Source organism: Pleurodeles waltl, chromosome 8 (assembly GCF_031143425.1).
Source record: "Pleurodeles waltl isolate 20211129_DDA chromosome 8, aPleWal1.hap1.20221129, whole genome shotgun sequence".
In the NCBI taxonomy this organism is placed as follows: Eukaryota; Metazoa; Chordata; class Amphibia; order Caudata; family Salamandridae; genus Pleurodeles; species Pleurodeles waltl.
Genome location: NC_090447.1, coordinates 210,916,821 through 211,060,999, shown reverse-complemented (window position 1 = coordinate 211,060,999; position 144,179 = coordinate 210,916,821).

Below are 144,179 nucleotides of genomic sequence, written 5' to 3'. Positions count from 1 at the left end.
GGGCACACAGATCCCCACTCCATCTTCCGCCAAATTTCAATTGACCTTCATTCAAGCCTAATGTATAACCTTTGGTGGTCGCCTCGCCATAAAAAAGAATGACTGCCACATCTATTTCCATTCAATACACTCTTCTACAAGCACAACCTCCTTAATGGAAAAGAAAGAACTTAAAACTCAGAGAAAAAATATATATATAATACACAGTGCTATATGTGCATTATACAGGGTTACCAAAGTTGTGTCCTGACTGCTAATCGTCTCTGTCCTACTGGAGTCAGGTTTCCCACTATTAATGTCCCTACCCCTCTGTGCGACTAGACAAGATAAGGCTTAGGTGCTTCTGGCTCAAAAAGTTTGCACTGTTACAGGGGCAACTCACATAAAGATCTCATTGTTTCATTACACAATAGTCTCAAGTAGGATTATAGGGCTGACCTGCATGCCTCAGATTTTTGGACCTATGAGCAGGCTAAGCCCAATGGTTTACCTACATCTGTTAACCTTGATGAAGTTTGTGTGGCTACACACCCACTCAAAAGGCTAGGCTATTCTCCTGCAGGGGAAGGAGGCAGCCTTGCTTCAGGACAAGTTTTACAAATCAGTTTCAGGAAAAAGGGCAGTGTGCACAGCATGCTTTTGGCATAATGGCCATCCAGGGCAGGTGGTGGTAATCATCTGTACCATTTAAATTGTCTTTTGATCATGATGTGGCGCTTCACATTTCGGTGAACAGTGAATGAAATGCTGCATGTAAGAGTCATGGACTCACGGGTAAGGAGTGAGCTCCTTGGTGCTTTATTTCAGAACTTTAATGAAGTCTTGCATTGTTCATCCAATGTTGTTATTCTAAAAGTATGAATGGGTGCCATGTGTTTTTTTACAACTAGCAGGATCTGTGAGGGGTGGTGCAGTATTCTTTACCCAATGTCATTACCTCACAAAAACATGGGCAGACGATTTTTGCTTTGTTTACCTGATGTTGCTATTCTAAAAATGTGGGCGGGTGCCATGTGCTTTTTACAACTAACGCGATTGGTGCAGATGGGACAGCAGCTTTAATCCAATATCATTACCTCAAAACGTGGGTGGATGATGAAGTTTTACTTTGCTCACCCGATGTTGTCATTCTATAAACGTGGACAGATGTTGTGCATTTTCTAAAATTAACTGTATCAGTGCGGGTAGGACAGCAACCTTTACCCAATTTCTTTAACTTAAAACATGGGTGGATGCCAAGTGGGATGGCCGCATATCTGCTAGATAAGGTCCAAGTGCCTTTTCCATCTGATAGAATAGTCTTGGATGGATGTGGCTCATGTGGTATGATGGTTATGAATACTGAGTTGGAATAAATGGTTGGGCTTCACATGTTTGGTCTCAGGGTTTTCTAGGGCCATAAACGGTTGCTTCCTACATAGGATAAAGGAACTATAGAGTCTACGTCAGAGTAGACTTAAAACAGAATAAACATTATTTAGCATTACAAATACCATATCAGAATTGAAGGTACGTTTATAAATGTTTTAATTACCCAGGAGATGGAATCATTTTAATTGAAAACTTAGGGTCCTCTCAAATTCTTTCCTGACTCAGTATGAAGAGCATGTTCCTTCTGCACAAAGCACACCAGAAACTAGTATGCATTCAGTAATTTGAAGGTCTATGCAACTTGTGGGTCTGATGTAGTGCTGCTCTAAATTGTGCATAATTGATGATATGCACATTAAGAGAAATTAAACAGTATGTTCGGGGGGACGTAGCTTCTGTGCCAATCAAGATGGCAGTGGATTGCTGAGGTCCGTGTCAATGCAGAGCTTTCGTTTAATTTAAAAGCCCTAAAACTTGTATACTACTCTGAATGAGGAAGGTCCTTAAGTTTTGCTTTGCTTTGGCCTCATTTTTAATACACAGGAAGGCTCTTCTGAATCTTTCTTTCATCCCCGAGTCACAGCGGTGAGTTCCTGTCAGATGGGAGTGGCCACCATTTTGTGCACTGCTCGTGTTCAGTTTTTCTTTTTCTCTACAATCCTGCCTGAAATAACGCATTGGCCTTGTACTTGTGTGCTGCTTTGAACAAGACATCTCCTCAGGTACTGCTTAATTTTGGCCATGTTTTCAGCTAATGGGAAGGCCTTTCTAAACCTATTCTTCATCTCGGAGTCGCGACTGTGAATTCCCGTCAGATGCTTGTCATCGCCATTTTGTTGATGCTCTGCCTGAGTTTCATTTCTCTTTTCTTCACTAACCACCTTGAAACAATGCATCACCCAGCCTCTATTTATTATCAACAATTGGTGCCACTCCTGTACTCAATATTAAGAGTGGTAATAGTTCATACTAAAACAGTGAATGAGCCTATATACGTTGACTGTCAAACGCTTTACTAGTGTGCCAAGTAATGTGACTTAATATGAAGTGTTTCTCTCTCCCACAAACTTTCATGGTGCTCTACAAGTGCCTCATCTATTTCTTTTTGTGTGGGCTTCAATAGACCTCCTTTCTTCTTGGATATTGCCTCTACTGTACTATTTGATTCTTGGCTTTAATACAATCTCTTCACTGTATACTATCAAGGAAATCTACACATATATGTCATCTACGTAGCATATGGGCAGAACCAGACATTTCCAGAAGATTCCAAATCATTTTGTGCAACCTGTCACAATGGCTGGTGATTTCCCTGTTTCTTCAAAACCCTCTTCATCTGGAGTGAAACCTAAAAGGGCCAAGAATGATCACCCATCATTTCCTCTCACAACCCTGTCCTGTATACTATACTTGATGAAGTGATGGGCCTTAAATCTTTTATGTCTGCAACTAATGGAAAACTGCAACAAATCGAAGACCGCTGGATTACTATGAGATGGAAACACGAGTTAGTGATCTTCTGGATGAGGTTACCAAGATCCCTGTGCTAGAGCAGGAAATTCAAAAATTAAAATACACACTGAAGACCTTGAAAACAGAAATAGAAGGAATAATCAGTGACTGTATGGTCTACCTGAAAATTTGGAGGACCATCATCTCCTCCCTTTCCTGAAAAAAATATTCTCTGACCTCCTAGGTCTTCGAAATACTCCACCCCTGAACATCCAATGAGCACATCGTCTTGGCCACCCTCAATCCCACTCATTTAAGCCTAGATGCATCATAATGTTATTTCTGGAATTCACTGACCTATTGCGCTTTTCGAGAACTACTAAAGAAAAACATTGTCTTATTTGGTCTGGTCATAAAAGTTTATTTCTCAAGGTCTCTCAAATGCAAAAAATGCCAGAAGAAAATAATTTCTTGACCTTCAACCTCAAATGAGACAATTAAATCTACTTTATGGCATTCTACATCCCTGTATATGTGAAGTTACTTACGAGGGCACTTTAAGATCTTTTGACATTCCTGTGAAGCTAACGTCATTTCTTCAGAGTATTTAATCAAATATTTCAAATACTAATGCGTAATGTATTTAATATCATTTTGTGATGCACATATATATTACAAGTTGTTCCTTATTAATATAATGGCTTTCTTTTATATATAATTATTATTTTATTTATATCTCTCTGCTCTTCTTCTTATTAAGGTGCCGACACGTGTCATGCTCATTTCTTATTCTCTTTACCTCAGATCTGGATTTCTATCCTTGATCTGCTTTTTCATCTTTCTATCGGTATCCTATCCTTCCCTTCTACCTTTTCTCTCTTTTTTATGCATTCATATAAATTCTTCCTTATTTTCTACGTATCAATATTAAAATTACCATTTTACCGTTATCATAAACAGTGTCTTTTGTTTAATGTCATGTTTTTTGCAGCTCACCATCCATGTTCCTGTCTCACTTATCCTTTCACTTCCCAGTATGTTTAATTTTGTTTTGTGGAACATTGGTGGTCAGGGACATCCATTTAAAAGACAGAAGGTACTATCTCATTTGTCTAAATTTCACCCTCATGTTACCTTTTTACAGGAAACCCACTGTAATGATGTGGAATCACTTAAACTGAAAAGACAATGGGTTGGCCAGGTTGCTTTCTCTCCTGCCATTAATCCCAAAGGTGGTGTTGCTATCCTGTTCCATAAATCTTTAAATGTACAGATTGTATCAACTCAATGTGACAATGATGGATGGTGGGTGCTGGCCAATGTTATAATTTTTTTAAAACAAATTTCTCTTCCTAATATTTATGTTCCTGTTAAACCAGATCCTCCATTTTGGAACTCAATTAAAATAAAATTGGCTTATCTTGATAATAGTAGGAGACTTTAACCAATGGCTAGACCCATTAATTGATAGGAAATCCAAATGTATATTTTACCCTGATAAATCCCACAAAGCCTTCCAGTCGGCTATTGCCTGTCAGCCATTATTTGATGTTTGGAGGACTTGTAACCCTAATGCTTCTGAATTTAAATTTTTCTCTAATGTTCATCATACTAGGTCAAAGATTGATTATATTTTAGTTACTAAATCCTTCCATTCCAGGTATTGGTGACATTTTTATTTCAGATCATGTCCCTGTTTTATCTTGTTTTGATTGATCTCATAATAATTCTAAATCTGGACACTGAAGATTTAATAATTCTCTCTTATCAGACAAAAATTTAATCGCAGAAGCCACTGCTTTTATTTCTGAAATTTTTCAATGTAATCAGTCCAAAGATACCTCTATTTCTGTTAACTGGAATGCTTTTAAAGCATCTTTTCGGGCTTTGACCATCGTATTCTCTGCCAAGTATTAAAGCATTATAAACTCTCATTATCTTAGGTTACTATACCTCTAAATCATTATCTACTTTACATGAACTAAAGGCTGCCAAATCTACCCTCAATAAGCTTGCCACTATTAATGTATGTAATCGATTGTACGACGAAACAACGACTTCAAAAACAACTACTGCCTTAACAACGAGGTCGGAACACCGACCTCGTTGCTACTACTAATGATTTTACCACAAATGCCTTAACAACGATATTTCGTTGTAAAGGCATTCCTGATAAAATCATTAGCAATAGGCACCATTCACCCTACATCCCTCACCCCACCCCCCCAACCCCACCCCAAAACCTAAAACCCCCTGACCCCCCACCCACCCACTCCCCAAAACCAAAAACGCCCCACCCCCCCAACCCCACCCTAAAACCTAAAACCCCCTGACCCCCCACCCACTCCCCAAAACCAAAAACGCCCCACCCCCCCAACCCCACCCTAAAACCTAAAACCCCCTGACCCCCCACCCACTCCCCAAAACCAAAAACCAAAAACGCCCCACCCCAAAACCTAAAACCCCCTGACCCCCCACCCACTCCCCAAAACCAAAAACGCCCCAACCCCACCCTAAAACCTAAAACCCCCTGACCCCCACCCACTCCCCAAAACCAAAAACACCCCACCCCCCCAACCCCACCCCATAACCTAAAACCCCCTGATCCCCCACCCCCTTCCCAAAACCTAAACCCACCACTTACCTTCGCCAACTCCCTTCTTTGTACCTTAACCACGCATGTTCGTTGTTCAGAACATACGTAGTTAAGGCACAAAAAACCAGAGTCGTGGTTAAAAAAAGCGTTGTTGCGCTTTCGTTAACCACGACTTTCGGAAATAAAGAGTCGTAAAAAAGGATGTTTCCCTATGTAATCTCCTGCTCAAGGTTAAATCGAAATATCATGGAGGCCAAAACAAAGCTGTTAAAATGCTAGCTAGTTATTTAAAGATCAAATCTGAATGTAAAACCATTGGGCCAATTCCTAAGGAACTTACTAATATAATGGCATTCTCTGATTCTGATATTTCTGATGTTTTTCAAAATTACTACAAATCCTTGTATACTGACGACACCAATCCTTCTGAACATTAAATTAATGTTGTTTTTTGTGATCTTCCTACACCTCCCCCTTTTTCTGATCGTTTTGAAACCCTTGAAGCTGACATAACCCTTCAAGAAATCATGAATACCATTAAATCCTTTAAAAAATGCTAAAGCCCCAGGCCCAGCCATTTATTTAAATAAAAACTACTGTCCTCCTTCTTTCAAATCTTTGTCCCCAAACTCCTTGCTTTGCTTTGGCCTCATTGAACTCCTTGAACTTGTTGGTTCCTTTCGTTCTAAATCAAAAGCTAGTGGCTCTTTCCTGGAAGCACTAATTGTGATTATTCCAAAACCAGATAAGGATCATACCATTTGTAAAAGTTATTGTCCCATTTCCTTAAATAATTATGAATGCAAAATCTTTGCCAAGATTTTAGCATAAACGCCTTGGAAATGTAAATCGATGGCTTGTTAAATCTGATCAGTCCGGGTTTGTTAAGGTTAGGCTTGCTGCTGATAATGCCAGGTTGTTTTCTAACATCAGCTAAGACATTTAAATCCCCCCTTGCAGCCTTGTCTCTGGATGCCTAGAAGCCTTTTGATCACAATAATTGGCAATTTATGTTTATCACTCTTCAATGGGTGGGTTTGGCCCTCGTTTTATTTCATTTATTAAACTATTATACTCTGATCCCTGTGCCAGTATTTTTGTTAATGGATGTTTCTCCCCATATTTCACTCTACACAGAGGTACCAGACAAGGTTGCCCTCTCTCCCCTTTGCTTTCCATGCGCTGTTTAGAACCTTTTCTTGAGTGTATTTGCTCGAATAAGCTTATTTCTGGGTTCACCCATAGTTCCCTTGAAATCAAATTGTTGGCTTATTGCGATGACATTCTAATGTATTAGTTTAACCCCCAATCCTCCATAACATCTTTTTTTAGATGAAATGAATCTGTATTCTAACATATCTGGCTATAAACTAAACTTCTCTAAAACAGAAATCTTACCTTTGAATTCTCAGTGCTATCAATACATGTTCACTACTACTAATTTTACCTGGTGTCCCTCTAAAATTAAATATCCAGGGTTGGTTCTCTCACAATATTTCCAGCATATTTAGTCATGATTTTAATATTTTAAAAAGTAAAAGTCAAGAGTAAAGATGATTGGATACCCTCAAAATGATGATTGTACCTCATGTTCTTTATACACTTTCAATGATACCTTTTAAAATACCAAATTATTACGTTTCTAAGATACAACTCAATTTGTGCCAAATTCCAATGGAATAACAAACATGCTTGTAAATCTTTGTCTAAATTTCAACTTCCTAAGAATGAAGGTGGAGTACGTTTTCCTGATTTTAAACTATACCATTCTGCATTTTTAATCTGACAATTTTATGCCTTAGTCAATGCCTCTCATGTTTCCCCTATACCATATTGGATTGTACTCGAAAAAATTGCTACTCAAAGATTTATCTTTTAAGGATGTAAATTTCATGTCTAATTGTGCTTACATTTCTAAAACTGTTCAGTACCTCCGGAGCTGCTTGTATTACCAATTTTTATTTTTCATTTATAATAGATTTGAATGTATCACTAAATTGATCGAAATTCCTCCTCATTATGTTGGTCTTGTTGCATCGCTAAGAGCACTTTAACCCATTTTCTATATTATTGCCCCCATGTCTTTGATTTTTGGAAGGTTATTTGGTTTATATGCACATGCATATTCAGACACAGGCCCTGATTATGACCCTGGCGGTCTTAAGACCAACAGGGTGGTGGTGGCGGTCGATTGCCGGCAATGTGCCGGTCTGACAGCCATATTAGGACTGCTGCGGTAGCACCGCAGTCGGACCACCAGCACTGCCACACTTTCACCACAGGTGGTGCTGGGGGTTCTAATCCACCAGGGAAGTGCTGCTGGGGATTACGACTCAGCCAGCGATTTCATGGTGGTAGCACCAGTGCAGGGGCCCCCCTGGCCATCCCCATCACGATGTTCACTGTCTGCTTTGCAGACAGTGAACATTGCTACAAGTGCTAGTGCACCCTACACACTACAGCATTGCTGCCAGCTTGATTATGAGCCAGATACAATGATGTAGGCGGTTTCCCGTTGGGCCAGTGGCAAACTTATAATGGGGCCTGCGTGAAGGCAGCCGCACTGGTGGCAACGTGCCCGTCAGGACTTTGGCGGACAGTGTAAACCATTTGCTGAAGTCATAATGACCCCGATAATGTTCAATTATCTATTCAAAATGTTTTCTTGTGCACGATGTCTTCTGATTTTATGCATATTTCTCCTAAACCTAGGTTGTTAGACCTCTTTGTTGCTCTTGCTTTTAAGGTTTTACTTTCATGCTCGAAAGACACTTCTAAAATATCTGTAACAAAATGGTGGAATTTTATTTGTGACAAACATATAATATCAAATGTATCTTCATTAACAACTTACCAAAAGATTAAATCTGGTCTACACTGGTTTCATTTCACTACTGATCTATCTTCTCATTTATCTACAATTTAAGACATCATATATGTTTAATTCGTTCCTCTTTTTTTTTTTTTCCTATCCCTACTCACTTTTCTTCTTCTTTCTTCTTCTTTGCTAGTCCCCATTTTTCTTTCTTCTCCTTTTTATATAGAAAATTATATGATTCTGGTTATTTTTAATAAGTTTCCTTTTTTTGGACTACAATATTCCTAGTTATCTGTATAACTGTGACTAATTGTCACCGATATTACAGTACTCCAAATAAGCATTTCATTATTCATTGTTGAATCTTCCAATAAAAAATATTTAACAAAAAAACAGTATGTTGTAATAGTTCTGCATGATGTTTGTGGAACAGTTCACTTCATATTCCTGATTTAGTGTGAAGAACATGTTTCTTCTGTAAAACAAACACCAGAAATTAGTATGCATTTGGGTTTATGCAGTGTGTGAGACCATGTAATTTGAAGGTCTATAAAATCTGTGGGTCCCATGTAGCGCTGTTCTAGATTACATTAAGAAGTATGAGATAGTATGTTATAACAATGCCAGATGATGTTTGAGGAACAATGTACTTGATACATTGATCTGGTTTCTGCAGTGGCCTTTGTAAATAAGGATGGTTTTGTAAAAATTTTTTCTTTTTTGTTTTGTTTTATCATATGATGTTTTCAAATTTATTTACATATCGGATATGTTTTGCAGCCCTGAAGAAGTCACAGGGAGCAGGAAACACACTGGAAACAGTGAAAGGAAGATTTTAAAGAAAAAAAAGAATAAAGAAAATACTTTTTAATTCAATCAGACAATTCTTCGCATCATGTTGTTCTGTTTAAAATATTGTATGGATTCTGTATATGTGGCTCACATAACTTTGTTAAACATTTTGTATGCTGGGTCATCTGTGTTACAACAGCCATTCAGGGCAGCTGCAGTTTGGCACTCACAGACGGCAGTTGAGGTGTGTGGGCCAAGTTTCTTGCTGCACTCACTGTGCAAGCAGTAGAAGCCTCTGGGCAAAACTGAAATCTTTTTGGCAGTCTTGACTTTACAAACTTCTCTTTGTGTATGGTGGCAGTATCCATCTTTCAAGCCTGAGGCATATTGTCAGGCTATATGCTATGGTTGAGGCTTGTTCATTCCTGAACTCACAAAGCTGGAGTTTGTTGTTGAAAAAGCAAACGTAATGGCCCCAGACCTTTGGAGTTTTCTTCCAGTGTGTGAGGGTCATATATGTTTCTGTTTTCTGTTTATGACCACGGTTAGTAAAAATGGACATCAGACCATAGGTGGGTGGTCTGATACCCTTACTACAACAGCTCATATTCCATTGGGCCATTGCAGTATGGGCCATAGAAGTAAGTTTACCAAAGGTGCAGAAGAACTTGCACCACCATCAGAAAATCCAAAACTACGCATGACTGGGACAATGGACCGAGGGTTTGCCGAACAGGTTCTCAACATGTTTGTAACAGAGTATCCTGTCTGCCTTGCTAAAAATCAGGACCTAAGTCTCTGTAAATAATAATTTAATAAATCATTATTTTAGTTTACCCATATCTTTTTTTTTTTTGGTACTCAAGAACAAATTGCCATCTAGGGGGTTTACCAGTTCTATGTGTGGCAACGTCATTACTCTATCACTGCTTTGCCTGTTTCTTTGTCTCCTTTTTTCCCTTGTCACTTACTTCTCATTGCTAGTCCTAGCTACGGTTCCTTCAATGTCATTGGTTGGGATCCTCTCCAAATCTTGCTGTCTTTGCCATAGCCCCTGCAACCCCCAATTCACCAGTGCCTTAGTCTCATCTTGATGCCTCTTCTCCAAATATGTATCCTAGAGATACCACCAAGGTCTCTGACACTCTCAAACTTTGCACCCTCACTTCATGGAGAATCTCCTCCTGCCATACCACACCTACCACTAATAATAGCATCTGTTGGTCTCCACTGCTTTCACTGACAAAAGCCATCCCCTTTCTCTGGGCCCCACTCTCGACCCAAGGAGTAACATCCTCTACAACTCCCCTCTGCCCCAAAGTTCTAAGTGGTGTTGTTGCTTTTCCAAGGCCCCTCTTTGTCCCTTGGTGTGGGGTCACTCTTGTTTCTTCATGCTCTGCTCCTTGTATTGGCCACTCTGCTTCATGGGCTGGGGACTGCTTTACTTGGTCCACCAACCCCAGTCCAGAGGTAATTACGGTCACTATCATTCTCCTTTCTCCTCCCCTGGTGAGTGGTGGAACTGCAAGTTAAGATTTCTCCTGCGATCATAGTTTACCCTGCCACTTAGTGTGCAAGTGTGCCTCCAGTGGTTATTGGGATCCTATTGCAAGCGACAACCAATGCCCCACTACCTGTAGGACTCCCAGGGCTGCCTCAATTTCGTCAACGGACAGTGCACACCTTGTAGATATCCTAATGCAATGAGTATGGCCGGGGAATGGAGTTCTCTGTGCTATAGACGTGATGATTTCATAATGGCAGCTGTGTGCTTGCAGCTTCATTTCACATTTGTTCTCTCGCTCTTTCAATGCCTCCATGAGGACAACATGGGACCCTCTCCCCTAAACCCCATCTAGGGCACTAGATGCTTGTGGTGGTCGATCTATAGCTCTTATTTGTGCAGGAACACATTTTGCACCTGTATAATATGAAGAGAACATTCTTTCAATTGCATGAGTGTACACCCTATGGAAATGAGGAAATCCTTTGACCCTAAACCTGTGCTCCATTACAGAAGCAAGGACAAGACAATGAGGCTCTCTTGAGATGGCCTGAGGGACTATCAAGTTTATGACAAAGGCTGGGTGGGAGGCAGGTCATACATTGTAACCCATTGTAAAGGATCCCTGCTCCCTTTCAAATGCGAGCTGATTCAGCCCACACTGAAAGACATATTGGTGGGTTGAATCTCTGCTGTATCTTTCACTGTTGTGCTCTTTCCAACAGATGTGCAAACTCAGAAAGTGGCGTATTTTTTTGTGAAACTGAGGATGTGGTCCAAGCCTGCCGCATGTTACATCCACTGAATGTGATGTGCACCAAGTGCTTAATTTGTAGAAAAATGAAGTAAGTTCCAGGGCCCTTCTCAGGAGGCCACTGCAACTTGCATCACCCATTGCTCCTGCCAGTGCTACCAATAACATTACCTACACAAGTTGTAACCATGGCACTTCTATAAGTGTGACAGTTGAGACTATTCCAGGTCTCCGAAAACTACAAGAATGGATTGGGCTAGCTATACTATTAATTTTTAATGTATGTGGAATTATTAAACACTGTTATTGTGCTCCTCTCAAATTTAACAGACAGTGCCACCATGTGGTGGACTGTCATTAGTGCCGGTGTTGGGCTTAAGTGTCGGAGCTGAGCACCGGAAACCACCGGCACAATTAACCACTGTGTGTTCCTGCCCAACCTCGATCTGTAAAGGAAATGATACTTTTGTAAGAATATCAGGCCACTGACATTGAGAACAGGTTTTTAGGATAGAAAACCTACTTATGCAATGCAGCTTAAAACCCCCAAATGAATATGGGGGGAAATTAGTGTTAAACTGTGCATTTGTACAAATGCAAACACAAACACAAACACAAGATGTTTAAAAAAGGTTTCTGGTGATTTTAAAACTGCATTATTGAGAGACTTGAGGGTAAAATCTAGTGGTGAGCGTAAACAGAATGTATAGGTTCTGGCATTAGATAGTAGAGCTATCAACCAGGTGATGGTGTACTTAAAAGCAGAATCATACAGAACGTGTGAAAAGGAGGAGCAATACTCTTAAATTTCACAGAGGTGTGCGGGATAGGCACGTCTTAGAAAAGTTTTTTTCTTACAGAGAAAATAGGAATTAAAAAACTATTATTGGAATTTCGCTGGTTTCATAAACTTACACATGCATATATACACAATCAGAAGCCTATGAAGATGTAGCATCATGAAAAAAGCATACATGGGAATGGATGTGACTCACAGACCCTCACATGTGTAACACATACAAAACATACATTTTCCTGGTTTACACCCACCAGCTTTGTGATTACAGTTACTGTTCAAATCTCTGCAAAGCCAATTTTTAAACCAATTATCAATAACTATTTGTAACTGAGACTTTTATTTTTTATATTTAATTTACATGCTGGAGTAATTTACGATCCCAGATCCTGCTATTTCACCTGTTTACATTCATGACTTCGTCAGGATTGCTTTGATACAATGCAACACTTCCAGCAATCCGACTATAAATCACTTGATAAACTCTTTCAGACTTACTTGTGAAGAAGTTGCACCTGACTTGCCATTGTTCATGACTACTATATAGTTCTATTGCACAGTAGAATTGTCTAAAAACCTGGAAGTACAAAATAATTGTATTCAAAATAATGCTTAGATGATTTACAAGGAGAGACAGCAATGTATGAACTCTGCAATATTAATTGCATTATCATTTAGTTTAATTTTGTGCAGCGGGGCATGTTCCACTGTGGCTGCGATCTCAGGCCCAAAGTTACTAATCTTTCATGCAATGCTACACAGCAAGGCAAGTTGCTGCTTTTTGTTGCGTGAATGGGAGATGGCTGCATAATGCCCTATTTACAAAGATATGGTGCTGTTCAGCTCTGTTCCTGCTTTGGCGAAGTTGTGGATGCCTATTACCAATGCAGGCACTCTTCTGCTATGGTGCAAGGGTGCCTGCTTTGTGGCTACATTCCTGCACAAATACATTCCTTAGAGGTGTCATCTTCTTTGAATGTGTACTGAAGGATGGCCACCATCCTAGATCAGTATACAAAACAAAAAAGAAATTGTGGCCTACGTCATTGATCACACATGTGCACGACTACAGAATCACGTGGCAGGGAGCATCTGCTGTTTAATTTTGCCGATTTTTTAAAATCTTCGTTTGCAGCATCAACAAAAATAGCTGCAAAGGACAATAGATAAAAAAGGTGAGACCTACTTGCTTTGGCAATGCTTGTTTTTAGTTGCTGCATTTATTATTTGTGGATTAAGTATTATTTATAAATGTAATTACCTAAGTATGTGTATCTATATTTGCTTTTAACTTCATTTTGTTGTTACATTTGTATAACGTGAAAGAGAATTAGTGAAGAAGGTTTTAAGTAATAACTTTCTTCTGTATCATTCACATCAACGTATCTTTTCCTCTGTAACTCACCGCAGCTGCTTGATTGCTTGCCATTTGGTTTTCAGCTCTTTGTGAAATCGTTAAAAAAGCAAGTGGGGATGGAGGGTGCACATGATGGGTATCTGGTAGCCTGTTGGACAAAAATGAAGGAAGACCATTGAGTGGTATTGTAAACCACCCCTACCAATGCAGCCTTACCCTCCTCACCACCGAGATTGGAGCAAGCAACAGTACACATTTAAGAAAACAATATCATAAGGTTGAGAGCACAAGCACTTTGACCTGTTGTAAGTATTGTGGGCTTTTAACTAAGGGTGGGTGGTGAACTCTGCTCCGCTCACAGAGTTTGCGGAGTTTCTCCCACTCTGCACTCCGCATAGAGTGCGGAGTTCTGAAAAACTCCACAGAGCAAAGTTTTTTCCTAGTTCGCACTCACCAACGTTAATTTAATGATGTGACCTAACGCACTCCCCCGCTTGTGGAAGTCCGCGTAGAACTGTGGACATTTTTTGGTCACTTCTCGAACTCTGTGAACTCCACCCAGGCTTATTTTTAACCACACCCATTGCACACCTATAACTTTCACTCATTCACTGGCTTGCCTTTCAAAATTCCTTTATTATCATTGATAAATACTTTACTTTTGTCCCTCCTTGGGGCAATAATTGCATGATTGCTGATATGTTTGACTGTGAGAAAACGTCTTTTTATTTTTGTGTCTCTCCTTCACGCTAATGCAGCCATGGTGCTTTGAATTGGCTCGCTTATGTCAACTGTTTTACTTGTCATTTTCAATTTAAGTGGCAAGAAAACTCCAGCTACAACACTAATAGCTCTAACTCGAGCAAATGTGAGACCCATTGCATTGCAAATGCTTGTTTTTAATGAAATATTGCTGAGGGTATAAAAAGCTTCTTTCCTAACAGTAGTGAAAAGTCTCTTGTCTCTTTTAAGGGGGTATATTTCTCGCTTAAGGCTGGTGGCATTGTCAAGACAAATAGTAATGTTTGAAGTTAGTCCAAAATCACATACAGGGCGCCACCCTCTAATTAGTTGAGTTTACTCTTTCAGAACAGAGTGTGGTCGGACTGAATGAGAATGTGAAAACATCAGTGTTACCATTCTAATGTTGACAGGAATTTCAGTTTCTGAATCTGTTGTGAACATGAACTTATTTTTCAACAGTAAATGGTAATAACCAAAGGCAAACTGGCATTGTAGCTAAATATTTGCCATTTCTTTGGGGCAGTTTTTTAATCTTTTATGTAACAAAAATAGAAGTCAGATAATACATGGTAAACCATCCAAAATCATTGTTTTGCACACCGAGTTGGGGAAAACATGGTATGAGGATAAACTGTGTGAAAGGTTTGGGGTTGTGGTGGAATGATGCAAATTAGAATTGTAAGGACTTGATGGCATAAGTGTGGCAATTGCAGGTACACAGGAGATGGGCGATTCACAGAAATCATAATTTGGAACTTAGTGGAAGGCTGTTTAGACAGGCAGTTGTGCATGAATGCAATTGGGGATGGGGGTCAACTAACCTACATTATTTGAAGCAGATCTCAATACAAGTGCCAGTATGGATAGTGTTAAATGAGTGTCTATATGTCAAGGTGGAAATGCTGTAACTGGTCTTTTGCTTGGAGTTTTGGTGCTGGGAAACTTGGAATACATAACAAAAATATTTCTTTACCAGGTGTCTCCTCAAGAGGCACTATGTTGTTACCATTGGCACTTGGCACACATGAACTAGATATCCTGTTTTGGAACTAAAGTGATTTCAACAATTATATCTCTTCTGCAATATGCATGGTGAGTGCTCCTACAACTGCATTTGCCTTTTCTGGCCCTGCACCTGTGTTTGCCTCTGTCTCATTCATGCAACAAAGGGTGGATCTGAACAACTCTCCAATTCAAAACAATTTTTTTGTTAGAAAAGCATAATAATCATATGAACACTTTCTCTTTTTTCGTGTTTTCCTTTAACATGCCTGATTTAGCCTGATTGTCCTTCGTAGATGTATTTATAGGTGAATACACCAAGATTGAAATCTATGCACCCAGAGTGTATCTCCGCACCCAGAGTGGAATCTCTGCACTAGGGGCGGATCTCTGCCTCGAGTGTAGAGATTCCATCCTGAGTGCTGAAATTCCACCCCAAGTGTGGATGTAAAGGTACTACTCATAACTTACCTTTGTGTAGACCATAAAATCTAAGTTTATCTTTGTGATTCGGGTCCTATGTAATCCTTCCATACAAGAATTTTGATTTTACTCTCCTCCCCATGGCACTTTCACATGTTTAGATAACATTTTTGTTACCAAATCATTATCTAAAAATCGCATGAATTCCACTATTGAACCAACTGTTATTTCTAACCATGTCCCAGTGGTTGCAGATATGGACCTACTCCCGGCACACCCCAAATCTTGCAAGTGGAGGTTTAATAGCTCTCTTCTACTTGATCCTGTCTTCTCTTCCTCCTTCGGCTCTTTTGTAGATGATTTTTTTTACAATTAACACAGACCCAAATTCATCACCCCAATTGGTATGGGACACTTTTAAGGCTGCAGTACGAGGCTATATTATTGAATTTTTCAAAGAAAAATTAGTTTTTGCCTTAAAATATAATTGCTTATTACCAAATATTAAACACCAATTTTATTCTTCACCTTCTGAAACTACCCTTCATAAAATGACCATGAATAATGCATCCTCGATATTACTCCGTAGTTCTGCTCGATCTTATGGTGGTCGTCATAAAGTTAGAAAGCTTCTAGCTAACAATTTAAAAGTTTGTAAACAATTAACTACTATAGATTCTATTCACTTTTCTACTGGAAAACAATTGCCAAAAGATCAAGATATTTTAGAAGAATTTGCAAAATGTTATCAAACTCTTTATACTCCAGAAACTCCTGCAAAATCCTCTCTTATAGAGACTTATTTACAAGACATTCCTCAACCAATCCAAGATAATATTAACTTTGCATCCCTTGGATGAACTATCTGTCGTTCAGAAATTCTCAAATCACTCAATTCACTAAAAAAAAGTTACGTCCACGGGACCAGATGGTTTCACTATTGAATTTTATTTACACTTTTCTAACATGCTTTTCCCTAAACTGCTTCAGCTTTTGCAAGTCTTTTCTACCTCATGTTCATCTGGAGGCATGTTTCAAGACTCTACTATATGCCTAATTCATAAAGATGGCCAGGACCCTACACAATACAAGAGTTACCAACCTATTTCCTTTGTAAATGTGGATTATAAAATTTTTTGCTAAATTACTTGATTGAGATTAGACCCAATTTACCGAAATTAATTGGCAAGGAACAGTCTGGATTTGTCAAGGGTCATTTGGCCTCAGATAACTCTAAATATTTATTTAATATTTTGAATAAAGCCTCCTATCTTTCTTATTCCTTAGCTGCTGTATCTATTGTTGCAGAAAAGGCTTCAACAGAATTGACTGGTCCTTTTTACTTAAATCTCTTGCTTGTCATGGGTTTAGACCCACTACTATTACACTTATTTCTCTTCTTTATAATGCTTCCATGACCTCTGTCTCAGTTAATGACCAGAATTCCAATTATTTTCCCTTACAAAGAGATGTTTGACAAGGTTGTCCTTTGTTACAAATGGGGTCTCTAGTTGGCAGTGGTTTGAACCCTGACCAAGTAGGCACCCTCACTCTAGTCAGGGCAACGGTGTCACACAGCTAAGATAACCCCTGCCCGCCCCCTAGGTGGCTTGGCTCAAGCAGTCTTTCTTATCTCAGAGGCAATGTGTAAGGTATTTGTACCCACACAAGGTAACAAAGTGAAAACACCACACAAGTACTCCACACTAGTTTAGACAAATAGCCAATATTTATCTGAGTAAAACAAGCCCGCAATGACAAAAATCCAACATACACAAGCAAAGATACACATTTTAACAATTTTCAGACACAATAGCTCCAAATGGGGCTATCACAAGGTCTTGACAAAGTAAAGCCCAACAGTCCAATGCCACTCATAGGGGAGCACGGGACGGTCACCTTGGAAGACGAGGAAACAAGAATGTTGCATGGAGTCGGGGAGGTGTTGGTTCCTTACTACCACAGGGGAGGTGTGCGATTGGTTCCTTACGGTTGCAGAGGAGGTGATGTGGCTGTCAGTGTTGAAGTGTTGGTTCCTTACGACAAGGTCAAGACGTGAGCTGTCACTTCTCGGTGTCACGGTCACCCCACAGGGCCACAGGTGCTGCAATTGAGTTAGAGTCGGGTGTCACGGATGTCGGTGACACAGCACTCAGGACTCATGCTCTGGTGGGACTTCTGAGGCACTGCAGCAGCATTGGGCCTGCAGTGCTGGTCAGGGTTGTTGCAATCAGTCGGTACCACAGCTTTGGTGCAGGCAGCAGCACAGTCAGACAGTGGCACCGGTTCCAAATTTGTTCTGGAGTTGATGTGTTTGTTTCTTCTTGGTTACACTAGAACACACTGCCAAGGGCCCAGAAACTGGATTTGGCATCACTTAGCAAGTCAGGACTTTCAGCAAGTGAGCCCAGGTGATGGCAGATGAAGTCTTTGATGTCCCTGAGACTTCTTTACAGGAGGCAAGCTCAGTTCAAGCCCTTGGAGAACCTTTGGAAGCAGGATGTAGAAAGCAAAGCCTAGTCCTTTCACTCCCAGGACAGAAGCAGCAAGTAGCAGGCCAGCACAGCAAAGCAATAGGCAGAGTGCCAGTCCCTCCTACAGTATCCAGCTCTTCATCCTGGCAGAATGTCCTCAGTCCAGAAGGATTCAAACTTTGTGTGGTCAGAGGTCCAGTACGTATACCCATTTCTGACTTTTAAGTAGGCAAACTTCAAAGAAAAGTCTTTGTAGTGCACAAGATCCTACCTTTCCAGCCCCAAACACACTCCAGGGTGTTGGAGACTGCTTTGTGTAAGGACAGACACAGCCCTATTCTGGAGAAAGTGTCAGCTCCTCCCATCACTCTAGCTCAGGAAGGCCAATCAGGATATGCAGGGCGCACCTCAGCTCCCTTTCTATGACCATCTAGATTAAATTCACAAACAGACCAACTGTCATCCTGACCCAGACTTGTATACCACGGCCAGGCAGAGTCACAGAATGGTTAAGCAAGAAAATGCCCACTTTCTAAAAGAGGCATTTTCAAACTTAAAATTAAAAAACCAACATCATCAAAAGATGTATTTTTAAATTATAAGGTCAGAGACCCCAAACTCCATATTTCTATCTGCTCTCAATAGGAAATTACACTTAAAATATATTTCAAGGAAATCCCCGTGTTTCCCTATGGGAGAGATAGTCCTTGCAATAGTGAAAAACAAATTTAGCAGTATTTCACTATAAGGATATGTAAAATACACTAGTATATGTCCTACCTTTTAAATACACTGCACCTCGTCCATGGGGCTGCCTTGAGCCTACCTTAGGGGTGGCTTACATGTAGTAAAAGGAAAGGTTTGGGGCTGGCAAGTGGGTGCACTTGCCAGGTCAAAATGGCAGCTTAAAGCTGCACACATTGTAATGTCAGACCTGAGACATGTTTGCAAGGCTACTCATGTAGGTGGCACAATCAGTGCTGCATGGCTACTAGTAAGCATGTGATTTACAAGCCCTAGGGACACTTGGGCCTTCATTACAATCCTGGCAGTAAATGCCACGACCGCCGTGCTGACGCCAACATACCGTGACCGCGGCGGTAATATGCCACGGGTATTTTGACCCACACATAGAATACCGCCACAATACAGACACCCATACAAAGCCACCAGACTAAAGGTCAGTGATGAACTGGCGATAGCAAAACCCACACCGTTACGCCAACAGGAATATGCCCACAGTATCACGACCCACGAATCAACGCAGCGGTCTTTCAACCGCAGTAAACCATTGGCGGTACACACCTCTGTGCTCAAAAAACTACACCACATTGGACAATTTAAAATACACACACCTGACACACATACACACACCACACCCACACACCCAATCCAATATAAAACACACACCCACATTACCCACAACCCCTTACAACGAAAAAAAAGATAGCCAACTGAGAGAGACAAGCCAGGAGCACACACTCAATCAGAGGCACAGAATACCATCACCCATACACCATCCATGCACATCACAGCACACACCCCAACACATCACCCCACACATCCTCCCACATACCACTCTCACCACACCCATGGCACCCCAAAGACACCCCAGGTTTTCAGAGGAAGAGCTAAGGGTCATGGTGGAGGAAATCATCTGGGTAGAGCCACAGCTATTCGGACAACAGGTGCAGCAGACATCCATTGCAAGGAAGATGGAGCTATGGTGGAGAATCGTGGACAGGGTCAACGCCGTGGGACAGCACCCAAGAACCAGGGATGACATCAGGAAGAGGTGGAATGACCTTCGGGGGAAGGTGCATTCCGTGGTTTCAAGACACCAGATTGCTGTACAGAGGACTGTCGGTGGACCCCCACCTACTCCACCACAACTAACAACATGGGAGGAGCAAGTCTTGCTGATCATGCATCCTGAGGGCCTCGCAGGAGTAGCAGGAGGACTGGATTCTGGTAAGGCAAATCTTTACTAAGTCATCCTCCCCACCCTACCTGCATGCCATCACTAACTCCTACCCTCACCCCATCACTCCACCAACTCACATATACCCCACTATACCAAGCCCTGCATGCAACAACAATGCATGGGCACCCATCACAGACCTGCATGAGCACCCATCACCCCAGCATACCCAATAGAGAGACTCACCCAGCCCACAAGCAAGGCCAAGCCGACAGGGAAAGCACAATCATAGAGGGAAACACACCCATGCACAAGACGGAACACGCAGATACATTAACAATGCTTTTGCATCCCCACAGGGACCCTACCCAACATCACCGGAGAGGAAGTGCCAGCTACATCCAGTCCCCCCACAAAGAGGCCCACAGTGATGACAGCAGCTTTGAAAGCCTGGATCAGGATGACCAACCTGGCCCATCAGGGACCTCTGGACAGTCGGTTCCCCTGCCACAGTCCCAACCCACCACAGAGCCTCCCCCCTCAGGAAACACCAGCACAGCACCCACCCAGCGGGCCCATGCCACTGTCCCCAGGACACGTCAATCAGCAGTGTGTCCACCTCTATAGGGACCCCAGGCAACCCCACAAACACAGGACGATCAGGGACATGGGGTCAGTGCCAGTGGGCACATGGTTCAGGGGACAGAGGCACAGGACAACAGGGAAGCTGGGAGGACTGCTGTGCATCAGGGGGAGGACAGGCCCAGGGAACCCACTCTCCACGAGGCACTCTCAAACATCCTGGGAGCATGCCACCATTCCCAGGAAACCATGGGCCAGGTATTGGCCAAGTTACAGGAGACCCAGCGCTTGCAGGAGGGACAGTACCTGGGGATCAGGGAGGACCTAACAAAAATATACACCATCCTGGTCACCGTTGCAGGGGTGCTGGCTGACATGGGCAAGACCATGAGGGAGGCAGTGGCACAACAAAGGGTGCTTGACACTAGCCAAACCGAGGAACAGCCTTCCACCTCCGCCGGCACTAGTGGCCCGGAGGCCCCACCAGTGGACAAACAGGCCACCAGCACCCCACCCCCTGCAGAAGGAGAACCACCATGCAAACGGTCCCTGCGATCCAGGCAGAAGACAGAGAACATTGCCAAGACCCACGCCAGGAAATAAGACTCTCCTGATTGTCACTCTTCTGTCCCACTCTGTCATCCTGTCCACCTTGAACTGCCATTACTCCCCTTCCTATGCCCCATTGGACAATGCACCTGTCATACCAATGGACTGGACTCTAACTGGATATTCCTCCACCATCATCCCAGCCCCTTGCACATACCCCCATAGTTATTGGCACAAAAATAAACACCCTTGAAACATATACCATACTGGAGTCAGTGTAATGATTCGAAAAATTTATTAGTACAACATTATCAAAGCATTGCAACGTATATGTTCAGTGAAATATACTCTAGGATGACCTTTAGTGGGCAGCAGCATATATAGCAGGAGCCAGAATGGGGCACACAGATCTGGAAATTGAGAATCCAAAGGGTACAGTCAGTGGCCATAGACAGTGGGTAAGAGCCTGCCATGTACAATGTCCAAAAGATTACTGAAATGTAAAGTTGAGTTACAGTCTCTTACCTGTGTGTCACTGGAAGTAGTGCTATATAATGTTTGTTCTGTTGTCCACATCTTCTTCCTCTACATCCTCTTCTTCACTGTCCACAGGCTACGCTGCTGCCACAAGACCATCTCCAGGCTCATCCTCCTGCAGAAAAGGCACCTGGCATCTCAAGGCCAGGTTGTGGAACATACAGCATGTCACGATGATCTGGCACACCGGCCAGGTTGTAGAACATACAGCATGCCATGATGATCTGGCACACCTTCTTGGGTGAGTAGTACAGGGATCCACCTGGAGGCATCGGAACCTGGCCATCAGGATGCCAAAGGTTCTCTTAATAATCCTCCTTGTACTCCCATGTGCCTCATTGTAATGCTGCTATGCCCTTGTCCTGGGATTCCTCACTGGAGTCAGTAGCCATGAGAGGTTGGGGTAACCAGAATCATCTGCAAATATCGAGGGACAACTGTTAGACACACACTAACCCTTAGGGACAACCCCATACTCAGACCCCAACTTATACTGTGTGGGGACCTTGGGCTCACCTGTTAGCCACACCTGTGCCTCTGGAATTGCCCCATCACATAAGAGATGCTGCTATTCCTCAAGATATAGGCGTTATGCACAGACCCAGGATATTTGCCATTCACATGAGAGATGTACTGGTCCGCCAAACACACCATTGGCACGTTCATCGAGTGATGGCTTTTTTCATTCCTGTAAACCTGTTAATTTCTTCGGGGGGGGGGACAAATGCCACATGTGTACCATCAGTGGCACCAATGATGTTGGGGATATGTCCCAGGGCATAAAAGTCAGCTTTCACTGTGGCCAAATCATCCAACTGGGGAAACACGATGTAGCTGCGCATGTGCTTCAGCAGGGCAGACAACACTCTGGTCAACACATTGAAGAACATTGGCTGAGACATTCCTGACCCCATGGCCACTGTAGTTTGAAAGGAACCACTTGCCAGTAAATGCAGCACTGACAGAACCTGCACTAGAGGGGGGATTCCTGTGGGTTGACGGATAGCTGACATCAAGTCTGGCTCCAATTGGGCACACAGTTCTTGGATTGTGGCACGATCAAGTCTGTATGTGATGATAATGTGTCTGTCCACCATTGTTGACAGGTCCACCAGGGGTCTGTACACCAGAGGTTGCCGCCATCTCATCATCTGCCTCAGCGGTTGTAGCCTATGGAGGAGAACGGTGAGCAGAAGGTCATATTTCCACATGGACTGCACAATTGTTGCTGAATTTACATCACAGAAGCAGCATGTGAAGTCGAGAGTCAGTTTGCTGTGACACAGTTAGGTGCCATGCCATGTGCCCCCCTGAAATGGCGGCTGCCTGACCTGTGAGGAGGGACAAGGGGAAATGAGGTAAGTGCGTTGGCGTTGTGCTCTGTCGCGGTAGGCAGTTGATGACCACAGCGCAACTTCGCATTGGTTATCATTGGGCACTGTGGGTTCCAGGAGCCAATGGCGATGTATGCTGGTGGTGACAGTACGCACCGCCACGGGCGTCACCACCATTTTCTATCTATTCACTCACTTGCTACCTGACCTTCAACAGGAGAGGACCTACACTGCATGGGCTGCTGTGACCTGAGTCTGGAAGCGACAATGGCTAGAGTGTCTGGGGAAAGGGCCCCTGCCTTCACTGCAGAGGAGTTGGAAAAAACTGGTGGATGGGGTCCTACCCCAGTACACGTTAATCTACGGTCCTCCAGACAAACAGGTGAGTACACTGTGAGCATGATGTGTGGGCAATGCATGTTTAGAGTGGTGTGGATGTAAGCCACATGTTGGGATTTGCTAAGGGGTCCTGGCCTGAGTGCTGCATGAGAGGTGGTCAGTGTATGTTCGTCAGGGCATGGGTGGGAACTGGTGGGCAATGAGTATGATGGTTCAGAAGGGTGAGTAATTTCCTTTTCCGTTGTCTTTTCCCTCTAGGTCAGCGCCCACCAGAAAAAGGGTATTTTGCGGGCCATCGCAAAGTAGGGGCATACCCTGGGGGTATATCACAGGTGGAGCACCCACTGCTGCAAGAGATGGGAGGACCTGCGCCGCTGGACCAAGAAAATGGCAGAGGCACAGCTGGAAGGGGTGCCCGTCGCACCATGACCCCCCTGATGTTCCGCATCCTGGCGGTGGCCTATCCGGAGTTGGATGGGCGCTTGAGGGCATCACAGGAGCCACAAGGGGTGAGTACAGATTCTGAATTCTGACTTTGCGCACTTTAGGAGCTTGCTGGGTTGGGGATGTGGGCTGTGGGTGTCCCTAGGCCATGGCGATCATGGCAGGATAGGTCCCTTGTGCGCAGGCTCTGAAGCACTACTACCCCAATGGTACAAGTGGGCAACACCTACTGGGCAGGGACCTGTGGGTATCAGGTGTGCAGATGCTGGTGTTAGGCATTGTACCCCATGGGTTGGTGACTATCTTAGTGACTGGTTGGGCATGGCCTAGTGCATAGGGCAGCTGCCTGTGTGTTGTGTACGGCAACGGTTGTGTTATTGCTGGCATTGACCAAGTGTATCCACAGTCTCTCCCCCCCTTTTTGTTTTTTCACCCTGTCCTTATGTGCATTAGCATCATCTGGTGGAGGAGCAGTGGCACTAGCCACAGAGGGAGCTGCATGCCACATGGGCCTGGAGGCTGAATCCACCGAGGGTGAAGGCACCAGTGGGATGAAGGGCGAGGGGAGCTCCACGAAGGGGACAGGAGGGGAGACTTGTGACAGCGACTCCTCCTCCGATGGAAGCTCCCTGGCGGTGGTGGACAACTCTGTGCCCACCCCAACAACAGGTACAGCTGCCACGCCCCCTACCAGCACTGCCCTCCCAGTAGCCTCTCAGCGTATTTCCTGTGCCCACTCACCAAGGAGGGTGGGCATCTCCTTCACCCCAGGCACCTCAGGCCCTGCCAGAGTCAGCCCTGCTGCCCTCAGTGAGGAAGCTGTTGACCTCCTGAGATCCCTCACTGTTAGGCAGTCAACCATTCTGAATTCCTTCCAGGGTGTCGAGAGGCATTTGCAACAAACAAATGCATACCTGGAGGGCATTCATTCTGGTGTGGTGGCCCAACAGAGAAAATTTCAGGCTATGGCCTCAGCACTGATGGCAGTCATTGTCCCTGTGTCCAGCCTCCCCCCTCCAACTTCCACTACCCAGACCCAATCCCCTCTAGCTCACCCTATGCCAAGCATACCTTCAGACCAGTATGCACACAAATCAACACACAAAAGTGGCTCAGGAAAATATAAGCACCACACTTCATCTCACAGGCACTCACACAAGCACCATGCCCATGCAAACACACCAACATCCACTGCCTCCACTGTGTCCCCCTCCTCCTTGTCTTCCACCTCCCACCCAGTAGCATCTCCACTCACACCTGCATGAACTACATCATCATCCACTACTCCATCACCAGCACGCCCATCACAACACACCCCTCACGGGCAGTCACCACCCCCACAACCATGCACACGTCCCCTGTGTCCTCTCCCAGTGTGTCTGTGAGCTCTCCTTCCAAAGTACACAAACACAAGCCCACACCCACCCAACAGCCATCCACCTCACAACAGCATCCAGCCCATGCACCTTCACCCAAACTCAGCAGACGTACACCTCCTACAACCACTCCCTCTTCCTCCACTCCCAAACCCCCTCCATCTTCCCGTCCCAGTGTGTCTGAAAAAAGTTTCCTGGCTAACTTTGACCTCTTCCCTATGCCTCCCCCTTGTCCTTCCCCTAGGATCAGGGTGTCAAGATCCCTGGCCAGCACCTCAGCCACCAAGTTGGCGTATGCTATGGTACCTGCAAGTCCATGGGGATCCAAGGGGCACCCGTCAGGGCTGGCAGTGTGCCACCGACCACTGCAACGGACCAACCGATTCCACCACCTGCCAAGGTGAAGAAGGGGCCAGCATGCAGCACGGCCAAGAAGCATGACCCACCCAGCAAGGGCTCCTCAAAAACTCAAGCTGCCAGTGCCGAGGTCCTAGCTGCATCTGCCAAGGTGTGGAAGGGAAGGAAAACCCAAGGCAGGGCACTTCAGGCCTTGGAGGCTCCAGGTGAGCGACTGGTGCCCACTATCAGTACCGACAGCCCTGCAACCTGTACCATGGAAAGCACTGCCGCGGGCACCGCCACCTGCACCACCATCTGCCACGCCACCTGCACCACCCCCTGGACCGCCGCTGCCACAACAACTGTCAGCAGCATCATCCCCAGTGGGCAGCCGTCCGAGGCTGAAGAAGACGGCCTGGTGTTTCCCTCCACCACTACCAGCATCTGCACCACGGCCAGCACCAGCAGCATCTCCGCCGCAGACACTGTCGCAAACACCGCCACCTGTACCGCTATCTGCACCGCCACATGCCCAGTCGGTGCCACTACATCTGTCAGCAGCAGCATCCTCAGTGGACAGCCATCCGGGGATGTAGGAGGCAGCCTGGACCCTCCCCCACCACTTGAAGCACCACCACGAGCACCAGCACTACCCGCAGTTTGCAGCCTTAGTTGCCGCAGGATGGAGTGTGGATCTGCCTCCATGGACTACTATGCTACCTGTTCCCTGCACATCTCGTGCCTCAAACACCTAGGTGAGGGAATGGACGTGATGATTTCATAATGGCAGCTGTGTGCTTGCAGCTTCATTTCACATTTGTTCTCTCGCTCTTTCAATGCCTCCATGAGGACAACATGGGACTCTCTCCCCTAAACCCCATCTAGGGCACTAGATGCTTGTGGTGGTCGATCTATAGCTCTTATTTGTGCAGGAACACATTTTGCACCTGTATAATATGAAGAGAACATTCTTTCAATTGCATGAGTGTACACCCTATGGAAATGAGGAAATCCTTTGACCCTAAACCTGTGCTCCATAACAGAAGCAAGGACAAAACAATGAGGCTCTCTTGAGATGGCCTGAGGGACTATCAAGTATATGACAAAGGCTGGGAGGGAGGCAGGTCATACATTGTAACCCATTGTAAAGGATCCCTGCTCCCTTTCAAATGCGAGCTGATTCAGCCCACACTGAAAGACATATTGGTGGGTTGAATCTCTGCTGTATCTTTCACTGTTGTGCTCTTTCCAACAGATGTGCAAACTCAGAAAGTAGCGTATTTTTTTGTGAAACTGAGGATGTGGACCAAGCCTGCCGCATGTTACATCCACTGAATGTGATGTGCACCAAGTGCTTAATTTGTAGAAAAATGAAGTAAGTTCCAGGGCCCTTCTCAGGAGGCCACTGCAACTTGCATCACCCATTGCTCCTGCCAGTGCTACCAATAACATTACCTACACAAGTTGTAACCATGGCACTTCTATAAGTGTGACAGTTGAGACTATTCCAGGTCTCCGAAAACTACAAGAATGGATTGGGCTAGCTATACTATTAATTTTTAATGTATGTGGAATTATTAAACACTGTTATTGAGCTCCTCTCAAATTTAACAGACAGTGCCACCATGTGGTGGACTGTCATTAGTGCCGGTGTTGGGCTTAAGTGCCGGAGCTGAGCACCGGAAACCACCGGCACAAATTAACCACTGTGTGTTCCTGCCCAACCTCGATCTGTAAAGGAAATGATACTTTTGTAAGAATATCAGGCCACTGACATTGAGAACAGGTTTTTAGGATAGAAAACCTACTTATGCAATGCAGCTTAAAACCCCCAAATGAATATGGGGGGAAATTAGTGTTAAACTGTGCATTTGTACAAATGCAAACACAAACACAAACACAAGATGTTTAAAAAAGGTTTCTGGTGATTTTAAAACTGCATTATTGAGAGACTTGAGGGTAAAATCTAGTGGTGAGCGTAAACAGAATGTATAGGTTCTGGCATTAGATAATAGAGCTATCAACCAGGTGATGGTGTACTTAAAAGCAGAATCATACAGAACGTGTGAAAAGGAGGAGCAATACTCTTAAATTTCACAGAGGTGTGCGGGATAGGCACGTCTTAGAAAAGTTTTTTTCTTACAGAGAAAATAGGAATTAAAAAACTATTATTGGAATTTCGCTGGTTTCATAAACTTACACATGCATATATACACAATCAGAAGCCTATGAAAATGTAGCATCATGAAAAAAGCATACACGGGAATGGATGTGACTCACAGACCCTCACATGTGTAACACATACAAAACATACATTTTCCTGGTTTACACCCACCAGCTTTGTGATTACAGTTACTGTTCAAATCTCTGCAAAGCCAATTTTTAAACCAATTATCAATGGCTATTTGTAACTGAGACTTTTATTTTTTATATTTAATTTACATGCTGGAGTAATTTACGATCCCAGATCCTGCTATTTCACCTGTTTACATTCATGACTTCGTCAGGATTGCTTTGATACAATGCAACACTTCCAGCAATCCGACTATAAATCACTTGATAAACTCTTTCAGACTTACTTGTGAAGAAGTTGCACCTGACTTGCCACTGTTCATGACTACTATATAGTTCTATCGCACAGTAGAATTGTCTAAAAACCTGGAAGTACACAATAATTGTATTCAAAATAATGCTTAGATGATTTACAAGGAGAGACAGCAATGTATGAACTCTGCAATATTAATTGCATTATCATTTAGTTTAATTTTGTGCAGCGGGGCATGTTCCACTGTGGCTGCGATCTCAGGCCCAGAGTTACTAATCTTTCATGCAATGCTACACAGCAAGGCAAGTTGCTGCTATTTGTTGCGTGAATGGGAGATGGCTGAATAATGCCCTATTTACAAAGATATGGTGCTGTTCAGCTCTGTTCCTGCTCTGGCGAAGTTGTGGATGCCTATTACCAATGCAGACACTCTTCTGCTATGGTGTAAGGGTGCCTGCTTTGTGGCTACATTCCTTCACAAATACATTCCTTAGAGGTGTCATCTTCTTTGAATGTGTTCTGAAGGATGGCCACCATCCTAGATCAGTATACAAAACAAAAAATAAATTGTGGCCTACGTCATTGATCACACATGTGCACGACTACAGAATCACGTGGCAGGGAGCATCTGCTGTGTAATTTTGCCGATTTTTTAAAATCTTCGTTTGCAGCATCAACAAAAAAAGCTGCAAAGGACAATAGATAAAAAAGGTGAGACCTACTTGCTTTGGCAATGCTTGTTTTTAGTTGCTGCATTTATTATTTGTGGATTAAGTATTATTTATAAATGTAATTACCTAAGTCTGTGTATCTATATTTGCTTTTAACTTCATTTTGTTGTTACATTTGTATAACGTGAAAGAGAATTAGTGAAGAAGGTTTTAAGTAATAACTTTCTTCTGTATCATTCACATCAACGTATCTTCTCCTCTGTAACTCACCGCAGCTGCTTGATTGCTTGCCATTTGGTTTTCAGCTCTTTGTGAAATCGTTAAAAAAGCAAGTGGGGATGGAGGGTGCACATGATGGGTATCTGGTAGCCTGTTGGACAAAAATGAAGGAAGACCATTGAGTGGTATTGTAAACCACCCCTACCAATGCAGCCTTACCCTCCTCACCACCGAGATTGGAGCAAGCAACAGTACACATTTAAGAAAACAATATCATAAGGTTGAGAGCGCAAGCACTTTGACCTGTTGTAAGTATTGTGGGCTTTTAACTAAGGGTGGGTGGTGAACTCTGCTCCGCTCACAGAGTTTGCGGAGTTTCTCCCACTCTGCACTCCGCATAGAGTGCGGAGTTCTGAAAAACTCCACAGAGCAAAGTTTTTTCCTAGTTCGCACTCACCAACGTTAATTTAATGATGTGACCTAACGCACTCCCCCGCTTGTGGAAGTCCGCGTAGAACTGTGGACATTTTTTGGTCACTTCTCGAACTCTGTGAACTCCACCCAGGCTTATTTTTAACAACACCCATTGCACACCTATAACTTTCACTCATTCACTGGCTTGCCTTTCAAAATTCCTTTATTATCATTGATAAATACTTTACTTTTGTCCCTCCTTGGGGCAATAATTGCACGATTGCTGATATGTTTGACTGTGAGAAAACGTCTTTTTATTTTTGTGTCTCTCCTTCACGCTAATGCAGCCATGGGGCTTTGAATTGGCTCGCTTATGTCAACTGTTTTACTTGTCATTTTCAATTTAAGTGGCAAGAAAACTCCAGCTACAACACTAATAGCTCTAACTCGAGCAAATGTGAGACCCATGGCATTGCAAATGCTTGTTTTTAATGAAATATTGCTGAGGGTATAAAAAGCTTCTTTCCTAACAGTAGTGAAAAGTCTCTTGTCTCTTTTAAGGGGGTATATTTCTCGCTTAAAGCTGGTGGCATTGTCATGACAAATAGTAATGTTTGAAGTTAGTCCAATATCACATACAGGGCGCCACCCTCTAATTAGTTGAGTTTACTCTTTCAGAACAGAGTGTGGTCGGACTGAATGAGAATGTGAAAACATCAGTGTTACCATTCTAATGTTGACAGGAATTTCAGTTTCTGAATCTGTTGTGAACATGAACTTATTTTTCAACAGTAAATGGTAATAACCAAAGGCAAACTGGCATTGTAGCTAAATATTTGCCATTTCTTTTGGGCAGTTTTTTAATCTTTTATGTAACAAAAATAGAAGTCAGATAATACATGGGAAACCATCCAAAATCATTGTTTTGCACACCGAGTTGGGGAAAACATGGTATGAGGATAAACTGTGTGAAAGGTTTGGGGTTGTGGTGGAATGATGCAAATTAGAATTGTAAGGACTTGATGGCATAAGTGTGGCAATTGCAGGTACACAGGAGATGGGCGATTCACAGAAATCATAATTTGGAACTTAGTGGAAGGCTGTTTAGACAGGCAGTTGTGCATGAATGCAATTGGGGATGGGGGTCAACTAACCTACATTATTTGAAGCAGATCTCAATACAAGTGCCAGTATGGATAGTGTTAAATGAGTGTCTATATGTCAAGGTGGAAATGCTGTAACTGGTCTTTTGCTTGGAGTTTTGGTGCTGGGAAACTTGGAATACATAACAAAAATATTTCTTTACCAGGTGTCTCCTCAAGAGGCACTATGTTGTTACCATTGGCACTTGGCACACATGAACTAGATATCCTGTTTTGGAACTAAAGTGATTTCAACAATTATATCTCCTTCTGCAATATGCATGGTGAGTGCTCCTACAACTGCATTTGCCTTTTCTGGCCCTGCACCTGTGTTTGCCTCTGTCTCATTCATGCAACAAAGGGTGGATCTGAACAACTCTCCAATTCAAAACAATTTTTTTGTTAGAAAAGCATAATCATCATATGAACACTTTCTCTTTTTTCGTGTTTTCCTTTAATATGCCTGATTTAGCCTGATTGTCCTTCGTAGATGTATTTATAGGTGAATACACCAAGATTGAAATCTATGCACCCAGAGTGTATCTCCGCACCCAGAGTGGAATCTCTGCACTAGGGGCGGATCTCTGCCTCGAGTGTAGAGATTCCATCCTGAGTGCTGAAATTCCACCCCAAGTGTGGATGTAAAGGTACTACTCATAACTTACCTTTGTGTAGACCATAAAATCTAAGTTTATCTTTGTGATTCGGGTCCTATGTAATCCTTCCATACAAGAATTTTGATTTTACTCTCCTCCCCATGGCACTTTCACATGTTTAGATAACATTTTTGTTACTAAATCATTATCTAAAAATCGCATGAATTCCACTATTGAACCAACTGTTATTTCTAACCATGTCCCAGTGGTTGCAGATATGGACCTACTCCCGGCACACCCCAAATCTTGCAAATGGAGGTTTAATAGCTCTCTTCTACTTGATCCTGTCTTCTCTTCCTCCTTCGGCTCTTTTGTATATGATTTTTTTTACAATTAACACAGACCCAAATTCATCACCCCAATTGGTATGGGACACTTTTAAGGCTGCAGTACGAGGCTATATTATTGATTTTTTCAAAGAAAAATTAGTTTTTGCCTTAAAATATAAATGCTTATTACCAAATATTAAACACCAATTTTATTCTTCACCTTCTGAAACTACCCTTCATAAAATGACCATGAATAATGCATCCTCGATATTACTCCGTAGTTCTGCTCGATCTTATGGTGGTCGTCATAAAGTTAGAAAGCTTCTAGCTAACAATTTAAAAGTTTGTAAACAATTAACTACTATAGATTCTATTCACTTTTCTACTGGAAAACAATTGCCAAAAGATCAAGATATTTTAGAAGAATTTGCAAAATGTTATCAAACTCTTTATACTCCAGAAACTCCTGCAAAATCCTCTCTTATAGAGACTTATTTACAAGACATTCCTCAACCAATCCAAGATAATATTAACTTTGCATCCCTTGGATGAACTATCTGTCGTTCAGAAATTCTCAAATCACTCAATTCACTAAAAAAAAGTTACGTCCACGGGACCAGATGGTTTCACTATTGAATTTTATTTACACTTTTCTAACATGCTTTTCCCTAAACTGCTTCAGCTTTTGCAAGTCTTTTCTACCTCATGTTCATCTGGAGGCATGTTTCAAGACTCTACTATATGCCTAATTCATAAAGATGGCCAGGACCCTACACAATACAAGAGTTACCAACCTATTTCCTTTGTAAATGTGGATTATAACATTTTTTGCTAAATTACTTGATTGAGATTAGACCCAATTTACCGAAATTAATTGGCAAGGAACAGTCTGGATTTGTCAAGGGTCATTTGGCCTCAGATAACTCTAAATATTTATTTAATATTTTGAATAAAGCCTCCTATCTTTCTTATTCCTTAGCTGCTGTATCTATTGTTGCAGAAAAGGCTTCAACAGAATTGACTGGTCCTTTTTACTTAAATCTCTTGCTTGTCATGGGTTTAGACCCACTACTATTACACTTATTTCTCTTCTTTATAATGCTTCCATGACCTCTGTCTCAGTTAATGACCAGAATTCCAATTATTTTCCCTTACAAAGAGATGTTTGACAAGGTTGTCCTTTGTTACAAATGGGGTCTCTAGTTGGCAGTGGTTTGAACCCTGACCAAGTAGGCACCCTCACTCTAGTCAGGGCAACGGTGTCACACAGCTAAGATAACCCCTGCCCACCCCCTAGGTGGCTTGGCTCAAGCAGTCTTTCTTATCTCAGAGGCAATGTGTAAGGTATTTGTACACACACAAGGTAACAAAGTGAAAACACCACACAAGTACTCCACACTAGTTTAGACAAATAGCCAATATTTATCTGAGTAAAACAAGCCCGCAATGACAAAAATCCAACATACACAAGCAAAGATACACATTTTAACAATTTTCAGACACAATAGCTCCAAATGGGGCTATCACAAGGTCTTGACAAAGTAAATCCCAACAGTCCAATGCCACTCATAGGGGAGCACGGGACGGTCACCTTGGAAGACGAGGAAACAAGAATGTTGCATGGAGTCGGGGAGGTGTTGGTTCCTTACTACCACAGGGGAGGTGTGCGATTGGTTCCTTACGGTTGCAGAGGAGGTGATGTGGCTGTCAGTGTTGAAGTGTTGGTTCCTTACGACAAGGTCAAGACGTGAGCTGTCACTTCTCGGTGTCACGGTCACCCCACGGGGCCACAGGTGCTGCAATTGAGTTAGAGTCGGGTGTCACGGATGTCGGTGACACAGCACTCAGGACTCATGCTCTGGTGGGACTTCTGAGGCACTGCAGCAGCATTGGGCCTGCAGTGCTGGTCAGGGTTGTTGCAATCAGTCGGTACCACAGCTTTGGTGCAGGCAGCAGCACAGTCAGACAGTGGCACCGGTTCCAAATTTGTTCTGGAGTTGATGTGTTTGTTTCTTCTTGGTCACACTAGAACACACTGCCAAGGGCCCAGAAACTGGATTTGGCATCACTTCGCAAGTCAGGACTCTCAGCAAGTGAGCCCAGGTGATGGCAGATGAAGTCTTTGATGTCCCTGAGACTTCTTTACAGGAGGCAAGCTCAGTTCAAGCCCTTGGAGAACCTTTGGAAGCAGGATGTAGAAAGCAAAGCCTAGTCCTTTCACTCCCAGGACAGAAGCAGCAAGTAGCAGGCCAGCACAGCAAAGCAATAGGCAGAGTGCCAGTCCCTCCTACAGTATCCAGCTCTTCATCCTGGCAGAATGTCCTCAGTCCAGAAGGATTCAAACTTTGTGTGGTCAGAGGTCCAGTACGTATACCCATTTCTGACTTTTAAGTAGGCAAACTTCAAAGAAAAGTCTTTGTAGTGCACAAGATCCTACCTTTCCAGCCCCAAACACACTCCAGGGTGTTGGAGACTGCTTTGTGTAAGGACAGACACAGCCCTATTCTGGAGAAAGTGTCATCTCCTCCCATCACTCTAGCTCAGGAAGGCCAATCAGGATATGCAGGGCGCACCTCAGCTCCCTTTCTATGACCATCTAGATTAAATTCACAAACAGACCAACTGTCATCCTGACCCAGACTTGTATACCACGGCCAGGCAGAGTCACAGAATGGTTAAGCAAGAAAATGCCCACTTTCTAAAAGAGGCATTTTCAAACTTAAAATTAAAAAACCAACATCATCAAAAGATGTATTTTTAAATTATAAGGTCAGAGACCCCAAACTCCACATTTCTATCTGCTCTCAATAGGAAATTACACTTAAAATATATTTCAAGGAAATCCCCGTGTTTCCCTATGGGAGAGATAGTCCTTGCAATAGTGAAAAACAAATTTAGCAGTATTTCACTATAAGGATATGTAAAATACACTAGTATATGTCCTACCTTTTAAATACACTGCACCTCGTCCATGGGGCTGCCTTGAGCCTACCTTAGGGGTGGCTTACATGTAGTAAAAGGAAAGGTTTGGGGATTGCAAGTGGGTGCACTTGCCAGGTCAAAATGGCAGCTTAAAGCTGCACACATTGTAATGTCAGACCTGAGACATGTTTGCAAGGCTACTCATGTAGGTGGCACAATCAGTGCTGCATGGCTACTAGTAAGCATGTGATTTACAAGCCCTAGGGACACTTGGGCCTTCATTACAATCCTGGCAGTAAATGCCACAACCGCCGTGCTGACACCAACATACCGTGACCGCGGCGGTAATATGCCACGGGTATTTTGACCCACACATAGAATACCGCCACAATACAGACACCCATGCAAAGCCACCAGACTAAAGGTCAGTGATGAACTGGCGATAGCAAAACCCACACCGTTACGCCAACAGGAATATGCCCACAGTATCACGACCCACGAATCAACGCAGCGGTCTTTCAACCGCAGTAAACCATTGGCGGTACACACCTCTGTGCTCAAAAAACTACACCACATTGGACAATTCAAAATACACACACCTGACACACATACACACACCACACCCACACACCCAATCCAATATAAAACACACACCCACATTACCCACAACCACTTACAACAAAAAAAAAGATAGCCAACTGAGAGAGACAAGCCAGGAGCACACACTCAATCAGAGGCACAGAATACCATCACCCATACACCATCCATGCACATCACAGCACACACCCCAACACATCACCCCACACATCCTCCCACATACCACTCTCACCACACCCATGGCACCCCAAAGACACCCCAGGTTTTCAGAGGAAGAGCTAAGGGTCATGGTGGAGGAAATCATCTGGGTAGAGCCACAACTATTCGGACAACAGGTGCAGCAGACATCCATTGCAAGGAAGATGGAGCTATGGTGGAGAATCGTGGACAGGTTCCACGCCGTGGGACAGCACCCAAGAACCAGGGATGACATCAGGAAGAGGTGGAATGACCTACGGGGGAAGGTGCATTCCGTGGTTTCAAGACACCAGATTGCTGTACAGAGGACTGTCGGTGGACCCCCACCTACTCCACCACAACTAACAACATGGGAGGAGCAAGTCTTGCTGATCATGCATCCTGAGGGCCTCGCAGGAGTAGCAGGAGGACTGGATTCTGGTAAGGCAAATCTTTACTACGTCATCCTCCCCACCCTACCTGCATGCCATCACTAACTCCTACCCTCACCCCATCACTCCACCAACTCACATATACCCCACTATACAAAGCCCTGCATGCAACAACAATGCATGGGCACCCATCACAGACCTGCATGAGCACCCATCACCCCAGCATACCCAATATAGAGATTCACCCAGCCCACAAGCAAGGCCAAGCCGATAGGGAAAGCACAATCATAGAGGGAAACACACCCATGCACAAGACGGAACACGCAGATACATTAACAATGCATTTGCATCCCCACAGGGACCCTACCCAACATCACCGGAGAGGAAGTGCCAGCTACATCCAGTCCCCCCACAAAGAGGCCCACAGTGATGACAGCAGCTTTGAAAGCCTGGATCAGGATGACCGACCTGGCCCATCAGGGACCTCTGGACAGTCGGTTCCCCTGCCACAGTCCCAACCCACCACAGAGCCTCCCCCCTCAGGAAACACCAGCACAGCACCCACCCAGCGGGCCCATGCCACTGTCCCCAGGACACGTCAATCAGCAGTGTGTCCACCTCTACAGGGACCCCAGGCAACCCCACAAACACAGGACGATCAGGGACATGGGGTCAGTGTCAGTGGGCACATGGTTCAGGGGACAGAGGCACAGGACAACAGGGAAGCTGGGAGGACTGCTGTGCATCAGGGGGAGGACAGGCCCAGGGAACCCACTCTCCACGAGGCACTCTCAAACATCCTGGGAGCATGCCACCATTCCCAGGAAACCATGGGCCAGGTATTGGCCAAGTTACAGGAGACCCAGCGCTTGCAGGAGGGACAGTACCTGGGGATCAGGGAGGACCTAACAAAAATATACACCATCCTGGTCACCGTTAAAGGGGTGCTGGCTGACATGGGCAAGACCATGAGTGAGGCAGTGGCACAACAAAGGGTGCCTGACACTAGCGAAACCGAGGAACAGCCTTCCACCTCCGCCGGCACTAGTGGTCCGGAGGCCCCACCAGTGGACAAACAGGCCACCAGCACCCCACCCCCTGCAGAAGGAGAACCACCATGCAAACGGTCCCTGCGATCCAGGCAGAAGACAGAGAACATTGCCAAGACCCGCGCCAGGAAATAAGACTCTCCTGATTGTCACTCTTCTGTCCCACTCTGCCATCCTGTCCACCTTGAACTGCCATTACTCCCCTTCCTATGCCCCATTGGACAATGCACCTGTCATACCAATGGACTGGACTCTAACTGGATATTCCTCCACCATCATCCCAGCCCCTTGCACATACCCCCATAGTTATTGGCACAAAAATAAACACCCTTAAAACATATACCATACTGGAGTCAGTGTAATGATTCGAAAAATTTATTAGTACAACATTATCAAAGCATTGCAACGTATATGTTCAGTGAAATATACTCTAGGATGACCTTTAGTAGGCAGCAGCATATATAGCAGGAGCCAGAATGGGGCACACAGATCTGGAAATTGAGAATCCAAAGGGTACAGTCAGTGGCCATAGACAGTGGGTAAGAGCCTGCCATGTACAATGTCCAAAAGATTACTGAAATGTAAAGTTGAGTTACAGTCTCTTACCTGTGTGTCACTGGAAGTAGTGCTATATAATGTTTGTTCTGTTGTCCACATCTTCTTCCTCTGCATCCTCTTCTTCACTGTCCACAGGATACGCTGCTGCCACAAGACCATCTCCAGGCTCATCCTCCTGCAGAAAAGGCACCTGGCATCTCAAGGCCAGGTTGTGGAACATACAGCATGTCACGATGATCTGGCACACCGGTCAGGTTGTAGAACATACAATTGCCACGATGATCTGGCACACCTTCTTGGGTGAGTAGTACAGGGATCCACCTGGAGGCATCGGAACCTGGCCATCAGGATGCCAAAGGTTCTCTTAATAATCCTCCTAGTACACCCATGTGCCTCATTGTAATGCTGATATGCCCTTGTCCTGGGATTCCTCACTGGAGTCAGTAGCCAGGAGAGGTTGGGGTAACCAGAATCATCTGCAAATATCGAGGGACAACTGTTAGACACACACTAACCCTTAGGGACAACCCCATACTCAGACCCCAACTTATACTGTGTGGGGACCTTGGGCTCACCTGTTAGCCACACCTGTGCCTCTGGAATTGCCCCATCACATAAGAGATGCTGCTATTCCTCAAGATATAGGCGTCATGCACAGACCCAGGATATTTGGCATTCACATGAGAGATGTACTGGTCCGCCAAACACACCATTGGCACGTTCATCGAGTGATAGCTTTTTTCATTCCTGTAAACCTGTTCATTTCTTCGGGGGGGGGGGACAAATGCCACATGTGTACCATCAGTGGCACCAATGATGTTGGGGATATGTCCCAGGGCATAAAAGTCAGCTTTCTCTGTGGCCAAATCATCCAACTGGGGAAACACGATGTAGCTGCGCATGTGCTTCAGCAGGGCAGACAACACTCTGGTCAACATATTGAAGAACATTGGCTGAGACATTCCTGACCCCATGGCCACTGTAGTTTGAAAGGAACCACTTGCCAGTAAATGCAGCACTGACAGAACCTGCACTAGAGGGGGGATTCCTGTGGGCTGATGGATAGCTGACATCAGGTCTGGCTTCAATTGGGCACACAGTTCTTGGATTGTGGCACGATCAAGTCTGTATGTGATGATAATGTGTCTGTCCACCATTGTTGACAGGTCCACCAGGGGTCTGTACACCAGAGGATGCCGCCATCTCATCATCTGCCTCAGCGGTTGTAGCCTACGGAGGAGAACGGTGAGCAGAAGGTCATATTTCCACATGGACTGCACAATTGTTGCTGAATTTACATCACAGAAGCAGTATGTGAAGTCGAGAGTCAGTTTGCTGTGACACAGTTAGGTGCCATGCCATGTGCCCCCCTGAAATGGCGGCTGCCTGACCTGTGAGAAGGGACAAGGGGAAATGAGGTAAGTGCGCTGGTGTTGTGCTCTGTCGCGGTAGGCAGTTGATGACCACCGCGCAACTTCGCATTGGTTATCATTGGGCACTGTGGGTTCCAGGAGCCAATGGCGATGTATGCTGGTGGTGACGGTACGCACCGCCACGGACGTCACCACCATTTTCTATCTATTTACTCACTTGCTACCTGACCTTCAACAGGAGAGGACCTACACTGCAAGGGCTGCTGTGACCTGAGTCTGGAAGCGACAATGGCTAGAGTGTCTGGGGAAAGGGCCCCTGCCTTCACTGCAGAGGAGTTATAAAAAACTGGTTGATGGGGTCCTACCCCAGTACACGTTAATCTACGGTCCTCCAGACAAACAGGTGAGTACACTGTGAGCATGATTTGTGGGCAATGCATGTTTAGAGTGGTGTGGATGTAAGCCACATGTTGGGATTTGCTAAGGGGTCCTGGCCTGAGTGCTGCATGAGAGGTGGTCAGTGTATGTTCGTCAGGGCATGGGTGGGAACTGGTGGGCAATGAGTATGATGGTCCAGCAGGGTGAGTAATTTCCTTTTCCGCTGTCTTTTCCCTCTAGGTCAGCGCCCTCCAGAAAAAGGGTATTTTGCGGGCCATCGCAAAGTAGGGGCATACCCTGGGGGTATATCACAGGTGGAGCACCCACTGCTGCAAGAGATGGGAGGACCTGCTCCGCTGGACCAAGAAAATGGCAGAGGCCCACCTGGAAGGGGTGCCTGTCGCACCATGACCCCCCTGATGTTCCGCATCCTGGCGGTGGCCTATCCGGAGTTGGATGGGCGCTTGAGGGCATCACAGGAGCCACAAGGGGTGAGTACAGATTCTGAATTCTGACTTTGCGCACTTTAGGAGCTTGCTGGGTTGGGGATGTGGGCTGTGGGTGTCCCTAGGCCATGGCGATCATGGCAGGATAGGTCCCTTGTGCGCAGGCTCTGAAGCACTACTACCCCAATGGTACAAGTGGGCAACACCTACTAGGCAGGGACCTGTGGGTATCAGGTGTGCAGATGCTGGTGTTAGGCATTGTACCCCATGGGTTGGTGACTATCTTAGTGACTGGTTGGGCATGGCCTAGTGCATAGGGCAGCTCCCTGTGTGTTGTGTACGGCAACGGTTGTGTTGTTGCTGGCATTGACCAAGTGTATCTTCTGTCTCTCCCCCCCTTTTTGTTTTTTCACCCTGTCCTTATGTGCATTAGCATCATCTGGTGGAGGAGCAGTGGCAGTAGTGACAGAGGGAGCTGCATGCCACATGGGCCTGGAGGCTGAATCCACCGAGGGTGAAGGCACCAGTGGGATGGAGGGCGAGGGGAGCTCCACGAAGGGGACAGGAGGGGAGACTTGTGACAGCGACTCCTCCTCCGATGGAAGCTCCCTGGCGGTGGTGGACACCTCTGTGCCCACCCCAACAACAGTAACAGCTGCCACGCCCCCTACCAGCACTGCCCTCCCAGTAGCCTCTCAGCGTATTTCCTGTGCCCACTCACCAAGGAGGGTGGGCATCTCCTTCACCCCAGGCACCTCAGGCCCTGCCCGAGTCAGCCCTGCTGCCCTCAGTGAGGAAGCTGTTGACCTCCTGAGATCCCTCAGTGTTAGGCCTTCAACCATTCTGAATTCCTTCCAGGGTGTCGAGAGGCATTTGCAACAAACAAATGCATACCTGGAGGACATTCACTCTGGTGTGGCGGCCCAACAGAGAGCATTTCAGGCTCTGGCCTCAGCACTGATGGCAGCCATTGTCCCTGTGTCCAGCCTCCCCTCTCCAAATTCCACTACTCAGACCCAATCCCCTCTACATCAGCCTATCCCAAGCACACCTTCAGACCAGCATGCACCCAAATCACCACACAAATGTGGCTTATGGCAACATAAGCACCACACTTCATCTCACAGGCACTCACACAAGCACCATGCCCATGCAAACACACCAACATCCACTGCCTCCACTGTGTCCCCCTCCTCCTTGTCTTCCACCTCCCACCCAGTAGCATCTCCACTCACACCTGCATGAACTACATCATCATCCACTACTCCATCACCAGCACGCCCATCACAACACACCCCTCACGGGCAGTCACCACCCCCACAACCATGCACACGTCCCCTGTGTCCTCTCCCAGTGTGTCTGTGAGCTCTCCTTCCAAAGTACACAAACACAAGCCCACACCCACCCAACAGCCATCCACCTCACAACAGCATCCAGCCCATGCACCTTCACCCAAACTCAGCAGACGTACACCTCCTACAACCACTCCCTCTTCCTCCACTCCCAAACCCCCTCCATCTTCCCGTCCCAGTGTGTCTAAAAAAAGTTTCCTGGCTAACTTTGAACTCTTCCCTATGCCTCCCCCTTGTCCTTCCCCTAGGACCAGGGTGTCAAGATCCCTGGCCAGCACCTCAGCCACCAAGTTGGCGTACGCTATGGTACCTGCAAGTCCATGGGGATCCAAGGGGCACCCGTCAGGGCTGGCAGTGTGCCACCGACCACTGCAACGGACCAACCAATTCCACCACCTGCCAAGGTGAAGAAGGGGCCAGCATGCAGCACGGCCAAGAAGCATGACCCACCCAGCAAGGGCTCCTCAAAATCTCAAGCTGCCAGTGCCGAGGTCCTAGCTGCATCTGCCAAGGTGTGGAAGGGAAGGAAAACCCAAGGCAGGGCACTTCAGGCCTTGGAGGCTCCAGGTGAGCGACTGGTGCCCACTATCAGTACCGACAGCCCCGCAACCTGTACCGTGGAAAGCACAGCCGCGGGCACCGCCACCTGCACCACCATCTGCCACGCCACCTGCACCACCCCCTGGACCGCCGCTGCCACAACAACTGTCAGCAGCATCATCCCCAGTGGGCAGCCGTCCGAGGCTGAAGAAGACGGCCTGGTGTTTCCCTCCACCACTACCAGCATCTGCACCACGGCCAGCACCAGCAGCATCTGCGCCGCAGACACTGTCGCAAACACCGCCACCTGTACCGCTATCTGCACCGCCACATGCCCAGTCGGTGCCACTACATCTGTCAGCAGCAGCATCCTCAGTGGACAGCCGTCCGGGGATGTAGGAGGCAGCCTGGACCCTCCCCCACCACTTGAAGCACCACCACGAGCACCAGCACTACCCGCAGTTTGCAGCCTTAGTTGCCGCAGGATGGAGTGTGGATCTGCCTCCATGGACTACTATGCTACCTGTTCCCTGCACATCTCGTGCCTCAAACACCTAGGTGAGGGAATGGGAACTGCCACACCCCAGGTGCAGCATCACTGGGCACAAGGCCCCCTCCAGAACCAGTGGAGAAATGCATCCACTCTACCTATCCTTGGCAGGATGAAACAGACTGAGCACAAGGCCCCCTCCGCAACTAGTGGAGAAATGCATCCACTCACCCTATCCTTGACAGGATGAAGCAGTCTGGGCACAAGGCCCCCTCCAGAACCAGTGGAGAAATGCATCCACTCACTCTATCCTTGGCAGGATGAAGCAGACGGGGCACAAGGCCCCCTCCAAAACCAGTGGAGAAATGCATCCACTCACCCTATCCTTGGCAGGATGTAGCAGACTGGGCACAAGGCCCCCCTCCAGAACCAGTGGAGATATGCATCCACTATCACTTTCCTTGGCAGGATGAAGCAGAATGGGCACAGGGGCCCCTCCAGAACCAGTGGAGAAATGCATCCACTCACCCTATCCTTGGCAGGATGTAGCAGACTGGGCACAGGGCCCCTTCCAGAACCAGTGGAGATATGCGTCCACTATCACTTTCCTTGGCAGGATGAAGCAGACTGGGCACAAGGCCCCCTCCAGAACCAGTGGAGAAATGCATCCACTCATCCTGTCCTTGGCAGGATAAAGCAGACTGGGCACAAGGCCCCCTCCAGAACCAGTGGAGAAATGCATCCACTCACCCTATCCTTGGCAGGATGAAGCAGACTGGGCACAAGGCCCCTTCCTGAACCAGTGGAGATATGCATCCACTATCACTTTCCTTGGCAGGATGAAGCAGACTGGGCACAAGGCCCCCTCCAGAACTGTTGGGCAAACAGTCCCACTTGAGAAACTGTGGCTTTGCACTCCCCAGGACCAAGCAGTGGGCAAACCACCCACTTGAGAGATTGTGGCTTTGCCCTCCCCAGGACCAAGCAGTGGGCAAACCACCCACTTGAGAGACTGTGGCTTTGCACTCCCCAGGATGTATCGCTGTGGACATGTTGCCCACTCCAGGAGCAGTGGCGTACTACCATCTTCCGGCTGAGGTGCCCCCCCATGTTCCCCCTGAGGTGCCTGTGTGTTTTCAACCTGATGCCCCTGTAATGTTCTCTCCGTTTTCAGGCAGGAGTCAAGTGTGGGCTTCGCCCATGATTTTTTGGCCCACTGGGCCATGAACATTTGCTAAGGACAGTGTACTACCTTCTGTACATATCGTAAATATTTGTATATGGTGTTTTATTCCAATTGTTAACTTTATCTGAATATTTCAAAAATAACACTTATTTCACTAAATTCCTTTTGTCCTTGCGTTCTTCTAGGGTGTTACAGGTGGACATGTAATGTTGTTGCATGTGTTTGGGTGTATGGTGTGGATGAGGGTGGGAGTGGGGGTGTTGCGTGTGTGTGTGTCTCTCTCTTTTTCCTACCCCCTCCCCTGTATGCTAGGTGCAGTACTCACTGTGGTCGTCGCAGCTGCCACCTTTGGTGCACCTGGTGTATGAGCAGATACACCAGCATAGGCAGGACTTGCAGCTCGGGCTCTATGGCGTCCTGGTTCTTCGTTGAGTGTCGAGAGGTGAGTGGTTTCCCTTCTGTGTTCTGTTTCCGCTGTGCTTTTGATGGCGTTGGTACCGCCCCGGAAAAGCTGGCAGATTGGCGGGTTGTGATAGGGTGGGCGGTACATTGTCTTCCGCCTGCCTGTTGGCAGTGACCGCCGCGGTGTTGGTTGCTACCGCTGTGGCGGTCAGTGTGTTAAAGTGGCTGTCTATGATGGCGGTTTCCGCTGTGGTCGTGATCCCATTTTTATTACCGCCGGCCTGTTGGTGGTATTACCGCTGCTTTAACACCGACCGCCAGGGTTTGTGATGAGGGCCTTGGTGTTCTATACTAGGGACTCACTGGTAAATCAAACGTGCCAATCATGGATAAACCAATCACCAATACCATGTATACAGACAGCACACGTACTTTAGCACTGGTCAGCATTCGTAAAGTTCCCAGAGTCCTAACGCCAGCAAAAACAAAATGCAACACACAGTCAAAAATGGGATGTCGGAGGCAAAATGTTTGGGGATGACCCTTGAAAAAGGGCCCGTTCCAACATCCATTGTGTACCATCTTATTTATCTTAGCTCTTGCACCTTTTCTCTTCAAGAAATGTAACTGTAGCCTAATTTCTGTTTTTCAGTATGACGATAAATCTGTGAAATTCTCATCTTATGCAGATGATGTTCTCTTTTTTCTCTCTAACCCACACAGCACAATCCCTGCCATGCTCCATGAATTATCTAATTGGTCTTTAGTGTCAGGATATAAAGTAATTCAGACAACACGGAGGTCTTGCCTATTACATTAAATACATTTTGTCTTAAGCATTATTTTCAATCTTCTAGTTTCCATTGGAATACTTCCAAGATTAAATACTTAGGCATTTGGTTTATTAATTTTATTAAAGAATTGTTTAACATAAACATGAGAGAAGGAATAAAACAATTGATAAACTATGATCTTCCTGGAATCCTTTATTTCTTTCCTGGAAGGGTTGTCTTGATTCCATAAAAATTATGATTACTCCTCTTCTGTTATATGTTCTGTCCATGCTCCCAGTTTACATTCCTCACTCATTTTAAAAAAAAGTGGATTCTTTTCTCCCTAAGTTTCTTTGGCATAATAAAAAATTTAGATTATCACTATTACTTCTCAAAAAAACAAGCTGGAAAGTGGGGCAAATTTTCCACATTTTAGGTCTTATCATAAAGCTTTTTCTCTCTAGCAAGCTTCTAAATGGCTTCTATTTTGTAGCTTGATATTGAGCACTCTTTGCTCAAGCCATTTTCTCCTAAAGAGATTCCTTCATTTATTTCCAAAAATATTATTTCCTCTTCTCCTTTGTTCAAATATACTTCCTCGTTCTTGAAACCTCACTCTCAACCTCATGCAATTCTCAATATTCCTTTCTAAAATCGCCCCTATGGTATAACCATCCTATTACTATAAAAAATATAAACCTCTACATGGAAAATCTTGGAGACAAAAAGGTATAGTATGGGCTCAGAATTTGTTTGATGGGTTTAATCCTTGTGTATATCCTCAATTTTAGGTTGCATTCAAATGTCCTCGCTCACTGTGAAATATATGTACTATACTCATGGACACCATTTGTAAAAATGTTTACTCCTTACCTTTATTGTCTGGAGTTCCTCCACCGGGGTCACCTTTACTCAAATTATTGTATATCTCTTTACCTAAAAGTTCTCATATTTATAAATCACATTTTACTCCTGATTTGGGTCTGTGCCCAGATAAAACTAAGAAAGAACTCCGCTGGGAGGCAGATTTGGGGTTTGCTTGGCCAGTTGCTTTTTGGACTAAAATTTGATCCACATTACAAAAGATTTCCAGAACTGCCACCAGAGCTCATTCCTTATTCCTTTTATACCATAGATTATATCATAACCCTTCATCCATTGCCAAATTCTCTAACACTCATGACAATGCTTGTTAGTCTTGTAATCATCCCAAAGGTGATATCATTCATCTTATTTTTCTATGTCCCTCCACTGCATCCTTTTGTGTGAAAACGTGGTAGCCACTCTGCAATATTTTCCATTTAAGTGAACTATGGCCCCCTCATTAATCTTTCTCGATAGCCTAAATGAGTTTCTTCCTTTATCTGTTCATGAAAAAAGATTGTTTGATCGTATGTTGGCTTTAGCTTTTCAAGAGATTACAAATAATTGGAAATGTTCTTCTAAGATTTCATTTAAAGTTTAAAGCATGGTGGTGTAATGTTTGTCACTATTATAGATTAGATAATGCTTTTGTTTCTTCTTGTTTACCATTTGTGGATAGACATTTATATTGGTTACTATTAACAAAGTTCTCAGACAAAATCACAATGCAAATAACTAATACTACTTTTTCAGAGAATTTTAAACCACTGTAAATATGTTCATTATCTGCTTAATATTTTTCTCTGTATTTCATCTTACTAACCACTTATTTAATTTGTTTATTGATAGTGGTCTCTATTTATTATTTTATGATTTTCTCCCCTCTCCTTTCTTCCTCTCCCTCCTTTCTTCCTTCCTATCCCTTTCAAATTCAAAATTTATAAATCAGCTTTGAATCACTTTCTTTTTTTATCTTATTGACCTAAGGATTATGTATTCTGTAAATATATTACTTATGTATGCTGCAATCTTTAATAAAGCTGATTAAACATAAGAAATGTATTGTGCAAATTACACTACATGGAGAGTACTCATCATTGGTAAAATGAATGAGCTCATTTTATCATTATTAGCTCCCTGACTCTATGCTTTGGCAGACCATTCTAGTTTTGAGTTTGCGTCCTTTAATTTATTCATTATTTATTGTTTTTAAGATTTTTGCTAAGTCCTGGCTTATGATGAGATCCACTTTAAATATATATTTAAATTAAAAATAAAGTTTCCCTTGAAAGTATTAAACACAATTCCATAACTTCTATTCACCTAGGAGTGACGCCATGCTAACTAGTTACGCGACCACCAGCCTTATATTTATCTTGCACGGATTACATACACAGAGCAAAAAAGACTTGGTATGTTTTCTTTGGTATGCACTACGCATTTGGTATACCATTTGGAGTTTGCCTCCTCTATAGTTTTATTTGGCAATTTATTTTTGTTTCATAGTTATGGATTCGGAATGCTTATAGGAATATACGTAACCACCTATGGCTTTAAACTGTGCACCTAGCCTTATTGAGGTATGTCTTTCTGCTGTAGATTTATTAGCTGCACAGCATGATTTAGGGCTATTCTAATTTCAATACTTAGGGGTTCTTTGCGAATAGCTTCTTTGTTGGGCTTCTCTCTTTACAAGTATTCCCAATTGTGGGTTGGAATCTGAAGATATATTGGTTCTTTTCTTTTTTCACGTGGTGTCGTGATGTTTGTCGCCTTCTCCAGTTCTGGCAGTTTACTTTACTTTTTTTCGAGCATAATGTCTTATTTCATTTTATTTGATTACTCATATTGTTATGAGCACATTTCGTTGCACATAGTGTGATTATCACTGAGTCACGGGGGTTTTCTCTTTTGTGTTCATGGAATCTGTGGTTAAAAGCTAATTTATCTTATGTATGTACTATGTATCCTTTATATATTTGTTTCGATTTTGGTATCTTCTGCAGACTTGAGGAAGTCGCCAGGAGTATTTTCTCCTATGACGAAACATGTGTTGGCTGTTCTTGCTGGTTTTCTGTTTCATTAAAGGACGAACCTGATACCTTAAGGACTCAATTGGTTTTTCTGCCAACCCTCGCATCTATTCAGACTTGATCATTGAATTGTTGATATAGCACTTATGAACTACAGATCTTACTTATTAACTCACGTGTGCCTTGACCTCTGTTAAACTTATTCACCTAGGAGTACCACAGTAACAAGGGATAATACACAAGCACTAAAATATAACATATTAAATTTTAACTTGATATATTTTTTTTATATTTTTTGTATGAAGTTGGATGTTCATTTTTTCTCCCCTACCGCTTATGCTATTATAATGGAGGCTGAATGTACCACCATTTTGAATGCAAATCTAAATTTGTTATACCTAACTCCACATATATGTATCTCCGCAGTACATATATCTTCAAGGTACGTAGATCTGGAGTTAGGAATAATAGATCTATACTTCCCTATATGCACATACCTTTTGATATTTTATCCCTTGATTTTCTGTCCTTGATATTCCTGTATCTCGATAATTTTGTTGCTGATATTCAGAAGGACACCCATTCAACATGCGCTCTCAACAAATATTATCTTCTTGCGATCTAAATGAAAAAACATCCAACAGGACATTCCAAAACTGGCAAAATTACTACACACTTCCCTGGGGATTCACAGTCCTAGGAAGATGGGGTGTTAGAATATTCTCTTACAAGAGGTGTCTCAACTTTGATTATTTCCACATTGGGATTTAGTTTGCTTCTGTCACTGGCATCATCAGGCTCCTCTTTGAATGTTCATTGTACTTCTAGTTTGTCTGTTCATGTTGAGAACAGGCTGCATGAAACCACCGAGGGGCAGGCTAAATGTAAATGTGTGAACTGCCAATGTATGTAGATATGACATTGTTAATGACATCAAAATCCCACAAGTTGCCCTACGGTCATTATCACCAATTGCCTCAATTGACCAACATCCATTTTCCAAGGTATTTTTAAACCTGTATCCAATTGTGTCGTGCTCCTGTTTAGGTTTTTTTACTTCAGCGATTTTCCATAAATTCTTCCTTTGATGTTGTAGCAGTCATTTTACACTTGTCCGTATTGCTTTTAAGTAATACAACTGCATTTATTTTGTTCAGTATTTGGGCACAGAGACTGGTGTGTGCTATGTTAATGACCCAAACAGCTGTCATCCTTTTAAAATGTCCATGTCTATCAAGATTTCTAGTTCCCTGTCTATGAATCTGGCCTTTAGCTTCCAATCCACATTGCTGAACACTGTCGATAAGAAATAAAATCACTGACCTCTCCCATTGCATATACAACAATTCTGATGTGAACTCATGTACGTATTAAATGGATTAGAAGCCCATTTTCTAAAAAAAACATCTCCTGAAAGGGAAACAGCCTTTACAACGAAGGCTTTACAATTACATTTTTTACAACAAATGTGCCTATACCATGAATGCCTTTTACCACGAAAATCATGGTAAATGGTAAGTATTTTGGAGGTAAGTATAAATCTATATATAAATATATATATTTTCATTGGAAAAACAAAGGTTACAGGGACGTTATAGTTAGGAAATGGCATTTAAAATAAAACATAGAACTTCACTTAGAAAACCAAAGGTTAGAGGGATGTTGTAGTTAGGCTAATGTACAAAACCATAGAAATTCACCTGTTATAGTTATAGGTCTCTCAAGAAACTATAACCCGTGCCCTAAGGTAATTATAACTTGGATCACTGCGATATATTATATAACTGTATATATACATATATAGATAGATAAATAGATAGGTAGATAGATAGTAGATAGATAGATAGATAGATAGATAGATAGATAGATAGATAGATAGATAGATAGATAGATATTTATTTAAAATATATCTATTACCATCCTCCACATAAGAACTAGGGGCCAGATGTAGGAAAAAAGCAATTTGCGACTTGCAAATTGCGAGTCCCTGCGACTCGCAATTTGCAAGTCGCAAATTGCTATGCAGTACGGTGTCTCAGACACCGACTGCAACTCGCAATGACCCACCTCATGAATATTCATGAGGTGGGTCGCAAATTCCGGCCCCATTGCGAGTATAGGCACTCGCTAACATGGAGGCCTGCTGACGTCAGCAGACCTCCATGTTAGCGACCTGCTTTTAAATGAAGCAGTTTTTTTTTTTTTAAGTGTAGCCCGTTTTCCCTAAGGGAAAACGAGCTGCACTTCAAAAAAAAAACGAAACCTTTTGTTTCGGTTTTTTTTCAGGGCAGGGAGTGGTCCCTTGGACCACTCCCTGCCCTGAAAAAATATTTTGGGCTCCAGTCACAAACTGGAAGGGGTCCCATGGGGACCCCTTCCAATTTGCGATTGGGTTACCATCCACTTGAAGTGGATGGTAACTGCGATGCCATTTGCGACCGCAAATGCGGTCGCAAATGGTATTGCATCCCAATGCGACTCGCAAATAGGAAGGGATCACCCCTTCCTATTTGCGAGTCTGAAATGCATTTTGCGAGTCGGTAACGACTCGCAAAATGCATTTCTGCATTGGGATACGCGTTTTGCGACTCGCAAACGGCAAATTTTGCCGTTTGCGAGTCGCAAAACGTTTGCTACATCTGGCCCTAGATTCTCACTGTGCCAACTACTGTGTCTCAAATTTAGTATGGCAGATGAGATGAGAGCTCTGACACATGTTCATCCCATTTGTGAACTTCGCTGAGATTGGCAACTTGTGCCTGTAGGAAGGTAGCCTCTTTCTATCCTTGTTACCCCCACTTTTGGCCTGTTTGTGAGTATATGTCAGGGTGTTTTTACTGTCTCAATGGGTTCCTGCTAGCCAGGGCCCAGTGCTCATAGTGAAAACCCTATGTTGTCAGTATGTTTGATATGTGTAACTGGGATCCTGATAGCCAGGACCCCAGTGCTCATACGTTTGTGGCCTGTATGTGTTCCCTGTGTGGTGCCTAACTGTATCACTGAGGCTCTGCTAACCAGAACATCAGTGTTTATGCTCTCTCTGCTTTTAAAATTGTCACTGCAGGCTAGTGACTAATTTTACCAATTCTGATTGGCACACTGGAACACCCTTATAATTCCCTTATATATGGTACCTAGGTACCCAGGGTATTGGGGTTCCAGGAGATCCTTATGGGCTGCAGCATTTCTTTTGCCACCCATAGGGAGCTCAGACAATTCTTACACAGGACTGCCACTGCAGCCTGAGTGAAATAACGTCCACGTTATTTCACAGCCATTTTACACTGCACTTAAGCAACTTATAAGTCACCTATATGTCTAACCCTCAGTTGGTGAAGGTTAGGAGCAAAGTTACTTAGTGTGTGGGCACCCTGGCACTAGCCAAGGTGCCCCCACATTGTTCAGGGCCAATTCCCTGGACTTTGTGAGTGCGGGGACACCATTACACGCGTGCACTACATATAGGTCAATACCTATATGTAGCGTCACCATGGTAACTCCGAACATGGCCATGTAACATGTCTAGGATCATGGAATTGTCAACCCAATAGCATTCTGGTATTGGGGAGACAATTCCATGCATCCCCGGGTCTCAAGCATAGAGCCCGGGTACTGCCAAACTAGCTTTCCGGGGTCTCCTCTGCAGCTACCGCTGCTGCCAACCCCTCAGACAGGTTTCTGCCCCCCTGGGGCCTGGGCAGCCTGGTCCCAGGAAGGCAGAACAAAGGATTTCCTCTGAGAGAGGGTGTTACACCCTCTCCCTTTGGAAATAGGTGAGAAGGGCTGGGGAGGAGTGGCCTCCCCCAGCCTCTGGACATTCTTTGATGGGCACAGATGGTGCCCTCTCTGCATAAACCAGTCTACACCGGTTCAGGGATCCCCCAGCCCTGCTCTGGCATGAAACTGGACAATGGAAAGGGGAGTGCCCACTCCCCTGACCAGCACCTCCCAGGGGAGGTGTCAAGAGCTCCTCCAGTGTGTCCCAGACCTCTGCCATCTTGGATACAGAGCTGTGAGGGCACAAGGGACAGCTCTGAGTGGCCAGTGCCAGCAGGTGATGTCAGAGACCCCTTCTGATAGGTGCTTATCTTTCTCAGTAGCCAATCCTCCTCTGTGGGCTATTTAGGGTCTCTCCTGTGGGCTATTCCTCAGATAACAAATGCAAGAGCCCACCAGAGTTCCTCTGCACTTCCCTCTTCGACTTCTGCCAAGGATCGACTGCTGACTGCTCTAGGAGGCCTGCATAACCGCAACAAAGTAGCAAGAAGACTACCAGCAACATTGTAGCGCCTCATCCTGCCGGCTTTCTCAACTGGTTCCTGGTGGTGCATGCTCTGAGGGCTGTCTGCCTTCACCCTGCACTGGAAGCCAAGAAGAAATCTCCTGTGGGTCGATGGAATCTTCCCCCTGCTAACGCAGGCACAAAACTTATGCATCACCGGTCCTCTGGGTCCCCTCTCATCCTGACCAGCGTGGTCCCTGGAACACAGGACCTGGGTCCAAGTGTCTTCGACAGTCCAGTGGCCCTTCTGTCCAAATTTGGTGGATGTAAGTCCTTGCCTCCCCACGCCAGACAGTAATCCTGTGTACTGCGTGAACTGCAGCTGCTCGGGCTTCTGTGCACTTTTGCAAGACTTCCTTCGTGCACAGCCTAGCCCAGGTCCCCAGCACTCCAACCTGCATTGCCCAACTCGCTGAGTTGGACTCCGACGTCGTGGGACCCTCCTTTGTGACTCTGAGTCGATTGCTGTCCTCAGATCTTCTAAGTGCCTGTTCAGGTACTTCTGTGGGTGCTGCCTGCTTCTGCGTGGACTCTCTGAGTTGCTGAGCGCCCCCTCTGTCTCCTCCTCCAAGAGGCGACCTCCTGGTCCTTCCTGGGCCCTAGCAGCACCCAAAATCCTCAACAGCAACTATTGCAGCTAGCAAGGTTTGTTTGCGGTCTTTCTGCGTGGAAGCAACTCTGCATCCCCCAGCACGCCGTTAGACATCGTCTGACCAAAGGAGAAGTTCCTGGCATCTTCTGTTGTTGCAGAATCTTTGGCTTCTTCCACCCAGAGGCAGCCCTTTTGCACCTTCATCTGGGGTTTAGTGGGCTCCTGCCCCCCCTGGACACTTGCGTGACTCTTGGACTTGGTCCCCTTCCTTTACAGGTCCTCAGGTCTAGGAATCCATCTTCAGTGTTTTGCAGTCAGTTGTTGTCCTTGCAGAATCCACTATCTCGACTTTACTGTCTTTCTGGGGTAGTAGGGTAACTTTACTCCTACTTTTCAGGGTCTTGGGGGTGGGGTATCTTGGGCACCCTTAGTGTTTTCTTACACTCCCAGCGACCCTCTACACATTACACTAGGCCTGGGGTCCATTCGTGGTTTGCATTCCCCTTTTGGAGTATATGGTTTGTGTTGCCCCTCGGCCTATTTCTCCCTATTGCATTCTATTGTGATTCTACATTGTTTGCACTACTTTTCTAACTGTTACTTACCTGATTTTGGTTTGTGTGCATATAATTTGTATATATTACTTACCTCCTAAGGGAGTGTATCCTCTGAGATACTTTTGGCATATTGTCACTAAAATAAAGTACCTTTATTTTTAGTAACTCTGAGTATTGTGTTTACATATGATATAGTGCTACATGATATAAGTGGTATGGTAGGAGCTTTGCATGTCTCCTAGTTCAGCCTAAGCTGCTCTGCTATAGCTACCTCTATCAGCCTAAGCTGCCAGAACACCTCTATTCTACTAATAAGGGATAACTGGACCTGGCACAAGGTGTAAGTACCACAAGGTACCCACTATAAGCCAGGCCAGCCTCCTACAGTGCCCAGTAGGAAGATGATGACTTATGGCCTGATTTACAGTTTGGCGTAGGGGGTTACTACATCACAAACATGACGGATAGCCCATCCACTGTATTACAATTCCATTATATCCTATGCCTTAGTTTAGTTAGTACATGCACATTAACAACTGGACAAGTTGGCTAAAAATATCAACTCTTGTTAACCAGCACATGTAACAAAACATTAGCGTACATTTATTCCAGCTACCACCTGGAAGAACTCTGGCCTCATGCCGGGCCACTCTTAATTTCCTCATCCATTTGTCAACACAAGTTCCAATGCTTGTTCTTTTGTTGAACAATTAGGCATCCTCCATTTCTGTGCTCCTACTATGCATTCCTGCTCATGCATCCCCCCAATAACCCACAATTGTGGAAGAATACATCCTACTTGTGCCCTGGAGAACACCACATCGTTGTGCAGAGTACTCCACTTTTGTGTCACGTTGCACCCGAGAGGCAAACCAGAATATCTCAATTATTGCCAATCATAGATGATGAATACACAAGACCACTACCAGAATTATCTGTCCACATTAGCGAAATTGGTAGAATGTAGATATTTATCCCAGCCACATGCCAGAATACATCCCATAACTGAGCGAGGGTACACTACACTGCTGTCCCAATTTAAGCAAAAAGTGTGCCCGAACAAACAACATCATATTAACAGAATGCAGTTTATCAGTGAACCGTCATTCAGCCTTATGCAATTGATCGCATCAATATGCTAAAATAAACATGATTACAGTATCAAAATATATTTCACCTCTGAGGAATAACATGCTCCATTGTTATGTTTTTTATTCTACCATTGTCAGATACGCCTCATTACCAGGAGTGGCTTGCGGTGCTAAATAAGGGACGAGCAGGGCGCATGGGTGTGGGGGTGAATTAATAAAAAAAAGAACCTGTGCTGCCGCCCACTGCTCCTTTCCTGCAGACAGGCTGCAGGCATAGGCTCCCAGCCTGCACTGCGGCCTATCCTGACGCTGCTTAGAGCAGCATTAGGATTGGCAGGCAGTTCCCAGCCAGGGCACTCACAGGCAGGCTAGGAGTCTGTGCATGCTCTCTCTAGCCCAGCAACAGAATGCCGGGCTAGAGAAAGCCTAGTGCACATGTATGTTTGGCCAGCCCAAAAAGACCGGCCAAACATACATGCGAGGTGTAGGGGAGTGCTGTGCATTCCCCTTCAGTGCTTGTAACAGCCTGTGACCCTGCCCCTTTTACCAAAAAACGATAATAAACATAGTTTAATATTGTTTTTTGGGAAAAGTTTTGCAGCTGCTGCTGCTGGTGGGGGTTCAACCCTCCTCTGCCCTAGAGGAGGAGCTGTGTCTGCTCATTACTGAGCCATAAAATTATCACTTCTTGCACAATTTTAGACCATCACAGAGCTAGCATATTACATATTTTGCTTCAGACATCCGCCATTCTTATCTAGTAGGACAGATTATTTGAAGGCTCCTCAATCAGACCTTTGGTGTGTTGGAAAGAAAGCTGTGCTGCTTATGGAAATGTGTGGCTTCCTTTGTCATTTCTATGTGACACGGGAGACATATTCGGGCATTCCTTGTTGGTACTGGGCCAAAAATGTACCCTAATAATGTATTTTTTCAGCATTAACAGGGAAAGTGGGAGCACCACTTTCCCTTTCGTCTCTATAAATTCAAGATCTTTTGCATGTTTAAGTCAAATCTGAACTTTTCGCCCTACTACTTTTAGAATCCACCAGCAGCCACTGACAAGACCTATTCTCCAAACTTTATCAACTTGTAGTGAGATTCACAGGTTTTGGTGATTTAGGTTCAGTAAATTCTTCAGTATTAGAGGACCTCAATCATACAAAGGCCAGATAAAGATCCAAATGAGTGTGGCTTGTCCAGACCTTTCTCTTTAAAAAAACAGATAAAAAGATATTAGCCTTGCATCTTGGAGAACTAGTGCTGCATCTTATACACTGAGTGGGATACATACTAAATAGGATTTATCATTTATTTCGGGAAGAAAGGTGACAGATCAAGTTTTAAAATGCTGTCCACCTGATACATACAGTTAATAAAGGGGGCGGGTGGTCTCAGTGGCACTATCACTAAATACTGAGGAAGCATTTGATATGGTACACAGAGCTTCCAAGCGGGTTTGGCCCTAGTTCTTCAGAATGGCATTTGCAGGCTACAGTGCTTCTACAGCACGTCTGAGTAAATAGAAGGGACTCATGGATTGTGAGAATAGAGTGAGGATTCTGACAGGATTGTCTATCCCCCACCCCCTTTTGTCATGCTATACCCGACTCACTTAGCATGAGAATTAGAAGTGCAGAGCATATAAAGGGGCTAAAGTTAGGACCGGATGTGGTCAAGCTAAATCTGCGTGCTGATAAGAGAGAGGTCACATTACCTGACCTGGCTTAATCTCTACTGCCACTGTTTAGGGAACTACAATAATTATGCAAGGTTCAGAATTTACAGTAAACACACACAAATCTGATGCCCTGGGTGTCTGTTTTTTGCCAGGGGTATGTTCTATCTGCAAAACTACTTTCCTTTCAATTGAAGTGGTAGGACCATTAGGTATTGAGGGATGCAGTTAGCTGGAAGAATTGCTGCAACCTGCTCAGCTAATTTCCACCGCTATTAAAAACATAGAAAGAGAGGGTTCAGTGATGGCACTGACAATCATTACCATAACTAGGGAGAATAGCAAAAATAACAAGCATTGGTTAAGTCAATAGGTCTTGCCAATGGGACCTACTGGCTTAGCCAATGCTCTTTATGCATGCTGCTCATTTTGTCTTAAAATGCGTGGGAAAGGAACCCAGGGGGAGCAATGGGCCAAAGGAACATGGGGTACTGGTGGGGAGGAATCAATGTAGGGTTGGGGCGGAAGCAACACAAGAATGGGGCAAAAGCAACATGGGGCAAAAGCAAAATCAGGGCACAGGTGGGGGAAGCAACACAGAGGACATGAGCTGGGAAGCAACATGGAGAGCATAGGAGGGGGGGCAAATGGGCGAAGGAGACCACCACAGACATGGTAGGGCAGAAGCACATGAGTGAGAAAGCAAAGTTGAGGGAATGGGTGAGAAGCACACAGGTGAGAGAGAGGAACAACAGCACAGCAGAGAGCGAGAGGAGTACATTAGAGAGACAACTGGGAACCACAAGCATTGTCCTGGGCAACTTACATGAAAAAAACAAAATAGCACTTGAAAAGAGAACAGTAGAAGTATGCAAGCAATGCATCCATACTCCAGGTGAGGAGCAACTGCTCAAAGAGGAATAAAACCCACACATACTTGCAAATTAGTAACCAGATGAGAATGTAATGAAGCCACACAGCAACAGACAGCACATGCAACACCTAAAAATTGTGGATTCCTGTTTCTGTTTGAAGCTTTGCCCTTGCAGATACAACAAAAGTTCCTGAAGAGCTTACAGCCAATATGTTGCAATTTTATAAAAGAAGGAAAGACTAAGATTCCTTTTAAAGTTGAAAACAAAGTGGTGATAAAGTGAGGACTTGGTCTTCCAGAAACAACACTTCATTATTAGACATCCTATATGAGAGTTTTCATTGAACAATCAAAAACTGAAAAAAAGCTGAAAATAAGGAACACTGGTGTTTCTAGATCATTCTTAAGCTGGTAGTCCAATATGGAATCAAAGGTAGACCATTGAACACACAGTGTTTCCTGACCCCGTGAACCTCCATGAAGAGTTGGGGCAGGACAAGATTGTGATAAGGGCTAACTAGTTTTCCATCTCACTATGTACCACTGTTAGAAATGGAGTCTCCATTTGGTAAGGGTATGCACCCAGTCCAAGTAAGGGACCACCACTCTAGTCAGGGTAAGTCAGAAAAACACTAAAAGATAACCTGTGTTCACCCTCTTGTAGCTTGGCACAGGGAAGTCAGACTTATTTAAGGAGGCAATCTGTAAAGTATTTGTTCAACACAGATACACACACACACAAAGAGTAACATAATGAAAACACCACATTAACATTCCACATCAGGTTAGAAACACTGACAATAATATTATACATAAATCAAGAGCAAAACAACAAAACTCCAACAAGTAAATGTCTTACTATGAATTTTAGAAGTATAAGTGTAAAAATAGTGCTTAGAAACAAATAGCATACTAGCGGTAACTTGAGGTCAAGCTGGACCGGAGCAAAGTCAACTGTTCAAGTCAACTGCAATGGAACAAGGGCCAGGTACAGGAGCCACACCGGCCCGGATACAGAGTATCTTGATCCTGGTTGCAAACATGAGATGCAGGTTTGATGTGACTGTTGAAGCATCAAAATCACTCCCACAGTCGAGCAATGCGCTGATTTTTCCCACATGTTGATGGCAATACTTTGGTTTCCAAAGATGAGTGTCGAAGCCGCAATGTGTTGATTCCGAAGCTGTTCTGCCGAGTTTTCACACACTGTCAAAGGGGGGCATCAATCGTCCATCACCGATAATGGCGATTTGGTGGTTTCAGTGCTGCGTTGAATCCAATCTGCTAGGTGCGTCTTCCAGCAGGCAGGGGATCAGGCAGCAGTTCCAGAGATGCTTCTCAGCCCCCAAGTGCGATGAGCCAGTTTTACTCCTGCAACAGGGTTGATGCGTCGGTTGCTGCTTCCAGCCAGCAGGGGATGTGTTGATTTCACTGGTGCAAGTATCTGAGTCCACTTCCAATAAACCAGGCACAGGAGCAGGGGTAGAAACTTTGATATCCCTGAGTCTCCAGCAACAGGAGGAAAGTCAACAAGCCCTTGGAGATCACTTTGGGTTCCCAGGCAGAGCACAGCTCTCCCTCAGCAGGGTCAGAGAGCAGCAGGCAACAGGACAGCACAGCAGTCCAGCAGGATAACAGTCCTTGATGCACCACACCAATCCTTCTGACAGAGTCCAGTTGTAGGCCCAGAAGTGTCTGATCTAGTGGGGGCAGAGACCCAGTACTTACATCCAGTTGTGCCTTTGAAGTGGGGGTGAGTTCAAAGAAGGGTCTTTGAAGTGCACAGCTGCCCTATTTTCCTAGCCCTGGTTCCAGACTATCAGTATGGGGTAATCAGCCCTTTGTGTGGGGGCAATAACTGCCTATTCAGGAGTGACAGCCCCTCCTGCCCTTCCTGTCCAGGAAGAGCCATCAGAATGCAGATTAATGCAGATGAGCACTCAGACTCACCTACCTTTCCTGCGTTTGTGGCTATCTAGAGGGAATTCACAAAGTGTAGATGTCACCCACCCCAGATGTGTAATGGAAATAGGCTCCATGCACACAGAACTGTAAGAGCAGAGAAATGCCCCCTTTCTAAAAGTGTCATTTCTTAAATATAATGTTAAATCCAACTTTACAAGTGAAGAGGATTTATCATTACCATTCCAATGAAATGAAACATGAGATAGCTGCTCCTTCTCAATCAGGAATTACAGCTTAAAATTTTAATAAGGAATTCTCAATGTTAACCTATGAGAGGGGTAGGAATTATGTTGGTGAAAATGGATGTAGGTGTTTTTCACTACTAGGACATGCAAAACCTAAAAGTGCATCCCCTAACTTTTACTTACAAAGCACCCTACCCTCTGGGCTACCTAGGGCTTACCTTTGGGGTGTCCTAGGTGTAATAAAAGGGGAGTTTAGGCTTGACCACAGGTTTTATATGCCAAGTGAAAGTGGCAGTAAAACTTCACACACAGGCTCTGCAGTAGCATGCCTGAACAGGTTTAAGGGGCTACTTTTGTGGGTGGCACAAGCAGTGCTGAAGGATCACTTTTAGCATTTCATTTACAAGCACCTGGGATATGGTACCCCGCTTTACAAGGGACTTACAAGTAATTTAAATACACCAATTGTGAACACACAAATGTTGACATGTTTAGGGGAGAAGCACATGCACTTTAGCACTGCCAACAAAAATAATCAGGAAAAATATGAGGCAAGCCGGCAAAAAGTTTTGGGGAAAGATCACCCTTAGGCTGACAGGTCTAACAGCCACTCTGGGCAAACCCAGAACTTTTTCATGGCCGTGACATGTGTTTGCTTCCTCCCAAAAAGTCCAACATACAAAAAGGCAAGACTATTTCCTTAGACCAGGTCAAAAAAGCCTTTGGTCTGACTGAACAAGAAAGATACGGATACTGGGATGTTCACTAAAGGGTTATATCCGACGATTCAGACATAAAATCTAGGTTATAAAATTCTACTAGAGGCAAAACAGTTGCAGAAAAATGCCTATCAAGAGAGGTGAGAGGCAGAAGTGGGTAAACAATTTATTGACAATGGATGGGAAATAATGCAAAACAAGAACTCAAAAGGATTACATGGGCTCAGGGGCATGATACAGAGAACCTCTTATACTAGAAATGTATTTGGTAAAAGTGGTTACAATTTAATCACTGACTTTTACTGAATGCATTTGTGTTTTGTGAACCTACCCATGTAATAATAGCTTGGTTAACAAAAGGCAGAAACAGAATGAAGTAGGTCGCAAATTGAGTCCCACTGCAATTGGCTACAATCACAAGCATGGTGGCCTGCTGGGCTCAGTAGACTACAATGTCTGTGATTGATTTTGAATGAAGCAAAAAAAATTTTTTAAATGCAGCCCCTTTTCCTAAATGGAAAACGTGCTGAGTTTAAAAAGAAAAAATGACACATTTTACATATATATTTTACTAGTAAGCAGTGGTACCGTGGACCACTGTGTACTCCTAAAAATGCTTTTTTTAAAAAAAAACATTCATGAAAGGTAAAGGGTTCCCATGGGACCCCTTCCCATTTCCAAATGGGTCACCACATCCTTTGACGGGGCGGAAACATAATAATGTTTTGCAACTGGATTAGGATCACAAAACGTTGATACATACTAAAATAAATCGGTATTCGGAAGGGGCGCCTGATAACACGCCTCTTCCAAATAGATATGCAATGATTTCCTAATCCCAGAAAACATTTTCCAAATCGTTAAATGTGCTTTGTACATTTTAAAAAAGCAAACCCTCTTATTTGCAGATTCAGAGATTTTGCGAACGCTAAAATCCTTTGAAGGAGGCCCACAATTCTCTTAAGACGGCCGTTGACCTTAGAACAACTTTATGCTGGATAAGGACATGATTAAAACAAATCTTGAGGGGTTGTAAACAACTGAGCTGCTTTTCTCATCTTTGATAAAACCGCCACCCGATCCAAGGCTTCTATACAGAGATTTCTGAAGCCATAAACTGATCACAGTGATAGAAAACCCACAACCCCAAATAGCATTTTTTATGCTAGACACCGAAAATGAAGTGAGTCCCTAGAATGTAATGCGTTGCCTTGCGAATTTGTTGTTATTAGAAGTTTAGCAGGCCCTTCTGGCCAAAGCTATAATTCCGCTTCATCAGAAATGATAGTACACGAAACGATCGCCCACGCTTTGCACGGAATGGAGCAGCTGTTTGCTTCTCTGTGCAGCTACTCCTGGACTATTTCTCGAGGGACTTTAGAGAACTTACTTGCCCAAAAACATCGACAGTGCATAAAATTGTGGGAAATGATAGCTAATATGGCAAAATATGAGGAATATTGAAGAAACAGAGGAGGGTCAGATTGGAGGCTGATGCTGACAATATAGCACAATAACACTAGGTTAGAAAGGGAGCGGGGGACATGCTTTGTTTAACTGAATAGTGTTTCTATTGCAACTAAAATCCAAAAATGTTTTTCAATTCTAACAGTCTAAAAACAAGAAAATGACTCTATATACTATGCATTAATTTGTGTCATTTGATAAGTGGCAAGCTATCTAAAGTATACCCTAAAATTAATTAATGCATTGGTTATTGCTAGCAGGGAAGTCAATTCATGTTTATGTTTACAAAAATATTAAAACCAGACATGCAATCTTGGTTGTGAAGGAGAAACTCAGACTGTAGGATCAAAATATTACCATACCTCTTGTTTTTATCACAAAATGATGCTTATAATATGCAATCTGTCCACAAATCTAAACCTGCAATAATGTTCCCGTTCACGCACCCTAACGGAGCCCAGCATGTTCTTATGAAGACAGGTGGTTTGAATTAGTTGCGTTCTGTCTGCAAGCTGATAGTTGCTAAACAAGTCAAGGGGAGTTTGTGAGGTACTTTGCAATATTGACAAATGTGTTTGTCAGCTTAAAAACATATTAATTGGGAACAAATATAGCTCAAGACAGTACACCTCTCTCTGAGGGCCCTTGACCTCCTGGTTAAGATTGCCGCTCCCCAGCTGCCTGGCTGAGAGCACCAAGGCACTGCTGACTCGGCCTCAGTGCAGGAGATCCCGCATTCCATCCAGGTGCCATGAGTCTTTTGGTCCCACCCGCCTTGTCTCCCATGTGCGTTGCCCTGTGGTTTATGTAAATTATCGTGCTAATTTCCTGTCTTTGCTGCCATTGTTAGCCAATCTTTGTAATTGTTTTTGTCACCATTTTAGTCATTATTTTGTAACTGTTGTTGTTTCACACTGTCTGCATTTTTTCCACCTTTTATTCTGCTCCCACCCTTCTGCCTCCCTGCCGCCCCCTCACTCCTCCCAAGACTACTTATGGAGGCAGCTGCACGGCTGTGCCACTACTTTGCCAAAGGCACGCCAAAGGCAAGCCCGTCTGCACCCATCTGTGTCTTGGTCACGCCCAGATTGCGCCCAGCACCAGGTGACCCTGGATCTCCCATCATCCTCTGCTTCTCAAGATGAGAACTCACTGCCCTCAATGCCCGACCACCCAACAGGACTTGCTAACTTGCTGCTCCATAGACCACAGGGGGCCCCTTATCCTGCCAGCATTTCCGGTTCACCTCATGCACCATCTCACCTATGCACCCCACCAAGAAACCACCCCCAACCTCCACTACCACATGTCAGCTCCGTTGCATTCTACTGAATATCCGCTTCTTAGGCAGACATGCAACTGAACTATGGGACACCATCGCCACCCTCGCTCCCGATCTCATCTTTCTCAGAGAGACCTGGCCCAATGACACCTCTGCTCCTGACATCTTCGCCGCCACACCCAATGGATACAAGATCATCCAACGTGACAGCAACAACAGACTCGGAGGAGGAATTGCCTTTATTCACAAAGAATCTATCCGCTGCACAACCACAACAGGCACAAGAACGCCTATCATGGAGCCCATCACCTTAAAGCTCAGCATTGACAACAGCACCACCATAAATAAAAGGAAAACTCACCTCCAGGCCCTGGTCTAGCTTCTGCAATGCTATCCCTGAAATCATCTCCCCCAAGCCATTGACACTGAATACTACATCTTCCTCAGAGACCTAAATTTCCACCTACAGGACACCAACGACACCCATACCTCCTGGAAAGCATGGGAATCATCGGCCTCTGACAGATAGTCACTGACCCCACACACTTCGCAGGACACACCCTAGACCCCATCTTCACCTAAAGCAACAGATTCAAATACAGTCACACCACTGAACCCACTTAGACCAACCACTCCATCCCTTTCAACTACCTCCTCACGCCAGGCAAAACACCTATACTCCTGCCCACCTCACTTCAAAGCTGGAAACTCAGTGGTCCAATGTCCTCAACTCAAACTATCCAGACACCATTCTCCAGACCCCTGACACCACCCTAGGCATCGACAGAGATGTAAAAAACTTCACCTCTTGGATCTCATACTGTGTTGACATTGTCACCCCAACCAAAACCATAAAACCCATCAAAACATCCAAACAAGCCAGCTGGCACTCCACAGATCTCCACACTGCAAAACGCACCTACAAACAAGTCGAGTGGTAGTGGTGCAGCTCCAAACACCCCAAAGACAGAACCACGTACAAGGTCACCCTCAACCAATACCACAAACTCCTAAAGAATGCTAGCAAACAGGCATTGGCCACCTGCATTCGAGACAGCACCAACCAAAGCAAAGAACTCACCAATATTGTCAAAGAATTCACAAACCCACCAGCACCAGAGAACACCATCCACCCCACCCAGGAACTATGCAACTCGCTAGCCAACTAATCCCATGGCAAAATCGTAACCATGTACTGAAACTAAACACCCCAACCCATCGCAGCAGACACCATCACACTCCTTGACCACTCAGGCACCCCTCCAAGCAGGAAATCCTCAATTGGAATCAGCTCACCACCCAAAATACCACCAACATCATGAAAACCATCCACTTGGGACCCCCCACAGACCCATGTCCTCATCACATGTTCAACCTCAGCATCAACAGCATCGGCAACAGACTCACAGACATAATCAATCCATCCATAAATTCAGCTATGTGTTCTTATGACTGGAAACACACAGGAGTCAAACCTCTCCTCAAGAAGCCATCTGCCGACCCCAACGACCTCAAAAGCTACAGACCAATTGCCTTGCTTCCTTTCCTGGCTAAAGTACTAAAAAAAGCCAGCACCAGCAACTCACATCATACCTGGGAAAGAATAACCTGCTGAACCCAACACAGTCTGGTTTCCGCTCCAATCACAATCTTGATTGCTGCAAAGGACAATGTAAAAATACTTCTAGATTAAGGAGACTCAGTTGCCCTCATCCTCCTTGACTTCTTGGCGGCCTTAAACACAGTCTCCCACCACACCCTACTCAGAAAACTCCACCATATCAGCATCCATGGAGACACCCTTAAATGGATTGTCTCCTTCCTCTCTGAAAGAACACAGAGAATCCTCCTCCCTCCACACACCTCACAACTCAAGCCCATCATCTGTGGAGTTCCACAGGGATCTTCCCTCAGCCCTACTCTTTTCAACACCTATATGACCCCACTGGTCAATATCGTAAGAAAACACAGACTAAGCATGGAGACAACACGCAGCTCATCCTCTTGCTCTCCAAAGACCATTTCAAGGCCAACTATCACCTCTGCATGAACAGCATCACCGAGTGGATGAAGGACAACTGCCTAAAACTCAACACTAACAAAACATAAGTATTGCTACTCGTAAACTCGTAAACTCACCTCTTCCTGGGATGTCTCCTAGAGTCCAGCGACCCTAGGCCTCCCCACCATGGCGGAACAAGCCCACAACCTAGGGGTCATCATCAACAACAAACTAAACATGAGAAGCTAGGCCAATGCAGTATTCTCCCCCTGCTTCTTCTCCCTCCACCTTCTCGCATGATCTTCAAATGGCTCCCTACTGACATAAGGCACACCGTCACTCAGGAACTCATCACCAGCCGTTTGGACTACAGCACCACCCTCTATGCTGGACTCACAAACACCACTCAAAAAGACTCCAGATCATCCAGAATGCAGCAGCCAGGCTCATCCGTGACCTCCCAAGAAGTACACACATACCCCACACTTCAGGAACCTCAACTGGATCCCGATATGCAAACAATGCCAATTCAAGATGCTGACCCTCACCTACAAAGCCCTACGTAGCCAAGGACCAGCCTGCCTTAACGACCAGCTAAACTTTCACCAACCCACCAGACACCTTCACTCAGCATCCCTCTACCTTGCCAACACACCCGGCATCCACAGGAGCAACTACAGGGGACGCACCTTCTTCTAGCTGGCAATAAAATCCTGGAACAATCTACCTATCCACCTCCATCCTAGACTTCAGAAGACCATTCAAGACCTGGTTCCTCGACTGAAGTTCTCCAGAACAGATTCCATGCATCTGACATAGCGCGGGGATACCCTCAAAGGTGATGTGTGCCTACAAATTTGATTTGATCAATTCATTAAATTGACATGTGAAAAGAAACACACCAGAAGTGTTGGGGCTACGGTGTTTGTAAAAAAGTTACATGGATTTCATCTCTCCCTTTCCTGTCTAACCCATCCAACCCAGAACGTACCTTTCTCCTCTTATCATTCACCTTTCCCTTACAGCCCTCACCTATCTACTATAGCTCATAAGTCTACGATAAAGATCTTCAGTCTCTCCTTCAGCTCTTATCTCTCCCTGGAAGAGGTATTCTCACCCTTCCGGCTCCATCCATTGTCCTTAAGTTCTTGCTAGAGCCTTCGGTTCTCATCTCCTTCCTCTAGCTCCCACCTCTTTAGCTACTTTTTTGCTTTGACTATTTTATTGCAATGTACTATAACACGTTTTGATTGTTATGTTGCTTTTTGTAAGTATATTGTGTTATGTTCTTTTGCTTACATTAGATATGCCAACTTATGCTGCTGTATATAGCATTAAAGCAGCACCAGCCTTAAAAGTTCAAGTGACGAGCAATCATCTACCAAATGCTAAGGTGGTAAAATAAAGCCTCTGCAGCTCTTCAACTATTTAAGGCATCAGTCAGCCCAAAACTGTGGCAAAGACTGGGGCCTCATTTCAAAACATTTTTAGATTTCATGACATTGGTGGTAAATAAAGGTAATGCGTACTTCAAACACCTTGTAACACTGTATTATGAAAGCAGAATTCCAGAGATGGTAATGTGTCTGTTAGACCTGACATGCTTGGTGTGGAATTCCCCCAAACTTTTTTGGCTTTACTCCTTATTTTTCTGAACTCATTTTGCTGGCATTAGAAATCTGTGTACTATACTTCTGCTAAAGTGCTTGTGCTCACTTCTTAAAAAATTATAACATTGGACTACATCTAATTGGCACATTTATATTACTTGTAAGTCCTTAGTAAATTATACTACTTGTACTCAGGGTCTGTAAATTAAATTCTACTAGTGGGCAGCAGCTCTCATTGTGCCACCTACTAAAGTAGCACTCTAAATAGGTCTCAAACCTACCGTTGCAGCCTGTAGTGCAGATATAAGCTGCCATTTCGACCTGACAAAATAAAACTTTTGCTAGGGCTAGGCCTTCTTTTTGAATAATTATAAGTTATACCTAATGTGGGCCCCAATAGCTCACGGAGCAGGAAGCATGGTATTCAAAAAGTAGGACGTGTGTGTTGGAAATGGCCTCTCTGCAGGGTCACCCCCAATCTTTTTGCCTTCCTCCTCTTCTTTTTCTGACCTAAGTTTTGCTGGCTTTAGGAATCTGGACACTTTACCACTGCTAACCAGTGCTAAAGTGCATATAATCTCTCCCTTAAACATGGTAACATACGTTCATCCCCAGTTGGCATATTTGATTTACTTGTAAGTCCCTAGTAAAGTGCACCACATGTGCCCAGGGCCTGTAAAGTGAATGCTACTAGTGGGCCTGCAGCACTGATTGTACCCCCCACATAAGTAGCCCCTTAACCATGTCTCAGGCCTGCCATTGCAAGGCTAATGTGGGCAGTTTCACTGCCACTTCGACTTGGCATTTAAAAGTCCTGGCCAAGCCTTAAACTCCTTTTTGTATACATGTAAGTCACCTCTAAGGTAGGCCCTAGGTAACCGATAGGGCAGGGTGCTATGTAGGTAAAAGACAGGACATATACCTGGGCGTTTTATGTGTCCTGGTAGTGGAAAACTCCTAAATTCGTTTTTACTACTGTGAGGCCTGCTCCTTTCATAGGCTAGCAGTAGGGGTACCCTCATATACTGTTTGAGTGGTAGAGTCTGATCAGAAAGGGGTAAACAGGTCATGTTTAGTATGGCCAGAATGGTAATAGAAAATGCTGCTTATTGGTGAGGTTGGATTGTATACTACTATTTTAGAAATACTACTTTTTGAAAGTGAGCATTTCTCTGCACTTACAATCCATCTGTGCATTACAGCCTGTCTCCAATCAACGTCTGTGCTGGGCTAGTTGACAGCTTCCTTGTGCATTTCACCCAGACAACCACAAACACAGGATACTCAGTCACACCTGCACTCATCTACATACTGAATGGGTCTTCCTGGGCGGGCAGGGTGGAGTGGCTGACACTTATATTTCAAAGGATAGTGGCCTGCCCACACACAGTCGACTGCCAACCCCCCTACTGGGACCCTGGCAGACATATCTGTACTAAAAGAGGACCTTGTTTACTTCAAAACCACTCTTTGGAGTCTACTCCACTTCAAAGGCATTTTGAGTATATAAACTGGGTCTCTGACCCCACCAAATCAGACACTTCTGGACCTGAACCTGCAACCTGTCAAGAGGAACTGCCTGGCTGCCCAGAGGACTCATCTAGACTGCTTTGCTGTGAAGGATTGCTGCCTTGCTGGCCTCTGATTTTGCTGAGAAGTGCTCTCCAAGGGCTTGGATTGAGCTTGCCTCCTGTTTTCTGAAGTCTCAGGGCCAAAAAGACTTCATCTCTTCAAGGAAATTCCTTGTGCGCAAAAAATTGACACACAGCCTGCCGGAAAGGATAAACAGCCTCCCTTGCGATGAGTAAATTGCTGCACAGCTGAACGGGAATGATGCATAGCACTACCGGATCGACGCACAGCCGAGCCAGAATGACACAGCCCGACTTCCAAACTGAAGAATCGACACAGCACCTGTTGTGCAACAGAAAATTCAACGTATCGCCTTCCAGATCGACGCAACACCTGTGACTTTGTCCCACACGCCCAGGATTTCCACGCATCATCCCTGGGCATCAAAAGATCCCCGCATCGCAGTGAGGAACCAAGACTGCATGCCGGAAATCAAAACAAAGCCCCTTGCAGTGTGGAAAGAAACAATACATCGTCGGAAAATCCGATGCACAGCCTATTTTTCCACGCATCTCATCCTCTGCGTTCTTATTGCATGATAATTTTGATGAAACCCAGGTACTTTGTGCACACAAGAGACAACTGTTAATTTTTAAGATTTAAGACTCTTTTTAATCTTGCAAAAGTGATATCTTAACCTGTGCTTATTGAATCTTTATCGTTTTGACCTTTATTTAACTAGATAACTATGTATTTTTCCAAATCTGTGTGGTGTATTTTTGTGGTGTTTTCACTGTGTTATTGCATGATTTATTGCACAAATACTTTACACATTGCCTTCTAAGTTAAGCCTGACTGCTCAGTGCCAAGCCACCAGAGGGTGGGCACAGGATAATTTGGATTGTGTGTGATTTACCCTCCCTAGGATTCTGGTCCCTATTTGGACAAAGGTGTATACCTCTGCCAACTAGAGACCCCATTTCTAACATTGGTGGCAGCGGTGGGATAGGACTTGTGTTTTTGCAGGGACATACAATAGATACGTGTACACTACCTACCCACAGCTAAAGGTCAATTTGATTTTTTCTCTTTTTGATGTTATTTCTGTTTGCTTGACATTTTTTATCTGATCCTAAACAACATGTCTCTTGTGGGGTCTCTAGGAGGAGCTGGAGAGTTTGACCTAGCAAAGCTGGAGACATACACTGTCAGCCAGCTGAAAGGGTTCTGCAAGGGGATGGGTGTATCCCATTCCGAACAGTGTGGTTTTAAGTTTTACATGTACTGGCAGTGAAAATATTTTGCGAGGCTAACTCTCCATTGACTAACACTGATGTACCTTATTTAAATGAATAAGTGCTCACTTCATATTGGGAAAATATAGAGTTATGCTGTTAACAGTCAAATGAATTGTAATTTAAAATCATGTATAATGGTTGAGTCGGATTGTAAGTTATAATTTTGAAAATGCCACTTTTAGAAAGTTGGCATTTTCCTGCCCAAACCAACTTTGCCTTCTGCCGGTGCCCTGGGTCACATGACTGTGAATGGCTCTGCTGTTTTGGGCTGTGGGTTGTGTATTGCTTCCAGACATTGTAATAACAAAAGCCTAGGTGTGAGGCGAAAAGAGAGGGTCTTCGTGACAAGTTGCCTGGAGAGAAGCTGTACCCTGCTGTCAATGCACTTCAAAGAGTCTTACCCACAACATCCACAGAAGAACTTGACATCAGGCCTTCCCTTGCCTTTGACACCAATTTGGAACCAGGACTAGGGGAAGGGGATCAACTGACCAGGACCTGTTTTGGGGTATGTTAGGGAATTGAACCCCCATACAAAGGCTAGCACCAGGTATAAAAAGCAATCCTTCATAATTTCTCATCCAAGCACTCTTGGACCTGTGGAAGATTACAAAGAAGGACTGCCCTGATGTCTAAGGAAGACGGACTGCCCTACTGATTGAATAAGGATGATTGGACATGCTTGTATTGAACTCAACCTACCAAGAGTGACTCCAAGGGTTAGCTAGCTCACCTCCTGTGTGAGCAACAGGTCACAACAAGCTTCCAGAACCTCCCTGCAGTCACCCAGCTGATCATCCCCAACTAGACCTGCCTGAGCTCTGCTCCTGGCCTCTGCTGGAGTGAGTCCTGATCTCAAGTGGTGCGCCTCAGGTGCTAGTACCTTGGCTGGCATCACTGTGAACGTTGTACTGAAGAGAAAGTTAAATTACAGAAGTGTTGGGTTCCTCGCAACTGTGAAAGTGGCCCCTTGGGGCTGGGAATTGACCACCCATGATGACCTCCAATGCAAAACTTCAACAGGAACTGCTGTTTGAGTCAACAGCAACCATTCATGATGACCCGCAGCATAAGACCTGCACTTCACGTCGACAGTGGCCATCCATGATCATCAACCAATGCAAAGCCCCAGCGATGACATCCCTTCGTTGTACAGCAACAACCATCCATGATGCTCAACCTGCTCCTTGCACTGGGAGCCTCCTCAATGTGCCCCCACCAATGCGGACAACACTCTTCACACAGGACATGGGAAGGTAACTCTTTAGCAGGACTAACGTGGTCCCTGTATCTGACCCGTCCTCCATTGTGGTCGGCCTGAACCTATGACTTCCCCATCCAGCGGGACCAGATAACATGCAAGTGGCACTTTGTAATTTTTGGTGCTATTTTCACCAAACATTTACAGAACTCATATCTCTGGTTCTACTGATTTGATTTAGATCATTTTGGTTTCATTTTATTTGTTTAACGTTGTCTAAATTGGCTTGAGGTTTTTCTTGTGTCATGTTTTTCACTTTATTACTGATTGAATACTGCATAAGTACTTTACACATTGCCTCTTGTAAAGCCTGATTGCTATTGAACCACAGATTTATTTAATTACTTTTGTGGTTCACCCTGACAAGGATTGATTTTTTTATTTGTCTTGGGCTTCTGCCCCTCTAAACTAATAACCCAGTTTCTGACAGTGTGACAAAAACGTTTGTCTTCATTTATTGTTTGCTATTTTATTGTGGTGGAGAAGTATTCTTTTATTATTTGTGCTTCTGTTTTTTTTGTGATCCATTATTGTGATTTTGTTCTGTTGTGCTGTGGTTGTTGGGTTTCATTCTAAGTTTTGCACTGGACAGAACAATCAAAATACTGTGCAGGCAAACTGTAATTTTTCCCCCACTTCGGATATGTGCGGTACAATGCAGCACACATGCAAAGCCAGAAAACTTTAGAGAAATGAAAAATGTCTCCTTTTTAAGAAATATCTTTAAGACACATTCGTTTTTGGAGCAAAGACCTGTCTACAAATGTTAGTAAATGGGACTTTACATCAAAATCCATGGGTGGATTCATGGGAACACCCATGTACCGCACATGGCATGCCCCTTGATGCAAAGCATAGCACTACTTTATAGCTACTTTTCAGTGCAAATAAAGTCTTGCACTGGAAAGTAAATCCAAAATAAACATTTTGCACTACCTGCAACACTTTTGTGATGCAAGCCTGATGCCAAATGCTCTTCACTTTAATTCAGCGTACAATGCAGCAGAGTCCTTTCCATCTTTTTGGCAAATTGTGCCTTTTACTCATTTATTAAATTCTCTAACTGTATACAACTAGTAATCTGGGATTTGACAGCAAAGCTTCTCAATTTCTCATTATGTTATAGTGCCTCATATCTACATGTGTGGAATAACCTTAATGAAAAATCTTTAATAGTTCCTACTAGTTGTTCATTATCAAGGTTCTCTGTCAGAGGAGACGCACTTATTAATCATGTTGTGATTTCTTATGCTCAGAAAATAAATCGACCACTTGCTCATAGTTCAAATTTTAATCGGATCGGGGCTTGGAATAGAAAATAGTTCCAACTGTGAGTCATGTAGGTTGCGTTTATTTGTACATTGTTGCTTTTTACCTAATTAGTCTCTAGCGATGCTATTGTATGTAATACTGTGGCAGATATTTTACACTAGCGGTAGTATAAAGCCCCAAATTGCACACTACATTGTTTTAAAAATGCGAAACTGCTACACCTTGCTACCAAGTTTAGTGCTGTATTCAAATGCAGCATTAAATAATAGTAATCTGTTACCTGTTTTAATTTTGCAATGTGTGTCGAGAGTTCCCAGGTCCTAATACAGAAATGTAATTTATTCAATGAGATTCTTTTGACTATACAACCCACAAGCGTTGATAAATTCTGAAGCCAAGTGGATTATGATACATTACCACCAACTTATCTGCCTACGAGACCAGTGATTGGGTTACTGGTTGAGGGGAGTGAAACCCTACTCAAGCAGCAACCACAATTCTTTTCAGGGTGAAACACAAGCAAAACCCAAAACCAACCTGGGCTCAACCCTCTAGTGCCTTGCCACAAAAACAGTCAGGCTTGCCTGAGAGGCAACGGGTAAAGTATTTATGAAGGGCACAACAGTAATAAAGTGAAAACAGAACACCAGAAAAACCCACACCAACTAGAGATATGACATTTTGAAGATTTACAGAAAAATATTGCTGAAAAGCACAAAGCGCCAACTGTGGTTTTCTCATAATGCCATACCAGGATAAAATCACAAGTTCAGGCCAATCATGATACCCTGTGTGTGGATACAGGGACCACATTAGGCCCACTAACAAAGTACCTTAAATCCTGTTTGTGGAGCACTGCAAGATCTTGTGTCAAGGATGCATCACTCCGTGGCAGGTGCGAGGTCCTGTGTCAAGGATGTGTTGCGCTGCACACATTCCTATGAGCTGTGGGGCTGCGATGTAAGGTCTTGTGTAGAGAATGCATCATGCAGCAGCGGTTCCAAGGAGCTGTGGGGATGTGATGCAAGGCCTAGCATTGAGCATATATCATTCCATGATGGTTTGAGGAGCTGTGAGATTCTGCATTGGGGCTGAGTCATGCAGCGGCAGTTTCAATGTGTCATGCTGCATCAGTTCTGCAGGCTGGCAGAGCACCTTTAGGTGTACTTTCATGGGTCCAAGACTAGATTAGCACCTCATAGGGGGAAGGAGTCACAGCAGGTAGAGTCCAGGTGTAGGGTTTGAGGTCCTTGGACCCAGCTAGCCCTTGGAGTCACTCTGTGGTCCTGGGTTTAAGAAGCAGGTCCAGTCCTTCTCACTCAAGCAGCAGGACAGCAGAGTAGCAGTCCTTCTTGCAGCAGAGCAGCAGATCAGTCCTTCTGAGCTTTCCACCATCCCAGAGGTGTCTTGAAGTGGTGGGGCCAAGGGGCCAAGGGTCCAATATTTATACCAGGTGCCCACTTTAAAGTGGGAAAAGCTTCTAGAGTCCTGCGCTTACAAAGATGTCTGGAATTTCCTGCCTCCCTGCCCTGCCCTCCAGCTTGTCTGGGGGCACAAAAGACTGATGTGAAACTCTTTTTGAAAGTTGTGAGGCAGAGTTATTGTTATATGTAAGTGTGGTAGGTGACCGCAAAGTCCCCCCCCCCAATCAAGTCAGAGATGGCTTATCCTTCCAACACAGATTTCCCTTTTGTCGCACTGTCTGGGAGCAATCCAAAAAGACAAACTGCCATCTACTCCTAGTCATGTGATCCAGGATACAGGCTCCGAAGAGTTGGGACAAGAAAATGCCAACTTTCTAAAAGATGAATATGTCCAGACGTGGGTCCTGTGCTCAGTTTGGCACTGCAATCAAGCTATACCTGCCTGATAAGCCCATGATAAGGGCACGACCAGTCCTGGATTGTTTATATTCTGGTTCAGGGAGGACCTGGCCTGGCAGTTTGGTCAAAACTGTTCCCTTGAGGAGCAGGGTCAAGGTTGATTTGCAAATGGCTGGGTCCAAACCGACATGGTATAGTAGGTGAAAAACATTGGACTGGGATGCAGCCCTGAGCAATCACCAGTTGCTGAGATTAATTCAAGCATGCTGTCCATCGCTTAGTTTTTTTTTTTACTTTATAAATGTGGCATTTTCAGGATTGTAACTGAAAATCCAAATTTACAATTAAAAGGGTTTAAAATTACAATTCTTTAGATACAAAACTTGATATTCCCACTCGCTACCAAATGGAGGTTGAAACTTACTTAAAGTAATAAGGTAACCCAAGATTATCCTATAGGTAGGCCTTACAGTAGTGAAAAACCAATTTGTGAGTTTTTACTACCAAGATATGAAAAGCTTAAAACTATGAGGGTCATTACAACCCTGGCAGACGGTGGAAAAGGTGCGGTAATACCGCAAACATGCCGGCGGACAAAAAAAGGGAATTATGACCCTGGCGGAAACCGCCAACAAAGACAGCCACTTTAACACACCGCCCGCCACGGTGGTACAGACAAGCAGCGCAGCGGTTACCGCCAACAGACAGGCGGGAGACAATGTACCGTCCACAGTATTACAACAGGCCAATCCGCCACCTTTTCCGGGGCGAATTCACCGTGGATAAAAACACGGCGGAAACAGCTTTTGCTATGGGAATACGCTCACCTCAACACATCCCACGAGGAACGACGACTCCATGGACCCGGAACTCCAAATACTACCTGCCCCTGTGTTTCTGCTCTTCTACGACCAACAGCGATGTAGGCGCAGAAGATACTGGTGAGTACTGCATCTACAACACGGGGGAGGCGGGAGGCAAAAGTCAGGGGGACACCCACCAAACACCCCCACCCCCACCCTCGCATATTACAACATACACACCAATGCAGTAAAAAATATCACATTAACTACCCACAATCCCCCCGGAAGAATGCAAAGACAATGCTAAATTCGGACAAACATTGTAATGTGCCAATTTACATGTCATAAAAAAATATACAGATATATATCTCTAAATCACTCATAATTATATATACAATACAAGAAGTAGTGCAGATATGTACACAACAATGTCCTTGCACCAACAGTCCAAAAATGCATGGGCGAGGCCCACAATAGATACCTGACCAAAATCCGAGAGAACACTGCCGGGGCATCAGATAGAAATACTACAGGCACCTCAGGGGGAAGGGAAGGGGGGGCACCTCAGCCGGGTGACTGCAAAGCCACATCCACGACGGGGCTCCATGCCCATTGATGTATCCTGGGGAGTGCAAAGCCACAGTCTCTCAAGTCTCTACAGTGGGTGGTTTGCCCACTGTGCCATCCTGGGGAGTGCAAAGCCACAGTCTCTCAAGTTTCTACAGTGGGTGGTTTGCCCACTGTGCCATCCTGGGGAGAGCAAAGCCACAGTCTCACAAGTCTGTACAGTGGGTGGGTTGCCCACTGTGCCATCCTGGGGAGTGCAAAGCCACAGTCTCTCAAGTACATGCAGGTCTCCACTGGTTCTGGAGGGGGACTGGTGCCCAGACTGGATGAGTCTCCCCGTGAAAGTTCCTGTCCTGTCACTGTCCCAGCTGCACATGGGATAAGGATGCCTGATGTGGCGGTACATTCATTCCTACACGGTGCATGCCCTGTTCAGCGGTGCTTTGACATGGTGGTCTTTGCCCTGTTCAGCGGTGCTTTGACATGGCGGTCTTTGCCCTGTTCAGCGGTGCATTGACATGGCGGTTCAGGACTGTTCAGCGGTGCTTTGACATGGCAGTCTTTGCCCTGTTCAGCGGTGCTTTGACATGGCGGTCTCTGCCCTGTTCAGCGGTGCTTTGACATGGCTGTCTCTGCCCTGTTCAGAGGTGCTTTGCCATGGCGGTTCAGGACTGTTCAGCGGTGCTTTGCCATGGCGGTTCTGATACTGGACATTGGTGTGTGGAATGACGATCTCCACACTGGTCATTGGTGTGTGGCATGACGATCTCCACACTGGACATTGGTGTGTGGCATGACGATCTCCATACTGGTCATTGGTGTGTGGCATGACGTTCCATCATTGGCCAGCGGGGCTGTGGCATCCTGTCCCCTCCTGGGCTGTGACTCCGGTGGTGGTCTCTGGACCAGTAACGATACTTGGGCCCTCCTGGGCTGTGACTCCGGCGGTGGTCTCCAGACCAGTGACGATACTTGGGCCCTCCTGGGCACTGACTCTGGTGGTGGTCTCTGGACCAGTAACGATACTTGGGCCCTCCTGGGCTGTGACTCCGGCGGTGGTCTCCGGACCAATGACGATACTTGGGCCCTCCTGGGCACTGACTCTGGCGGTGGTCTCTGGACCAGTAACGATACTTGGGCCCTCCTGGGCACTGACTCTGGCGGTGGTCTCTGGACCAGTAACGATACTTGGGCCCTCCTGGGCTGTGACTCTGGCGGTGGTCTCTGGACCAGTAACGATACTTGGGCCCTCCTGGGCGGTGACTCTGGCGGTGGTCTCTGGATCAGTGACGACGGTGCTGGCGGTTGTGTCTGGACCGCCGGAAATGATGGCCCACTTCTCCGCCGTGACACTCAACATACTGGGGAGACTTCCTCTGGACCTTCCCCACCTTCTTTGGAGTTACAGCTGACTCACCAATCGCCTTGGATCCCATTTCACTTGTTGTCCCACCAGGAGTCTTGACACGGTCCCGTCGTCCACTCCAATTTCAGAACCTTTACAGGGGGTGGGCTGCCAGTGCCTTGGCTCCAGGTCCTACTGCCTGCCCTGGTGGACGGTGCACTCCAAAAACCTGGAACACGCACCACTGGTACTGGAGGCTTTTTGGCTGAGGCGCTACGACGGGACTGATGAATTGGGGGTGGGTAGGGGCAAAAAGGTCAATTTGACATAGGGACAGTTTCTGACGGACACTGGGATGGGTAGCTGGAGGGGCTCTGGGAGTGGAGGAAGAGGAGGTAGTTGTAGGAGGTGTCACTTTAGGTGTTTTGGGTGCAGGTGCAGGTACTGGAGGCTGTCGTGAGGTGGATGGATGTTGGGTGAGTGATTGCCGGTGTTTGTGTACTTTGGGAGGGGGCGTCACAGACACACTGGGAGAGGACACAGGGGACATGTAAATGGCAGTGGAGGTGGTGAGTGCAGGTGAGCGGCTTGTGGTGCTGGGTGTCCTGGTGCGAGTCCTAGTGCCTGTAGATGTGGTGAATGCAGGTGTGTGTGTAGACGAGACTGGGAGGGAGGAGGGAGAAGAGGAGGAGGGGGACACAGTGGAGACAGTGGATGTTGCTGTGTCTGTATGTGGGTGAGGCTTGCGTGAGTGCCTGTGGTGTGTGTGGTGCCTATGTTTGCTTGAGCTACTTGTGTGTGTTGACTTGTGTGCATGCTGGTCTGTAGGTGTGCTTGAAATGGGCTGGGGTACAGGGGATTGGGAGGAAGTTGGAGGGGGGAGGCTGGACACAGGGACAATGGCTGCCATCAGTGCTGAGGCCTGAGATTGCAGGATTCGCTGAAGGGCAGCCTGACCAGAATGAATGCCCTCCAGGAATGCATTACCGTGTTGCAACTCTCGTTCTACACCCTGGATGGCATTCACAATGGTAGACTGCCCAACAGTGAGTGACCTGAGGAGGTAAACGGCCTCCTCACTGAGGGCAGCAGGGGTGACTGGGGCAGGGCCTGAGGTGCCTGGGGCGAAGGTGATGCCCACCCTCTTTGGTGAGCTGGCACGGGGCGAACGCTGAGAGGCTGCTGGGAGGGCGGTGCTGGTAGGGGAGGTGGCGGCTGTACCTGTAGAAGTGGGGCGCACAGATGGTGCCGCCACCACTGGGAAGCTGGTTGGTGGTCCGGTGGCCGACGTGAAGCTCCCCTCGCCCTCTGTCCCACTGGTGCATTCAGAGTCTGTGGTGTGGCCCTCCAATGGTCATGTGGGACGCAGCTCCCTCGTGCTCCGGTGCCACTGTACCTCCGCCTGATGATGCTGATGTACAAAAGGACAGGGAGAGCATGAAAAGGGGGGGTGAGACAGAAGAAAGAGAGTTGTAGTGAATGGCATACCGCTACCGTTGGCGGACAAGACAGACGCAGCAGCCCCATGCATAACGCCGTGCTCCTGGCCTCTGCACATGCAATTTCTGGGATATGGCCTACATGGCAATGGAGGAAATCTGTGCACATGGATGCCACAGGGGCAACTATACCTCAACTTGCCACTCTTCTGAGGTGGGGTAGAGTAATGGCACACATTACGGAGGGGCCTTGCCTACCTAACTCGCCCTGGCCTAGGGACACACACAGCCCACCTCCCCCACCCAGACCCCTCCACTGCACGCAAAGTCAGCAGAATGATGTTGTACTCACCCCCTTGTGTCTGCTGTGATGTCCTCAAGCGCCCATCCAACTCCGGGTAGGCCACCGCCAGGATCCGAAACATCAGGGGGGTCATGGTGCAACGGGCAGCCCTCCCACGTTGGGAGGCCATCCCCAGCTGAGCCTCCGCCGTCTTCTTGCTGCAGCGGCGAATGTCCTCCCATCTCTTCCGGCAGTGGGTGCCCCGTCTCTGGTGGGCCCCAAGGGTCCGGACCTCCTTGGCGATGGCACACCAAATGTCCCTCTTCTGGTGGGCGCTGACCTACATGACATGCACAAGGAAAGAGGAACAGTCATTACCAACTGCACCGTCGTTGTGAGTGGCCCCCTCCCTACTCTGGCCATGTGGGCCTTTTATTCCCATGCTTTACTGTAGTATCAACTCTGCCCCCTTCCCTCTTCCACCCAGCCCTGTCCACCCCGGCCTAGCCCATGCAACGTGCTCCCGGTGTACCAACCTGTTGGTCTGGAGGACCGTAGAGTAGCATGTACTGGGGGAGGACCCCATCCACAAGTTTCTCCAACTCCTGTGCAGTGAAGGCAGGGGCCCTTTCCCCAGACGCAGCAGCCATCGTCGCTTCCAGACCGAGGTCACAGCAGCACTAGCAGTGTAGGTCCTCTCCTGTCGAAGGTCAGGTATCTAGTGATTGAACAGATAGAAAATGGCGGTGACGTCCGCGGCGGTGACTTGCGCGGCGGTGACTTGCGCGGCGGTGCGCATCATCACCGCCGGTGCACCTGTTCATTGGCTCAAGGAAGGGTTTATTGTCTGGTGTAGTCTTGTGTGTGACTGTGGGTACATACCTGGAGGAATAGTGACTGTTTATTCGCTGTTGTCCTTCTTAGGCACTGTCAGCTGGGACATATGAGAAGATGGCGGAATCCTTCGGTGTACTGACCGCTGGTGGACCTGGTGACAATGGAAGAGAGACATTTAATCGTCACCTACAGGTTTAACCGGGCCACTATTCATGAACTATGTACCCAGTTGGAGCCAGACCTGATGTCACCAATCCGCCATCCGACTAGAATCCCCCCTGACGTGCAGGTGCTGTCAGTGCTCCATTTCCTTGCAAGTGGGTCTTTTCAGACAACTGTGGCCATGGCATCAGGGATGTCCCAGCCTATGTTTTCCAACGTCTTGTCCAGAATGTTGGCTGCCCTGCTGAAACACGTAAGGAGATACATCATTTTCCCTGAGGTGGAGGATTTGCCTACAGTGAAAGGTGACTTCTATGCCCTTGGACATATCCCCAACATCCTAGGTGCCATTGATGGGACCCATGTAGCTCTGGTCCCCCCCGCAGGAGTGAACAGGTGTACAGGAACAGGAAGAGTTATCATTCGATGAATGTCCAGATGGTCTGTTTGGCAGACCAGTACATCTCGCAGGTAAATGCTATGTTCCCTGGCTCTGTGCATGACGCCTACATCCTGCGCAATAGCAGCATCCCTGATATGATGGGTCAACTCCAGAGGCACTGTGTATGGCTATTGGGGGACTCTGGTTACCCCAACCTTTCCTGGCTACTGACCCCAGTGAGGAATCCCAGAACCAGGGCAGAGGAACTATACAATGAGGCACATGGGCGGACTAGGAGGGTGATCGAACGCACCTTCGACCTCCTGAAGGCCAGGTTCAGGTGCCTCCATATGACAGGTGGGTCCTTATTCTACTCACCGAAGAAGGTGTGCGACATCATCATCGCCTGCTCCATGCTCCATAATTTGGCATTGCGACGCCAGGTGCCTTTTCTACAGGAGGATGATCCAGATGACGGTGTTGTAGCAGCTGTGGAGCCTGTGGAGCCTGTGGACAGTGATGAGGATGAAGCTGAGGAAGAAGAAAACGACAACAGGGAGTCAGTCCTACAGCAATATTTCCAGTGAAACACAGGTGAGTACATTTTCAGGTTTAACATCATATTAACTTTCACACGTCTACCTCTATCCTGTACCGACATTTCACTCAGTATTTGTTAACTGAGTTGTCCCCTTCCATTTCAGTTTCACGAATGTGGTAACCTACGTGTCAACTGCTTGCATCCTTGAAGGGGTTGTGATGTGTGACATTGGTATGTTAGCCTTTCAATGGGTAACCCATTATGACACTGTCATTGATAATACAAAATTACAAATCATAGACTGACTCCATTTTATTTAGTGTTTCAAGGGTGTTTATTTAAGTGCTAAAAAATGAAGGGGGGTTGTGAAATGGGGATGGGTGATGGTGGAAGAATGTCCATGGCAGAGTCCAGTCTATTACTCTCACAGGTACATTGCACATCTGGCCATTGGAAGTGGAGCTGGGGCAGTTCCGATTTGGACAGGGTAACAAAGTGGGACAGTGGGGGGACAATCAGGGTGGTCTTATTTCCTGGCGGGGGTCTTGCCATCTTGCTCTGTCCTGTTCCTGGATCTCAGGGCCCGCTTGCGTGGTGGTTGTCCGTCTGCAGGGGATGGGGTGCTGGTGTGGTGGTCCTGTGGCGGGGAGTCCTGTCCACTGGTGCCGGCGGAGGTGGTGGACAGTTTGTCGTCCTGACTCATGTCAGGGGCCCCTTGGAGTGCCACGGTGTCCCTCAAGGTCTTTTGAATGTCCGTCAGCACCCCTATGATGGTGCCCAGGGTGGAGCCGATGGTCCTGAGCTCCTCCCTGAACCCCAAATACTGCTCCTCCTGAAGACGCAGGGTCTCCTGCAACTTGTCCAGGACCGTGGCCATCGTCTCCTGGGAGTGGTGGTATGATCCCATGATGGAGGATAGGGCCTCGTGGAGAGTTGGTTCCCTTGGCCTGTCCTCCCTCTGTCGCACAGCAGCCCTCCCAGTTCCCCTGTGTTCCTGTGCCTCCGTCCCCTGGACCGTGTGCCTACTACCACTGCCCCCAGGTCCATGTTTTTGTTGGGGTGGTGGGTTACCCTGGGTGCCCTGTAGTGGTGGACACACCGCTGATTGACCTGTCCTGGGTAGGGAGGTTTGGGCCCGCTGGGTGGGAGCTGTGCTGGTGTTACCAGAGGGTGGAAGCTTGGTGTTGAGCTGTGGCTGGGCAAGGGGAACCGACTGTCCTGGGGCCCACAATGGTCCGGGCTGGTCATCAAGATCCAGTAGGGCAGAGCTGCTGTCGTCACTGTGGGCCTCTTCTGGGGGTGGAGTGGTGTTGTCTGGACCCTCTGGTGTGGTGACGTTCCTTCGGGTTCCTGCGGGGGTATAAGTACATGATTATTGCATGTGTGTGTTTCATGGTGTGCAATGGTTGGGTGTGCGTGAACCCCAGTGCAGGCATTCCTGTGTGGGGGCTTGTGTGCTGATGGTTGGGGGGTGTTCTGGGTATGTGCAGTGGGCATGCTTTAGTGATGGGTGTCCATGTTATGTTATGTTATGTTATAAATATTTATATAGCGCCCAACTGCCAACGGCCTCGTAGCGCTTATACAGCCATAGTGATGATATACTGTTTAAAAACACCAAGTTATTCAGTTTTAAGTTTTAAATAGCCATGTCTTCAATTCTTTCCTAAACGATAGCTCTTGAGAGTTGTTTCTCAGCTTGAGAGGAAGGCTATTCCACAATAACGCGCCTTGGTAGGCTACCGATCTTCCTCCCCATCTAGCTTTCCTCATAGTTGGAACTTTAGCCAGATTAGCTGAGGAAGATCTAAGAGGCCTAGCTGGAATATAGACCTGAGCAAGGGTTTTCAATATTTCAGGTCCCTTCTCGAATATGGATCTATGAACATGGCACAAAGTCTTGAATTGGATCCTTTCTGCCACAGGGAGCCAGTGTAAAGAGACAATTCCTGGCCGTATTGAATGATGTTTCGGAATGTTTAGTAGTAGACGAGCCGCTGCGTTTTGTACTCTTTGCAGTCTCTGGATTACATATTTCGGGGAGCCAATGAACAGAGCGTTTCCGTAGTCAATCCGGGCCCCAATCAATGCCTGGATGACCATTCTCCTCGCTGTAAAAGGCAGAATGGTTAACACCTTCCTTAAGGTCCTAAGCAGAGCGAAGGTCGTTCCTGCCACTTTGTTTGCATGTTGAGCCATAGAAAGAAAGGGATCAAGCCATATCCCGCGGCTTTTTATAAGACCTTTAGGGGGGGGGGAAATCGATATCCCTCCCAGTATGCTAGGATTGGAAGGAGGAGTTTTATTTCCAAAAAACATAATCTCTGTTTTATCATCGTTAAACTTTAATTTACTATCAGCCATCCATGTTGCAACTGCCTTCATACAAGGGCCCAAAGCTAGTCCCATATCCAGGTGGGAATTGGAAAAGGATACTTTCAGCTGCGTATCATCGGCATAGGAAACTATATTCAGTCCAAAAGGCTCAACTATGCCTGCTAATGGCCTCATGTATATATTAAAAAGCAGTGGACTCAAGGCTGAGCCCTGGGGGACACCACAGCTGCTAAAAGTGCTTCTAGAGATACATTCTCTGTCAAGTACCTGGAAAGACCTACCATAAAGGAATGAGCGTATCCACTCTAACGCGGACCCATCAATCCCACATTCTTGTGCCCTTTCTAGGAGGATTTTCAAATCAACTGTATCAAAAGCAGCACTTAGGTCAAGGAGGATGATCGCGGTTTCCATACCTAAGTCCATCCTCTTCCTTGCCTCTTCTGTTATGGCAATCAAGGCGGTTTCCGTACCGTGTTTAGGCCTGAAACCCATCTGAGTCGGATGTATAACCTTATTTCCTTCTAGGAAAGATGATAGCTGAGAATGTACATGTTTCTCCGCCAATTTAGAGATTAAGGGCAACAATGAAATTGGTCTAAAGTTGCTTAGTATCTTGGGGTCCAGGCTGGTTTTCTTTAAGAGTGGCTTGACAATAGCTTGTTTCCAGTGGTCAGGTACAATGCCGTCCTTCAGGGAATTATTAATAAGATTCTTTATTATAGGCCCTATAACTGAGATACCCAAGAATAGGACCTGGGGAGGGGCCGGGTCAAGCGGAGAGCCCGATTTTGTTAATCTCATTAGACTGATCACTCTATCCAGATTGATAGGGGTAAAATTAGTAAGAGTGATTACCCCCCCGGCCTTCTGGTCCATGCTTAGTTGTGTCATGCAGGTCTTGGGGTTGGGATGTGTAGTTGGTGTTATGGGTACATTAGTGAGGAGTTTGGGTGATAGGGGAGGGTGTGAGGATGGGGGTGTGTGATAGCATGCAGGTAGGGTGGGGGATATGATAGTGAAGATTTGACTTAGCAGTGTCCGTTCCTCCAACGACTCCTCCGAGGCCCTCAGGATGCAAGATGGACAAGACTTGCTCCTCCCATGTTGTTAGTTGAGGGGGAGGAAGAGGGGGTCAGCCCCCAGTCCGCTGTACCGCGATGTGGTGCCTGGAGACCGTGGAAAGCACCTTCCCCCGTAGGTTGTTCCACCTCTTCCTGATGTCCTCCCTATTTCTTGGATGCTGTCCCACTGCGTTGACCCTGTCCACTATTCTTTGCCATAGCTCCATTTTCCTGGCTATGGATGTGTGCTGTACCTGTGAGCCAAATAGCTGTGGCTCTACCCGTAGGATTTCCTCCACCATGACCCTGAGCTCCTCCTCGGAGAAGCGGGGGTGTCTTTGGCGTGACATGGGGTGTTGTGTGTGATGTGTGGGGTGGTGTATGTGTTGATGAGTGTGGTGAGTGTAGTTGTAGGTGGTGTTTTGTGCGTGGATGTTGTATGGGTGATGGTGTTGTGTGCCTCTGTGTGATGGGGTTGTCTATTCTGTGCTCTCTCTCTCACCTTCTCTCAGAATTTTTGGTTGTAGGGGTTTGTGGGTGATGTGGGTGTGTGTTTTATATTGTATTGGATGTGTGGGAGTGGTGTGTGTATGTGTATCAGGTGTGTGTATTTGTAAATGTCCAATGTGGCGGTGTTTTGTAGATGTATGTGTATTTTGAGCGCAGTGGTGTGTGTACCGCCAATGGAATACCGCGGTTGAAAGACCGCTGCGTGGATTTGTGGGTCGTAATGGCATGGGCGTGTTTCTGTTGGCGTGGAGGATTTGTTTCCGCATGTTTATCGCTGACCTTTGGTGTGGCGGGATTGTGTGGGTGTCTGAATTTCGGCGGATTCCGAGATGTGTGTCATAATAGCTGTGGCGGTCTACCGCCGCCGTGGCGGTGTATTGGCGGTCTTCTGCACGGCGGTAAGCGCCTTATACCGCCAATGTTGTAATGACCCCCTACATGTCTAACTTTTTAATTATCATGCACCCTGCCCTATGGACTGTTTAGGACCTGCCCTAGGGGTGACATACGTACTAAAAAGGGAGGTTTAGCCTGGAAAAATGTTTTTTAGCCAAGTTGAATTGGCAGTTTAAAACTGCACACACAGGCTGCAATTGCAAACCTGAGACATGTTTAAAAGGGCTACTGAAGTGGGTGGCACAATCAGTGAGGCAGGTCCCCTAGAAACATTTGATTTATAGTCCCTACAGCACTTTAGTAGGGACTTATAAGTACATTAAATGTGCCAATTGTGTGTAAGCCAATTTCACAATGTTTAAAGGTGAAAGCACTTTAGCACTGTTTAGCAGTGGTAAACTGTGCAGAGTCCTAAACCCAATAAAAACAAATTCAGCAAAAACAGAAGGACTAAGGAAAAAAGGTTTGGGGGAGATCACCCTAAATTTGATAGATTTGGCCATCATCTTAATTAAAAATTGCACTACTTTAGAGATCAAACACAATCTTTACCCTACATACACTAGCTCTCTTCATCCCTATTATACATTGTCCAACCTCCTTTAACATATCCAACTAAACTGATAAGGTTTCCAAAATAGGTAAAAATTCTCAGAAACTATAATTATGATCTGTTCACATTTCGACCTAGTGGCTAAACACCCCCATGAATATGTTGCATGAATCATTGTTCCAAAAGGTGAGCTACACTGTCCAAAAACTGCACTAAAACCTTTATTTTTTCTTGGCAACAAAATGGCATGAAGAAAAGACCCCTTTTGTTGCGTGAAGGTCCTTCGGGTGGTGGGATTTTCACTTTCTTGTTCTTCTTCACTTCATGTTAAACATCTTTGCCAGGACTCAGATTATTCTTCACCATTATTTATGTTGCACCTAACTTGATGTCTAGAGTTAACATGTGCACCACTGAACAGTAGGATGGTCAATATAAGTTGGATATTCAATTCCAAATGTATATTGCCCAGTCTGTGTGATCTTCTCTCTTAGGATAACATCATGATTGGTATATGCTACACATAATGATGTATTCCATCTGAGAAATGTGTTGATTAGGTTTAAGAGAACAATATTCCAAAGTGAAGCATGCTCTTTTTTCTGTTCATATTTTCCCACAGATGAAATCTAAGCACAAATTTACTAAGATGTTTCATTCAGGTAATATACACATAATACTACCCTAGAATGTACTCATCGTTACTTAATGAGATATTTCTTAGCCAGAAAGTCTAATGTAGCCCCTTACTTAAGGTTTTGTAAAAGCTAGATGCTAGGTATTTTTCTCAGACTGGGAGAGCAATACCTTCATTATGTCTGATAATCTGCAGTTTAGGTATTGCAAACTGAACTTTCATATGTTCACCTTTCATAAGGGACATTAATAAATGAGTGACCTGTTTGCTGAAATCTTGGTGTCAGATCACCAACATCAAGTTGACTCACCATGATGCTCATATATTCTACATTCCAGTCTAGTCAAAGGTAAGTTGGTCTCAACCAACAAGGATCCAGGCTGAGAGTAAAATATGTTTGCTGAAGTTCTGTGAACCAATGTCTTCAATGGTTATTGAAGGCCCTGAACCTTATTTACAGACCGAGGCATACATGCTATAATTCTATTAGAACATTCTACCCAATGAGTGCAAATGTTTTACATTAAAAAGAGAGAAACAATAGAATTCTCAGCATTCCAATGGTCTAATTTATGGAATTTTCTTCCAAATGAGATTCATGTGTTGATATTAATTACTGAAGGTACAGCTTGATGTTAAGTGCTGCTTGGTACTAGACTTGGCACGCTTGGTGTGGTCTCCCCTAACGTTTTGCCTCTGTTTTCCTGGTTGATGATGTGTGCTGGACTCTGTTTTTGCTGTTTTTGATACTCTGGGAACTTTACCACTTCTATCCAGTGCTAAAGTGCAAATGCTCCTATGTAAAATGTATGTGTAATTGGCTTTCCATGATTTGCATATTTGATTTACTAGTAAGTTCCTAGTACAGTGCACTAGAGGTGCCCAGGGCCTGTAAATCAAATGCTACTAGCGGGCCTGCAGCACTGGTTGTGCCACCCACATTAGTAGCCATGTAAACATGGCTCAGTCCTGTCACTGCAGTGTCTGTGTGTAAAATTTTAAACTGCCACTTGCCAGGCCTGAACCTTCCCTTTTCTTACATGTAAGGCACTCTTAAGGGAGGCCTTAGGTAGCCCCATGGGCAGGGTGGAGTGTATGTTAAAGGTGGGACACGTACTTATGTGTTTTACATGTCCTGACAGTGAAATACTGTCAAATTTGGTTTTCACTGTTGCAAGGCATATCTCTCTTGTAGGTTAACATAGGGGCTGCCTTTAAATGTTATTAAAGCAGAGATTCCCTTTGGGAGCAGATAGACATATGGAGTTTGGGGTCTCTGAACTCACAATTTAAAAATACATATTTTAGTGAAGTTGGTTTTTAGATTGTGTGCTTGAAAATGCCACTTTTAGAAAGTAGGCATCTTCTTTCTTTAACCATTTTGAGACTTTGTCTGTTTGTGGATTCCCTGTCTGGGTCAGTATGACAGTTGGGCTGTTTGCACCACTCTCTAGACAGTGACACAAAGGGAGATGGAGTGTGGACTGCATGTCCTGAGTAATCTGTGCTGGGAGGGAGGGGAGGAGTGGTCGCTCACCTGAAAGTGCTGTGCCTGCCCTTACACAGTGCAGTCTCCAACCCCCTGGTGTGTGTCTGGGGCCTGGCCTGGGCATGGCAGGATCTTACGCACAAGAGAGACTTTCCTTTGAAGGTTGCCTACTTCAAAGGCAGAAAAGGGTATAAGAAGAGCCCCTAAAAACCCCTGAAAATTAGGTCACTTCTGGAATCAAGAGGTACCTCTGCCAAGGAGAAGAGCTGAGGAAAAGTACTGCCCCACCCTGTGACAGTGCTTTGTTGGGCTATCCTGCAGTTGCTGCTTCTGCCTGTGAAAGGGGACAAAGACTGGGCTTTGTTGTGCATTCCTGCTTGAGAAGAATCTCCAAGGGCTTGAACTGAGCTTGCCTCCTGTTGTTGAAGTCTCAGGTCCATCAAAGACTTCCCCTGCCAGCACCTGGACTCTCTGCTGAGACTCCTGCCCTGCCAAGTGGTGCCCTATCTAGTTCCTGGGCCCTTGAAAGGTGAAGTTGGCAGCAAAGAACTGAAAATCCATGCAAAGACTGCCGTGCGGGGAAACCTTTGTTGCACAACCTGATAAACAATGCGCCTCCGGCCTCGCAGCTACAATCAATGCTCAACCTGCATTGCGGCTGGAAGATCGACGCAACGCAGGTGGAGAAATGATACCCAACACCCACAGCGGCTGCTGTTAATGACGCAAGCCCCCACGCAGCGTGGTTTCTTGACACCGTGTGACCGGATTTCAACACAACATCGCTGGGTGCTGAAAATCACTGCAAATCCTGCCCGGACCCGAGGTGCTCGTCCAGATCAACGCATCGTTCTCTTACGGGAGAGAAACAACGACACACACCGACCCGACCAGAGGAGGAACAACAAACTTTTTTACTTGTGAGTGAGAAATCGACGCATTGCTAGCCTTTTCCGATGCACACTCACCTGTGAGGCTTTATTTTGACGCTACCCAGGTTCTTTTGTGCGCTAACAGGACTCTCACTGTTTTCTGAGGATTAAGGGACAGATATATCAAGCTCCCGGTTTGCATTTCTTAAATAGCGAATTTTAAGAAATCGCTATTTTAGAAATGCAAAATGGGATGTATGGAATCTGCGAGTCGGTAATAGCGATTTCTTAAAATTTGCAAATGCAATTTGTGAGTTGCAAATACCGAATCACAAAAAATAGCAAATCGGTATTTGCAAATCGCAAATTCCAAAAACGGCAAACCGGAACAGCCTGATGACATCACAACCAGGAAGTGAGTCAGCCGATGCTGTTTGCAGGAGCCATACCCACAGGAGCAGGCAGAGAGACACAGCCCAGCACCAGGGAGGCAGCCTTGTGACCCAGCCGGGACCAAACAGGAACATGGCCGCTGATGGCAATATGAAGGAGAAAGGTGACAGGAAGTGCAAGCTCAAATTCAGTGAGCAAGAATTGGATGAGCTCACTGAGGAGGTGGTCAGGAACCACAACAAACTTTTTGGGAAGAACTCACTCCAGGTACCTGAAAGTGAGAAGAGGAAACTATGGTCAGACATCCAGACCAAAATATGCACAGTGGGCGTTGCACAGCGCTCCGTGGATGAGGTACGCAAGCGATGGTGCGACTTGCGTTCCCATGCCAAAGAGACGGTAGCCAGTAGGCTAAAGAAGGCAAGGAGCCCCGGAGGAGGACCACCCACCCAGAGATCATCCACATTAATGGAAGACATGGTGGAGTCCACACTGCTTCCTGAAGCTCTCAGTGGTGTAACTGACATTGACACCTCAGGGACACCCAGCACCAGCAAAGGTAAGAGCCGTAATGATGTGTTTCCCCATATGTGCATGTACAAATGCCCCTTAGGAAATAGCTATTGGCACGATGCAGTGTAATAAGTAGTCCATGCCACATCTTACCTACAACACAACAATGCCTTATGGGAGTGGTAGTCCACACCCCTAGTGCAAATACCACATAAACAGCAAGATAATGTTAAGCCAAATAGAGAAACAACACAAAAGACTCTGAGTTTAACTATGTCAGTGTACATTAACTACTATTATGCAACTATTTGTGTAATAATCAAAAATGACATGCTGCACATTGTCATTGTCGATGTTCCGGGCGCTGACGCAGCAGAAGGTGGAAATGTGGGGGATAGCGAAACACAGCCACAGTCCGACTCAAACACCAGTGAGTACTTCATTAGTGCACCAACCAGACGCATGGCAAGAATGCTACCTCTCCCAGATTATAACCTGGACTCTGATGAGATGCTGAATGAATAACCCACACCACACCCAGAGGCTAGAAGCACAGCAAGACAGCAGTCCCTGCCCCAGCGTCAGTCCACTTCCCTCACAATACAGGCAGACTGTGCACTGATGAGGGTGAGGGCCCATCACTCTTTGGCGGCCTTGAAGCTTCCATGCTGAAAGTGCAGCGCCTGCAAGGTAAACACACGAGGTCAATGCACAGGCAGTTGGTGTCAATTGACCATAACATGAGCACAATGCACAGGCAGTTTGAGTCTCACAATGACAACATGGGAGTAATGCACAAGCAGATATAGGGCCTGATTACAACTTTGGAGGAGGTGGTAATCCGTCCCAAATGTGACGGATATACCACCAGCCGTATTACGAGTTCCATAGGATATAATGGACTCGTAATATGACTGGTGGTAAATCCGTCTCTTTACCGTCACTTTTGGGACAGATTAACACCTCCTCCAAAGTTGTAATCAGGCCCATAGTCTCTTAATGAAAACATGTGCAAGCTGCATGAGGGACAGCAAACAGCAGCAGAAAACACAAAGGAGATGACAAACGCCATTAGGGAACTCTGCACTGTGATTCAGCAGGAGCATGTGAGCCACCGTAGGTGCCATCACCAATTGATGGGCAGGTTGAATGGGTTCTGCAGATCTGTCAATCGGCTTTCTACCTCAACTGCCTTGACATCACGATGTGCTTTGGGCATACAAGAGGAGATGGCACATTGCAGTCGGGACGTTGCACAAGGATTGGTTCAAACAACCAATGTTTTGGAGACAATGAAGACAGCATGAAGTGCTACAAACAGTGAACTGGGTGGTGGAGTTAGTGAGGGGTTCTCTAGAGTCAGCAGTCTCACAGGCCCTGTGATGGATCCTAGGCGTCGCTGTACCAGACACAGTACTGTATTTGAACCCGCTACAAGAGGTGCCACCCAGGCCACTGAGCACTCAAGTGGAGTGCGGGACGTAGGAAGTAATGATGAAGGATACATGGGACTTGCTTAACATGTAGCAAAATAGTTATACTATTATGCTAATAGTGTGACACTGTAACTCGCACCTGTTTGTGTATAGTGCATAGCTATGTCCTAACAACACATATATTACCTGAAGTCAAGGGAATATAGATGCTACCTACAGCAATACATATCATAGATGTGGTATTGTCATTACTTACATCAGAAATGGTTGCATGTGATGTCAGCACGTCTTTGTCTGTCCCCTGCTGCACTACTTCTGTCTACTGGGTGAAGGGGTGGCAAGGGAGGACCATCCTCATCTGAGTCAACCTTGGTGGGTTCCACAGGTATGCCCCTCATTGTAGCAATGTTCTGCAACTTAGCACATGCAGGCACGATTTTGCATGTTGTTTCAGGGCTGTATTGTAGTGCACCACCACTGTTGTGTATGGATCTGAAGCGGCTCTTCAGCAGACCGAAGGTTCTCTCCACAATGCTCTGGGTTGTCCTGTGAGCAGCGTTATACCTCCTTTCGGCTGGCATTGTAGGACTCAGATAGGGCATCAGTATGAATGATCGCACGGCGTAGGCACTGTCTCCTGGAATGATAGGAGAGTAAAGTGAGCACTTATTGTACGTGACGTCACATTTACATCAATGCGACATTGTCAACTGTTACATTACCCAGTAGATATCCATCGCCAAACTTCCCAGCAAGTAGTCTTGTGTAAATTCCACTGTGCCAAAAGATGTAGGAGTCATGTGTGCTACCTGGATATCTGGCCACGAGATCGGTTATAATGTTGAAGGCATTGCTAATTACTTGTATGTTCATGGAATGTGAATTTTGTCAGTTCCGATAAACATACTCTGTGGCTGATGGTGGACAGATTGCTATATGTGTCCCATCGATGATGCCTGTTACATGTGGGAATCGGGCAATCTGGTAGAAATCGAATTTTGCCTGTAGTAATTCCTGTGGGTTGTTGGGAATCTTCTGTGAGGATGAATTTTGCTCAGCAAGGCATTGAGAAATGCAATGAAAAATCATGATAAAGGACTCTGTGAGACCGTTCCAGCTGCTGCTATAACCACTTGGTAGCTCCATGAGGCTAATAAGTGCAGGGGTCGCAATACGTGCACATGGGTGGCATACTACAGTATTGGTCCTGTGTGTGGTGAGCTGCAGTATGGGTTGTAGATCAGCTATCAGGTCAAGTATCATGGCTGAGCTTAACCTGTACTTCTCATATATCTCCTCCTCTGTCTGGTCAAAAAGGGTTATGCGCACTCTACAAATGCGCTCCTGTCTCCTTCTCCTTCTTCTCAAACCTGCCAGGATCATCATCCTCCTCGCCATCACGTAGAATGCAGCCATTGTGGAAAAGAGGCTGAGTCATTCTGGGCCTCTTTATATAGGTTGCACCTGGTTACCACCCGATTTCACTTTGTGGTAAATTGCACGTGCAAAAGGCCATTCTGTGAATAATCGCTATTTGCAAATTGTTGATGCATTGCATTGCGAATCGCAATCTGTGTATCGTAATTTGCAACATGATTTTGTGGATCGCAATCTGCGATTTGCAAATCCAGGTCGCAATTTGCGATACACAGATTATGATTCACTAAATCATGTCGCTATTTGGGATATGCAGAATGTGACCTGCAAATTCATGTTGCAGTTGCAAGGAATCACTATTTTAGCGATTCCTTATATTTGCACTGCGAATGCCTTTCATACATCGTGAAAGGCATTTTTGCATTCGCAAATGGCCGAATTTTGTGATTTGCATCGTTCGCGAATGCAAAAAAGTTTGATACATCTGGCCCCATGACTCTTTTTTTTTTTATTCATATCTTGACTTGTGTATGTTGGATTTTAGTTGTTTTGTTTAGATAAATATTACCTTTATTTCTAAACCCGTGTTGTGTCATTTTGTGGTGTTTACACTGAGTTACTGTGTGTGTTGGTACAAATACTTTGCACATTGCTTCTAAAGTTAAGCCTGCCTGCTCATGCCAAGCTACCTAACGGGTGAGCAGGGTTAACTGAGTGTGATTCTCCTTTACCCTGACTAGAGTGAGTTAACTGAGTGTGATTCTCCTTTACCCTGACTAGAGTGAGGGTCCATCCTTGTGCAGGCGGTAACCTGACTGCCAACCAAAGACCCCTTTTCTAACACTCGGTTTACTCCAATTAATTTTGAAATCTGCAAGAACGCCAAAGGATTATTCAAATCAAAGCAAGGATTGCAAAGATGTAATTAGTTCCAAAAGAGAGTGAAATAATCATCATATAATAAAAGCTTCAAGATCCGTTGTGCGTTCCTTTGTACCAGAGATACAGATGTTTTTTCCTATTCCTATGACATGCGATTCTAAGGCTAAGGTAAAGGTAAAAGGGACAGTAGGAAGCCCTATTTCATTAAGTTTGAAATCCTAATTGTTTCAGAGAACAAACCTAATTTAAATTGCATATTTTCTATTCATTCTGGCAGCTTGTGAAATCGGGGAAAAGAAAAAAGGTACAACTTGTTACTTATAAGTGTACACAAGTGGGTTTATTTTGATGCTAATTCAGACACAGGTCCATAACCTTAACAGTGGGCGTGGGCAATAATTGTAGTGGTTTGTTCACTCACCTATGCAGTTTGGGGAAGTACTAATGACACCTAGTTTTCTGTATGACCCAAAAAGTACAGACCACCTAGATACTGGTCATTTTTAAGCAGACAACCACGTATATGTCTATTTGTGACAGTCGTTCTTGACATGATGGTGATCTCTCACCCACCTAGTGTGGCATGCTTTGTCACTGGGTCCCCAACACAGCACTGGGAAGCATCCTGGTTTGATCCTACCTATTAATGTGCCTGTTTTTTAATCTAATGCTGCCTCTAGTGGATTTGTGTAGTAAATTGAAATATTTGTAAGTTGAATCTTTAGCTCTATAAGTTATGTGCAGGGATGGGCCACCACGTAGGTGTGCCTCCTCAACCACAAGATTAAAAGATAATGTATGGGTGAACTAATTAGATGCCTACCGATCATGGGTGCCAACATTTTTCAGAGTCACATGTGACTCTTTCATCTAGACTGGTTTCGAGGTTTTTATATACAAATGATACAGGGATATCCTAGAAGAGCATCACAACTGCCCATTAGAGGTGGCAATGACCATGATCACAGCAGTAGTCTGTACATGGCGGCAAGACAGGGCTCAAAACCCAACTGCTCCCACCAGTACTTAGGATTGGGTTCAACATCCTGTCAGGAACATCTGTCCCAGACTATACATAGACATGGGTCTCTTATTCAAAATAACCAATATCTAGGTGGACTGCGCGTTCCATGTGATATAGTCTACTTTAAGAAGGATGCCTAGATTTCTTTTTTTTTTTTTAGAAATTCCTCTCACTCCCTCTGTCTTGTTTTACATTTTTGTTTTCTGTGACACAGGATGATTAATAGATTCTGTGTGAATCTGTTTTTTTGGGGGGTGTATTGGGGAGGGGCATGTAGGCAGGACCTAATTAAGACTTTACCTCTAGCAAGTCATGGCCCCTCCCCACATTCAACAATGATAATAGGATATCACACTCTGCACATTTGTAAAAAATACTAAGTATGCTGTGGCACAGAAAATTAATGTCGGTCAATCACACATAATTTGAAGCAATTGTGTTAGTAAATGCACATTTGCATATTTACTACTACAGTGCGGAGGTCAAATGCCCTAATATTACCACAGTACAGCACATTTTACCGGAGAAAAATCATAGTTTACTCACTTATGGATTGTATATTGCATTGCTTTTCAAGGGAAATAACTCTCCTAATATACAAGAGGGAAGCCTTAATGTGGTTTTACCTTACTGCACAAATTTATCCCCCTACATCCTAGATTTGGATACCCATTGTTTATAAAAACAAATACACTTAAAAAAATCATGCCATAAACCATATACGCTGATGTGTAGGCCATTGTTAAGGGGGTCAGGTGATGTGCATCATGACCCACCAGTGCTTAATTTGAGCCGGTTGTTTCCAGTGCTCAGCACTGGCACTTAATTGTCAGCATTGCCACATGTGAAACTCTATCACATGGTGGTGCTGTTTGTATAACTTAGAGGTATGCCTACAAAGGTCGTGTATTGATTCAATATACATTAATAATGGCTAATACCTGCCTCTCAAGCCATTCTTATAGATGTAAGGGCCCGGAATAGCCTTAATAATCACACTTCTAAGAGTGTGGTGGTTAGTAGCTGTTTTGGTACTGCCATTGGCAGCACTGGTAGGGGCAATGGGCGGTTCAATCTGCAGTGACCTCCTGACGAGGACCCTGCGCCTATATTTTGACAACTCAAGACCTGCGACCCACCGACCATTTCTTAACAATGGTAACAAATAGCATATAATATTCTGCATCCCTGCATATATAGTGTATATTAATAGGGAAACTGGATGTGTTTTTCAGGAACAAGAAGAGGTCTGGACTGCAGAGTGTGCTAGGAAAGAGCCTGAATTCATTCGTAAAATCTAACAATTCGGAAAGGACAAGTGATGCTTAGATTGTAAACCCTGTCTGTGCTAAACCCCGGCTGCTTTAAAATGATAAGAGTTTTCTCATTTTCAAGTTCCATTTTTAAAAAAGTATGGAAATGTCATTCCGCTGATTTTCGTCAGATACTCCGATAGCAGCCACAAAGTACACCTTTGCCTGTAACAATGAGCTGCTGAATTTTGTTTGGATTTACAACAGTAGTCCCAGGAATGCAACCCGGGAGGCTTCAAAAGCTGATCAGAGGCTGGATAGCAGCACTTCCTCCTAACGAACAAATAGCACACCTTGACAGTTCTTCAGAAAATACAAAACGGAAGCAAAGACCCATAAAAATATTATTGCGAAAATATGATGTTACTCACAAAGAAGCTGGTAAACACAGCGCATCCTCAGCGCCAAATAACCGATCGAAAGAAGACAAGCTTCACTACTAGGAATATAACAAATCAATCAACTTCCTGTATTAAAAACGTGTTTTTTGAGATATGAGACATTTTTGTTGGCTGCTTATTCGCTTCGAATTTACTGTCAAGCAGTCATGGTGCACATTTCTAACATATATGTTCTGCGTGTCGAGGTAAGGCTGTCACTTGAATCACTTCAGCACAGATTGACTCCAGAAAGTAAGTACATTTTCTGAGACACAGTGTGCATTTGATCTAGGTCTCCTGACATAGGCACCTTTGTTAGAAAAAAAAATACCTACCATTTCTACCTGTTTTGTTATTCTGGAACAGCCAGCTAGTAGGTGAAAAAGCACTTGCATAAACTTTTCAAGATTCTTTTGTAAGAGGACAATTACTCAGTCTCGGCTCGTGGGGCCAGAAGGGGCAGGGCAACGGGGGGAGGGGGGAATAAACATTAAATTAATTAAAAAAAAAAAAAACATTTACCTGTGCAGCTGCTGCTGCAGTCACCACCATGCTGTTCCTCTCCTGCACACAGGCTGGAGACACAATCTGTGGCCAATCCTGACGTTGCTCAGAGCAGCATCAGGATCGGCTTTGAGTGCCCAGCCAGGGTGCTCCCAGGCAGACTGGGAGCCTGTGCAGGCCCTCTCCAGCCCAACAACGCAATGCCAGGCTGGAGAGAGCCCAAACACACATGCGCTCTGAGAGGGAGTGCTGTGCGCTTCCCCTTACTGCTCGTCACCCCCTAGCCCTACCCCTTTACAAGAAAATGATAATAAACAAAGTTTATCACCTGAGCAGGGATTGGGGACAACACACCCCTTCCACTGGCCCCCTAACATCAGCCCCCCAACATCTGGGGCAACCAGCAGAAGGGAGGCCCTGCCAGGGGGAGAACCCACCTCAGACATCCCTGCCTCTGCAGCTGAAGAGTCCTCCCCACAAGTGGGGGCATCCACCCAAGCATCCAGGAGGTGCAGATGCCAAGAACTCATCTACTGCCAGGAAGTAACCTCTTTCTGATGGAACTCCTTTGTGTGCCACAGAATCACTCCGTTGTCTGTTCTACATACACTTTCTATTTCTCAGGATAGTAGGACACTGGACTTTAGACTGAAAATGTTGTGGCAGTTACTCTAATGACTACATCCACCATGACTGATACCTTCACTCATCACTTTGTGTTTGATATTTCTCATCACTTTGCATCTATGACTCAATGACACCTGTAAATAAACGCATGTAGCACACAATGTCCAATAGTGACTCTGTTTTGGAATGTTTCAGGATGTACAATGTGAAATGTATGTGATGTTAATGAGGTACATGTGAAAATGGCAATGTAATAAGGGACAGATCACTGACTGGGTCAGCCTGATATCACCACCAACACCAAAGCACAAGTGGCCTCTCACCCAAGAACTATATATTTGCAATGTACAGCCTATAGGCAACAAGTATGTCTGGGCTGTAATAGCCAAGAATCACTGAACATTGATTCACATGTATAGATATCCCAAAGTACAGTCCACCCGGCCATAGGAAAAAGGGCCATGTCAGACCCAGTACCATAGGATAGGCAAACAGGTATATATTGTCCCCAGATTAACCCCTATCCCATACCAAAACCATGTCTATACATATTGACATGCCCCATGACACAGACAGAGGACAGTACGTCGGTTCCTACTCTGAGGCCCCTCCTATTACAATGTTTAGCCATCCACTGCCATGTCACACACCTATGTCAGTGTAATGGCATAGCCCTTGTGACCTGCAATGAGGAAACACATCAACAGCTACATATAGGGCATATGATAATATTGTCAACACAATGTGAAGGGATTGGCCAAAAGGACATGTCACAAGGGCACATCACCACAAACATGATGTTGTGTAGCCATTTTAGCTATAATTGTACACATTATTTTAGCAAACTAGACTTGCCACTGTGCACTTTAACCTAGATATATTTTATTTGGCTTTGTTTTATTATTTTAACATTAGCTGCATTTATGGCCTTGTTTTATTTTCTCTATCTAGCTGTTCTTCACCTAGGTCAGCACTGCGTTCTTAAACAAGACATTTCTTTCACTCTGTGCTTTTCTCAAGGCTGCAGTAAGATAGGTTGCCAGCAAAAGTGGTATGCTTTGTCTCCAATGTTCACAGAAACAGACATACTCTTACGTGGAGATCCTTTCTTGGAACATCAGCTGTTTTATTTAAAAACACTACCGTGACCCGTGTACGTTAGAGGGAGATTCCAGCCAGATGACCACAACTGTATGCTGATTGCTGATTGCTGATTGCTTTGCTACAGCAGCTTATGAAGACAGACTACAGGCCTCTTGCTCAGGTATGAGGGATGATGTCTTCTCAGGGGAACCTGAAAGGCAGAATTAGAGCTTAACATGTTATGCTCTAACATAGCTTAGGTAGGAACTATCCCTACAAATCTTATTGAGCCTCATCGTCCTAGTTATTGCAATACACGCTTTATTATCTAAGATGCAGTTACTTCATTAAAACCTTACGGAACTTTACTCTGCCTCTGATTTTCCTTGCATATGTGAGACTAATGTAACTGAGAGAAACGGATGAGATCTGAGCGACCACGATTCCAAAGAGGAGTCATGTATGTCATGCGCCCGGTTGCCCCAAGAATCCCTGCTCTTGGGTGGAGATGAGGCACTGCTAGTTAGCCGGAACAAACTCGGATAAGACCGATAGGTGTCACATGGTGCGGGATCAGACACGGTCCCCCACAGTAAAGGTTAATCTGCCGCCTGAATCCAGTAGTCTCATTAGGATAATGAGAACCTACGTGGAAATGAGACCATTGGATAAACATATCAGGCCAAATAGGTCCATTCTCAAGTTCAGGAAATTCCCCTCCCACTGTACAGGAAGCCTGGGCATGGTACCCACACAAACCAAATTTGTACTAACCAGTACCTGAATCCATTTCATGGTCTATTCACATGTCAGACTAGCCACTTCCACCTGCCAGTGACAAAACTCAGAAATATCCTCTTGAGGGTGGAATGGAGATGAGATCTGGAAGGCAAAAAAGTCACCTAGAAGGAGTTTAGTTAGCAAAAGGCATTCATTAAACACAAAAGTCAGTTACATCATCTGTACCATCACTGATAATATGACTGCACATATCAAAGGAGATGCTCAAGAGAGAGACGTCTTCAAGGCTGGTGTAGCCACCAAACCTTTGCTCTATGATGCATTACATAATATGTCCTGTCTCACGGTAAGATACATAACCATCACAACATATCATGACCTGTACAGTACCCCATGCAGTCAGAGTAATCACAGAACATCAGGTACTTACACTCAGGTGAAGTACTGATTGATGACATCTGCCCGCAAGTCTCCACCTTCATCCTCATCACTGTCATCCTCACTTGGCATTTCCAGATTCTCACCCCATGACATTGCCACCTCCCCTTTATCAGGAACGTGTGAGATATTCCTCCTCAGGGCAAGGTTGTGGAGCATGCAGCAGGTTACAATGATCTTAAAAATGGTTCTGGAGGGGGCTTTGTGCCCAGAATGCTTCATCCTGCTCGAGACGGCCTCAGTAGCGTTAGAATCTTTGGCACTCAGTGGCCTGCGGTGCTGGTGGTGTCCTCTTCAGCGGTGCTGGTGGTGGAGGTGTCCTGTTCAGCGGTGCTGGTGGCGGCGCTGTCCTGTTCAGCGGTGCTGGTGACGGCGGTGTCCTTGGCAGTGGTGCTGGTGGCGGCGGTGTCCTGTTCAGCTGTGCTGGTGGCGGCGGTGTAGTGTTCAGCGGTGCTGGTGGTGGCGGTGTCCTTGGCAGCGGTGCTGGTGGTGGCAGTGTCCTGTTCAGCGGTGCTGGTGGCAGCGGTGTCCTTGGCAGCGGTGCTGGTGGCGGCGGTGTCCTTGGCAGCGGTGCTTGTGGCGGTCTTGTCCGCCGTGCAGGTTTTCCCAAACTTGTCAGTTTTAGTGTGCCCCTTCCCCACTTTGGATGGTGGTGCAGCTGGATCCACACTCCCACCTGTACCCCTGGAGTGGCTTTGGGGGTTATTACAACTTTGGAGGAGGTGTTAATCCGTCCCAAAAGTGACGGTAAAGTGACGGATATACCACCAGCCGTATTCCAAGTCCATTATATCCTATGGAACTCGTAATACGGCTGGTGGTATATCCGTCACATTTGGGACAGATTAACACCTCCTCCAAAGTTGTAATAACCCCCTTTGTTTGAAAAACTTTTTCCTCTCTCCCGCCGGGCACTGGACAACTTTTGGTGTTTTTGAGGTGGGGGACTGTCCATGCTCTGGCTCCTTGGCACACTGGCTGCCCTGCTGCCTGGCGCATTCCAAAAAATGGTCACTACGGGCACCACTGTTCCCGCTGATGTTGTGGCTGAGGCCCTGGGTTGGGACCTGGAGAGGCAGGCCCTAGGAGACTGAAGGGGTGGGGGAGGTGAGGGGAAGATATCAAGGTTGGACAGGAAAAGTTTTTTGGACACACTGGGACGGGTAGATGGAGGGGATTTGGGAGTGGAGGAAGAGGTAGTGGTGCATGGGCTGGAGGCTGTCGTGAGGTGGATGGCTGTTGGGTTGGTGTGTGGCTTCGTTTGTGTACCTTGGGAGGTGGGCTCACAGACACACTGGGAGAGGACACAGTGGATGTGTGAATGGTAGTGGGGGTGGTGACTGCACATGAGCGGAGTGTGGTGGTGGGTGTGCTGGTGATGGAGGTAGTGGCTGACGATGCAGTGCATGCAGGCGTGAGTGGAGACGAGACTAGGAGGGAGGGGGGAGACGAGGAGGAGGGGGACACAGTGGAGGCAGTGGCTGTTGGTATGTCTGCATGTGTATGATGCTTGCGTGAGTGCCTGTGGGATGTGTGGTGCTTATGTTTGCCTGAGCTTCCCTTGTGTGTTGAGGTGTGTGCATGCTGGTCTGAGGGTGTGCTTGGGATAGGCAGAGGTACAGGGGTTTGGGTCTGGGTGGAGGAAGTTGGAGGGGGGAGGCTAGAGACAGGGACAATGGCTGCCATCAGTGCTGAGGCCAGAGCCTGAAAAGCTCGCTGATGGGCTGCCTGACCAGAATGAATGCCCTCCAGGTATGCATTGGTTTGTTGCAACTGCCTCTCTACACCCTGGATGGCATTCAAAATGGTAGGCTGCCCAACAGTGAGGGACCTGAGGAGGTCAATGGCCTCCTCACTGAGGGCAGCAGGGGTGACAGGGGCAGGGGCTGAGGTGCCTAAGGCGAAGGAGATGCCCACCCTCCTGGGTGAGCGGCCACGGGGCAAATGCTGAGGGGCTGCTGGGAGGGCGGTGCTGGTAGGGGGGGTGGCAGCTGTACCTGTAGATGCGGGGGACACAGAGGGGCCCGCCACCGCAAGGGAGCTCCCATCAGAGGAGGAGTCCGTATTGCTGGTCTCAGCTCCTGTCCCTGCCGTGGAGCTCCCCTCGCCCTCCGTCCCACTGGTGGCTTCTGACTCCGGGATGCAGCTCCCTCCTGCTCCGGTGCCACTGCTCCTCCGCCTGATGATGCTAATGGACACAAGCACAGGGAGACCACAAAAAGGGGGGCAAAACAGAAGAAAGACATGTTGAGTGCATGCAATACCGCTACCGTTGGCGGACACTACAGATACAGAAGCCCCCTGCACTACGCCGTGCACTTAGACTTCCCCTAATCAATCCCAGGGACAAGGCTATGCTAATTGCTGCACACATGGATGTCCAAGGAGCCTGACCAGGTGTAGTTGGCTCTGTACACAGGTGGGGTGGGGTGCCATAGGACCTGCCTTAAGAATGGACCCTGTCTACTAAACTCCCCCTGGCCTAGGGGAACCCACAGGCCACCTCCCCCACCCAGACACCTCCACTGCGCGCTGAATCATCTGAATGAGAGTGTACTCACCCCCTTGTGGCTGCTGTGATGCCCTCAAGTGCCCATCAAACTCCGGGTACGCCACTGCCAGGATCCAGAACATCAGGTGGGTCATAGTGCGACGGGCACCCCTCCCATGTTGGGAGGCCATCCCCAGCTGGGCCTCCGCCGTCTTCTTGCTCCAGCGGCGAATGTCCTCCCATCTTTTCCGTCAGTGGGTGCTCTGTCTGTGGTAGACTCCCAGGGTCCGGACTTCCTTGGCGATGGCACGCCAAATATCCTTCTTCTGGTGGGCGCTGACCTACACGAATAGTACAGGGGAAAAGGAGAAGATATAAGCGCCTGCACCGTCACAGTCATTGGCCCGCATCCCTACCCTTCCCATGTCGCACATGCACTCACCGTCGTTTCAAGCATGCCTCATTCTCCCCCCCCACCCATTTTTCATCCACACCATTCCAAACAGCCATTGCCCATACAGCATGCTCAGAGTGTACTCACCTGTTTGTCTGGAGGACTGTAGAGTACCGTGTACTGGGGAGGACCCCATCCACTAGTTTTTCCAACTCCTCCATACTGAAGGCAGGGGCCCTTTCCCCAGACACACGAGCCATTGTCTCTTCCAGAGTGAGGTCACAGCAGCACTTGCAGTGTAGGTCCTCTCCTGTCGAAGATCAGGTATCAAGTGATTGAACAGAGAGAAAATGGCGGTCACGTCCGCGGCGGTGCGTACCGTCACCGCCGGCGTACATCGTCATTGGCTCCTGGGACCCATAGGGTCCAATGTTAACCAATGCAGGTTTGCGCCGCGGTCTTCGACCACCTACCGCGACGGTGTACAACGCCAGCGCAATTACTTCATATCCCCTTGTCCCACCTTACAGGTCAGGCAGCCGCCATTTCAGGGGGCCACATGGCATTAATTTTAAATGCATCACACATATATAGTCCTTGATTATACACTAAGACAGCCATATGTCGATTTTGAATTTTTTTCATATAAAATTGTGTTTACGTACTTCAGTGTTGGTTGACTCTCTGCTCGCTGTTCTCCTCCATAGAGCACGTCCGCAGGGGAAGGTGAGGAGATGGCGGCATCCTCCGGTGTACAGACCGCTGGTGGACCTGTCGACAATGGAGGAGTGACATGTGATCATCACCTGCAGACTTGATCGTGCCACAATCGTTATCAGCTACCCGCCATCCCACAGGAATCCCCCCTCTAGTGCAGGTGCTGTCTTGGCAAGTGGGTCTTTTCAAACAACAGTGGCCATAGCATCAGGGATGTCCCAGCCTATGTTTTCCAACGTGTTGTCCAGACTGTTGTCTACCCTGCTGAAACACGTGTGGAGCTACATCGTTTTTCCTCAGGTGGAGGACTTGCCTACAGTGAAAGGTGACTTCTATGCCCTGGGACATATCCCCAACATTATAGGTGCCATTGATGGGACACATGTGGCCTTGGTCCCCCCGCAGGAGTGAACAGGTGAACAGAAACCGGAAGAGTTACGATTCGATGAATGTGCAGCGTCCCCAGGGTCCAGCGACCTCTAAAGCCTCAGAGAACTACCCTGCATCTAAAAGGACCAAGAACTCCAGAGGACAGCGGCTCTGCTCTAAAGAAGAAACAACTTTGCAACAAAGAAACAAACTTTAAAATACTGCATGTTTCCCACCGGAAGCATGAGACTTTCCACTCTGCACCCGATGCCCCTGGCTCGACCTGCGGAGAAACAACACTACAGGGAGGACTCCCCAGCGACTGCGACCCTGTGAGTAGCCCGAGTTGACCCCTCTGAGCCCCCCCAGCGATGCCTGCAGAGGGAATCCAGAGGCTCTCCCTGACCGCGACTGCCTGCTTCAAAGAACCCGACGCCTGGTAAAGACCCTGCACCCGCAGCCCCCAGGACCTGAAGGATCCGACCTCCAGTACAGAAGCGACCCCCATGTGGCCTTCTCCCTTGCCCAGGTGGTGGCTACCCCGAGGAGCCCCCCCCCCATGCCTGCCTGCTTCGCTGAAGAGACTCCCCGGTCTCCCATTGAACTCCATTGCAAACCCAACACCTGTTTGCACTCTGCACCCACCCGCCCCCGTGTTGCTGAGGGTGTACTTTTTTTGCTGACTTGTGTCCCCCCCGGTGCCCTACAAAACCCCCCTGGTCTGCCCTCCGAAGTCGCGGGTACCTACCTGCTGGCAGACTGGAACCGGGGCACCCCCTTCTCCATTGAAGTCAATGCGTTTTGGGCACCACTTTGACCTCTGCACCTGACCGTCTCTGAGCTGCTGGTGTGGTAACTGTGAGGTTGCCCAATGGTGGGCTATTTTGGACCCAACTTTGAACCCTGTAGGTGGTTTACTTACCTCCCCCAGGAACTGTTGAAATCTGCACTGTGTCTAGTTTTAAAATAGCTTATTGCCATTTTTGCCAAAACTGTACATGCTATTTTGCTAATTCAAAGTTCCTATGATACCTAAGTGAAGTACCTTTCATTTGAAGTATTGATTGTAAACCTTGAACCTGTGGTTCTTAAAATAAACTAAGAAAATATATTTTCCTATACAAAAAGCTATTGGCCTGGAATTGTCTTTGAGTGTGTGTTCCTCATTTATTGCCTGTGTGTGTACAACAAATGCTTAACACTACCCTCTGATAAGCCTACTGCTCGACCACACTACCACAAAAGAGAACATTAGAATTATCTCTTTTTGCCACTATCTTACCTCTAAGGGGAACCCTTGGACTCTGTGCATGCTATTTCTTACTTTGAAATAGTACATACAGAGCCAACTTCCTACACTTTCCCTTTCAATTTTACAGATGTGGGTCCCACTGTGTGACATCTGCTTTGTTTCCTCATGGACTAGAGCTGTGGGACATAGGTATGTTGACAATACAATGGATATAGCATTTTTCCACAGTTATTGCAAATACACATTTTAAAAAACACAGACTGACTCTAGATAGTTTTGTGATTTAAGGGTGTTTATTTAGGTGCTAAATAGTGGAGGGGGTTGTAAAATGGTCAGGGGTGATGGTGGAGGAATGTCCATGGCAGAGTCCAGTCTATTAGTCTCACAAGTGGATTGTCCAAAGGGGCATAGGAAGTGGAGCTGGGGCAGTTTAAGGATGGACATGGTGACAAAGTGGGACAGAAGGATCACAATCAGGATGGTCTCATTTCTTGGCGGGGGTCTTGGCATTGGTCTCTGTCTTTGTCCTGGATCTCAGGGACCACTTGCGGGGTGGTTTTCCACCACAATACAGACACCCACACAAGTCCACCACACCAAAGGTCAGTGATAAACTGGCAATACCAAAACCTACACTCTCACACCAACAAGAATACGCCCACACTATCACGACCCACGAATCAACGCAGCGGTCTTTCAACCGTGGTAATCCATTGGTGGTACTGTGGTACTGAAAATTCTGGACCCGTGTTATAAACATCGTCGTATCACAACGATTTTGGTATCAGCAGACTGAGAATGATTAGAATAGTATGCACAAGCATTGTATTCATATTCGGGTAACGAAATCACGCGAATATCAGAGTTTCCGTCCTGAACCCTCGTGTTCCATTTAAACGACAGCCATTTTGTGATTGCCCTCACATAGGCCAATGTCTAATGCTGAAACGAGTCTGAAGGACATGTACATCTTTGCTGACTCCTCTGTGACCTGGGCAAGCTGACTCCACTGCCTGAAGCCAAACCTGTTCGGCCAGTTTCTTTCCCAGTGGCCGAATGAGATTAGTATCAAGGCACAACACATCATAAAACCTTTCATCACACACAAACCATGCCTAATCTTACACGCACCTGTCCCTGTTTCTTTCTTTATGACTTGCTTTACAAGGAGGAGGTGCCTGTTTATATTGGGGGTCCATTGATATCTGATGAAAGTACTGAGCCTTGCCGGGTAATTGATTGAGGGCTGGACAAACTGAAATATGGCTTGCCATCATAACCCTGCTATTTCTTTGTAGTGAAAATATGTGAATGGTCAACTGTAAAATAAGGAATGTTTGCCTAAAGCATAATATTTTGTATAAAAGAGAAGGTTAGCTTTGCAAGAGCAGCAGTCTCCTGAGAATATACACCGTGTTGTACTTCTAGGATACCTGTTACTGGCTGCAGCCAATAAACAAGATCTTTGACTTCACCAAGAAGACTCTGTGTTTCTGTAGTCTGAAACAGGAAGGACTCGAAGTCTTAGGGTGTGTTCCCTGGCACCACTGGGTTCTGAAAAACCCAGTACTTCAGTACAGACCGCTGCGCTCAGAAAATACACACACTTACAAACCACAACCACATTGGACAATTCAAAATACACACACCTGATCCACATACACACACCACACACTCACAACACTATAAAACACACACCCACATTACCCACAAACCCTTACAATGTAAATTTTGGAAGAAGGCCAAAGAGAGAGATTAGCAAACACAACACCAGCATCCACAGACACACAACACCATCACTTATACCACATCCATGCACCTCAAACAACACACACCAACACATCCCTCCACACATCACAACAGACAGCACCTCACACACCACACACACCACATCATGGCACCTCAAAGACACCGCAGGTTTTCAGAGGAGGAGCTCAGGGTCATGGTGGAGGAAATCATCCGGGTAGAGCCACAGCTTTTGGGATCACAGGTGCAGCACACCTCAACTGCGAGGAAGATGGAGCTATGGCGGAGAATCATCAACAGGGTCAACGCAGTGGGACAGCATCCAAGAACACGGGATGACATCAGGAAGAGGTGGAACGACCTACGGGTAAGGTGCGTTCCGTGGTTTCCAGACACCAGATTGCTGTACAGAGGACTGGCAGTGGACCCCCACCTCCTCCCCCACAACTAACAACATGGGAGAAGCAAGTCTTGGAGGAGCATCCTCAGGGCCTCGCAGGAGTAGCAGGAGGACTGGACTCTGGTAAGGCAAATCTCTATTACTATATCCCCCCAACCCTACCTGCATGCCATCACATACCCCCACCCTTACCCTCACTCCCATCACTCCATCATCTCACATATGTCCCACTATCACAACCCACACATCTCAATACCAAGGCCCTGCATGCAATACCTATGCATGGACCACCAACACCAAAGCATGCCCAGTACAGATACCCACACAGACCCCAAACCAATTATCACAAAAGGGCAAACACAATTATGGAAGCACAGGAGTAGAGGGTACCTCACCCAATACACAAGATGGCACACACAGATACTAAAACTATGCATTTACACCCCTTCAGGACCCATACCCAACGTCACCGGACAGGAGGTGGCAGACATATTCAGTCCCCCCACAGAAGAGGCCCACATTGATGACAGCAGCTCTGCACGCCTGGATCAAAATGACCAGCCCGGCCCATCAGGGAACTCGGGACAGTCGTTCCCCTGACACAGTCCCAAACTACCACTGAACCTCCCCCTCTCAGGAAACACCGCCACAGCACCCACCCAGCGGGCCCATCCCTCTGTCCCCAGGACACATCAATCAGCAGTGTGTCCACCACTACAGGGAACCCAGGCAAACCCACCAACCCAAGAAAATCATGGATCTGGGGTCAGTGGCAGTGGGCACACAGTTCAGGGGAAAGAGGCACAGGATAACAGGGAAGCTGGGAGAACTTCTGTGCGACAGGGGGAGGACAGGCCCAGGGAACCGACACTCCACGAGGCACTCTCCAACATCATGGGAGCTTACTACCATTCCCAGGAGACGATGGGCACAGTACTGGCCAAGTTTCAGGAGACCCAGCGGCTGCAGGAGGAACACTACCTGGGGATCAAGGAGGACTTGAAGTCCATTAACACCACCCTGGTCACCATTGCATGGGTGCTGGCAGAACTTGTCAACACAATGAGGGACACAGTGGCACACCAACGGGCCCCTGACACTAGCCTGGACGATGAACAGCCCTCCACCTCCACCGGCGCTAGTGGACAGGAGGCACTGCACAGGACCAACAGGCCACCAGAACCCCAACCCCTGCAGAAGGAGAACCACCCCGCAAACGGTCCCTGAGATCCAGGAACAAGACAGAGAACATTGCCAAGACCCCCGCCAGGAAATAAAACCCTCCTGAATGTCAGCCTTCTGTCCCACTTTGTCACCCTGTCCACCTTAAACTGCCATAGCTCAACTTCCAATGCCCCATTGGACAATGCACCTGTGAGACCAAGAGTCTGGACTCTGCCGTGGACATTCCTCCACCATCACCCAAGCCATTTCACACACCCCTCCACTTATTTGCATAGAAATAAACACCCTTGAACAGGAGCATACACCAGCGACTCCTCCTCTGATGGGAGCTCCCTTGCTGTGGTGGGCACCTCTGTGCCCACCACATCAACAGGTACAGCCGCCACCCCCCCTTCCAGCACCACCCTCCCAGCAGCCCCCACAGTGTGTTTCCCGTGCCCGTTCACCCAGGAGGGTGGGCATCTCCTTTGCCCCAGGCACCTCAGCCCTGCCCGAGTCAGCCCTGCTGCCCTCAGTGAGGAGGCTATTGACCTCCTGAGATCCCTCACTGTTGGGCAATCTACCATTTTGAATGCCATCCAGGGTGTTGAGAGGCATTTGCAGCAAACAAATGCATACCTGGAGGGCATTCATCCTGGCCAGGTGACCCAACAGAGAGCATTCCAGCCTCCACCCTCCAACTTTCTCCACCCAGACCCAATCCCATGTACTTCAGCCTATCCCAAGCACACCATCAGACCAGCATGCACACTCATCAACACACAAGAGTGGACATGGCAAACATAAGCACCACACATCCCACAGGCACTCACAGAAGCACCATCCCCAGACACACCAACATCCACTGCCTCCACTGTGTCCCCCTCCTCCACGTCCTCCTCCTTGCTCTCTGTCTCGTCTCCACTCACACCTGTATGCACTACATCCTCAGCCACTACCTCCATCACCAGCACGCCCATCACCAAACACCGCTCACGTGCACTCACTACCCCCACTACCATTCACACATCCCCTGTGTCTTCTCCCAGTGTGTCTGTGAGCCCTCCTCCCAAACTACACAAACGCAGGCACACAGCCAACCAACAGCCATCCACCTCACAACAGCCTCCGGCCCATGCACTTTCACCCAAATTCAGCAAACGCACACCTCCTACAACCACTACCTCTTCCTCCACTCCCAAACCCCCTCCATCTTCCTGTCCCAGTGTGTCTAAGAAACATTTCCTGGCTAACATTGAACTCTTCCCTACACCTCCCCCCGTCCTTCCCCTAGGGCCAGGCTGTCCAGGTCCCAGCCCAGCACCTCAGCCACCAAATCCTCAAGCACAGTGGTCCCAGCAGCTCCGGTCTCATTGCGGGCGCCACCCATCAGGGCTGCCAGTGTGCCACCTAGCGAGGCCAAGGAGCAGGCCATTCCGCCACCTGCCAAGGTGAAGAAGGTGCCCACATGCCGGAGGGAGAAGCCGCACCTACCAGCAAGCAAGGGCCCCTCCAAACCAAAAGGGGACAGTGGCAAGACACCAGGGCAACATCTAAGGTGGGGAAGGGACACAAGTCGAAGAGCAGGTCAGGACAGGGCACGGTGGCTCCAGCTGAGGGACCAGAGTCACCACTTCTGTCAACCACAACATCAACCTGTACGGCGGTGGACACCGCCAACTGCACCACCACCTGCACCGCCACCAGCACGTCTGCTACCTCTGCAAAAGTCCCCAGCATCAGACACATGCACCACCGCCAGCACCTCCGCCACAGACACTGCCGCAACCACCGCCACCAGCCCTGCGACGTGCTCAGACAGTGCCAAAACAGCTGACATGACAATCATCCTCAGTGGGCAGACGTCCTGGACCCTGCCCAGCGTACATGAGGCATGACTCTCAGAACTGTTTGTACCTGCAGGTGGCAGGCGAAGTCGCAGCAGGGTGGAGCATGTCTCTGCCTCCATGGCGTATCATGCTACCTGTTCCCAGGCAATCTCGTGGCACACGCAACCAGGTGAGGGAATGGGACCTGCCACACTGCATGTGAAGCACTCTGGGCACCAAGCCCCCTCCAGAACCACGGGAGAATGACATCCACTACCTCGGTCCTTGGCAGGATGAAGCACTCTGGGCACCAAGCGCCCTCCAGAACCAGTGAAGAATGACATCCACTACCTCAGTCCTTGTCAGGATGACGCACTCTGGGCACCAAGCCCCCTCCAGAACCAGTGGAGAATGACATCAACTACCTCAGTCCTTGGCAGAACAAAGCACTCTGGGCACAAAACCCCCTCCAGAACCAGTGGAGAATGACAGTCACTACCTCAGTCCTTGGCAGGATGAAGCACTCTGGGCACAAACCCCCCTCCAGAACAAGTGGAGAATGACATCCACTACCTCAGTCCTTGGCAGGATGAAGCACTCTGGGCACCAAGCCCCCTCCAGAACCAGTGGAGAATGACATCCACTACCTCAGTCCTTGGCAGGATGAAGTACTCTGGGCACAAAGCCCCCTCCAGAACTAGTGGATACTGTTATCCACTTGAGAGACTGTGGCTTTGCACTCCCCAGGATACAGCAGTGGGCAAACCACCCACTTGCAAGACTTGAGAGACTGTGGCTCTGCGCTCCCCAGGATGCTGCAGTGGGCAAACCACCCACTGGCAAGACTTGAGAGACTGTGTCTTTGCACTCCCCAGGATACTGCAGTGGGCAACCCACCCACTGGAAAGACTTGAGAGACTGTGCTTTGCACTCCCCAGGATACAGCAGTGGGCAAACCACCCACTGGAAAGACTTGAGAGACTGTGCTTTGCACTCCCCAGGATACAGCAGTGGGAAAACCACCCACTGGAAAGACTTAAGAGACTGTGGCTTTGCACTCCCCAGGACCAATCAGTGGACATGGAGCCCCCTCGTGGAGCAGTGGCGTCATCCGTTCATCCGGCTGAGGTGCACCCCCTCCCCCTGAGGTGCCTGTTTATTTTCCATCTGATGACCCTGCAGTGTTCTCTCCGTTTCGAGTCAGGTATCTTGTGTGGGCTTCGCCCATGCATTTTGGGACCCTGATCCACGGAGAATGATTTAATTAATATCTGGACTTGTGTAGTTGGTGTACATATTTGTATATACTGATTTTTTTATTTGGCCTATCTGCTTTTTATTGATTACACTTGTTACAATCATTTCCTTTTGTCCTTGCGGTCTTCCAGGGGGTGACGGGGTGTATATGTAATGTTGCTGCATGTATTTGTGTGTATGGTGTTGTGGGTGAGGGTGGAGGTGGGGGTGCTGCGTGTGCGTGTTGCGTGTGTGTGTCACTCTCTTTTCCCTCCCCCCTCCCCTGTGTGCTAGGCGCAGTACTCACCGTGGTCGACAGCGTCTTTCCAGCTCCTGATACATAAGGAGGAAGACCAGCATGGGCAGGACCTGTAGTTTGGGCTCCATGGCATCCTGGTTCCTCGTTGGGTGTCGAGAGGTGAGTGGTTTCCCTTCCAAGTCCTGTTTCCGCCGTGATTTTGATAGCATTGGTACCGCCCCGAAAAAGGTGGCGGATAGGCATGTTGTAATATAGTGGGCGGAACCTTGTGTTCCACCTGTCTGTTGGCGGTTACCGCCACGGTGTTTGTTTCTACCACCGTGGCAGTCTGAGTGTTAAAGTGGCAGTCTATGTTGCCGGTTTCCGCCATGGTCGTGATTCCATTTTTGTTTCCGCCGGCCTGTTGGCCGTATTACCGCTGCTTTAACACTGACTGCCAGGGTTGTAATGAGGGCCTTAAATTTGACACAGTCCCTTGCTTTCAATTTATGTTTGGTTTTCCTTTCTAGAGATTCTGTACTTTCTTGATTCCTGTTACCATTTACAACTCGTTCTTCAACCACGCCAGAACAAATTTTGTACTTGGTAACCACCCTCGCATGAATCGAAAGGTTATTTCCTGTGTCACAGTATGAGTAGTGGTGCGAAATGCCCACACCATACCAGTAATCATTGTTCTGACATTGCACTGATTAGTAACTGCCAGTTGAATAGTACCCTTAATTAACCTGTCATCCCTTTCTGCCACACTATTTTCTTGAGAATTATATAAAAAAATGTGAATGTCTAACACCCCATTCCCACAGGAATTTCACTGTTTTGTGTGAGGTTAATTCCGTATCGGTGTCCGTTATAAGAATCCTAGGAACTCCTTCCTCTTTTGGAGTTCCACCAAAGGCCCAAGGAAATTTAGACATACTGTGTGCCAGGGTTTACCCAGATCCTCTAAATGACCTTCCATCCTTTTATTAATTATTTGTAACATTTTTTCACTCTCTTTACACATCTTACATCTCTCCACCCATTCTTTGATTTGCTTACCCATACCAGGACACTACATCTTCACTGGATGCCACTGCTCCTTCAGCATCTGAATCCTTTACTGCTGGGCCATCCACTACTTCCCAGTCCAATGACAATCTGGACAAACAATCAGCTTGTACAATTTTCCAACCTTGGATAAACTCAATAGTGTATGTATATTCTTGGAGTCTAGCAGCTACCTAGCCAGTCTAGCAGAACCTTTTCCCACCCCTCCTGAAGCAAAGATTTTGACAAGTGGTTTATGATTGGTTCTTCTGACAAAAGGTAGCCCCATAGATACACTAAAATACTCAGCATCCCACTCAGCTGCCAACGCTCCATGTTCAGTTATTGAATAATTTATTTCAGCACACGCCAAAGTGCGAGATGCAAATGCCACAGTTTTTTCAGTCTTACCATGGATCTGAGAAAACACAATTCCTTTACCCGTTGCACTAGCATCCTCTGTGTGCATTAATTTCAAATTAATATTAAAGGCAGTTAATTTTCCAGCTTCACATATCTCTTTTTTATCTTATCAAAGCACAGCTGTTGTTCTTCATCCCACATGAACCAGTTTCCTTTATAGTAACTTCCTCAAATTTCCAGTTTTATCTGCAAATCTTTCAAACAAATTTAGCATAATATCCTATAAGACCTAAAAGGATCTTAATTGATCTCTTTCCCCTGGCACAGGTGCTTTACTTATGGCATCCAACAGAGATTATAAGGGTCTGATTGCTCCTTTTGAAATTGTGTATCCCAAATATTTAATTTGTTCAGTCAACAACACACATTTCTTACGATTTGATGTTAACCCAAACTCCTGTAATTTTTTCAATACTGTTCTTAAAATATTGTTGTGTTCCTTTACTGTCCTCCGCAATATGTCATCCTGAAAATAAATTACATCTTTCATTCCCTCCAATATTCGCGTCATCATTCATTGAAAAATACTTGCCGCGGATGCTAGCCCAAAAGGAATATGAGTAAATTGGAACGTTGCCTCTGATGTTATAAATGCGGTCAATGATCTAGACTCTTCATGTAATCTAATTTGATGGTAGGCACTCCTCAAATCTAATTTGGAGAAATTTCTACCAACATTTACCTACCAATGACAACAATTAGTTGATGTTGGGGAGAGGAAAGGTATCAATTGCAATGTTTTGATTCAGTAACCGCAAGTCCACACAAAATCTCAAACGACCATCAGATTTCTGAGTGATGACAACTGGGGAGATCCATTGGGATGAGTCCACAGGTTCTACGATTCTTTCCTTCAACAATTCCTTCACACCATCCCTCACTGAGAATGGTACCCCACTCAGCTTATGTTGTACTGGAACACCGTCTTCTTTCAACATGACTTTATGAACATAGCCCTTCAAATATCCCAATTGTCTCTCACAAATACTTTTTACACTGTGTAATACATCTTCCAATCGATTTTCTTCTACTATCATTACTTGTTTAGGTGCTCTAGGACTTATTATGATATTAAGTTCAAACTGATTCACCCATCCAAAAATTGGAGGACCATCTGCTGATACATATACCTTGCCCTCTGTGTATCTCGCTCTATATTGTATACACCCTTTCATGTATCCCAAAATATCAATGGACTGTCCTTGATAATCCCCTGGATTAATGTCTTTTGGCAGTAATTTTATGTTTCTCCACTGTACTTTGAACAATCCTTCCAGAATGAAGGTATACATTGATCCAGAACCAACCATGAGTTCTACTTCACATCCACATACTTTGAATTTTGCAGTTGGCCTAGACATCTGTCCTTTGTCACTTTTCTGCTCTGTGTCACAATCTACTATAAGTACTCTATTAGCGTATCTATTTTCATCTGTATCTTCAATTATTACCACTCTTTGTTTGTTGTCCTTGCTTCCTTTATTATTTTCTTGGCACATCCTTGCATAATGACCCTTACGACCACATTCTCTACAATTCTTATTACTTGAAAAGCACCTTTTTGAATCAGAATCATGGTATGTGCTACTAAAGTGATCACATTTTGTCACTCCCTTGCTTTTGAATAATGGAATAGTTGTTGCCTTTTTTTCCCTTTTTTAGCAACATTAACTTCCCACAGTCCCTAGCTACACCTACCTGCTGCCACATAACTCCCAGCCAACTGGAAAGAAACACCATGATCTCAAGACACCCTTTTCACACCCCACACGCCTCATACAACCCACAAACACACATCCCACAACAGCACCTTCAAATATCTCCACACCTGTCACCAACTCACACACCCCAAAAACACCACCACATCACAGCACAAATATCCCCACATAACCCACTATGGCACCCCTAAGAACCCCCATTTCACTGACAGGGAGTTGCAGACCATGGTGGACGAAATAATCAGGTTGGAGTCACAGCTGTTCGGTGCACAGGTCCAGAAGACATCCATAGCTAGGAAAATAGAGCTATGGCAGAGGATCGTGAACAAGGTGAATGCAGTGGGAAGCCATCCACGCACAAGGGACGACATCAGGAAGAGATGGAACGACCTGCTGGGGAAGGTACGTTCCATAGCATCATGACACCAGCTTGCCATCCAGTGGACTGGCGGTGGACCTCACCACCTCCCCCTGGGTGGACCGAGGGGGAGGAGAAGGTCTTGGCTATCTTGCATCTGGAGGGCCTCACTAGAGTCACTGGAGGACTGGACTCTGGTAAGTCACTGACATATCCCTCTCACCGCCTGCATCTGAAAGGCATGTTTACCCCTCCCCTTGTAACTACCCTAAACACCCTGTCCCATAGCCATCCCACCCTATCAACCACCCACACCCATTCCCTGCATGCCCATGCACCCCACTAACACCTACCCAAACAGTGTACACACAACCACCAGTCCCTGTATGTAACACATGAAACACTACAAGTCCCACAATGCATCATCCAACCCACTAATAACTATGCACTGCACCCGTTCTAAAGGGAGTCCTGCATAGAGATGTATGGGGATGTAAGCACAAGAAACCGGTGGCAGATGCTGACAGGGACATGAGAATGACAGGACAGGGACATGGGAATGACAGGACAGAGGACATAAACAGTAGGAAACACATGCCACATCTAATGTGTGAAAGCACAACACATATGCATTGCCCATCACTGACAACTAAATGACTGTCAATGACATATCCTCTGAAGCATTTGAACACTACTGCCACCCAGTCAAACACACTGCAGGACACCCAATAAAATGTATTTCTACTTCACAGGTACTTCTGCTAATGGCAGCCGCCAGGAGGTGCCAGGAAATGCCAGTCCCCCGGTGGAAGAAGGCTCCAGTGATATCTGGATCTGGATGACCAGCCTGGCCCATTCGGAAACTCTGGTCAGTCACCCTCCAGAAGCCACATCCAGCCCACCAGACAGACCCCCATCACTCAGCCACCACCCACAGCTGTGACCCAACACCACAAAACAAGTGTCCCGGGTCAGCTACTGTGTGCTCACATGTACAGGGACTGGAATTACCACCCATCACCTGGCAAGACGATGAAGGTCTTGGTGCAAGTGGGAGTGGCACACTATGATGGGGTCACAGGCGGCCCAGCCAAGTGGTAGGGCATCTGTGGGCTATGGGGGGGGGGGGGGGGCAAACCTGGGCAACAACTGGCCAGGAGCCCATTTCCCAAGTCCTGGCAGCATACCACCACTTCCAGGACAGGATGGGCCAGATCCTGCCCACTATGCAGGAGATTCAGAGACTGCAAAGTGAACACCATCAGGAGGCCATGGAGCAATAGCAGGCCCACAATGCCTCCATCAAAGGGGCACTGGAGGACATGACAACAGTCCTGCCGTGAGATCTCCACCCCCATGCAGGCCCCTTCCACCATGAGACACCCCAGCCCTCCACATCTGCTGCTGTTAGAGGACTGGTGGCCCTGCCAGGGAACTCACAGGACACCAGCATCCCTTCCTCTGTAGCCCATGAACCCCCTCGCAAATGTGGCCGACGAGCCAGACATCCCTCAGAGACTGTAGCCAAGACCAAACCCACCGCAAAGAAGTGATCCTCTCCTGAACTTTCTCCCTTGTGTGCCACTGACATGTCCTTTTGACTTTCTACTGTCATTGCTCCATTTTCCAACGGCCCCATGGACTCTGAACCTGTGCTACCAACAGCTGTGAACACCAAACTGATTATTTTGTCCACCATCTATCAACTCCCTTGCATTTCCCTATCCCTTATTGTGATTCTCCTAATACTGTACAATAACACCCAATGTATTTGTGCATTATTCACTATGCATGCATGTGATAAACAACTCTATCAATGTAAAATGTTGAAACAGTACCTGGAATTGTCTAGCCTGATAGTTTGCAGGTATGTTGTATTCCAAATCTGTGAGATGGGTTTCTAACACTTGCACCAGGAATGTCCAAATCCTTCATGTACAAGGCATGGCAATGGGAATCCCACCATAGACAGACCTGTGAGGAACAGATATGTAGCACACATTTAGGTACAGTTTGTTACATGACACATGCACCTGCTTTGTGTCCAAAGTTTTACATCATTGCCAGAGTACTGTCAGTTCTTGACTGACCAGTATTACTATTTGACAGTTGCAGAACACACCAGTAAGTAACTCAAAAAATACAACTTTGCAAATTAGTACAATTGTAGGGCCATCTACATCAGTTGAGGTTACCTCCACCCACATTGTGAGGGACTCTAGGTTGGTGTGCAAGAACTGAGGAGATGTGAAGTGAAAAATACTGACAGCAACACTGGCCCACACCCTCTATCCATGAGGATGCCCAAACAGTCCATACATGTGAAGGACAGGAAACACATTGAAGAAAACATAACTTATGTGTGTGAACTACCTTTGGGAGAACTCAAACACATGAAGCAGTAAGAAGTGTGTCTCCAGCACTGGTAGTACAATCTGTCAATTGTACACAATCTACCTAGGCAATGTTGTGGGATACAGTAGGCAAAATGTATCTTCAACTCATTGGAAGTACAGCTGAATGAGCTGAGTTCTGGAATCCACACCTTCCTCCTCCCCTTCTTCATCACTGTCCTTTGACCCCTCAGCTTCCACCGGCCGATTAGGTAATTCCTCCTCTTCTAGTAGAGGTACATGCCTTTGTAGTGCCAATTTGTACAGCATACAGCAGGCCACGATGATCTGGCAAACCTTGCATGGGGAGTAGCACAAGGATCCGTCTGACATGTTCAGGCACCAGAATCTTGCCTTCAGTAGGCCAAAGGTCCTCTCTTCTTGTCCTGCCATGTGCCTCATTGTAGTGATTGTCACCCCCTGTCCTCAGATACCTCACTGGTGTCAACAGCCAGGACAGGTTAGGATAGCCAGAATCACCTGGGAAGAGTGGGTACACATATCACATATCAGCATTGGGTAGAGGATAAAGAGTAGGAAAGGCTGGTTGCTAGCTACTGCACTCTCACATCTCACTTACCCACAAGCCAGGCTCTCTGTCTTTGTAGTTGTGCCATCAGATGTGGGACACTGCTGTTCCTCAAAATGTAAGAGTGAGTCATGCACAGATCCAGGGAATTGTACTGGTCTGCAAGACACACCACCTGTACATTAATGGAGTGATATTTTTTCCTATTCCTGTACACTTGTTCATTTACCCTGGGAGGAATGAAGGGAATATGGGTGCCATCCATAGCCCCAATCACATGAAAAATGGTGATATAAATCAGATTTCACAGTGGGCAAGTCAGCAGTTTGGGGAAATGTGATGTAGCTGTGGAGGTGTTTCAGCAAAGCAGTCCGGACATCCCTTAAGATGTTACTGAACATTGGCTGTGAAACACCTGCTACCAAGCCCACTGTCGCCTGAAATGTCCCAGTGGCCAAAAAATGTAGCACAGATAGTACCGGCACAGTAGGGGGAATGGCATAGGGATTACATTGAGCTGGCTGTAGATCTGGCTCCAATTGGGCACACAGTTCATGTATAGTCATCCGGTTCAGACGGTAGGGCATTAAAATGTGTCATTCCTCCATGGTTGCCAGATCATCTAGGGGCCGGTCACACCGGTGCATTCGTCAGCCTTCACATGGGTCGGTATCTAGGGAAGGCCAACACACATATGTCAGCATAACAACACATTACGAATGATTTGTACGCACACACAAATGCACTAACGTAGCCTTCCAATCATGGAAGGGTTGTATACAGCTTACATTGTGACAACTGATGAGTGATCACAGTGGTATTCAACCTACATATGCATCCAACTAGTGCCATACATCACATATGGCATGTATAGCTGTGCATGACTGATGTACCTAACCGGGGAAGCTGGGGACGTCCTCCCAGTGAGGGAGGGGTACATGTCAGACCCCGACTCCCCTAATGGCCCGCATACTGGCTGTGGCCAACCCAGCATTGGATGGGTGCTTGAGAGCGCCACAGCAGCCACAAGGGGGTGAGTTCTCACAGTGTCCTTCATGTTAACTGTATTGGGGGGATGGTAGGTAATGTGAAGAAAGGATGCTATTACAGTGACTCATAGATGTCAGGGTATACAGGTGTTCAGCTTTATGACCGGATGTCATTACTTTGCTGTGTAGGTAGCATGTGTACCCAGGTAAGGTGGGAATTGGGTAGAACAGCCAGTCAGGTAGTGTTCCTGTTGTCTTGCAAAGTGACATGGTGGTATGCAGAACATCTGAGCATTGAATGGAATCCTCAGTTGAATTTGCAGGGCATGTACAGTGAATCTGTAGGGCAGCACTGTCAGTGCAGTGTACTCCTAAGAGGCAGGTGTAATCCCTATCAATGGCATATTCCTGTAGTGCAAAGGCAATTGTAAGGTGAGGTCGTAGATTGAAGTGCACTGCATGTGTGCCTTGCATCATAGTTGAGTTACTCACAGCCTGCATTCTTTTCTTTGTCTCCCCCCTAACTCTCTGTTTTCTTGTGTCTTTGTGTGCATCAGCACCATCAAGTGAAGGAGCAGAGGCACCGGGGAGTGGGGATCCTGCAGCTTACGGGACCCAGGAGGCACAGTCCACCGATGCCAAGGAAACCAGTGGGTTGGAGGGCAAGGGGAGCACCACAGGGGAGCCTCATACCACTGCAACATCAAACTCTGATTCTTTCTCCGATGGCAGCTCCCTGGTGGTGGCAGACCCCTCTGGGACCACCCCAACAACATCTTCATCTGCCATCCCCCCTACCAGCACTGCCCTCCCAGTAGATCTCCACCTAGTTGCCCGTGCCCGCTCACCCAGGAGGGTGGGCATCTTCATCACCGCAGGCACCTCAGCCCCTGCCCCAGTCAGCTCTGCTGCCCTCAATGAGGAGGCTACTGACCTCCTGATAATCATCTGTGTGGGACAGACAACCATTGTGAATGCCATCCAGGGGCTGGCATCCCAGATGCAGCAAACCAATGCCTACCTGGAAGGTATTCAAGGTGCCTTGTCTGGCCTCCAGAGATTGTTTCAGGATCTGGCCTCCTCTTTGACGGCAGCCAGTGTCCCTAGTACTTCAGTCCCCCCTCCAATAACTTGTGCCTCATCCAGCACCCCTCTCCCCTTCCCTATCCCAAGCACACAAGCCAAACAGCATGCACTCAGAACAACAGGAAAGGTACACATGGACACACACAGGCACCACAAGTCACACCACAGCCATGCACACACTCAACAGACAGATGCAAACATGACAACAGTCACGTCCTCCACTGTCTCCACCACCCCGTCCTCCCTCAAAGGGACCTCACCACACACATCAGCAAGCAGTGCATTCTCACTCCCAGATCCTGCCCCCATTGACACAATCACCACACCTGCACTCACCATAACAACTGTAATAGACATCTGCAGCACACACACCAGACCTGCAGATACCACCACAGCATCCATTCACATGACCTGTTTGTCCCCTCCCACCCTTCCCCCCCCCTCCTTCCAAAACACATAAGTACCCCCAATCAGGCACCCAAACATTCATCCACCACACACATGCAGACTCCTTACCAATCTGCATCCACATCCAGCACACCTACACGTCCTGTGATCACTCCCTCTACCTCTACTCCCATGCCTGTTTCCACAGCCTCTCCACATGCTCCTAAGAAACTTTTATTTTCCCCCATTGACCTGTTTAAACCTCCTAGCCCACCCCATCTTGTCCCTGTGTGTTCCTGTGGTCTCCCCAAACCCAGTCCCTCTGTTTCACAATCCTCCCTGGACCTTCCTTCCAGTTCCCATGTCCCTTCCCCCTCCAAGTAGAAACTTGTGAAAAGGCCTGTTCCTACTCCCACCCACTGGTTTAAACCCACTCCCCCTCCACTCCCATGCCAGTTTCCACAGCCTTTCCACATGCTCCTAAGAAACTTTTCCTTTCCCGCATTGTCCTGTTCGAACATCCTGGCCCACCTTGTCTTGTCCCTGCGTGGTCCTGTGGCCTCCCCAAACCCAGTCCCTCCACTTCACAATCCTCCCTGGTCCTTCCTTCCTGTTCACATGTCCATTCTCCCTCTAAGAAGAAACTTGTGAAGAGGCTTGATCCCACTCCCACCCAACAGTCTAAACCCACCCCCCTCCATCCAAAGCTAAGGCCAAGCCCCCCTCCCAAGCCAAACCCCAAGCCCCCCCTCCCTAACCTGAGTCCCCACCACCAACCCCTCCCCCTGCGCCCTGAGGTGCCTGCCCCATTGATGCCCCTGCCCTCTGGAGACCATGGTCGTGTAAGGAGTCAAGTTGGGGCCTTGTGGGCACTGTTGTGCCACATGGACAAGGACCTATGAACTGCCCAGTGGCACCTTTGTACTTTGTGCTGTTTCCCCTTTTGCTGTTCACATTAATATAGGTAATAATGCAGTTGCTGCAATTCGATAAAGTTGTCCTGTGTTTAACTATGGCTGCCTTGTGTACACAGGTATGTGGATCATTTTCCTCATCTGTGCATATGTACTGTGATTGCGTGGTAACTTCACTTCTGTTCCTAGCTTTGCCCCTGTTTGTATTTGTATGTGACATGGTGTATGTGTGGTGGTGGGTTTGGGAGTTGGTGTGAGTGGTGTGTGTGAGTGGTCGATTGTGATGTGTGTTCTGTTGTTGTGCATGGTGTGGGTAGAGTGAGTGGTCTGGTACCAGTTTCTGTGTGGATGGCACTTGTGATTGTGTGCCGTATGTGTGTCTGGTATGCCTGTCTTCTACCTGATGTCTGTGTTGGCCCTGGTTTCTTGATCAGTTTCTGTGGGCTGGGTATGTGTGTTGTGGCATGTTTACGTCTGGATTGTTTGCTGTGTGAGTGACATGTGTGTTGGGCGTGGTATGTGTTCTGGTTGTGCGTGAGTGTAGTGTGAGTGTGCATGTGTGTGTGTATGTGTGTGTATATGGGTAGGGGTGTTGCTGTGTGTGCGTGCGTGGGAGTGGCAGTCGGTGTTGGGTATGTGTGGCATGTGGGTGTGTAATTGTCCCCTTCCTTCCCTTGCATGGTAGGCGGGGTCCTCACCATTGTCATCTTAGTCGGCGCTGCATGTCCTGAAAGTGGATTGCCAGTACTAGCTTTGGGAAGATCTCTAGTTCATGCTCCATGTCATCTGCGGCCTCCTCTGTGTCCCTATGGTGAATGTTTCCCTACATGCTGTTCCTTTCCGACAGGCTTTCGGTGGCAGTCACCACGCCCCAGAAATCGTGGCCGTGTGCTTAGCATAATGTGGTGGGTGGTAAGATCCTTTCTGCTGCCCTGTAGATGGCATCTGCCATTGTCAGCGGTTTCCACACACTGGCGGTACCGCCGGTGAACTGGGTGCGTTCACTGCCACGGTCGTAATACAGCGGTCTGCACCTCCAACCTGTTGGTGGTCGGGTTGCCACCGCTGGTGTGGCGGTCCTGTCAGCCCCAAAATCATAATGAAAGCCAACATCTTTGAAGCTGTGACTTTCAGGTGTAAGAGTAACCGCTCTCATTAATCTAATTACTTTTGTTGACTAGCACACACAATGGTCCTCATTACAACCCTGACGGTCGGTGTTAAAGCGGCAGTAATACCGCCAACAGGCCGGCAGGAAAAAAAATTTTATCACGACCGTGGCGGAAACTGCCAACATAGACAGACACTTTAAAACAAACAGCGTGGCGGTCACCGCCAACACAGGCGGAAGACAATGTATCGCCCACACTATTATGAGAGGCCAATCCACCACCTTTTCCGGGGCGGAACCAACGCGAACAAAAACACGGCGGAAACAGGACTTGGAAGAGAAAACACTCACCTCTCCACACCCCATGAGGAACCAGGATGCCATGGAGCCAGAACTCCAAATACTCCCTGCGATGGTATTCCTGCTCCTATCAGGAGCAACAAAGACGGCGGTGACGACCACGGTGAGTACTGCACCTACAACACAGGGGAGGAGGGAGGGAAAAGAGAGTGACACACACACGCAACACGCAACACGCAACACCCCCACCCCCACCCTCACCCACAACACCATACACACAAATACATGCTGCAACATTACATTTACAACCTCCACCCCCCTTTCAAGAACGCAAGGACAAAAGGAAATGAGTTGAACGGGTGTAATCATGAAAAAAACAGTAGTCAAAACTCGAAATACGGTATATACAATTATGTACACAAGCTACAGAAGTCCGGATAGTGCACCAATAATTGTCTGTGGACCACTGGCCCAAAATGAATGGGCGAGGCCCACACTCGATACCAGACATCAAACGGAGAGAACACTGCAGGGGCATCAGATCGAAATGAAACAGGCACCTCAGGGGGAGGAGGAGGGGGGCACCTCAGCCGGATGAGTGCATGACGCCACTGCTCCACGAGGGGGCTCCATGCCCACTGCTGTATCCTGGGGAGTGCAAAGCCACAGTCTTTCAAGTCTCTCCAGTGGGTGGTTTGCCCACTGCTTTATCCTGGGGAGTGCAAAGCCACAGTCTCTCAAGTCTCTACAGTGGGTGGGTAGCCAACTGCATTATCCTGGGGAGTGCAAAGCCACAGTCTCTCAAGTCTCTCCAGTGGGTGGTTAGCCCACTGCTTTATCCTGGGGAGTGCAAAGCCACAGTCTCTCAAGTCTCTCCAGGGGGTGGGTTGCCCACTGCTTTATCCTGGGGAGTGCAAAGCCACAGTCTCTCAAGTGGATGCCTTTCTCCACTGGTTCTGGAGGGGGCTTTGTGCCCAGAGTGCTTCATCCTGCCAAGGACTGAGGTAGTGGATGCCTTTCTCCACTGGTTCTGGAAGGGGCTTTGTGCCCAGAGTGCTTCATCCTGCCATGGACTGAGGTAGTGGATGCCTTTCTCCACTGAAGGTGTTGTATCATGGAAGCTGCCCAGGCTCCTGGAACTGACCACCAGGCCCGTCGACTGACCACTGGGGATGGCAGCCATGTCTGCTGTGGTGCCACTGGCTCAGGGCGTTGCAGGGCCGCTGGCGGTGCTTGCGGCAGTGTCAGTAGCGGCGGTGCTTGCAGCGGCCTCTGTGGCTTCGGTGCTGGCGGCGGACTCTGTGGCTGCGGTGCTTGCGGCGGCCTCTGTGGCATTGGTGCTGGCGGTGGGCTCTGTGGTGGCGGTGCCGGTGGCGGACTCTGTGGCATCGGTGCTGGCAGTGGGCTCTGTGGTGGCGGTGCTTTTGGCAGACTCTGTGGCGGCGGTGCTGGTGGCAGGCTCTGTGGTTGCGGTGCTCGTGGCAGACTCTGTGGCGGCAGTGCTGGTGGCGGGCTCAGTAGTGGCGATGCTGGTGGAGGGCTCATTGACTGTGGTGCTGGTGGCTGGCTCAGGGACTGCGGTGCTGGTGGCGGTGCATGTGGCGGTGCAGGTGGCGGTCTCCGCCGTACCGGTTGGCGTCGACGTGGACAAAAGGTGTGCCACTGGTCCCATAGTCGGTGCAACCAAGCCCTCTCCTGACCTGTCCTTGATTTTCTGGCCCCTCCCCACCTTTGATGGTGGCGCAGCTGTCTTGCCACTATCACTATCCCCTTTTGTTTTCCCTGAGCCCTTGGTGGCAGGTGTTTTCGCCTTCTCCCTCTGGGATGTGGGCAACTTTTTTACTTACGCAGGTGGCGGAATGTCCTTGCCCTCGCTCCATGGCACACTGGCTGCCTTGATCCTTGGCGCACTCCAAATGCCCGCTGTTGCTGGGACCACTGTGCCCGGTGATGTGGGGGCTGAGGTGCTGGGTTGGGACCAGGAAAGCCTGGCCCTAGGGGACGGACGGGGGGAGGTGTAGGGAAGAGGTCAATGTTAGCCAGGAATTTCTTTTTACACACACTGGGATGGGTAGATGGAGTGGGTTTGAGAGTGGAGGAAGAGGTAGTGGTTGTAGGAGGTGTACGATTGCTGAATTTGGGCAAAGGTGCATGGGCTGGAGGCTGTTGTGAGGTGGATGGCTGTTGGGTGGGTGTGTGGCTGCGTTTGTGTACTTTGGGAGGAGGGCTCACAGACACACTGGTAGAGGACACAGGGGATGTGTGAATGGTATTGGGGGTGGTGAGTGCACGTGAGCGGTGTGTGGTGATGGGCGTGCTGGTGATGGAGATAGTGGCTGAAGATGTTGTGGATGTAGGTGTGAGTGGAGATGGGACAAGGAGGGAGGAGGACGACATGGAGGAGGGGGACACAGTGGAGGCAGTGAATGTTGACATGTCTGCATGGGAATGATGCTTGTGTGAGTACCTGTGGGATGTGTGGTGCTTATGTTTGCCAGAGCCACCCTTGTGTGATGAGGTGTGTGCATGCTGGTCTGATGGTGTGCTTGGGATAGGCTGAGGTACAGGGGATTGGGTCTGGGTGGAGGAAGTTGGAGGGGGAGGATGGCCACAGGGACAATGGCTGCCATCAGTGCTGAGGGCAGAGCCTGAAATGCTCTCTGTTGGGCTGCCTGGCTAGAATGAATGCCCTCCAGGTATGCATTTGTTTGATGCAAATGCCTCTCGACACCCTGGATGGCATTCACAATGGTAGATTGCCCAACAGTGAGGGATCTCAGGAGGTTAATAGCCTCCTCACTGAGGGCAGCAGGGCTGACTGGGGCAGGGCCTGAGGTGTCTTGGGCGGAGGAGATGCCCACCTTCCTGGGTGAGCAGCCATGGGACGCACGCGGAGGTTCTGCTGGGAGGGCACCGCAAGGGAGCTCCCATCAGAGGAGGAGTCACTGTCGCTGATGTCACCTCCTGTCCCCGCCGTGGAGCTCCCCTCGCCCTCCGTCCCATTGGTGGCTTCAGACTCCATTGTCTCGCACTCCAGGGTCAAGTGGGATGCAGCTCCCTCCTGCTCCGGTGCCACTGCTCCTCCGCCTGATGATGCGATTGCACACAAGAACAGGGAGAACCCAAAAAGGGTGAGGGAAAGACAGAAGAAATACATGTTCAGTGCATGCAATACCACTACCGTTGGCAGACACTACAGACACAGTAGCCCTCTGCACTACGCCCTTCCAACTCCGAATACGCCGCCGCCAGGATCCGGAACATCAGTGTGGTCATGGTGCGACGGGCACCCCTCCCACGTTGGGAGGCCATCCCCAGCTGTGCCTCTGCCGTCTTTTTGCTCCAGTGGCAAATGTCCTCCCATCTTTTATGGCAGTGGGTGCTCCGTCTATGGTGGACCCCAAGGGTCCGGATGTCCTTGGCGATGGCACGACAAATATCCTTCTTCTGGTGGGCGCTGACCTAGAGGAATAGTACAGCGGAAAAAGAAAAACTTTAACCGTCCGGACCATCACAGTCATTGGCCCACGTTCCCACCCTTGCCCTGACGCACATAAACTCACCGTCCGCAAATGCAGGCCTCAGTCCAACCCCCCATGTATCTTCCATCCATACCACTACACACAGCATGCTCACAGTGTACTCACCTGTTTGTCTGGAGGACCATAGAGTAGCGTGTACTGGGGGAGGACCCCATCAACTAACTTCTCCAACTCCTCTGAAGTGAAGGCAGGGGCCCTTTCCCCAGACACATGAGCCATCGTCGCTTCCAGACTGAGGTCACAGCAGCACTTGCAGTGTAGGTCCTCTCCTGTCGAAGGTCAGGTATCAAGTGAGTGAACAGACAGAAAATGGCGGTCACGTCCGCAGTGGTGCGTACCGTCACCGCCGGCGTACAACGTCATTGGCTCCTGGGACCCAGAGGGTCCAATGTTAACCAGTGCAGGATTGAGCTGCGGTCTTCGACCGCCTACCGCAACGGTGTAGAACACCAGCGCAGTTACCTCATATCCCCTTGTCCCACCATACAGGTCAGGCAGATGCCATTTCAGGGGGCCACATGGCATTAATATAACTGCGTCACACCTATCTAGGCCTTGCATACACACAGTAACAGGCACATTGCAGATTTACAAATGTTTGCTAATGAAATTTAGTAATACCTCAGTGTTGCCTGACTCTCTGCTCAGTGTTTTCCTCCATAGGGCACGTCTGCTGGGGCAGGTGGGGAGATGGCGGCATCATCCGGTGTACAGACTTGATTGTGCAACAATCCATGAACTGTGAGCCCCCGTTGGAGCCAGACCTAATGTCAGCAATCCGCCATACCACAGGAATTCCCCCCTCTAGTGCAGGTCCTGTCAGTACTCTATTCCCTGGCAAGTGGGTCTTTTCAAACAACAGTGGCCATTGCATCAGGGATGTCCCAGCCTATGTTCTCAAACGTGTTGTCCAGAGTGTTGCACATGCACAGCTACATTGTTTTCCCGCAGGTGGAGGATTTGCCTACAGTGAAAGGTGACTTCTATGCCCTGGGACATATCCCCAACATCATAGGTGCCATTGATGGGACACATGTGGCCTTGGTACCCCCCCGCAGGAGTGAACAGGTGTACAGAAACCGGAAGAGCTACCATTCAAAGAATGTGCAGATGGTGTGTTTGGCCGACCAGTACATTGCCCATGTGAATGCCAAGTTTCCTGGATCAGTGCATGACGCTTACATTCTGAGGAATAGCAGCATCCCTTATGTGATGGGGCAACTCCAGAGGCACCGTGTGTGGCTAATAGGTGAGGACAAGGACCCTATATCCTGTGAATAGTTGTCTGGGTCTGGGGTTGTCCCTAAGGGTTAGTGTGTGTGTAACAGTTGTCCCTCGACATTTGACTCTGGGTACCCCAACCTGTCATGGCTACTGACCCCAGAGAGAAATCCCAGGACAAGGGCAGAGAAACTCTACAATGAGGCACATGGGCGAACTAGGAGAGTGATCGAAAGGACCTTCAGCCTCCTGAAGGCCAGGTTCCGGTGCCTCCATATGACAGGTGGTTCTCTCTACTACTCACCAAAAAGGTGTGCCTGATCATCTTGGCCTGCTGCCTGCTGTATGCTTCACAACCTGGCTTTGCGACGACACGTGCCTTTTCTGCAGGAGTATGGTCCAGCTAGAGGTCCTGTGGCAGCTGTGGACCCTGTGGACAGTGAAGAAGAGGATGCAGAAGAAGAGGATATCGACAACAGAAACAATGTTATCCAGCAATACTTCCAGTGAGACACAGGTAAGAAGATGTCACTGCCTCACACCTCTCATACAATTGTTAGACCCATCATACGTCTGTCACTTTCACCCAGTGTATGGACCTTGACTAGTCACTTTGCCTTTCCATTTCACAGATGTGGGTCCCACTGTGTGACCCCTGCTATATTACCTCATGGACTAGAGCTGTGTTACATCGGTATGTTGACAATACATTTGACATTGCTATATTCCATAGTTATTGCAAATACACATTTGTGAAAGCACAGACTAACTCCAGCTTGTTTTGTGATTCAAGGGTGTTTATTTCAGTGCAAAATAGTGGAGGGGTTGTAAAATGGGCAGGGGTGATGGTGGAGGATTGTCCATGGCAGAGTCCAGTCTATTTGTTTCACAGGTACTTTGTCCAAAGGGGCATAGGAAGTGGAGCTGGGGCAGTTGATGGATGGACAGGGTGACGAAGTGGGACAGAAGGCTGACATTCAGGGGGGTCTCATTTCCTGGCGGGGGTCTTGGCATTGTTCTCTGTCTTTGTCCTGGAACTCAGGGACCGTTTGCGGGGTGGTTCTCCATCTGCAGGGGGTGGGGTGCTGGTGTCGTGGTCCTGTGGCGTTGCCTCCTGTCCACTAGCGCCGACGGAGGTGGTGGGATGTTCATCATCCAGGCTAGTGTCAGGGGCCCCTTGTTGTGCCACAGTGTCCCTTCTGGTGTTGACAAGGACCTTCAGCACCCCTACAATGGTGACCAGGGTGGTGTTGATGGACTTAAGTTCCTCCCTCATCCCCAGATACTGTTCCTCCTGCAGCCGCTAGGTCTCCTGAAACTTGGCCAGTACCGTTGCCATTGTCTCCTGGGAATGATGGTGCGCTCCCATGATGTTGGAGAGGGCCTCATGGAGAGTGGGTTCCTTGGGCCTGTCCTCCCCCTGTCGCACAGCAGTCCTCCCAGCTCCCCTGTTTTCCTGTGCCTCTGTCCCCTGAACTGTGTGCCCACTGCCACTGCCCTCAGGTCCCTGATTTTCTTGGGTTGGTGGGTTTGCCTAGGTTCCCTGTAGTGGTGGACACACTGCTGCTTGACGTGTCCTGGGGACAGAGGAATGGGCCCGCTGGGTGGGTGCTGTGCTGGTGTTTCCTGAGAGGGGAAGCCCTGTGGTGGCTTGTGCCAGTGTCAGGGGAACCAACTGTCCCGAGGTCCCAGATGGGCCGGGCTGGTCATCTTGATCCAGTTGGACAGAGCTGCTGTCATCACTGTGGGGCTCTTCTGTGGGGGGAGTGGACATGTCTGGAACCTCCTGTCCGGTGACGTTGGGTAGGGGTCCTGCAGTGGTGTAAAGGCATGATTATTGCATCTGTGTGTGCCATCGTGTGCAATGGGTGGGTGACCCTGTACTCCAGTGCTTGCATTCTTGTCTAGGACCTTGTGTGATAATTGGTTTGGGGATATGTGTGGGTATCTGCAGTGGACATGCTTTGGTGATTGGTGTCCATGCTTTGGTGTTGCATGCAGGGCTTGGTGTTGGGATGTGTGGGTTGTGATAGTGGGACATTTGTGAGGTGTTGGAGTGATCGGGGTGAGGGTGGGGTATGTGATAGCATGCAGGTAAGGTGGGGGATGTAATAGTTAAGATTTGACTTACCAGAGTCCATTCCTCCTGCTACTCCTGTGAGGCCCTCAGGATGCAGTATAGCCAAGACCTGCTCCTCCCATGTTGTTAGTTGTGGGGGAGGAGGTGGGGGTCCGCCGCCAGTCCTCTGAACTGGAATCTGGTGTCTTGAGACCACGGAACGCACCTTCCCACGTAGGTCATTCCACCTCTTCCTGATGTCATCCCGTGTTCTTGGATGCTGTCCCACTGCGTTGACCCTGTCTACGATTCTGCGCCATAGCTCCATCTTCCTAGCTATGGAGGTGTGCTGCACCTGTGATCCAAATAGCTGTGGCTCTACCCAAACGACTTCCTCCACCATGACCCTGAGCTCCTCCTCAGAGAACCTGGGGTGTCTTTGCGGTGCCATGGTGTGGTGTGGTTGATGTGTGAGGTGATGTCGGTTGTGATGTGTGAGGGGATGTGTTTGTGTGTGTTGTCTGAGGTGCGTGGATGTTGTGTGAGTGAAGGTGTTGTGTGCCTGCGGACGCTAGTGTTGTTGATGGTGGTCTTTCTCTCTGGGCTTCTTTCTCAATTTTTGTCGTGGGGGTTTGTGGGTGATGTGGGTGTGAGTTTTATATTGTATTGAGTGTGTGGGAGTGGTGTGTGTATGTGTATCAATGAACGTGGTTGTCTTTTGTAAATGTGTGTGTATTTTGAGTGCGGTGGTGTGTACCGCCAATGGAATACCGCGGTTGATAGACCGCCACGTGGATTCATGGGTCCTGATAGTGTGGGCGTATTCCTGTTGGCGTGACGGTGGAGGTTTTGTTATCGCCAGTTTATCACTGACCTTTGGTGTGGCGGACTTGTGTGGGTGTCTGTATTGTGGCGGATTCCGGGCTGTGGGTCGTAATAGCTGTAGCGGAATTCCGCCGCCGCAGTGGTGTGTTGGCGGTCTTCTGCACGGCAGTAAGCGGGATTTACCGCCAATGTTGTAATGAGGGCCCATGTCTTTAAAGTGTGTGACTCATCTTTCCAGTTCATTAACCAGCATAGGAGTCTTTAAAGGTGTGTGAGTAACTGCTCTAGTTGTTTAAATTGTCTTCATGCACACGTTGACTTTCTGCATGCACACGTCACTCCAGTTGTATCGCTGCAGTATGCTCTGCATTCTCAGGATATCAAAACAAGAGCAGGTGTACTCTCACTGATTTGATAGCCTTCGCAAGCACATCGGCCTTCTACGTGTGCACATCACTCCTTCCTGCGCAAAAAACAATTCTGCACCATGGTGCAAGGGTGCCTGTGTTGGCGCTAGGCAGCAAATTGTGCTCCAGCGCAGGGGGAAAGGACAGAGATGCACTATTTTCATAAATAAAGTGCATTACTGCCCTTTCCCTGTGGCGCACAGCAGAACAGCAAGGTCACTTGCTGCACTCCCCCCTGCACCACCTTTTAAGTAAATCTGCCCCTCAGTCTGCATATTATTATGAGTATATGCAATAATTATTACTGTGTTAGAGTCTTATTGAATGCAATAATTACTGCACATAACTCTTCCACTCTTAATCAGGCCACTTCAACACTGCTTTGCAAATTACCTTTAGTAAGAAAGACTGATATTTTTTATTTTGTTATGAAAATCATACGACTTATGATGGTTTTGACTAGGACCCTTTTCTTTACCTGCTTGACTCTGCTGAGGAGCAGGGTTTACGCCCTTTTAAGCTATTTGAGCTACATTGTTGGTTTTGAACTAATTTCTGATATTTGGCAATTGGGTTCATGTTTTAAAGGAACTACAATTTTAAATCACTCTCCCAGCTCCATTTCTTTCAGTTTTGGCTCCCAAGGCCCCCTTTGTTATTCTGTCATCCATTTTTAAAATCATATTATAGGGAGAAATGCAAGTAAGCAATATAAACGCTCAGTCAAATGTGTCAACTGGTCCACCCAGATAAAAGCATCACAGATGCGCAGGTGTACTCAGTGGTGGGAAGAGGGCTTCTGACAGCAAACCCATGTGCACGTCTGCACCCAAACACAGTTCACAACCCGCCTTCTTGCTCAACCTTCAATAGGCCTAGCGGGGAACAGCACAGATAAGGGTCACTTGCAATATACTAGCTATAACTTACACATGCTCCATAAAGATTTCTCAGAACTAGATAGTGAGTCTATCCACATACTAAAAAATGAAAAGCTATATGCCCCTAGTCTTTGTGAACCTAACATAACCTGCATCTGCCAAACAACTGAGCACTAAAGTATACAAAAAAATGATGGATGGAATGCTTGATAATCTCAACAACCAGTAATTTTTCGGGACTGCATCCAAATCCGTTGTTATTTTCACACCATGTCTACTCAGTTTAGACCCAGCTAATTGCAAATCAGTCTTGACCCTGCTTCATTCGTATCAGTCCAGCCCAAACTGCCAAGCCAGATCCTCCCTGAACTGGAATACACCAAACCCAGGACTGGTTTTGCCCTAGTCATGGGGTCATCACCCAGATACAGCTCGGTTCTAGTGACACAGTGTGCACTGGACCCACATCTAGGCATACCCATCACACTTAGGGCAACACACTAAAGAATACAAAAAGTGATGGATGAAATACTAGAATCTCAGCCACTGGTATTACTCGGGCCGCATCCCAATCCATTTTTATTTGGCACACCATGTCACCTCAGTTTGGACCAAGCTATATACAAATCAGTCTTGACCCTGCTCCATTTGGATCAGTCCAGCTCGAACTGGCAAGCCAGACCCTCCCTGAACCGGAACACATAAACTGATAGATTGGAGTGCAACCCATAGCGATTTCCAGTGGCTGAGATTCATTCCAACATTCCAAACATCACCTTGCTCTTTTTGCATTTGCTGCCCTAATTGCACCGGGTACGCCCAGATGTGGGTCCCGAGCTCACTGTGCCACTGAAACCAAGCTGTACCTGAAGAGCCCAAACTAGGGTGAAACCGGTTCCAGGTTGCTTGTACTCTGGTTCAGTGAGGACATGGCCTGGCAGTTCGCAGTTGACTGTTCCCATAAGGAGCAGAGTCAAGACTTATTTGCATATGGCTGGGGCCATATTCCTGAGTTGCAGCCTTGCTCAAATCCAATTAGCATAAAGGCGGTCATTCTGACCGCGGTGGTCGGCGGTCACCGCCCGCCAAGCGGTTCCCGCCGAAAGACCGCTCTGCGGTCTTCCCGCGGGCCGGCGGGCGACCGCCAGAAGACCGCCGGCCGGCCCAGCGGGAAAGCCCCTTCAACAATGAAGCCGGCTCGGAATGGAGCCGGCGGAGTTGCAGGGGTGCGACGGGTGCAGTGGCACCCGTCGCGATTTTCACTGTCTGCAAAGCAGACAGTGAAAATCTTTGTGGGGCCCCCAGGGGCCCCACGGCACCCGTTCCCGCCATCCTGGTTCTGGTGGTGGACACCGCCAGAAACAGGCTGGCGGGAAGGCGGTCGGAATCCCCATGGCGGTGCTGCAAGCAGCGCCGCCATGGCGGATACCCTGGGCCAGCGGGAAACCGGCGGGAAACCGCCGGCTCCCCTTTTCTGACCGCGGCTTTACCGCCGCGGTCAGAATCGCCCAGGAAGCACCGCCAGCCTGTTGGCGGTGCTTCCGCCGCCCTCCGCCATGGCGGTCATGGACCGCCAGGGTCAGAATGACCCCCAAAGTCTTTTACTTTGGCTGCAAACCTTTTCCTTATCTGCTGAACGATATCATCAAGCTACTTGAAGCTTAACCCAAAAAAATAGGACATCATCCAACTTTCCCAAAAATCACTATAGATGACTTCCTTTGGCCTGTAACAATAGGTCCTCAAAATTCCCCTTCCATCAATGTCTGTAATCTGGGTATTTTTATTGACTCCAATTTGGGTCTGGCTACTCTGATTTAAAAAAAACAGAACATTTGTTGAACTTAAAACGTGCCATTTCCTCTTCATAGAGAAGCATTTTAGGATCTCGTAGTCAGTGCCTTCATACATTTAAGACTAGATTCTGGAAATGCTTTCTTCTTGTCAACTCCAAAAAATATTATTAATCACCAGTAATTCATTTAAAATGCTGCAGTAAGTGGTTAAGTGGTGCTAGAAAGTTGATTCTATCACACAAACTCTTTGGAGTCTTCATTGACATTGTATTCACAACAGAATAATCTTCAAAGTCTGTTATTGTTTATACAGCAGTTTTCTCGAAGACCCCAGAATGTGTGGCCCTAAAATGAATCTGGTAACACCCAGATCCTTGCTTTCAGAACGGAAGTGCTAGCTCCGTGTGCTAAGATCATGTACCATAACTTAGGGAGATTGAGCTTTTTCTATCTGAGCCACATTATCATTGAGCTCACTTTCCATAAATTTCTGAAGTCAAGGCTCTTTGACCCTAGTTAGGAAGTCCCTCAAGGCATATCAGTTGAACCATTAATATTTCAGTCATCATAATCTAAGCACTCAAACAGCACCAAGAGGTCTCTTGATGTACATTGTGCCATACAAATAGCCTAACCATAAGCATAACCATAGGACATTAGTAAAATAGTACACAAACATGAAGGACAATGCTTTTTGGCTTACACATTGTACAGTTCTGGTGAAAAACAGTTTAAATCATGGCATGGGATACTTCCAAATAATGGAACTATTCCAGTGTGGCTCCAAACCAAGAAAGCTAAAGCCCTTGAAATAGCTTCAATTTCTAAAAGAAGATGTGTTAACGAAAAAAATACAACTTCAGTATCAATGCACGTTTTGAAAGAAGACATTAAAAACAAATGTAGAGAAAAGTTTAATATGATTAAACTTCAGGTGTGTTTAAAATGTAGAAAAAAAACTTGATTTTAAGCAACAACATTAGTTCTGCAATTAAAGTATTAGCACAGCTATCAGTTTAGTTTGTTGAAGTTATCTTGTTAAGAAAACATTCAGTTCTGTACAGACCATCATGCAAACAATATTGCTAAATTTGTACAATAGAGTTTAATTTTAAATGTAAAAATAAAACATTTATTTTTAAGACATGCTCAGAAGTGAAGGTATGCTATGAATGACAAATGTGTACTTAATTGAAAATTGAATTATAGTAATATTAACTTCGAAAAGAGGTGGGGAAACCCACAAAGGTAACTTACCTTAGGAGGAAGTAAAACTTGAAAGTTTACTCTTACCCTTTTTAGTGTGAAGTTAATCAGAAGGGGAGCCTTATACATCTCCACCACCTGAAAAAGAGTATTGGAACAAGAATTATGAATCTAAGTTACTATTCAAAAACAGAAACAGTAGTGATTCCAGCACCACACCTGCTCACTGCACTGGTACTACAATACCCTTCCATAGGAAATAATGGAAGTAGGGGCTTAAAATAATACCTCATAGGAAGTAATGTTCAATCACATTGAATTAAAATTAAAATAATGAATCCATAAATAAACATGATTTCATGTTAAGCAAGATATCTAAAAAGAAAACATATAAATTTTTTAATTATACAATATCTTAACCTTTAATTTAGGAACATATAAAATGTGTATTGTAACTAGGGAGGTGAGATCTTTCTTCATTACAAAAGAAAGGTGGGTACCAGGGTTTTCTCCTAGGTCCTACATATTATTTAAGTACAATGGGATTGTGAAGACTAGACAAATTCCATATGGTATAAACCTCTGCACTCCCTCTTGTGTTACAAAATGAAAGCCACTGGTCACAGTCTTAAACATTGACTACAACAATATTGACCTACACTAGTATTGAGGTCAAAATATCTATGACAAATATATCAAGTTTCTGTCAACAAAAAGTAAATTACCAAAATAGCGACTACAAAAAGTTTGTACATTAAAGGAAATAATAGAAATTAACCAAATCTACTGATTAAAATGAACATTTTTTTTATAAACAGCTTAATTGAGTGTTGTCATATTAACAAAATACTCATTTGACATGTAATAGTACATATCTAACAGGCACAGGACAAAAATCTCATGCATTGAAGAGCCAAGCTCTACAAAGGGGGAACATAGAATTGAAGTAATATGAAGTGAGGGGCTATAGACCCAACCATTTCCTCCAGATATGTTCATGCATCCCTGAGCCTTGTACATAGGTCACTCTTGTAGTGCACACCAGTCAACTTTGCTGCCACTGAGACACCTCAATGGGAGCAGGGGATTTGTAGTGGGATACAATGTCTCATTTCGCCAACATTGCTGCAGTTCCCAGAAGTGCCCGGCCAACCCTCAACCCCTGTGCCCTCCACGACATCCAATAAGAGCTTCAAATGTGAAAGTTGCACCTCCCACCCCAGCACATCTGATAGCTCTCTGAGCACCTCAGACACAGTAAAGGTAGTAGGTTTGAATCAGGTGCAGCCAGGAACAAATCATGAAAGATCAAGGTGCCATCACTGCATCCCACCAGCTGTGGTCATCAAGGTGACCGAACCATCCCTCCCAGTGGGCCCTAGGGTGATCAAGTGTGCCAGGAGGGTTAATGATGAGGATGCAATCGATCAGGCAGATGTCTCCCCTGCTCAGTGCCCCCAAATGAAGTTCAGCCTCAAGGGACTGAATTCAGGGAGCTGGGTGTAATGAGACATGTTGATGTACAGGGCATGTCGTAACTGCAGATTTATGTACAATTGTGAGGGGGTGAGAGCATAGTTGTCTTGGAGCTCCTGAAAGGAGCACATGTGGGTCCCATTCCACACATCTTCAAGTTGTGCTATACCAATAAGGTCCCACTCCCCAAACCCCTCCAGCACCTCCCTTAACCACGTACTGTGCCATAAGTGGGGCTGAAACATGAGCCTGTTGTTCCATTTGGAGTGTTGGACCGCCGCCCTCCAAGTAGGGAAGACCACACCGGGTATTACAGGAATAGCAGCAGGGACTGGGGTGCTGTAGAGCATGGCCCTAATCCGTGGGAACCCCAGGAGTGTCAGCTGGTATGTGGTCAATCCCTGTTAAGCCAATCACTGTTCTCTAATAGTTGGGAAGCTAGGTAGTAGAGGTACAGGTTAGTCATCTCTAGACCTCCATCATATGGAGCTCACTGGCAATGGCAAAGGGCCAAATGAGGCCTGAGTTCTGCCAGAGGAATGAGGATGCCAGCGTATCCAACTCCCAGAACCATTGCCAAAGAAGAGGTATTGGAAGATTCTCAAAGACACTGAGAAACCTTTGCAGCACCATCATTTTATACACAGCAATCCTACCCATCACATCTAAATGAATGGATTGCCTCCTACCAAGGTTTTGTTTAGTTTTCTGTGTCAGACGTTCAGAGAACAGGGGCCTGATTTAGAGATTGACAGATGAGTTAATCCGTCACAAACATGACGGCTATCCCATCTGCCGTATTGCGATCTCCGTTGGATATAGTGGAATTGTAATACGGCGGATGGGATATCTTTCTGTTTGTGATGGAGTAACCCCATCCGCCAAACACTAAAATAAGGCCCCAAGTGAGTTCAAGTTGGAAAGCTACCCAAATACCCAAGTATTTGAAACTGAGGCGATGCACTGGAATGTCTGCCTGCCAGTCCACTCAGTCCTAGTGCAGGTCTAGAGGCACAAGGACTGACTGGGCCAGGTTGACACAGAGACTGCAGGCCTCCCAAAAGAGATGGAGGAGTTGTAGACAATGGGATCCGCTCACTGGGGGATCCTTCAGAAAAGGAGGGTATCATCCGTGTAGAGTGCAATACGATGCTCATGTGTCCCCTGCAGCATCTGGGCATTGCAGCAGAGGAGGCGGGCCAACGGCTCAATCGCCAGTGCAAAAAGAAGGGGAAACAGAGGTCATCCCTGACCAGTACCTCACTTGAAGACATTGAAAAGTACTCCATTGATCTGGATGTGTGTGGTAGGGTTGGAGTACAGCACATGGATACATCTGTGAAAGCGGTTGCTGAATCCCACTCTCTGCAGCACATGCTCCAAGTAGGCCCAGTCCACTGTATCAATTGTCTTCTCAAAATCAATGAGTAGTAAGGCCAAGCAAGATGAAAGCAATTGACGGTGGGCCTGACCAACATGAAGTCACCGGAGGCGGTGACGTTTGCTTTTGGCTGGCATAAATCCACATTGGTCAAGGTGTATTAGCTTGGGAAGGACCTGTCTAAGGCGTGTGGCCAGGATTGTGGTGAAGATTTTGACCATCCATTGATGAGGGAAATCAAATGATAGTCTGAGCAAGAGGTCAATGGGGTTTGGGTCTTTGGAATTATCACAATAGTGGGAGTACCCAATTAGAGTGGAAAAGTTCTGAGATTTGACACCAAGGGCCAGATGTAGGAAAATCCTGCATTGCGACATCTCAAATTGCGAGTCGCAATGCAGGATGCAGGATGATGTCCCTGACACCATCTGCAAGTCGCAAGGGGGTCGCAAAAGCCCACCTCATTAATATTAATGAGGTGGGTCGCAAATTGCGACCCCTTGCGACTTGCAGCACTCACAGGGATGGTGGCCTTCTGGAGACAGCAGACCACCATGTCTGTGACTGCTTTAAATAAAACTGTCTTTTTTTTTTTTGTAATGCAGCCAGTTTTCTTTGAAGGAAAACAAGATGCATTACGAAAAGAAAAAACGAACGTGTCACTTTCATTTTTTCAGAGCAGGCAGTGGTCCATAGCCCCACTGCCTGTTCTGAAAAAATGTTTTCAATGCCATTCACAAAGGGGAAGGGGTCCCATGGGGACCCCTTCCTTTTTGCGAATGGATACCACCAATGTGACACTGGTGGTAACTGCGATTGCTTTGTGACCGCGTTCGCGGTCACAAAGCATTCCTGCTTCGTGCTGCGACTCGCAAATAGGAAGGGGAACACCCCTTCTTATTTGCGACTCGCAGTCCCGTTTTGCGAGTCGGTAACCAGGTTACCGACTCGCAAAATAGGAAAGGGCATCGCAATGTGGGTTTTGCGCGTCACAAACAGCGGAAATCGCTGTTTGCGATGCGTAAACCCCTTTCTAAATCTGGCCCCAAGTTATTATATGCCAAAAGCTGGAGTTTTAGGAGATCCCTACTTAGTGTAGTTCTCAGTAGGGCACCCATCGGGGCTGGGAGTCTTTCCGGGTGCCATAGTGGAAATCGCTGCTCCTATCTCCTCAGCAAAAAGTGGCTGGTCCAGCTGAGAAGGTGACAGCCTAGGGATGGGTATGTCCTGTAAGAAAGAGGTTCCCTTTCCACATTGGAGACTGCCATGTAGAGATGCAGGTAATACTCTGCAAAAGTGTGTGCAGTACCCTGGAGGGTCCAGTGGATTTGTTCCTGATTGTTTACGATTTTAGGGATTATTCTATTCATCAACGGGCAGGTGGCAGGCGAATACAGCAGCTTGCTGTTCTTGTCCCCCCATGTGCACACCTGGGCCATCAAGGTGTGCCACACTTGTTTGGCTGCTTCAAGCGATTGTAGACGAATCTCCTCTCGGACCAGGCTCAAGTGCTCAGGTGTCTCTCCCTGGGGGTCGGCTGCAAGTTGTGTTTCGAACCAAAGGGCACAGGCCTTCATGTGGGTTAAGCACTGGGATCACTCACGCCCCAACTCCTGGAGTCATGCCTTAGCATAGCCCTGTATTGTAGCTTTACTGGCCTCCTATAAGGTACTGACTAAGTGGGCTGAACTCTCATTAGTTTGGAAATAGGCCTTAAGCTCAGCCTCAAGTGCCTGTGTCTAGGCTTCATCATGAATGTTCCAAGCATTTAGCCACCATAAGGGATTCATTTTTCTGTAGGGGATCCAAGGTGGAGGAGAAGAGAGAAATGATCAGATATTCCAAGTGGAATAATCTGGATCTGGGAGACCTCATGATAATCTGGAGCTGACATAAACAGGAGTTATATTCAAGAGTGGGTTGGTGAGCCACTGAAGTGTGGGTGTATTAATGACAGTGAGGATTTCACACTCTCCACATATTGCAGAGATGAAGAGCAGAGATCCAACTCGAGAGGTGCTGAGTGCTGACCCGGCGGGCGACTGAGAGAGACCGAGAGAACCCGGGGCATGCCCAGGGTAGGGACCAGTTTAAAGTATCCTCCAACCAGTGTCAGCCCCTCTGTAAAGGAGAAGAACACATTGGAAGGACCTCCAGGATCACAGGGGTTGCATAGGCATATATGAGACTCACGATGCATCCCTCAACCATTCGGGTAAGAGCAAGGAAATGGCCATGTGGGTTGCATGTGTCTTGAGTAACAGTAAAGGGAAAGGAACAGAGAAGTAAGATTGCCACCCCTCGAGACCTCCATGTATATTCAGAGTCATAGACACTGTCATAGCCCGGTGCACCAGGAATGAACAATGTTTCTCCAGTAGATGTGTCTCCTGAAGTAGCAGGATATTTGGGAGTAATCGGTGGGTGTAATGTCGAACCACAGTACATTTGTTGTGATCCAGGAGACCATTAACATTCCAGGACATCACTTTCAAGGGCCCCATGTCTATCTGGAAACATTGCGTGTGAATCAAACGACCTGGTGACCCTCAACCCTGTGGGAGGGGGGCCTAAGCATTTGTTCAACATGTGCATTGAGTGCCAATGTACCCAAACTGCATTATAGACGTGATAGCAAAAATGGGTGCCTGAGTGCAATGCAAAATGCAAAGTCATAACTAAACAAACATAAATTCCCTCTCTTAACAACAGAACAGCACGCAATCCCAAACCCCCTAACTGGCCATCCCAATACTTCCACCCCAGAAGCATCTCTATCCCTAAAACTAAGGATAAAGGCAAAATCAGTACACAGCTTGTTGCGGGTAAAAAGTTCTGGATCCCACCATAATGATGGCTAAAATGTAACCAACAGGAACGGGATTGAGCATCAGGCAGTGTGGAATAGTGCCTGCTGCCCACTCTAGGTCAGGAAAGTCATTTTGTGGGGCTCTGTGACAGGTCAGTGTCCCCCTCTCGATCATTTCGGGGAAGAGGAAGCCGCAGCTCAGAGACCTTATTGGTTTGACAGGGAGTCCACCACACTGGCAGGTGGAACAGAGCATGATGCAAATGGTGAAGGAGTCCTTGCATTAGGTGATGGAGAGGATGAGCCAGGCTTACTTGTCCCATGGTCCCTGTGGGAGCGAGTGTGGTGCTTCTTTTGTTTTGGAGCAGCAACGGTCTTTGCTTCCTCTGGGGGCCCGTTTTTCTAAAGGAAGCCCCCCCAGTCGGCAGAGTGGCCCCTCTTCGTTGAGCCACACCTCTGAGGTACCAAACAAGTGAGTTTTAGTCTCGAAAACAACTCTAAGCCAGGTAGAGAACAGCAGACTGTGGGAGAGATTAAGCGCCTGTAATTTCTGTTTGACCTCAGCAAAGGAGTGACTTTGGATTTACACTTGTCTGGTGTAGTCCGGAAAGATATGTACCTTGGTGTTGTCGCATCTCAGGTTCAGACCAGCGTGAGCATTTCTAAGGATATCATTTTTATCTTTGAAGTTAAGGATAGAGGCAATCATGGGTCTATGCAGTGCTCCCTGAGGTGGTTTTGGTATCAGGGTCAGGGCTCTGTGCACTCTCTTGATCACAAACTTTGGGGTGTTTAGGGGCATCCAAGATTTATTTCAGGTTTCCAGGAATCTCAATGCTTGTGGTGGCTACATGCCCTCAGATATTCCCACAAAGCTAAAGTTCTTGGTCCGAGAGCAGTTTTCCACATCTTCTGTGTGGTGGTGGAGTTCTGCAGTGTAGGAGAGGAGTCGAGAGACCTGAGATTTCAAGGTGGTGATATTGTCCTCCACAAGCAGGCCTCAGAGATTCTGCATTGCAGTGTTTTGTAGGTACTGGCAAAGAAGAGTCACATCTACACATCCCGCCCCAATCTTGGTTTCCTCTGTGGCCTTGGAGGTGTGGATGGCTTGGAGAATCATATTGAGATCACTTTAGGTGCTGGTGATGTGTCCATTAAAGTATGTGCCGTTATTCCGTGACTTGTGGTATATTGTTCCGTACAGGTTTGGGAAACCACCGGCTGGTGTAGTTTGTTTTTGCCCATGGTGATGGTAAGATGGGACGCCGCATCTGAAGCATCCAGGCAGTTCGGCCCACTTTCTGTGGGAATGTGGCAGCACAAGCAGCCGGACGACAGAGCAGGTGTCTCAATCCGACTCAGCTCCGTCTGCATGCATGCTGTGAGGCACTGGTGAGGGTAGGTGTGGACCTCAGGTGCAGGTCAAGCTATCCGACAACTCGTGAGTCTAGGGGCACCAAGGACAATGGGCACTGTGACTGAAGAAGAGTCAAAGATGTAGTAGTGCAGTGCCAATGCCGTTCACCAAGGTTTTATCGTGTGCTCTGTGCGACAGGCTCCAGTCCAGAAGTGACCATCAACAGAAGGGGGTCAGGGGCATCTCCAGAGACAGCTACCCCAGTTACCATAGCTGAGTCTTTGATCTTGCCACTCCAGCGTGACAGGTAGCAGTGATAGGTGTAGGATCCTAGCAGCCCAGAGGTCCAGGTCTTGGTTGGGGCAGGCAAGGCATGCGCCACTACAAAGGAGCAGCAGGTGAGGGCAGGATATCCGCGCCCCAACTTGCGGGTAAATAGACCATAGAACGATGCAGCGCCAAAAGCTACAGGCAGATGGGCTGCACAATGCTCCATTCCCAATGGCCTAGACAGGTGAGATCAGCAATGACACTATCGGAGGCCCAGGCCCATGTGGAATGTCTCTGGCCCCCAGGCCAGTAGGCCGCATGGTCTCCAGAGGCCTCCACTGGAACTCCAGCAATGAGAGTAGGCAAAGGGGCATCCAAGGAGAATGGTCCAGGCCCAAAGCCATGCCACAGCGGCTGGCCCCATGCAAGCGCTGCCTTACCAAATGTCCATGGGGGTCCGGGTGGTGTCCGGGGCCACGCTGAATGGCCAGAGCACCCACCTGTCTGCTCTCCAGGTGGGTATGGTGCACTAGGACCGTCACCACTGCGCAGACCAGGCCACAGCCGTTAGGCAATCACAGGCCTCAGTGGTCGGAGGATTGCTGCAGAGCAAATTCCAAGGGGAGCCAAGTGCAGTGGCTACTGCTTCTCCATAGTGAAGCCCTAGAACAGACAGGGGGCAGACACCCCCCTTGCGAAAAGTCCTGCTGCACCCCTCCGAAAGCTGAGCGGGTTGCATGGACTTGCCCCGTGTCAGCTGCAATTCCCAAGGCAGGAAAGAGATAGCAGAGCGGGAAGCGGTCCCAGCAATGGGTGGTGCCCTAAACCTCCCAGTGACGATGCCCATGGCAGGTCAGGGGTTGCAGGTAGTTCATGCCATCACTGGGTCGAGTGGCTCAACGGGGCTGGCCGCACACAGGGCACCATTTTAGGGCAAGGCAGTAGACTCATCGTGCCTCAATCAACTATGGTGATGACACTTCCCTGAGGACCGACATCACACAAAACAGTACAGGGGGCACCATAACACACATCTAGTAACATCCTGTTGGTGTGGCCAATGTAGTGGTTGACGGAGGAGTCAGGAGTGCTATTAGAGTGCCACTGCCATCTTGAGGCTCCAAGTCACACATCCTGATTAACCCCTTCTGTGCCGCGGATGTAATGGTTACGTCCTGCGGCACAGTGCTGCTATGCCCAGGTCGTAACCATTACGTCCTGGGCACACAGCCAAGAGGAAGCGCTAGCGCTCCCTCTGTGGGGTTCCCCCCTGCCCCCCAAGTCAGGGATGGAAGGGGAAGCCCTTCCCCTTCCACCCCCGACCCCACCCACCCCCCTGTGACGTCAGCGCGCGAGCACGCGCTGATTGTCACAGACCCTCCCCCATCGCACTGGAAGCTCAGCTTCCAGCGCAATCGGAAGAGAAATGCTTTGCATTTCTCTTCTGATCACGTGGGGGAGGCCGAGAGAGGCTTCAAAGGGAAGGAAATGTATTTCCTTCCCTTTGAAGTCTCTCTCTGCGTTTTGGCAGGCGGATTGAAAGCAATCCGGCTGTCAAAACGCCCACTAGACACCAGGGATGTCTTTTATATTTTTGTAACTGACATAAGGGAGCGACCCCTTGGGCAAGGGTCGCTCCCAGGGGGGGCATTTGTTTTTTAAGGCCTTTTCTGCCCCCAGGGGGGGCAGAAACCTCTAGGCACCAGAGATAAAAAAACTTTTTTTTTTTTTTTATTTTTTTTTTTTAGGTGTGGGGAGCGACCCCTTAGGCAAGGGTCGCTCCCATAGGGGGCACATTATATTTAGGCCATTTTTGGCCTATTTTTATGAGGCCAATCTGCCCCGGGGGGCAGAAACCACTAGACACCAGGGATCTTTTTTTTTTGTGCCGTCAGGCAAGGGGAGCGACCCCATAGGCAAGGGTCGCACCCTGGGGGGATGGGAGGGCACATATATTTAAGGCCATTTCTGCCCCCCCAGGGGGCAGATCGGCCTATTATTATTAGGCGAACTGCCCCCGGGGGGCAGAAACCTCTAGGCACCAGGGCAAATTTTTTTTTGTGTTTTTTTTTTTGTTTGTTTTTTTGGAGATGGGGAGCGACCCCTTAGGCAAGGGTCGCTCCCCTGGAGGTGCAAATTGTATTTAGACCATTTCTGCCCCCCTTGGGGGCAAATCGGCCGATTTTAGGTGAATCTGCCCCCAAGTGGGGCAGAAACCACTAGGCACTGGGGATCTTTTTTTTTTGCGGCGTCACGCAAGGGGAGCGACCCCGTAGGCAAGGGTCGCTCCCCGGGAGGGTGGGGGGGCAAACTTATTTTAGGCCATTTCTGCCCCCCCTGGGGCTGGCTGAGCTAGAGGCCAAAATCCACAGGTAGGCACTTTGCAAAAAACACCTCTGTTTTCCGTGAAAAAATGTGATGTGTCCACGTTGTGTTTTGGGCCATTTCCTTTCGTGGGCGCTAGGCCCACCCACACAATCGAGGTACCATTTTTATCGGGAGACTTGGAGGAACGCTGGGTGGAAGGACATTTGTGGCTCCTCTCAGATTCCAGAACTTTCTGTCACCGAAATGAAAGGAAAAAGTGTTTTTTTGGCCAAATCTTGAGGTTTGCAAAGGATTCTGGGTAACAGAACCTGGTCAGAGCCCCACAAGTCACCCCATCTTGGATTCCCCAAGGTCTCTAGTTTTAAAAAATGCACAGGTTTGGTAGATTTCCCTAGGTGCCGGCTGAGCTAGAGGCCAAAATCTACAGGTAGGCACTTTGCAAAAAACACCTCTGTTTTCTGTCAAAAAATGGGATGTGTCCACATTGTGTTTTGGGGCATTTCCTGTCGCGGGCGCTAGGCCTACCCACACAAGTGAGGTATCATTTTTATCGGGAGACTTGGGGGAACGCTGGGTGGAAGGAAATTTGTGGCTCCTCTCAGGTTCCAGAACTTTCGGTCACCGAAATGTGAGGAAAATATGTTTTTTTAGCCAAATTTTGAGGTTTGCAAAGGATTCTGGGTAACAGAACCTGGTCAGAGCCCCACAAGTCACCCCATCTTGGATTCCCCTAGGTCTCTAGTTTTAAAAAATGTGCTGGTTTGGTAGTTTTCCCTAGGTGCCGGCTGAGCTAGGGGCCAAAATCTACAGGTAGGCACTTTTAAAAAAAAACCTCTGTTTTCTGTAAAAAAATGGGATGTGTCCACGTTGTGTTTTGGGCCATTTCCTTTCATGTGCGCTAGGCCTACCCACACAAGTGAGGTATCATTTTTATTGGGAGACTTTGGGGAATGCTGGTTGGAAGGAAATTTGTGGCTCCTCTCAGATTCCAGAACTTTCTGTCATCGAAATGTGAGGAAAATGTGTTTTTTTGGACAAATTTTGAGGTTTGCAAAGGATTCTGGGTAACAGAACCTGGTCAGAGCCCCACAAGTCACCCCATCTTGGATTCACCTAGGTGTCTAGTTTTAAAAAATGCACAGGTTTGATAGGTTTCCGTAGGTGCTGGCTGAGCTAGAGGCCAAAATCTACAGGTAGGCACTTTGCAAAAAACACCTCTGTTTTCTGTCAAAAAATGGGATGTGTCCACGTTGTGTTTTGGGGCATTTCCTGTCCCGGGCGCTAGGCCTACCCACACAAGTGAGGTATAATTTTTATTGGGAGACTTGGGGGAACATAGAATAGCAAAACAAGTGTTATTGCCCCTTGTCTTTCTCTAAATTTTTTCCTTCCAAATATAAGAGAGTGTGTAAAAAAGACTTCTATTTGAGAAATGCCCTGTAATTCACATGCTAGTATGGGCAACCCGGAATTCAGAGATGTGCAAATAACCACTGCTCCTCAACACCTTATCTTGTGCCCATTTTGGAAATACAAAGGTTTTCTTGATAGCTATTTTTTACTCTTTATATTTCAGCAAATGAATTGCTGTATACCTGGTATAGAGTGAAAACCCAAGGCAGGGTGCAGGTCATTTATTGGCTCTGGGTACCTAGACCTCTTGATGAACCTACAAGCCTTATATATCCCCGCAACCAGAAGAGTCCAGCAGACGTAACGGTATATTGCTTTAAAAAATCTGACATTGCAGGAAAAAGTTACAGAGTAAAACGTAGAGAAAAATTGCAGATGTTTTCACCTCAATTTCTATATTTTTTTTTCCAGTTGTTATTTTCTGTAGGAAACCCTTGTAGGAGCTACACAAATTACCCCTTGCTGAATCCAGAATTTTGTCTACTTTTCAGAAATGTTTCGGTTTCTGGGATCCAGCATTGGTTTCATATCCATTTCTGTCACTGACTGGAATGAGGCTGAAAGCACAAAAAATTGTAAAAATGGGGTATGTCCCAGTAAAATGGCAAAATTGTGTTGAAAAATTGGGTTTTCTGATTCAAGTCTGCCTGTTCCTGAAAGCTGGGAAGCTGGTGATTTTAGCACCGCAAACCCTTTGTTGATGC